Source organism: Dendropsophus ebraccatus, chromosome 2, assembly GCF_027789765.1.
Source record: "Dendropsophus ebraccatus isolate aDenEbr1 chromosome 2, aDenEbr1.pat, whole genome shotgun sequence".
In the NCBI taxonomy this organism is placed as follows: Eukaryota; Metazoa; Chordata; class Amphibia; order Anura; family Hylidae; genus Dendropsophus; species Dendropsophus ebraccatus.
The window spans coordinates 176086565-176230743 of NC_091455.1; the positions used below are offsets into that span (position 1 = coordinate 176086565).

At 41.9% G+C, this 144179-nt stretch overlaps 1 protein-coding gene and 1 pseudogene across 3 annotated transcripts; both read right to left on the reverse strand.

Annotated features, from left to right (window-relative positions):
* Positions 1-22185: 22185 nt before the first annotated feature.
* IGF2BP3 (insulin like growth factor 2 mRNA binding protein 3) lies at positions 22186-114129 on the reverse strand. 3 transcript variants are annotated; one of them, XM_069960461.1, is made up of 15 exons: positions 113955-114129; positions 112679-112739; positions 69061-69109; positions 36082-36133; positions 35938-36001; positions 32831-33142; positions 31740-31874; positions 30698-30820; positions 30473-30608; positions 29398-29529; positions 28893-29012; positions 28723-28797; positions 26986-27117; positions 26294-26407; positions 22186-22951 (listed from the first exon to the last, which is right to left on the reverse strand). In XM_069960461.1, the coding sequence occupies exons 1-15, from the start codon at positions 114127-114129 to the stop codon at positions 22847-22849; spliced, it is 1785 nt and encodes a 594-aa protein (XP_069816562.1). In that variant the 3' UTR covers positions 22186-22846. The 3 variants fall into 3 exon arrangements, with proteins under 3 accessions (XP_069816562.1, XP_069816560.1, XP_069816561.1); XM_069960459.1 differs by having other exon boundaries at positions 28893-29064; positions 29369-29529; XM_069960460.1 differs by having other exon boundaries at positions 28893-29064; positions 29369-29529; positions 35938-36016.
* On the reverse strand, positions 49581-49740 carry LOC138785011 (U2 spliceosomal RNA; annotated as a pseudogene).
* Positions 114130-144179: the final 30050 nt, after the last annotated feature.

Genomic DNA, 144179 nt, shown 5'->3' on the forward strand with positions numbered 1-144179 from the left:
CATCTCCCCCTTCACCACCTCTCTCACTCACTCCCTCCTCCATTTCCCCCTTCATCTCCTCTCTCCGCCTTCCTCCATCTCCCCCTTTCACCTCCTCTATCCATCTCCCTCTTCAACTCCTCTCTGCCTCCATCACTCCTCCTCTCCCCCCTTCACCTCTTATCTCCCCCCTTCACCTCCTCTCTCCCTCCCTTCTCCATCCCCCCTTCACCTCCTCTCCCCCCCTTCACCTCCTCTCTCCACCTTCCTCCATCTCCCCCCTTCACCTCCTCTCTCCACCTTTCTCAATCTCCCCCTTCACCTCCTCTGTCTCACCTTCCTCCATCTCCCCCCTTCACCACCTCTCTGTCTCCCTCTTTCACCTCCTCTCTCCCCCTTTCACCATCTCGCTCTGTCCCTACCTTAAAGGGAACCAATCACGCAGAAAAATCAATGTAAAGCTAAGGATACGTGCTGATAGATCACCCAGCACACTTCCCAAATATGCCCCTGTAACCTCTGTGCCCCCCTCAATTAGACAGTATTCTTACTTTGTTCAGGTCACGCGCTGTATGTAAATTTTTGGTAAGTAGTCAAGGTGGGCGTATGTAGTCACGGTCCGGGGCTGTAATCACGCCCAGAGGGGCGTGATTCGGAGGCTTGCGGTCCAGTGACGTCATCCGGCGCTTGCGTTCCGCGTCGCGGCCGCGCCGACGTCTTCAGGAACCCGCGCATGCGCAGTACGTCAGCGTCGTCTCCCGCCGTACTGCGCATGACGGACATAGCCTCGAACTCACTTAGCGCCGGAGATCGTCGCTGGAGGCTGTGTTTCACCTGCTGGGCTCACCTCAATTCCTCTTTCTGCAGAAATTTGGTATTCCTCATCAGTTCTTTCTTCACTGCCACCAATGATTTACTTTGCAAACTCTCCCTGTCACCAATGATTTTATTTGCAGGTCCCCACTGCCATCAATGATTTTATTTGCAGGTCCCCACTGCCACCAATGATTTTATTTGCAGGTCCCCACTGCCACCAATGATTTTATTTGCAGGTCCCCACTGACACCAACGATTAACCCCCCCACTGCCACCAATGATTATCATTGGTGGCAGTGGGGACCTGCAAATAAAATCATTGATGGCAGTGGGGACCTGCAAATAAAATCATTGGTGGCAGTGGGGACCTGCAAATAAAATCATTGGTGGCAGTGGGGACCTGCAAATAAAATCATTGATGGCAGTGGGGACCTGCAAATAAAATCATTGGTGACAGGGAGAGTTTGCAAAGTAAATCATTGGTGGCAGTGAAGAAAGAACTGATGAGGAATACGAAATTTCTGCAGAAAGAGGAATTGAGGTGAGCCCAGCAGGTGAAACACAGCCTCCAGCGACGATCTCCGGCGCTAAGTGAGTTCGAAGCTATGTCCGTCATGTGCAGTACGGCGGGAGACGACGCTGACGTACTGCGCATGCGCGGGTTTCTGAAGACGTCGGCGCGGCCACGACGCGGAACACAAGCCGCCGGATGACGTCACTGGACCGCAAGCCTCCGAATCACGCCCCTCTGGGCGTAATTACAGCCACGGACCGTGACTACATACGCCCACCTTGACTACATATGCCCACCTTGACTACTTACCAAAAATTTACATACAGCGCGTGACCTGAACAAAGTAAGAATACTGTCTAATTGAGGGGGGCACAGAGGTTACAGGGGCATATTTGGGAAGTGTGCTGGGTGATCTACCAGCACGTATCCTTAGCTTTACATTGATTTTCTGCGTGATTGGTTCCCTTTAACCTCCTCTGTCCCTCCCTCCTCCATCTCCCCCTTCCCCTTATCTCTCCTTCTTCCCATTAACCTCCTCTCTCCCCCTTCCTCCATCTCCCCCTTTCACCTCCACTATGTGTCTCCCCCTTCACCTCCTCTCTGCCTCCATCACTCCTCCTCTCCCCCTTCACCTCTTCTCTCTCACCCCCTCTCTCCCCCTCAGCCCTCACTCTGCAACTCTGGGCCTTGATGTGATATCCCCTTGGCTCAGATGCTGAACAAGAGGAAGACCTGCTCCATGTCCGAATTAGGTGAGTATAACGTTTGTTTTTTGTTTGTGTTGGGGCATGGGGGGGATTTGCAATGGGGACATAGCAGGGAAGGGGTCATTATTACTATATGGGGGAACAGGGCAGGAGGTATATTTACTATGGGGCACAGCATGGCACATTATTACTATATGGAGGCACAGCAGGAGACATTATTACTATATGGGGGAACAGGGCAAGGGGCATATTTATTATGGTTCACAGCATCACACATTATTACTATATGGGGGAACAGCAGGAGACATTATTACTATATGGGGGAACAAGGGCAGGGGGCATATTTACTATGGGTCAAAGCATGGCACATTATTACTATATGGGGAACAGCAGGAGACATAATTACTATATGGAGGGCACAGCTGGGGACATTACTACTATATGGAGGGCACAATAGGAAACATTATTATTATATGGAGCAGCAGTAGTTCTTACAGCAGGGTGTAATCCACATACCTACCGACTTTACTGGACATGACACCAAACAGTGCTTTACCACTGTATGGGACCCTATATGGGGGGAAAAAAGGGAAAGAAGTTGCTGGAAAAGTGCGGAGCCTAAGATGTTTGTCTGGCAGGTTCAAAAGAGATAAATTGTAGCTGCAAGAAATCATCATGGAGGCTGGGCCAGAGGGAGGAAAAAAAGGAAAGTGACGCCTCAGAAGACGTCACCTGTGAGTCACTGAACTAGTTTTTTTTGTATTTCATAGAAATTATTTTTTTTTTTAGGGGTGCCCTGAGGTAAAAAAAAAAATTCCAAGGGGTGACTCCCCCCAGACCTCGATAGCAACATCATGGGGAGGTATCTATCTACACGGGAGGGTATCTCCCTACATGGGGGAAGTGTCTGACTACATGGGGAGGTATCTGGCTACATGGGGGGGAGGTATCTGACTACATGGGGGAGGTATCTGACTACATGGGGGGAGGCATCTGACTACATGGGGGGAGGTATCTGACTACATGGGGGGAGGTATCTGACTACATGGGGGGAGGTATCTGACTACATGGGGAAGGTATCTGACTACATAGGGAGGTATCTGGTTACATGGGGAGGTATCTGGCTACATGGGGGGGAGGTATCTGACTACATGGGGGAGGAATCTGACTACATGGGGGGAGGTATCTGACTACATGGGAGGAGGTATCTGACTACATGGGAGGAGGTATCTGACTACATGGGGGGAGGTATCTGACTACATGGGGAAGGTATCTGACTACATGGGGAGGTATCTGGTTACATGGGGGAGGTATCTGACTACATGGGGAAGGTATCTGACTACATAGGGAGGTATCTGGTTACATGGGGAGGTATCTGGCTACATGGGGGGGAGGTAACTGACTACATGGGGGAGGCATCTGACTACATGGGAGGAGGTATCTGACTACATGGGGGAGGTATCTGACTACATGGGAGGAGGTATCTGACTACATGGGAGGAGGTATCTGACTACATGGGGGGAGGTATCTGACTACATGGGGAGGTATCTGGTTACATGGGGGAGGTAACTGACTACATGGGGGAGGCATCTGACTACATGGGGGGAGGCATCTGACTACATGGGGGAGGTATCTGACTACATGGGAGGAGGTATCTGACTACATGGGGGGAGGTATCTGACTACATGAGGAGGTATCTGACTACATGGGGGGAGGTATCTGGCTCCATGGGGAAGGTATCTGACTACATGGGGAGGTATCTGGTTACATGGGGGAGGTATCTGACTACATGGGGAAGGTATCTGACTACATAGGGAGGTATCTGGTTACATGGGGAGGTATCTGGCTACATGGGGGGGAGGTAACTGACTACATGGGGGAGGCATCTGACTACATGGGAGGAGGTATCTGACTACATGGGGGAGGTATCTGACTACATGGGAGGAGGTATCTGACTACATGGGAGGAGGTATCTGACTACATGGGGGGAGGTATCTGACTACATGGGGAGGTATCTGGTTACATGGGGGAGGTAACTGACTACATGGGGGAGGCATCTGACTACATGGGGGGAGGCATCTGACTACATGGGGGGAGGTATCTGACTACATGAGGACGTATCTGACTACATGGGGGAGGTATCTGACTACATGAGGAGGTATCTGACTACATGGGGGGAGGTATCTGGCTCCATGGGGCAGGTATGATGGGAGGAGGTATCTGGCTGCAGGGGGACATATTCAGCTTCAGGGGACAAATCTGTCTGGAAGAGACATATCTGGCTACAGGGGACATACCTGACATCAAGAAACATATCTGACTACAGGGGGCATATCTGGCAAGGGGCATATCCGGCTTCAGGGGGCACATCTCTCCATACCTAGCCGAAAGGGGTACATGTAAGTCTGCAAAGGATGTATTTGGCTGCAGGGAACATATCTGGCATCAGGGGCGTACCTAGCTGAAAGGGACATATCATCACCTGTCTGTGCTCCAGCCTACTTCTGTGGCCCCCTGATGGTCGCTCAGTCAGTCAGTGCACTGTCCTGTCGCAGCCACTGATTGGCTGAGCAGCCGTTAGTGACCCGCAAGACTGAGAAGCTGGTGGGAGCGTGGGAAGGTAAGCAGGATCTGTTCAAGGCCCTGCAGCTAAATAGTCTACATTCTCGCAGCGCAGAGCCATAGGCCATAACAGTACAGAGTATGGCAGCGGATTTCGCTGCAAAGCGTATGTGTGAATCAACCCTAAGGCATTGTTTATAATCGATCACATCCTTGGGGGTACTCGGCTGGAGCATCTCATCACATGGGGGTACTTGGCTTGAAAAGGTTGAGAAACACTGCTCTAGAGTCTGAGCCTGGTGGGCCCCTCTTTATGGCCTGGGCCCCTGTGCAGCTGAACAGGCTGCACAAGTGAAAGGTTCGCCTCTGATTCATTACATATACTGAGTCCTTACCATTTAGCACTAGAGGTATCTGTAGTTTCCACTAGATGTCTACTACTACTTATTACATCCGGTTGCTTTCCATTCATTACATGCATTCAGCCTTGTCCATTAGGCCTTATGCACACGTTCAGTATTTTTTTCTGGTCCTGAAACAACCCGTGAGAAATTGCGGATTGGACATCCGTATTCCATCCTTATTTCCGTAATTCCATTTTTTTACTACTCATTGCTTTTCAATGCACTTCATCCGGATTTTTTTGCGGAAATACGGATGCCAACATGTTACAATCCGTAAACAATCCGTAACCAATTGATTTCAATGAGAGGATCCGCAAAAAAAAAAGGGTCCGCACCCGGTCCGCACTAGGACATGTCCTTTTTTTTTTACGGATTGATTTTCATCCATTTCTGCTACTGATCGTGTGAATAGCCCAATAGACTTCAATGTGCACTAACTCGGATCCGGAAATACGGATCCGTAAATTACGGAACGTGTGAATAAGGCCTTAGTGTAATAGGCAGCTGCTATTCCTGTTGATAACCACTAGATGTCGCCCTAAATCTACTCAAACAATATAACTGTGGAATGCAGCTCCCTCTCTCTCCCTTGACACACACACACACAGTTGCTCCGTAAGGCCCCGTTCACACTGAGCAAGAACGTCAGAATTCCCGCCGTGCTCAGTGTCTCACTGTGAGTGAATGAGAGGGCACGCACTCCTCCGCTGCTGCCGCTCTCCACTCGAAGAAGTAACGTAGCAAGTAGCACGTGTCAAGCTGTGGCAGCGGAGGAGCGCGCGACCTCTCATTCACTCAAACCAGCACACTGATCATGGCGGGATTCCTATGTTCTTGCTCAGTGTGAACGGGGCCTAAGGGTGGGTTCACATTGAGGAATTCTCGAGGAATTGTAGAGGAAAGATTTCTGCTTGAAATTCCTCGTCTATTCAGCTCTGGCAGAATTTGAGCAGAATGCAAGCAGAATTTAACCCCTTCCCCCAATATGACGTCCAGGGACGTCATGAAAAGCAGTGTCAGAACGCATCATGACGTCCCTGGACGTCATGCCTTCTCTGCCTCCCCCCACTGTCCCTAGTTGAGATCTGGCAGCAGGAGGAGGCTGTGTCACACAGCCTCCCCCTGCTGCCACTGCCCGGAGGGGAGCCGTGCTCCCCCCGGGCAGTTAACCCCATAGACGCTGCGGTCATTGTGACCGCAGCGTCTATGGGGAGATCTGCTGTCTCCCTCACCGATCGGGCGACAGGAGGAGGCTGCGGCACATTGCCTCCTCCTGCCGCCACTACTGATGTGCTCCCCAGGCCTCCCTTGCAGCTTCTTCTGCTCCCAGTGCCTCCAGCCTGCCGCCCGGATCTTCAAGCCCCTCCGCCCCCTGCCCGGATCTTCCAGTGCCCCCGCCCCCAGCTTCCAGTCCCAGCGCCCGCAGCTTACAACCCCCCCAGCTCCTGCCGGAGCTTGCAGTCACCACCACCCGCCGCCCGGGGCTTCCCCCTGAGAAGCCCCCCCCCCCGAAGCTGCGCCCCCCATATGGAGCTTCCAGCCCCCCACCCCCAGAGCCGCCCCCCGGAGCTGCCCCCCCCCTCGGAGCTTCCAGCCCGTCCCCCGGGGGTTACCATAGTAACTCAGACGCTATCCCGGTGCGTCTGGGTTACTATGGCTAGTGACGATCAGGTCCCTGCACAGTGCAGGGCCGGATCGTTAAAATGAGCTGTCAGTGTGTAACACTGACAGCCCATTCACTATATAATGCAGTACAGCACAGATCAGGTGCTGTACTACATTATATAAGTACCTGCAAAAGTAAAAGTAAAAACACACACACACACACAAATAAATACATAAATAATTAAATAAATAATTAAGTAAATAAATACATAAATAAATTAGATAAATATACACATTCCCCATCCCTCTTTATAAATGATCCCCTATAAATAAAGTACACTTATTTGGTATCGCCGCGTCCGTAATGACCCTGCCTATTAACCGATTACATTAATTATCCCGCCCAATTAACGCCATAAAAAAATAAATGAAAAACTAACCCAAATGACAATTATTTGTTAATCCCTCCCCCTAAAAAATATAGAAAAAAAGCTATCAAAACATCACATATACCCAAAAGGTGAATCACTAAAAACGTCAGCTTGTGCAGCAAAAAAAAGTCCTCACATAACTCCATTGGCGAAAAAATTTAAATATTGCTGCTCTTACAATATACAAGACATGAACAGTTTTTATAGTATAAATGCCATAAACTATAAAAAAAAAGCTATATAAAATGGGTATCACTGTAATCGTACCGACCTGACGAATAACAATAACTTGTCATAAGCAACGTATAATAAACGAGGTACAAAAAAATGATGAAAAACAGCTGCTAACTTGTGTTTTTTCATCGTACCATCTCATTAAAAAAATCATAAAAAATGATCAGGGTGTCACATGGCCACCAGAATGATACAGATGGAAACAACAACTTGTCTTACACAAATATTTTGGCTCCATAAGGCCTCTGTCACATGGTATAATGGCTAAAAAATCCCTGAAATAAAAAAAGGCCCCAAAATTCCCCAGGTCTCTGTCATGTCTGCAGCCTGTGGTTGAGTCAGGTGACGCACTGTGGCCACTTATAGGGGATTTCTAGAAACACTGGAATAAGGGGAATAAATATTGAGTTGCATTTGTTAGTTAGTATTTGCTGTGTTAGAGGAAAAAATTGATTAAAAAAGAATATCTGTAAAAAAAAATAAGATTTAAAATTTTCCCTCCAACTTGCTTAAATTTCTGTGAAACACCTAAAGGGTTAATAAACTTATAAAATGTTACATTGAATACTTTGAGGGGTGCAGTTTTTACAGTGGAGGGATTTATGGGGGTAACATACAGGCCCCACAAATCCACTTCAGAACTGAACTAGTCCCCCAAAAAGAGAATTTGAAATTTTCCTGAAAATGTGAAAAATGGCTGCAAAATTTTGAAGCCCTCTAACATCCTAACAAGTAATAGGACGTTCACCAAATGACGTCACCATAAAGCAGACATGTTGTAAATGTTGCAGTAATAATTAGTTTATGTGATATGACTATCTTTCTTAGAAAAAGAGAATTTTGAATATAAAGAAATGTACATTTTTCAAATTTTTGCACAAATGTTGTGTTTTTTACAAAAAACTACTGAGTGTATCAACCAAAGTATACTACAAACATAAAGGGGAATATGTCACGAAAAAACAGTCTCAGAATAACCGCGATAGTTAAAAGCACCGCAGAGTTATAACTACATAAAGAGAGACAGGTCAGATTTAAAAATTAGGCCCTGATCATTAAGGCCAAAACAGGCTGCGGAGGCAAGGGGTTAAGCCCCCATTGACTTCTATAGGATTGCTCTAGCAGAATCCGCCCAAAGAATTGAAATGTGAATTCTTTGGGCAGACAGCAGATCAACAGTAGAAAATTCTGCTGAGTAATTCTGTAGTGTGAACAACAGCGGAAATTCCTTTGAACACAATGGGACATTGCTCTGTTAATATTTTACGGTAGGAATTTCAAGCTGAAAAAAGTGTGAATTCCTTACCTATCCCTCAGTGTGAATTGACCCTGATGATGTCATAACACTCATATAAGCCCGGGAAAACGACCCCACAGCCGCTCCGGCCTCCATCACTTACTCCTATGCAGTTCCCACACACGTTGAGCCTGGCACTATATACTATCTGGCTGTTATAAGGTACATTGGTTTTTCTCTCTCTCTCTGCACCAGACTTATGCTACATTTACACGAAGCAATAATTCACCCAATCGATCGTTTAACGATTTTGAAGCAACGATTTTGTTTTTATAAGAATCAGCTTTTAGACGAATAAATTGTCAGAAAATTCGTAAGAAAAATCGCTATTGCGATTGTTAGCGAACAACGATTTGAGAACATGTTGAAAGATCAAAATGAACAATTTCTCGCTTGTCGCTTGATAGTTTGCTGTGTTTACACAGAACAATTATCGCTCAAATGTGATCGTTATTGCGAAAATCTCTTGCTTCCAATTCAGGTGTTTCCTATAACTCTTGAGCACAGTGCGAGTATATTTTTCATCCTGTTGCCGCCTACCATGTCCCATATTGTTTATATGTGATTACGTGTTATGTTATTGTACAGGAAGTCAGTTCTCAGCCCTATATCATTTGCAATAGTCTTATATATAATTTTCCTGATATTACTCCTCAGTCTCCCACTAGACTATATACCTATATACACCTCTCTGCACACGCATATATATATATATATATATATATATATATATATATATATATATATGTATCCATATATTCAACAGTTATCCAGTCCCCAGCTGTATTTCATTTTCCCCCACATCCCATGCAATGTTTTATATAGTGAGAGCTATTCCCATACTTACACCAGTAACACATATTGTTGTTTTACTAATTGTGTGATTTACGAATACTCATTCAGTGTTGTTATCATCTACAGATGCCAGGTTGACAAAGGTCGTAAATGACCGAAATGTCCAGTGATATGGTACACCAAAACTTATGTTAAATCCTCGCTATCCGTGTTGGAAACTGTAAAAAAATCTTTTATGTTCATAAAATAAAAACATAAAAATTGATGGCAATTGGTGTGCAGTTGATATTCCTGTATTTATGTAAATGATTACAGGGACGAAGATTGCTCCCCCTGCTGGAGATATGGAGAGATCTATCTATCTATCTATCTATCTATCTATCTATCTATCTATCTATCTATCTATCTATCTATGTAGAAATCCCCACAGCACTCCGGATTGGCAAAAACAAACGTGGTTTATTGCATGGTGAAACAGCACAAAATAGTCAGAAGCTTCTGACTATTTTGTGCTGTTTCACCATGCAATAAACCACGTTTGTTTTTGCCAATCCGGAGTGCTGTGGGGATTTCTACATATATTCAAGTTGAAGCCTTGGTCTCGGCCACCCGCTGGCACCCACTTCGGGACATCTGGTAGTGCTGCTCCTATATACAAGTTATCTATCTATCTATCTATCTATCTATCTATCTATCTCAGAGGCTACTTTTAGGTAGTGTACCTCTTGGTGAGAGCAGTGGCGTAACTAGAAATGGCCGGGCCCCTATAGCAAACTTTTTATTGGGCCCCCTCCCGACTGACCACTAAGCCGTGAAGTGTAGTCATAACTGCAGTGATTTCTGTTAAAGGGACATTTGCTGATCCCAGGAGGCCTGCTCGGCCAACTCATGCTGCAAATGATGACAGCTCAGGGGGCCCAGTGTATTGCAGGAGCAGGCCATGGGGCCCCCTGATGCGGTGGGCCCCATAGCAGCCGCTATGGCTGCTACCATGGTAGTTACGCCGCTGGGTGAGAGATTGTTGACTGCTAGGTATGCATCTACAATGCTGCACAGAAGAGGATGGGTGTTTCAACTGCCATTCTGGCAATGGTATTAGGTTTTGGAAGCAGTGGAACCTTACTGTATTTAGAGACAAATCCAGTATCTATTTGGAATCCGAGGACAATTGGGTTTGAGTATGGAGGCCTCTTGGTAAGCGCTTCAAACCTGCTTTTGCTGTGGAGGACCGGGCCAATTTAAATTTTTGCGTTTTTCCCTCCTTGTGCTTAAAAGGCCATAGCACTTGCATTTTTCCACCTAAAAAACCCTTATTTTTTTGCACCACTAATTCTACTTTACAGTGAATCATAGTACACTGCGAAACCAGAAAAAAATTCAATGTGTGGTGAAATTGAAAAAAAATAAACCACATCTCTTTTATTTGTTTTTGTTTCGTTTTGACGCCGTTCGCCCTGGGGTAAAACTGACTTGTTATATATGTTCCTCATGTCGTTACGATTACAACGATATGTAACATGTATAACTTTCATTGTATTTGATGGCCTGTAAAAAATTCAAACCATTGTTAACAAATATATGTTCCTTAAAATCGCTCTATTCCCAGGCATAGCGCTTTTATCATTTGGTCTATGGACTTTTTGATCACTTTTTATTACAATTTTTCTGGATTTAATGCGACCAAAAATGCGCAATTTTGCACTTTGGGATTTTTTTGGGGCGCTTACGCCATTTACCGTGCGAGATCAGGAATGTGATTAATTAATAGTTTGGGCGATTACGCACGCGGCGATACCAAACATGTTTATTTATTTATTTTTATTTATAACATGGGAAAAGGGGGGTGATTCTGACTTTTATTAGGGGAGTTGGCTTTTTATTAATAACACTTTTTTTTTTTTTTTACACTTATACTAGAAGCCCCCCTGGGGGACTTCTAGTATAAGTACTCTGATCTCTCATTGAGATCTATGCTGCATAGATATACAGCATAGACAACGTCCCGGAGGAGCGATCCACCCCACTAGACACCAGGGAACGGCTGCATCAAGTATTTGGATGCAGCCAGTGGCGTAGCCACCGTGGTCGCGGGGGTCGCCGCCGCGACCGGGCCCGCCACAAGGGGGGCCCGCGGGGCCCCCCGATCAACCACTCTTGTGACCGCAAACATTGTTTTGCTTGCGGTCACAAGAGTCTGGCTCCGTCCTTCCCACGGCTGCTGCGCGGCTGCCGGGGGTGTCGCGTCTTACCCCCGGCAGCGCGCGCATCCCAGAACTCCCTGCGCGCCTTGGGCCCTGACTTCCGGTTTCCGGCGCGCAGGGAGTTCTGGGATGCGCGCGCTGCCGGGGATAAGACGCGACACCCCCGGCAGCCGCGCAGCAGCCGGGGACAGACCGGAGTGAGGATCAACGTGGGAGCGCGATGTCAGGTGAGTTAAGTTTTGTTTTTTTATCAGCCTGTACGGGTGGGGGGAAAGGAGGGGGCCATCTATGAGGGTGGGGGGAAAGGAGGGGGCCATCTATGAGGGTGGGGGGAAAGGAGGGGGCCATCTATGAGGGTGGGGGGAAAGGAGGGGGCCATCTATGAGGGTGGGGGGAAAGGAGGGGGCCATCTATGAGGGTGGGGGGAAAGAGGGGGCCATCTATGAGGGTGGGGGGAAAGGAGGGGGCCATCTATGAGGGTGGGGGGAAAGAGGGGGCCATATATGAGGGTGGGGGGGAAGGAGGGGGGCATCTATGAGGGTGGGGGGGAAGGAGGGGGCCATCTATGAGGGTGGGGGGAAAGAGGGGGCCATCTATGAGGGTGGGGGGAAAGAGGGGGTCATCTATGAGGGTGGGGGGAAAGGAGGGGGGCATCTATAAGGGTAGGGGGGAAGGAGGGGGGCATCTATGAGGGTGGGGGGGAAGGAGGGGGCCATCTATGAGGGTGGGGAGGAAGGAGGGGGGTATCTATGAGGGTGGGGGGAAGAGGGGGCATTTATGAGGGTGGGGGGAAAGAGGGGGGCCATCTATGAGGGTGGGGGGAAGGAGGGGGCCATCTATGAGGGTGGGGGGAAAGAGGAGCCATCTATGAGGGTGGGGGGAAAGAGGGGCCATCTATGAGGGTGGGGGGAAAGAGGGGGGCCATCTATGAGGGTGGGGGGGGGGGAAAGGGGACCATCTATAAGGGAGGGAGGAAGGGGACCATCTATAAAGGGGGGGAAAGGGGACCATCTATAAGGGAGGGGGGGGAAGGGGACCATCTATAAGGGAGGGTGGGGGGAGAGGGGACCATCCATAAGGGAGGGTGAGGAGAGAGGGGGCCATCTATAAGGGAGGGGGTAGAGGGGGCCATCTATAAGGGAGGGGGTAGAGGGGGCCATCTATAAGGGAGGGGGTAGAGGGGGCCATCTATTGGGGGGGGCAACATAGGGGGAGAGGGAATACACAGAGGGGGGCATATATTATTAGGAGGTCACATAGAGTCAGGGCTACCCACTAAATGAGGGTGTAAAGGGGACAGTACAGATGTGCAGTGTGTAGAGAGATGGAGATGGTGACAGAGTGTGGAGCCTAATATGTCTGTCTGGCAGATTCTGTGGATTCGTGGCTCGGAGAAGTTCTCATAATGGCCTAGGACTGATTGAGAAGATGATGAAAAGGAAAGAACTCCAATCAGAAAAGACGTCTCCTGTGAATCACCTGATAGAACTGCACTGTAATGTATATGGTGTATAGAGCCTGTGTAGAGCTGGGGCCACCTCTATATGACTGGATGAGGTGATTTAGTATACTGGATTTGGTCAGTAACAATATGGTGGTGATGGTAGTGGTTGTGGTGTGGCAGTAATGTTTCCTCCCTATATACTGGTATTACTGGTAATATTGGTCTCAGTATACAGGATTTGGTCGGTAACAGTATGGCGGTAATAGGTAATATCTGTCTTGGTGTGTGTGTGTGTATATATATATATATATATATATATATATATACACATACAGTGGTACCTTGGTTTAAGAGTAACTTCGTTTAAGAGCGTTTTGGTTTAAGAGCTCACAGTTTTTCAAAATTGTGACTTGGTTTAAGAGCATTGCTTTGGTTTAAGAACTTCCTGTATTGGGTGGGAGCGCGAGTGGAGAAGGGGCATGGCCTGCATAGCGGGGTCTACAGCACTGTACTCTAAACACCTTCCAAATCATAGCAGATCCCCTTCAGGCTGGGGCTTACATCAGGGGACAGGACTGTGGGGGGGGGTAATCTCTCCATAGCTGTAACCCCTCTCTCCCCGGACAGAGAGTGCTGCATGTATGTGCCCACATCTGCCCTGCTCATTCCTTCATGCTCCCTGCAGTCTCTGTCAGCCCTTGTGTTTCCCATCCTTTCCATTACTGTACAGTACAGAATAATAAATATATTTGGGGTGTGGAACCAATTGTCTGCATTTACATGATTTCTTATAGGAAAATTTGCTTTGGTTTAAGAGTGGATTTGGATTACAAGCACGGTCCTGGAACGAATTATGCTCATAATCCAAGGCACCACTGTGTGTATATATATATATATATATATATATATATACACACACACACACACACACAACAATAGCATCACTTGGTCATGAAAGGAGGGGGGGGGGCCCAAGTTGGCCTCTCGCACCAGGGCCCAGGAGACATTAGCTACGCCCCTGGATGCAGCTGTCAACTTTGACAGCTGCATCCGATTACTTTATTAGCAGGCACGGCGATCGGACCGTGGTCCCGGGCTACTAGCGGCACCCGGGGCCGTGGCGGTTCAGAGCGCGGCTGCCGCGCGGCCCTGCTCTGAACACATGGAGGCGGCCCTGGACGTACGGGTACGTCCAGGGTCGCCTAGGGGGTTAACAGACAACAACTAACACGACGACCATGGTTGACTGTTATAAAAGGATAAAATATAACTTTGATTAAGTTATCATGTAAAAGATCGTGCAGTGAGTAAATAAGTGTAAACAAATGTAGAAAACTTACCTGAAAAAGTCCTGTAGGGTGTTGTGAGTGGTCAGAATGTCACTCTACACAGTCCCTTCCTATACCTAAATCATAAGAAAAACAGATTGCTGAACTCAGGGAGACCAGCCAAAAGACAACACTGCCGGCTGCTAGTGAAAGCGCTCAATGCAGTGAAGTCCTAGGTGCATTGCCCCCTGGGAAACATGAATATGCAAAAGAGGAGCCTGTGGAGCTTCCTTGAAGAGTCTCAAAACACAGGACTAGCCAGATATATCTCTTATGGCTCTACTAGGCATTGCTCCCACCTAGCCAGAATCCTGCTCCACACTGATGAGGGGCAACACCCCAAAACAGCTGTATGTGGATGGTTACCTAGCCTTGGTTTATCCCTTGTCATTACACTGACTTATAGGGCCACTTAATATGGTGGATTTGGTGGTTTCCTAACAGGAGCTACCCCTTGGCTGGGTCCTTCCTGGAGAGCTATCTGGCTAGTCCTGTGTTTTGAGACTCTTCAATGAGGCTCCACAGGCTCCTCTTTTGCATATACCTAAACCAGACTGACTGGTGTGGGTGTCCCCTTTGCCAGACGGGACTGACCCTACCCCTGTGGGGTAACAGTAGAAATATAAATCCCACACTGTCAGTGTAGGGTACTAGACTGATATAAAATAGATCACAGTCCACCATTGGATATGTAATCTGATGGAGATGCCGGTCACAAAGTTATATGCTACAGCCTTTGTTATTGTCCATTGGCATGCTGACTGCCATTTGATCCTATGTCCTCATCCGACGCGTTTCTTCCAGGCTAACGCTGACCCTAACGCTGGGTTCCTTAGGGAATGGATGGGTCGGCTGTTTCTGCTGTGCAGCTAGTCAGATGGTCACTGGATTTGGATTGGATATTAGCCCCTAGTGCAGATAAGTAGTGTTCGCAGATGCGTCTGTAATGCTCCATAAAACTGTATTCAAGTCTCTAGATCTGAGGGAGTGCTGGGGATGTCAGACGTTCCCTGTATACGATATCCCATGGGTCATATCCCTGCTCTGTGTGTAGTATGGGTATATCACAAGATGTGGGGTATACACAGATGGTCAAAGATATTATTTACAAACTTCTGATTCTCTGGAATCGGTCACTACATGTGTTATGTCAATAAGCCGATGTTTCTAGAAATCGGCAGACTGGGCCAGTAGGAATGTGATGTGCGGGAGTTGCGGAGCAGGTGATCGTGGCGGTGTCCCAGGAGATGACCAAAACTGGGTGGTGACGCCCACCACCAGATCCGGTCATCTCCTGGGACGCCGTCACGATCACCTGCTAAAGGGGTTATTGCCTCTATACAAAATCCCCAATGTAGAATTTAGGCCCTCAAATATTACTGATGCCCCCTCTATGCTCAAAAATAGTAGAAAGGCCACCATCTGTGCCCTCATATACTAGATTAGCCCCCTTGTTCCTTCATATAGTAGTCAGGGCCCTCCTCTGTGCATCCATATAGTAATTTGCTCACCCCCCACATGCAGCTAATACCCCATAGGTAGTCTCCCTGATAGGTATCATCCCCTGTAGGTATCAACCCGATGTAGCTAATCCCCCTTGCAGGTTCATACATTAGAATTTAGTATTATTCATTTTTAAAGCATTTTTAAACCCTTGATTCTAGAACATTATAGTATATAGGATTCCCCATGTTATCATCCCTCCTCCCCAGCAGACATCTCTCTGGCAGATAGCCCGCCTAGTATGTTATATCCCCCCAATGGGAATATCAGGCCGTACCTGGCTTCAATATACGGCCCTTAGAATTGAAACCAATCTTCAATCTTGGTTTCATCAGACCAGAGAATCTTTCTCACAGTCTTTAGTTGCTTTTCTGCCAACTCCATATGGGCTTTTATGTGTTTTTTTTTTACTGCAGAGAGGCTTCTATCTGGCCACTCTGCCATATATTGCTGCAATGATTGTCGATGTGGTGACCCACTAATAACAGGCACATGACACGACAGCCAATCAGTGGACTCTGCCAACATAGGCTGTACTACAGGCATCATGGCTTCCATTGCTGGGCAGTGATGCCAGTAGTATTGCACATGACTGCTGAGCCCACTGATTAACAGTGGCTGACACATGAGTAAAGGTTTTTACTTTAACACATTTCAGCCTCTTATTTGCCCATTTGAAGGTTTTTTTATGAGAGTTCCTCTGGAGTATAGCAGGAAACCAAAATAACCAAAACACATGGAAAAGACAGGAACCATGTAGATGTCTTGCTGCACAAAGATGCAGGGTTCGACCGAGGACAACCGGGATATCCACTAAGCCATTGTGGCACCATCTGCCAGCCTTCTCAAGTATAAAACCTAGTAGAATTTTAGGGCTACAGGAATATTTAATATATCCCTGTCACAATGAGTGCTTTTTAAAGGGGTACTCTGGGCAGTCATATTATTTGATATATTGCTGAAGTTGCAGAGAAAATAACAGTATCTCCTAGTCTATCATTCTTCCTTGGGGGTCCTCTTATCATATCCTAGGGACCCCCACGGAAGGCTCTGGCCGCTACTTCAGAGGCAGACCAGTCTCCGCAGCAACTGCCTGATCAGCTAATCGATAGCGGGGAACCTGAAGACTTGCCAGGAGGATCACCAACAGAGTGTGAGTAGGTGACAATAGGCTGTTTATTTTCTCTGCAACTCCAGCTGTGTATATGATTGCTGTGGAAAAAGTTTCAGGAGTTCTATACATAAGCCCTCACCGCAAGGCTATGTTCACACTATGTAAACACAACATAGCAATGGCTGTAGTTGTGCAAACAACAGCCGTTATTTGCACAACTACAGTCATCATTTTTACATAGTGTGAACATAGCCTTAGGCAGCATTCACATGTACCGTGTTTTCTCTGTGAAACACGAACGGTGAATGTCTACCCGGGACTGTTTCATCGCATTTATACATCATGCTGGAAGTGGGGAAAAACCAGGATCCAGTCCTGGGAATCTGGATCCAGCTTTTCCATTTTTTTTAAAATTTTTACACATTACTTAAATCGGCACGGTGACGCTGTCCATTTTTCAACCCCTCCCCTGGTTCCAGTGATTGGCGCGGATTTCTTCATGTGCACAGACCCTCTCTATGCACTGGGGGTGGGTCCGGCGCCCCCCAGCCCCCCCAACAAGGGGAAGTAAAAAAGTACAATTGTGCTGTTCTCAGTAAAGTAACTGAAATCACTGCACTGTATCACCCCACGGTAGGAAACTAAACTGTGACCCTGCTGTTGCTATGCAAGAGTACACACACTTTTTCACAATCCCTTTTACTTGCAGGCTCAGTGGAGGGCAACTGCCAGTCCTTCCTGGACTGGGGCGGAACTACCGCCGTAGCGGCTACGGGGCCCCGCCGGATCAGTGGGCCCGCGGCACGGGCCCCCGGAGCTGACATAGCCTGTAGCACCCGACGGCCCAGCAGGCCTCCCGGGTGCTGCAGCTGTTTGGGGTCCAGGGGTGTCCTGGTACCTGGGGGCAGCACTGGTACCAGACTCAGCGTCCGCCCGGGCTAGTACTTCCAGCGCACGGAGCGTCTGTGCCGGAAGTACAGGCCGGGGGGCGGACTCTGAGATCTCTGGTACCTGTGCTGCCGGGGATAGGACGGGACGCGCGAGAGGCCCCCCCCCTTGTCATCCCGTCTTATCCCCGGCAGCACAGGTACCAGAGAGTTTAGAGTCCACCTCCCAGCCTGTACTTCCGGCACAGACACTCCGTGCGCCGGAAGTACTAGCCCGGGCGGACGCTAAGTTTGGTACCAGTGCTGCCCGGGAATCCAGAGACGCCCCCTGGGGAGAAGCGGAGAAGACAGCCGACGGGGGAGTTAGGCGAGTTGTGTTTTTTTTTTTTTTTTTGCTTTGCAAAGGGGGATGATACAGGGGGCATCTATGGGGGATATACAGGGGAGGAAGGGCATCTATGGGGGATATAAAGGGGGGGGCATCTATGGGGGATAATACAGGGGGGCCATCTATGGAGGATAATACAGGGGGGCCATCTATGGAGGATAATACAGGGGGGCCATCTATGGAGGATAATACAGGGGGGCCATCTATGGAGGATAATACAGGGGGGCCATCTATGGGGGATAATACAGGGGGGCCATCTATGGGGGATAATACAGGGGGCCATCTATGGGGGATAATACAGGGGGGGGGCATCTATGGGGGATAATACAGGGGGGGCATCTATAGGGGATAATACAAGGGGCCATCTATAGGGGAATTATACATGGGGCCATCTCTAGGGAGACAACATAAGGGGCATTTATAGGGGGACCAAATGAGAGGGCATCTATAGGGGCACAGCACAAGGGGGCCATCTATAGGGGGACAACAACATGAGGGGCATCTATAAGGGGGGGCAACATGGGGGACCATCTATGAGGGGGATGGAAAGCACAGGGGGGTATATACTATAAGGGGGTCACAGTGTTAGGGCTACCAACTAAATGAGGGTGTAAAGGGGCCAATACAGATGCGCAGTGTGTATAGAGATGAGGATGGTGCCAGTATAAGGAGCCTAATATGTTTGTCTGGCAGATTCTGTAGATTCGTGGCTCGGAAAAGTTCTCATAATGGCCCAGGGCAGATGGAGAAGAAAATGAAAAGGAAACAACTCTGATCAGAGAAGACGTCCCATGTTGTAACTGCACTGTAATGTATTTGGTGTACAGAACCTGTGTAGAGCTGAGTGTGTTGATGGCATAGTGGTCGATCGATCGAGGGGGGGGGCAATCAAAAGTTTGCTATGGGGCCCAGCCATTTCTAGTTACGCCCCTGTTCCTGGAGACTGCAATTGAACTGAGCATGCCCGGACCACCTTACTTGGTTGTAACCAAGAGCAGCAGAAATGCTTGTAACATTTGAAATAGGCTTAATTTCACATAATGTATCAGTTTACACCTAGTATTCCTAAAGTGTACTTGTCACAATGAAAAACTTTTGACATGTCATCGACACGACATACAGCAAAAAGTCCAACAGCACCTGGGTAAGTAGAAAATGCCTCTCACTTTGTAGGAGACGGACGCACGCCAGAGGGTCTTCAATCCCAGTTAAAGACCATGATACATCAAGGAAGAATTGGTCCGACAGCATCCAATAGTGAAAAAGTGGTGGTAGTTTATTCAAGCAACACACACCATAGCAACGTTTCGACCCAGTAGGGTCTTTGTCATGCCTTGACAAAGACCCTGCTGGGTCGAAACGTTGCTATGGTGTGTGTTGCTTGAATAAACTACCACCACTTTTTCACTATTGGATGCTGTCGGACCAATTCTTCCTTGATGTCATCGACACGTGTCAAACGTTTTAAATCGGCCCAGGTCTGAGTGTTCATACCCGTACCAATTGTGAGAACAAGCCAGGTGAAGACCACGCTAAGCATGGTCCTCTGCCGACTCGTCATGGGAAGAGTCCGGCTCCTTATACAAGTTTATGGCGTCCGAGTCTTCGCTGACAGAGTCTCTATAGCACGTCCAAATTTCTTTTTTAAGATGACAGGTACACTTTAAGAGCACAACCCCTACCACTGGTACGGTAGAATTCCTTAGTTTAGCAGTGTTTTACTTGCATTCCTGGTTTATGTACTGAAAGGGTAGATACAGGTTTGGTAGTATTTTTTGCACATTCAGGTTACACAAAAAAAACAACAACACACACACACAATACAACAAAATAGGAGTTAAACTCTTTATTCCATTCAGAGGCATCTGGCAAGTGGAGCTGCTTGGGGGCACATTACAGATGAAATATGATCCATGCTTTTGCAGATATTAAACTCATTTACAGTATAACTTTCTACTGTATCTATTGCCAAAAATACTCCAAGTTACCAAGTCTCAATTGAAAATAACATGATTACCACACTAACAGTCTAGAAATTTAAAGAGATATGACAGTATTTAAATCAGCAGATGTAAATGCAGCACCTATCTGTAAAGTAAAAATTCATGAAAAATTATCAAGTTATGTCTGCGTCATCATGTTAAGAAAAAGAAAGTCGGGCCTGTACTTAGACCGCAACAAACGTTTACTGTTATTTTAAATGACTTTTTCATCGTTCAGTATTTTAAATCAATGTAAGAAAAATTTCTAAACCCTAAATGTCACTCTTGTCAAAAAAAAAAAAAAAAATAATAATATTCAGGTTTTTCTTAAAACTACAACATAGGTTCAGAGTCCTTTAAATCTTTAACCAAATTAGTAAGATGTAGATGATGAATAAGAAAGAAAACACTTCAGACCATTTTCAAAAAAAAAAAAAAAGAAAAAAAAAACCTGTACAACAATGATCTTTGGGAAATTATCTATTCTATGTAGAAATGCCTCTATTTCAATATGACTCTAAGAGGTAGATCAACGAAATGATGAAACAAATGGTTTTTGCTAGTTGTGCCCCTCAAATCAGTGCAGCATGGTGATTGTGATCATCTCATGCACAAAAACATCACAAAAAAATAAAGGTTCAGAGGTAAATCGCATGGCTCTGTTAAGACCACACATACACACACACAGCAGTCTTTATGCACCATGTGTCGCCACATTTTCAAAACTGAGGTAGACTGAAGTTTATTGTAGAAACTTGAATGTGTAAATATTACCACAATCATTCAAATTACATTCTGAAATTAAAAGAATTTGGTAGCTTTCCTTTTTTCCCTGCCTTTGATATCTTTTTTTTTTTTCCTCTTATACCCTTGTGCTGTCGGAAGCACATGGCCAAATCGTCCACGTGCCACGGGCAGCTGAAGGGTAAATGGTTGGTTGCAAAAAATAAAAAATAAGTGTGCATAAACCCTGCTGTATCTATTTCAAACCAAAAAGACGGTTGTATTCAGCTTTAAACCTTCCAAGTAGCTTTGTGTGGCCCTTTTATCTTATTTTTATTATTTTTTTTAATCTTTACTGAGGCTGGATATGTAAACGTAAGCCTGTCGTTATCTTTCATGTGATCAAACGTACGTCTGACCCATTCCCCCATTCCCTCTCCCCCAGTCATGGTAACTGAATGTAATATATGCATTGATCTGATGGGAAGCATGAGTTTGATGGATATGGGAAGGGGAAAAAAAATAGAAAGGAAATATATATATTTATATATTTTATACATATATATATATTTATGCTCCCACAGATCAAGTATGGTTTCCTTTTTTAGTTTACCAAACTGACGATGAAGCTTGCTCTTTGAACAGAATGGCAAAGTTCAAACGGGCTGCAAATGTTTCAATGTAGCACTATTAGGTAGTGATGGTCAAAGGCACAAAGGGTTCATTGCATTCAACCAAGCAGCACAAAGAAAGAAAAATTTAAAAACAAAAAAATCCAGTCTTCTAGCACCCTTAAAAAAATAAAAATTTCTGAAAAAAAATTAAAAATTCCCAAACCCAGCTGGCCTATTTCCATCACTTCCTCGTGTGGTGTTCCCAGAAAAAAGTACCGTCAAACTTTTTTTCATCCCATAGTAAAAGAAAAATAAACGGCATTGCTGCTATCAGTATGGTGGCGTCTTTCCGTATCTATTATTTGAACATTCACTGAATTTTGTAGCAAAATGATGGTGTGGAAGGCTTCAGAGAAACTGAGGCAACTCCCCATCTTTTACTCCCATCAGCCATCAGCTAGCCAGTGCATCTCTAACCAAATAATATTTATGCACTTCTAGCTGGTAGCTGATTTTATTTTTTTTATTAAAAAAATAAAATGCTCAAGAACTATTAGCTTTATAAAGTATACAAAATACAAAAAAAAAAAAAAAAAATTTAAATGGAAAAAAAAAAAAGCACAAAAAAAAAAAAAAAAAAAAGGAACAAATTTCTCATTGAGGTACTAAATGCCTGAGGTAGTTTAGTAAAATGCATATTCATCTTTTTATGCCCTGGCCAACACCTTTTTACACTTCCCTTAGGTTATTCATGGCAGTGTTAAGTAAAAATGCAACCAAATTAAAAAAATGCCACTTGTTCAACACTGGGACTAACACTTAATCTCATTGATATCCTTCAACACTAACCAACCAATAATCCCACCCTCTACTAATTTTATTTAATATAACTGGACGTATAAAGAGCAATGCCTTTTCTTTTTACACCAGAGAACTCATAAGAGAAAGCTTCATTAAACAAAGTTCTAAAATTGTTGGGGGGATAAGAACAATAAAAAAAAACTAACAAGGTTTATGTTAACTCATGAGAATAGATCAAAAGGGAAGTGAAGGGGTCCTTATATTTTTTTTTTCCTTTTCTTTTTCCTTTTTTTCTATTTTTTTTTCTATTTTCTTTTTTTTAAAGCTGGGTTTCAAAAGTTTGAGAGCCTAAATTACATTCTCAGAGACAGTAAAATTGTTGCCTGGTCCTCAAACAGGTGACAAGCTAGTTGGCATTTTTTAACCACTTAGCATGGACAGGTGTGGGTCCCTGTCCATTACACAGTCTGTCTTTGGTCTGGCATCTGTCTCTGTGAAGGGCCATGTTCCTGAACCTTTACTTTCGTCTTGGCTGGGGCTGTCCGCTCTGCGCAGTCTTCTGCTGTTGCTGCTGTTGTCTTCTTACCTGAGCCAATATTTCCTGAATTTTTCGTTGTGCAAGCTGAAAAACAAACAAAAAAAAAATATTACACTCAAATTTAGCCCCCCCCCCCCCCAAAAAAAAAAAAAATAGTCACTCTGGCCAAAATTTTTCTCCTCCTGGCATAAGTGTAGTGAGGGTAATCAGCCACTCTGCTCCTCATCTTACCTGGTGGCTCAGTTTTCCCTGATAAAATGCTGGCTGCTCTTAAATTGACATCACTAAGGAACTCTCTCAGTGTTACTCTGAAACGCTCGCAAGGTATATGTGCACACTTTGGAATCCTGGCGGATCACCCAGCTCGCATCCCTGCTGCTCCCATAGGCTTTATTGTATGGTTTGACAGATTCCGCTGTCCGCCCAAAGAATGAGCGGGTTCATTCTTCGGGCGGACGGCGGAATCTGCCAAACCATAGAATGAAGCCTATGGGAGCAGCTGAGATGAGCGCGGCCGCCAGAGTCCGCAGGCGAGTGCAAGCTGTGGAATCCGCAGCGGGTGTTCCGTTGGGATTCCATAGTGTGCACATACCCTTAGGGCGGTAATACACTGCCCGATCACCAATGTAAACAAGCTTCGATTTCCATAGAGCTTGCTTACTGAGCCTATTACCGGCTGAATAATAATGCAGCAAGAGCTGCATGGACATAGGTAGTGATGTCTGTGCAGCCCTTGCATAAAATGAACCTTATACATACCTCTTCGGTGTCCTTCTCGCTTGTGCCTGCTTCCCGCAGCCGCCCCTGGAACTTGTGAGCCGATCTGCCAATCACTGGCCTAGATGGGACAGTGCTGCAGCCAAAGATGGGCTGAGTGGTCTCAGAAGTTCCAGTGGTGGCTACGGGTGGAGGGCAGAAGAGAAATGGACGCTGGGGAGCATGGACAGGTATGCATAAGGTTTATTATTTTTTTACAGTCATTAGCCGTCGGCCACACATTGCTATTACATGTAGCGATGCACGCCTGGTGGCCAATGATTTTTAGGCTGATCAGATGATGATCTTTCATCAGCCGATTATTGTCTTTATTACATAGAGCGAGAATCTGCCAAATTGGCCCGATTTGGCAGATTATCGCTCCGTGTAACAGGGCCCTTACACTGGGAAAGAGACCTCTGTTCCACACATGAACTCAAGTATGAATTGGCTGGAGAGCTACAGGGAACAGAAAGGGCGTCAAATTGGAAAAAAAGGTAAGGATCACAATTTCCGCATACAGTAAAACCTCGGTTTCCGAACACCTCGGAGTTCGAACAATTTGGTTTTCAAACTAAATTTCCCCCTGAAGTTTTGCTCGGTATCCGAACATTGCTCGGTATCCGAACAAAACCAGGGGGATAACTGTCAGCTGAACTGATGTTCAGCTGACAGTTAGAGGTGTTCGGAACACTGAGAGGCAGGAGCGGGCGGCTATTTAAACTTGCCGCCGTGCTCCTGCTCCAATCAGCTGCCGGGGACACCCTGTAAAGAAGTGGGGAATCCCATCATAATGATGGGATTCCCCACTTCTTTACACGGTGTCCCCGGCAGCTGAGAGGAGCAGGAGCACGGCGGCAAGTTTAAATAGCCGCCCGCTCCTGCCTCTCACTGCGGGGACAGGCTGTAAAGAAGCCATCTCCCAGCACTGTCCTCCTGTCTCTCCCCACCAGCCCCTCCGCCCCCCCGGAGCGCTGTACACCCCTATAGACTGCGGCGCGCCCGCAGCCCCGCTCACCAGCTTCTTGCTCTCGCTGCTCCCCGCCGCCTCTGCAGGGTAAGAGAGAGTCTGCAGAGGCGGCGGGGAGCAGCGGGAGCAAGAAGCTGGTGAGCGGGGCTGCGGGCGCGCCGCAGTCTATAGGGGTGTACAGCGCTCCGGGCTGGCGGGGGGGCGGAGGGGCTGGTGGGGAGAGAGACAGGAGGACAGCGCTGGGAGACAGCTTCTTTACAGCCTGTCCCTGCAGTGAGAGGCAGGAGCGGGCGGCTATTTAAACTTGCCGCCGTGCTCCTGCTCCTCTCAGCTGCCGGGGACACCCTGTAAAGAAGTGGGGAATCCCATCATAATGAGGGGAATCCCCACTTCTTTACAGGGTGTCCCCCGCAGCTGATTGGAGCAGGAGCACGGCGGCAAGTTTAAATAGCCGCCCGCTCCTGCCTCTCACTGTTGGGTGGGATGTGGAGTGTTTTTGCACTCTGTGGGCCGGGTGCTCTGCACCTGACCCACGGAGTGTAAAAACCAATTAATCACATTTACATTGTTCCCTATGGGAACTTACAGCTCGGTTTTCGAACTGCTCGGTTATGGAACAGCCTTCCAGAACCAATTATGTTCGAAAACCGAGGTACCACTGTACTATGCTTGTGCTGGGAGGGAAAGTAAAAAACCTCAATCTGCCATTAAAGCCCAAACTAGTATCTAAATTGTTATTTATGCCTTGCACAGTGTGCCACCTTGATATCTGGAGTGACAGCAGCAAACTAATGGGCAAATCTTTTTTCTACACCAGTCCTAAGTCTTTTTTTTTTTTTTTTTTTTCCATCTACCAAAATAAATACACATGAAACGCATTGATTCATTTTGTAACAAGTTTCACCACTAGAGGGCACAGAGATACAAAATATAAGGTTGTTTCAGTATAAGGCCAATTCCAAATGACATAGCTGTATGAGCGGTCCTACTTTAAAGTGTCATTTGCACAGAGACATGCCAAAAGTATTAGTCAGGGTCTTGGTGCTCATACCTAATCATCAATCTCTTCAATGTGCCGGGAGAAGCACCTTTTTCATCTTGCTGCAAGAAACAGGTTTAGTGCACTTTTTTTTTTGTTAATTACCTCCCCTGCTGCAGGCCGATATGTACACTTACCATTGACGATCAGCCTCCAACGGCGAGGCTTCATTCCGGTGGTATGGCATAGTTCGAATCCCACTGGCAGTGAAGTCACCGTTCTACTGACACTCTTCTTTACCCATTGATTTTGAAGACCAGAAGTCAGGGTCTCCAATAAATCTCTACAAAGACACTCTCATAGAGATGCACTGAAGAGTCTGACTTTGGGGCCGTCGGCTGGACCGCAGCTAATGAGAAGAGGTCATGTGGGCATTAGCAGGACCCAAACTGTGCCGTACCACCAAAATGAAGCCTTGCTGCTGGAAACTGATAGTCAATGGTGAGTGTACATATCAGCCTGCAGCAGGGGAGGAAATAAAAAAAAAAAAAAAAAAAAAAGTACAGCTTCTTTAATGGTATCTGTCTCCTGCAGCAAGCCAGGGAGTGTACTTTATTGCTTGTTACTATTTATCTTTCTCTAAACCCATTCCTGGCTTTGTAAACAATAATTGCAATTAAAAACCTCAACATGTGAACACAACCTAAGATGTGGAACCTACCTGGCTTGCATAAAAGTGGCCGGTTATTTTAACAACCACTTGATCGTTTTCATCTGGAGTTTGATCACGGGGCACAACAACTTCTGCACTTGTTAGATTCTGAAGCTCATTAACCTGTAACAAAAAGTCATTTTTATTAGTCCTGAGCTGGTGACCCACTGGCAGCTGTCACTTCAGGTCATCAGACCCAATGAAACGCCTGGCTTGCCATAGCTTTATTTGGCAAGATCATCTGTTTGTCGGGATGTTCAATGTGCCTCAAGCAATAAACACCCTATTAAAAATCTATTATAATCCTTCATCAACCAGAACATTCTGATCTGCTGTATTATCTACATATTTCTTGTACTAATACTGAAGTTCAAAATACACTGTAAAGGAGCTGGGCCATGAACAACATTTATCACCTATCCACAAGACACATTATCAGTGTATGATTGCTGGGGGTCTGAGCACTGTGACCCACACTGATTCTGACAGTGGAGCGTTTAGAGTCCCCTATTTGAATGTAGCAATAGCCACTGCTCCACTTGTTGTCGATTATCTTGTACAGTCTCAGATAGATAGATAGATAGATAGATAGATAGATAGATAGATAGATAGATAGATAGAAAATTTGCATATATCCATAAAAACACCACCAGATTAAAGTAAAAGCATACAGAGTAATGATAAATCTCAGTATCACATACAGTTTTGCCTCCTTTGCCGATAACACGTCCAGCAGCATAGGATGGCACTTTTATATGTGCTTCGAGTTTAACTTCCTCCTTGGGTCCAAAGAAGTTTTCTTCTTTAAGTTTACCATAGATCCTTCCTTGAGCCTAAATAAGAAAAAAAAAAAACACACTTAGTTATCACATAACCACCATTACAACAATTATTACAGCATTTTATATCAGTAACTAAACTTATGAGACTATATTTAAAGGCACATTCTTATATTCCTAAACATTTCTATGTGGTAATTTCCTGTTATAGTGCCAGGATGTTGCATGTCAATGGAAAATGAGCTTCCGATAGAGAGAGCAGAAGCTCGCTCTTCACTTGGTATTTGTCCAAAGCTTGTAATGTCAAAGTATTTTTAATCTGGGATTTTCAGGTCATGTGACTGTCTAGACCGAAAGCTGGTTACCATTCAGAGATGTCACAAATAAATAAAACCAAAAAAGAGGTGCAGCACTACTTCAAGAAAGTTACTTTACAGAACAGAACTATTTCATGCATACTTTTGCTTATTGCATTTATCACGATTTTTATCAAAGCTGGCCATACGCCATATGTTCTGGATATTTACTAAGTTAGTCCGGTGAGAGCAAATCCTTTTTTATAATGTAGTTCTGCTCATGTAGTCTATGAAACAATAGCAGCTGATCAAACTAGGTTTGTAACAGAAAATTTTTAAGCAAGTCCGAAACTTGTAAATATCACCCTCTCTCCCGACTTTGTGCCACATAATTTAAGTCCGTGGGGCCGAGCAGGTCGGAAAAGAATATAGAGCTCAGAGTGAGCATGGGGCAAGTGGACTTCTCTGAACACACTCAGAACCCTCCGGTTTCTGTCAACCTATGCAGAACGCCAGCAATATTTGATTTGAGGAGGTTTGGCCCCCTACCATCACATTTAAAAGGTAATGTACCACTAGGTACATCGCTATGGGATTTTTACATTAACAGATCGGATGCTGGTGGTGTGTTCCCTTTTTTGAACCGCCAGTCTATTCCCAAGCACTGACCAGGCATAAAAGCACTGGAGATGGGCCCGCCGGTGCCAGTGCTTCATGCCTAGCCGGTGCTTGGGAATAGATCGGCACTGTGCACGAGAACCGGCGTTAAAAATAAAAAAAAGGTCCGTGCCACCAGCATCCCCGCATAGGCCTGTTAATGTAAAAAGCCATAGTGATGTACCTAGTGGTACATTCCCTTTAATGTAATTTGAGGTACTGTATGTGTATGGGCCCACAATGTAGATCTTTTCAAATGCAAAAACCTTTTAAAATACTGTAAAGGGTTTTTCCTGTAATCAAATTTTTTATGTTTGGCTCTTGGTAACCTATAACAAGCAACATTACTCTCCTGTCCCGTATGCCCTGCAGATGCTGTTTTGTCAGTTCCAAGTCCCTGCGGCTTTCTCTGACATTTTGTCCCCACAGAAATGCCAACTGAGCAAAATCACAGAGTGAGGCAGTCTGTGATTGGCTAAGCAGGCAGTTCCTGCAGAGACATGTCAGGGAAAGAAGCAGGGACTAGAAACTGTCAGTACAGCGGCTTCAGAGGAACATGGCAGTGAATGTGTTATCGTTTATCGTCTAAACACCCAGAGCCAAATAAAAAAATTTGATTGGAATGTCCACTAAAAATGTTTTTTAATGCTTTTTAAATTAAACACTGGGACACATGCACACCCTAGCACACATATACACAGCTTACTTTAAACTGGGCTTCTGGTGGTCCAGTGATGATCACCATTCTCAGTTTGGCATCAGGTCCTTCTGCTGGAGCAATCTGCAAAAAAAAATAAAAAATTACAGAATTATAACAAATATATATATATATTAACAACTATATGTAGAAGACGATGGTATGGAACAATTTGGTACCTTTATGGAGGCTCCTGCAAAACGTGAAAGTTGTTTTATGTGTTGTCCTTGCTTGCCAATAATTGCTCCTACAGCCAATGCGGGTATGAAAAGATGAACTGTTTCAGACTCTGGTTGTTGCTGAGAGGTAAAAGAAAAGAAAAAGTTAAAATAATCATAATATTTTAAGGTACTGTAGTGTAGACATATTTGCAGTGAATAATTGCAAAAATAAAGCTGTTTAGTACCAACAAGAGATAAAGGGTTTGCACTTATTTTGGTATTCAAAGCATATACATCACACCTAAGGCTATGTTTTCGGCAACATCTATTACACCATGTCCTAATGCAATTTAGATTCTAGTAGAGGTACATATTTGCATTGACCCTTACAAAGAGAAGGTCACATAAAATACTGTTTAAGGTACTTCGAGGGGTGCAGCGAGTTAGATAAGTGATCATTATCAACCCTGTAAGGTTTGGGTTTTATTTAAAACGAATATATACTTTTATTTTGAGTTCTTACCCCAAATGGTGGATAAGAAGTAGAGGTTGTCGGTGAAGACACCCCAACTGAAGGGGGTGGCATGCCTGAAGAGGATGGGGGAAATAGACCCAATGCATTCAGGTTTAATCCAGGGATCAAGTGAGCTTGTAGCTGTAAAGACAAAGACACATGAAACACATGATAAAAGGATTAGAATATATATATCCATTATTTTTATTCAACGTCTTACGAAAAAATAAATAAAATATTTAATATATATATATATATATATATATATATATATATATATATATATATATATATATATATATTACACACACACACACACACACACACATACACACATACATACATACACACCCATCTACCTATTCTAGGTGTGACTGTTCTGGAAAAACATCACATAAAAACATTGTACTCTTTATCTAAAAAGTTGTTTAAAAACAAATGGTGTGAGGTGGAATCCCAATGGAGGGTGGGGAAGGGTTAAAAGAGGAGGAGGGGGGGGGGAAACATGACCTTGAAACCGTTCTAGATCTACCTTTTAAAAATTAAAAAAAAAAAAACACACACAGGTAGAGGATTCTAAAACTGTTTGTATGGTTGACTATAATGCCACATGTGGTTTTTAAAAGAAAGGACATATTAACAAAAAAAAGTGTCTAGTGAATAAGCTGCAGGAAGGAGCGTGAGCGAGCACACTATGGAATCACATTCCTAAACAAAGGATTCAATACAATCCTACACATGGTTATGCTTAATTGACTACTTATGAATCACACAGCAAAGCAACACAACTGACTCAGAACAGAGATCAAGAGAAACATTAGGGATAACATAACTAGTATAAATGCACATATATGACCCCGGCAGGTCACCTAGACACTTATACAAGAGAACTTTTGTAAGAGGAGCTTGCAAGAGAAGGGGTTAAAGAGCAAGATTAACGCTCTACCAAGTCCTAGAGAATCTGAAGCATCATTCCATTCAGGTTGGATCATTTCCGTTTCAGCCTCATGCAAAACTCTGTACAATGTTATAGGAATACATTTCCACCTCCCACCCACCCAGATCTTGCTGAACAATCACTTACATTCATAGCCGCAATATCATTTTCATAGGACTCCCTAATTTTTTTCATTATTTCTTCCTCAGCTTTGGCACATGCCTCAATGCTGCCTTTTACCGTAATAGTTCGCTCAGGATTATACAATGTCAAGTCCTGAAGTCTAGGGCCATAAAAAAAAAAAAAAAAAAAGTTAGGAGTTTTAAAAAACATCACATAAAAACTGGGCTTGTCCAGGCTTGATATACTTACGGAGATATTGTGATTTTTGTATCTGTGTCCTGCTCAATTTTCTTTAGGTTTCTTCCTTCCTTACCGATAAGACGTCCGACAAAATTATTATGTGCTAGTATTTTTAAGGGAATTTCTTCCGTGCTAAAATCAAGATGATCCAAGGTTAGATTAATCTGAATTTCAGATTTAAAGGGTTTCTTCATTCTGTACGGTTGATACAACACAGGCCTGCTTTATAAAAACAGTCATCACTATTGTTGACGCTAACCTACACAGGGGAACATTCATTCCTTGATATCCCTGAATTTTCAATTTGTTTAAAGTTTTTTTCTGACATTTATACTCCACCCCTGCTGCAAATAAAGATTGGTTATTTTGCTATTTACTTGCATTTGAAAAGCTGCCGATAGTCCAACTTTCTGGTGCAGGTCCTATGGTGCGTGTCACATTGGGCCTTTTTCTTTCAGCAGAAGTCTTGTACATTTTTTTTTATTTAAATTTTTTATTTATCCATCCAGTCCACTCCCCCAATTAATGGGATGACATCGGGGGGCTGGATCATCAAGTAGCTACAAGGGGCATGCACGGTGCAAGCACCCTGCACATGTGCAAAAGATAGACTTGCAAGGAAGGACTGTGCCGTGCATTGTAGTTTTCAGCACCATGCTATAAACTACAGCCATGGTCCACACTAGGAAGCCAACAATGGGGAAAAAAAAGGTAAAAAATAGCTGGCTGTATGAGTTTTACAATTTATTGGAGTTTCTTTCGGGCATCGAGAAAACCCTTTTATGACAATTTAGATGGTGAATACGTTGATACATCAGACAGTAGCAATCAAGATAAAATTAGGTAAAACCTTGAACAATTTCAGCAGTCAAGTGCCTCTATTGTAGACTCAACAAGTCATGTTGAAGAATTCTTTGATTTTCTTTATTTCTAGGTATTTACTTCTGTGCAACAATACAAATAATATTAAGAAAGGAGCCAAAAACACCTCCCCCCCCCCCCCCCCCCCCCCCCAATATCATATAGGTCAGAACCAACACCCTTTACTTACAACTTTGTATCCTGAGCTTCCTTCTGCATAATCTCCATTATTATTTTACAAGCTGTAGAGCAGCCTTCTGGGGTTGAGTGAATGGTAATTGGTTTCTCTGCAGCACCGGCATTTTCTTTGCGGTGAATATCAATTCTGTGAGGCACAAGTGGAAGACAGCAGTTTTTGCAATGTATTTCATAAACAGTACTGTAGAAAAGCTTACTGATCACCAGGACAGCATAGAGGAATTGTGAGTAAGCTAATAAAAAAGTGCCACCTCCAGTGCACGAACGAGGAGCATATTGTTAAAGATATACTTGGACTGAACCCTTAACTAGAGAGGCGCCATGTCTTAGATGTTCAGGTTAGCCAACTGTAAAATATAACAGCAACACGTATACTGGGTTGAAAGTGTACAAAGTATATTATCTATCCAGAAGCTTTACAACTACAGCTAGTACTGTATATACCAGGGATGGGGACCATTTGGATCACCAAGTTGCTGCAAAGCTACAATTCCCATCATCCCTGGGCAGCCAAAGCTTTGGATTTGGCTGTCCCGGGATGATGGGAAATGTCGTTTTGCAACAGCTGGAGGGCCAAACATATACACTATGGTATAAAAATCTAACTATAATGGGGTTACACTAAGGGCCCTATTACACCGGATAATTATCATGCGAAAAATCGTGAAATCATTCGAATTTAAAAGATAATCGTTCTGTGTAATTGCAGGCAACGATCAAAAAATAGTTCGTATGTCGTTGATCGTTTATTTAGATCTGAACCTAAAATTATCGTTAATCGATCGCTGTAATTCTACGTTCTTTCGCTCAAGTTCCACATTTTTTCACTAATCGTTCAGTGTAATAGCACATTGCTCATTGTTTTCAGAAGGAATAAACGATCGTAATAACGATCGCAATAACGATCATAGTAACGATTGTAACTAACGATTATTTTTCTGTGTAATATGGTGAACAATTTCAGGTTAACGATAAACAATCTCGTTTGCGATTGTTTATCGTTAGTCGTTAAAAATCGCTCAGTGTAATAGGACCCTAACATTTTACAATGACATTACTGCATAGTTAACAAAATAAACTTACTTTGACTGGGTCTGTTTTGTAATGTTTCTGATGGTAGCACCTTCTTTCCCGATAATTGCCCCTACAAACTGTGTAGGAACCAGCATGCGTAGTGGAACCTCTGATTGAGGTTTGGGTCTTGCAGCAGCACCGGGTGACCCCTGTCTAGGGGGTCCTCTTTGTCCAAATCCACGTCTCCCTTGTGGAGGGTGCTGTGGCGGCTGAGGCTGTAGCTGCTGAGCGGGAGCTTGCTGTGCGGCCATCTCATCAGGAATGTACGTCACTTTAAGGGAATAGTTTTCAAGCTGATAGCCGTTCAGTTTTTCAAGCCCCCTAGGTTTTGGGAGAGAGGTAGAAAGGAATATCATTACCAAATAGCACATATATATGTACTCTGGATTATTGTTTTATGGCTTCAAATTGGAAGCAGATTCTATGTCCTAAACTAGGTCCAATGTTCACAGCGGCACAGATGGGTTCTTTTCTCGCAGTCCATGTCATGTTCTTTACTGGCAGCATTCGTTTCGGCAAGAATAATTAAACAAAATGAGTTCATATGGCTAACCCGGACTGCAGAAAGGCTTCCCATCGGACAGTTCTATGCATGATGTGTGTCTGTACAAGGTTTAGGCCCTTCATAGTACTGCAAACAATCCTGGCTCCATGCAGACCATACCTTAATGGAGAGCGATTGTGACAGGTTGCACCGTACAGGATATTCCTTGTGCAAACTAGCATCCTTCAGACATCATTTGACCTAGTACCATGTTTAAAAAGAAATACAGAGGAGGTGAACACCTAATGATCACCCTTTATTGTCCTCCAATGAATTCTGCCCTGCCTCTACATTTGTCTGTCAGGAATACCAAATCATTATGATCAGCCCTGTAGGTCTAGCGCAAGACTTTTCACATTATATCCCTTTAAGCCTCTACCGCTCCCTCACTGATGAAAGTCAACCAATAGGTGGCAGTATACTCAATGAAATAAAGTGCACACAGAGGAAGAATAAAATGAATGAAAAGAATTTACAAACATTGTGTGTCCTATTCACTATTGTAACGAAGTAACCTTTGGGGAGTTACAGGAACGGGTCATTGTGCGTAAAACAAACTCTCTTTTAAATCGCGTACAGGCATAAAAACACACACACACTTACAAGCACTTTAGTTTTGTTAGTAGTTTTTTATTTTTTTTTTATTTTTTTTTTAATTCTTAGCAGGGCAGCCAAACTGTAGCTACTACAATAATGGTACAGGGAGGAAAAAATGCATCACAGCAGATCAATTTTTAACAAGTTTTCCATAACAAATTGGTAACAAAAGAAAATGCTGACTGTCAGTAGATACAATAGAAATCATGTAAGTCCATATTTATCTAACGTCTATGGCCAGCTTTATGCAAAAAGCTAAGATGTGCAGATATTACGGGGTTCTCCTAAGGTAATAGGTGTTAACTGATCAGCTACCATGCAACGGCTTTGACCCCACTGATCACAGGAATGGAGGTCCCTTGAGAAAGTGGAATGGCAACACTCATTCTAGTCTATGTTCCATCTCCTAGACCGTAATTGTGGCAGAGCATCTGTGCTACTCCCCAATTCGCTTGGGGGACAAGGGACAAGGAACCCCTTAAAATGCAAACATTACATCCTAGACCCTTTGAATTAAAGTTACTCTGTACCCACTGTGCAGCCCCCCCCCCCCCCCCCCCAAACTACTTATACTTTTGTGTAGCTGCAGACAAGTCCTTTATGGTGGTCTGTTTAAAAACGCTGGTGCTGCTTTGCTGAGGGCAAAAATCTAACTTTTGTCTAGCCATGCCAAAGAGGCGGGGCCTAGAGCGCTCGTGCCCTCTCGTGCTCATGGTGTTGCTCTCTGCTCCCCCTGGATACCTGTTCCGCCCCCCGGCCGACGGCACTGTGTAAGCTGTCACTGCACATGCGCCACAGTTCTCCCCTAGGGCGCATCTGCGGTGACGTTGCCACCCCCAGGCGGTGAGAGAGGCGGTGCAGGGCCAGGCACGTCACTGCCATAGGGCGGGGTTGGCGTGAGGAGGACACACCACAGAGGCAGCAAGGTACTGGCAAAGTCACTGCAGATGCGCCCTTGGGGAGAACAGTGGTACATGTGCAGTGACAGCTTACACAGTGCCGTCGGCCGGGGGGGCGGAACAGGAATCCAGGGGGAGGGGAGAGCAACACCAGCTGGCCTAGGGCATGAGCGCTCTAGGCCCCGCCTCTTTGGCATGGCTAGACCCCAACAAAAGTTAGATTTTTGCCCTCAGCAAAGCAGCACCAGCGTTTTTAAACAGACCACCTTAAAGGACTTGACTGCAGCTACACAAAGGTGTAAGTAGTTTGGGGGGCTGCACAGTGGGTACAGAGTCACTTTAAGTCTTTTATTTTAGAAGTTGTAGGATACCAAGGCCAGGTTCACACTGCGGCTTTTGCATCAGTTTCACTGTATCCATTTCAGTGCAATTAATTTTAAAGTACAGAAAACGTAGTCGACCATGTCTTTGCATAAGTAAAATTTTAAATATATATATATATATATATATATATATATATATATATATTTAAAATAAATATACGTGAGTGGAAAACGGATCCTACAGTATGGCATAACAGCATCTGTTTTTACCATACGTTTTTTTCTTTAAATGTATATGTTAACCGTACAGCAAAAACACAGTATGGCTCTAGCCCAAGTTGTAATCAGCAACTAAGGCTACGTTCACACTGCATTTTTCCATCAGTTCTAATGTTTCCGTTTTTGTATGTTTAGTTTTAACTTGGTCAACCGCATTTGTGTGTATGTTTTTTTTTGTTTTGTTTTTAACAAGGATTGCACTCTTACATACATACATACTATGTATGTATGTATGTATGTATGTATGTATGTATAAGTCCATTCCTAGAGACATTTATCCCAAACCTGCCTCATTGTATCACTCTATGCTACATACATATACACATCGTGCTTTTTAGGATTATCCATATAATATAATATAATATATATATATATATATATATATATATATATATATATATATATATATATATATATATATATATATATATATATATATATATATATAAACCCATAGACCAGGAAATCACTTACTGTCTGGCGTGTTCCTTATTCGCATAGGTTACATTCACTACTGCAGTCTCAGTGTCAGTGTTCACTATGGATGTAAAAAGAGAACATTTAGTGTACCCAGATATATTGTGGCAATCAAATAAACTTTATTTTTTTCCTTCCTACCTTGCTCACAGTTTTCCACTGTTCCGTATTGTGCCAACAGACTATCCAATACCTGGAAAGAAAGCAGAAGCAGTACTTAGTATGTGTACAGACCCATCAAGGCAAATTAATACATAAATAATATTTAAATTTAAAAAGCTAAAATGATGAATGCCCTTAGCAGGGTCAGACTGAGTATATTAGGGATGCAGCCACACAGCAATAGTAGTCACAGCCCACAGAGGAAGGCAATGCCCTCCTGGGGATCCAGGGTTCATGTCCTGGATTACCAAGTGCAAGTTTCAACTGAGTGTGCATCTTTAAGATGCACACACAGTTAAAAGATAGACGCACCACAGCAACAGAAGCTTGACTGGAAGTCTTGCAAAATTGCTTTGAGGCAGGATGGACTGTGGGAGAAAAGTGTGACTTGTGTGTGGACACAGAGCGGGTCCAACATCTCTATCAATGGAACAGAGGGGTCATTATACTATATGGGGCCCAGAGGTGGTCCATATTTATATATATATATATATATATATATATATATATATATATATATATATATATATAATAAATAATGTACACACACACACAGGCTACATAAAGTAAGTAATGACCGTCTGTGGTGATGGTCAATATTAATGCACAGGATCTAGATCTTGTGGGAAAAAAATCCAATCAATTCAGAAACATTGGAATTGCATCAAGCAAGCACTTCCAAACACACAGTGCACTACTTACAACCGAATAACCATTTTTTACACTCGAGAGGCGCTGGAAATTGCTGAAGCCTCTTTCATTCTCCCGAAGCTCTCCCGGCAGCCGAGCCTCTCCGATGAGATGCTCTGCTTCCGGGGAGAGGTTCGGCGATCTCAGTCTCCGGCGCAGGTAGTGTACATCACACTGCCTGCGCCAGGAACGGTAAAGGCCGGGAACGGGCCCTAGGTGAGTTAAATGTTTGGTTTTTTATGGTGGTCGCCCCATACGGTGGGGATGGGGCCATTTTTAAGCCCTCCCACCGTATGGGACGACCCCCGACTTTTCGGGGTTAAAAAGTAGTCCTATACGCCAGAAAATACGGTAGATTAGTGTTCAGTCTGCTGGTAGAAGAGCATAAGGGTAGCTTCACACGTACTAATCCCATCAGATTTTCTGATGTGGATCCACAGCAGATTTGACAAAATGAATGAACACAGCATCAAATCTGCACCATCAAATCTTCTGCGGATCCGCAGCAGATTGAACACTGCATCAAATCCACACTGTCAAATCTGCTGTGGATCCGCAGCAGAAAATACACTGCGATATGGTACTTGTAGCAAAATCTTAAACCAGCCCTTAAAAAAAAATTGGCGCTTCAGAAAAGAATGAATGCTGTAAGACTTTAAAGCCCACAGGGTAATAACCAGAATGACATCTTTTTGCTATAGCAAGGAGGGAGGAGAGGGTGGAGCGAGTAAGGAGAGAGAGAGAGAGGTCACAAAAGAAACTTCTTCAAATTCCACGTGCCCCATCTTTATCGGATAACCAGCAAATGCTGAGTTTTACTACCATGTGCAGAGCTGCAGCTGCCTCAATATATGAAACTGAGAACATGGGAGGACAGGCGCTGTGCAACAGACCAACTTGTGTGCCAGATGAATAGGATATTAAAGCACAAAAATTCCTAAAAACAGAACAAAGAGCTAGCCACAAAAAAAAACAAAAAACACACACATAAAATGACAGCCAAAGTAATCTAATCCCTCCTCAGGACCGCTAAATAAATAGATTCTTGTGTCAGCTCTGTTAATACACAACCAGTGACCACACAGATCAGATACCAGAATGACCAATGCTTTATTTTCGGGCTGATAAGCAGCATCTGGCTGGGTGTGACTACTGTCTTTTGTACACACTTGGAGACTCATCAGGCCAGCTGACAAGGGTTATGCTGTGTAACCTACACATCACACTGAAACCTGAAACAGTCAGTGGATACTTTAATAGTAACCAGGCAAAGGTGAACGAAAACTGGAAAATGTACACAACGGAAAGCCCTTCAAGGCCTGTAGAGGAGTGGCTGACCTTGCATTCTTTATGCATTGTATGACCGGATCAGCCAACAGCAAGGTGCTTAGAACTAATCCAGAGTAAAGGGCATGCAAGGGTTCACACGAAAGTCCACTACCTGCTGGACTTTGTAGTGCCAAATGTGAAGACCTAGGCAAGTCCAGCAGTCTGCCACCAAACAAGCTAAATCACATGAAAAAAAAAAATCCCACTTTGTTACCCTGCCTAATCGGGGGAATGATAGAAAGGCTGTCTAACCGATCCAGCGATTATTGGTGCAGCTCTGCTGGCCCAATAAGGGTATGTTCACACCGAGTAAAATAGGTGGAATTCCACGGCGGAATCTCTGGGGGGAGACGCTTTGACACACTGAGGCAGGCGGAGAGTTCCGCCGCAGAATTCCACCTATTTTACTCAGTGAGAACATACCCTTATGGAGATGTGTAATAGGTCTGTCAAATGACTACCAATCCACCTGATTGGTGTCCAGGTTGGGCATCAGTCTGATGGTATAGCTACCACCTCATGTTCACTGTATTTTAAAAGGGGTTATCCAACACTACAAAAAACAGCCACTTTCTTCTAGAGACAGCACCCCCATGTCTCCAGTTAAGATGTAGTTTGCAATCAAGTTTCATTCACTTCAGTGGAACTGGGTTACAAAACCTGTGTGTGCAAGAAAGTGGCCATGCTTTTGTAGCACTCGATAACCCCTTTAAGGCTCAAAAATACACTTGCTTTACAAGTATAGTGGGCATCACATTTTTAAGGTCTATTTGCCTCTTGAAGCTTTTTTTTTATATTGGTTTACTAAGCTGTTTGGGTATTTGTGCATTTTCATGTATTTTAAAGAGGACCTGTCACCCCCGGTGACGGGGTGACAGGCTCCCGACCCCCCGTTAGAGCACCCTATACTCACCCGGCGGGATTAGGTGAGTATAGGGTGCTCTAACGGGGGGTCGGGAGCCTGTCACCCAGTCACCGGGGGTGACAGGTTCCCTTTAAAGCTTTGTGCTTGATTTTAAGTGTTTTGACTCTAGGCTGGTCCTGTAAACTTATTTACACATTAAGTCCATGGGTTTTATTTGTTAACGGACTGTAATGCTTCGAACAAACATATCACAAGTGACCTTACACTTTGGCTGCATCTGCTAAACAATTGTTTGAGCATTTGTTTAAACACATTTTATTCCATAGGTTTACAAGTCTACATCTTTTTGGCCTTTCGAGATGAACACTCTCTTCCTACCAGACTACCAGACAGAAATTTTAAACAAAGCAGTCATCTTAGATTCGAACAGTCGGCCATCAAATTGTTAATTTTTGAAGTTGTACCTGTCTTACAATCATTTTGGGTAAAAAAAAAACAAAAAAACACGGCATTAATAACTTTAAACCAATGTGCATGGGCACCTTTACACAAGACAGGACAGAGTCATCCAAATGTATACAACAATTCAGCAACACAAGTTTGCAGACCACCTGTAAATGCTGCTGTCAAACTATCCCTGGCTGAAAAACACTTTTTGGAAGCTTTAAAAAAAAACTTCACAGAACTAAAAATCATTGGAATAATAATTAAAATGACCGACACATGATCCTATTACCGATAGTTCCATATAGTCTACATATAATATACGTAATGGACAAAGGAATCTGTATATTTGTGTGTACATCTAACAAGAGGGTAACTGTGCTAGACCTGGGCAAAAAGAATTTACTACAAATTTACCATCTTCTGCCAAAAGCTTTAGTTTCCATGTCAGCTGAAAAGATCAAAACCGGTGCGCAAACAGTAGTAGGGATAAAAATAGCAGCTCAATCTGAGACTACTGGAAGCAATAACTGTATGCATGGCAGCTCCTGCCAATAAACAGATGATCAACTCCCCCCAATTCCCTTCGGCATAGAAGGGGTGTGAAACAAAACCTATACTACAATGCGTTTCCTCATTCGCACACTGATCCCCGTCTAATCTGGCTGTGCATACTTTTTATCTAGGATGTGTCCCCGTGAAGAAAATAACAACTGCTTATCGGACACACAGAGCTGGACTTTGGCTTAACACTTTCTGTCCAGGCTGAACAATGATAAAATGTACTACTAAGCCCCCAGAGGAAGAGGAGTTTCTGGAGCATTCCATCTGGCCATGTGTTGTGAGCACACACTCGGAAGTATTAGCAGCATCTGCAGGATTTCCACACCCTGAATTGTTTAACATGATCTCTTGTATCACATAGGAATGCAAGTTGCTGTGGCAGCCATTTTCATTTCCTAATCTTCTGCATTTTGTGGTAGGGGAAAAAAAAAAAAAAAAATCCTAGTAGCATTCCAAATTACAGCTGTCCTATATAGAAGATTATAAATTTAAATTTTTTTTATAAAAATTTAGATCACATACGTTACTTGTTCTAGGCAATTAATAGAACTTTATATAGTAAGTATATATAAAGAACAGTCATCATAGTATGAATGAAATTTGCCAATACTTAAAGACTTAAACGCCACTTATGCCTATATAGGTCAGAGAGACCAAAAACTAATTTACACCTCAAATGACAAGGCATCTTCTTAGATAAATTTTCCCAAACAATTTGGGTGGTGTATTACAAAACACAATCTGTGTAAGCAAGTATGTGATAAGCGATGCCAGAAAGAGACGGACATAAGCAAATAGTCCATTCTGTAGCACAATAAACAGGCTAAGCTATAGTGTACGAAGCGTTGGGTGTAACTCAAGCAGCACCATTCTTTATTATTCCCACTATTCGTAAAGTAGTGCATTTCATTTTTCAACACATGCCACTTCTATTATCTTTAAAAGGGGCGAGACTGTTTCTTAGACCGCCAAGAGCCGTATACTCATGTCACATATCAGTGAATCCTACTAATACGGAGACTCCGTGCATTCCTTACATGACAGTGCATGCTGTCCTAGCATGTGGCACAAGTTGCCAAGGCCACATTGTACATGTTAAAGACCATTTCGACATCTGGTCAATAACCATCGTCAGCCCACAACGTCACAAGAAGAGCAGCGAAAAAAAATAAATAAAAAAATAAAGTGTTCGGATTCTTTAGTATTGTGTCAAAAGCAAGAACATTTTGATCTTTGCATGTTCCAAATAAGTAAACAGGCGAGACGCGAACCATTTCTGCATTAGGGGATTGTGCGCATTCCAAAAATCTTGATACTGCATGATATGGCCGGGTTTCTTAAAGGGTTTAAAACCCATCAGGAACTGAATAGGTTAAGGGACACCAGCAGTTCAGAAAGTAGACTAAATGAATCATTTAGGTGACCACACACACAAATCTTCAGCTGTTCCATGGCAATCTCTCATTATCCAGTTCTCTCATGTAATCTGAAGGGAACCCAGCCAAGTTGGTAAGGCTGCAATTCAGAGGGGGCAACCGAAAAGAAAAGTTTATTTGTTTTCCGTCTCACTAAATCTAAGCGGGGGAAAGTCACTTGTTGTGCCGAGTTGCAGCATTTGTGAACGCTCAAGCCTTCATTGCTTGTTGTGGCACAGATGTCGGACTGAACTAGTGTTTCATTCATAAAATGAGAATGCAGGGAGCTCGCTAAAGTCAAAAGGAGTCCAAGGAGGAAGAAGAGGAGAAAAGAAAATCGCAAAAAAAAAAAAAAAAAAAAATGGCACCATTCATACAGTATAAAAGCTCTTAACCCTTACAATGGTGCCTGCCAAAAACTTTGATGTTGTAACATCATCTATGAACACACCTGCCATATGACAAATGTTTTCGAACATAAATTGTAAACTATGCCTAAATACGTAAAATTGAAAAAAAAAACACACACACCTTTCAGCTTATGTGACAAATTCTCTATTCTCAAATATTTCCTAAATCCTTACACACAATGATCAGTCACTGCTATAGAATGGATGGACAAAATACTGAATTTACAAACTATTTAGGGTACTGGTCAAGCGTAGAGGACAAGTCACAGTTCCATACGGCAGGTACTGCAAAAAGCACTTTGTCTAAATATACTTAGACCTTCTCACAAAAAAACTAAAAAAAAAAAAAAAAGTGTAAGCTGCTCTGCAATTGTGTGCGTGACCCATGTTACAGTTTTGTGTGTATTTATGGCAGCTGGTATGTGGATTTAAAGCCCATTTAACTGCTGTTAAGGACTAAGGGGGCATTTACACATTTCGTTAATACACCGTCAGTATAGCAGCACAAAGATTTTAAACTGTTTCAGAGCTCCCGGCATTATAATGAATCATTGTGCCTGGAGTCCTGCATTCCAGCCCACAGCACATCGTCCATGCATGGACCGTATTCACGGAACATGTGAATGCCCCCTTAGCAGGATATATAAATTTCTGACGTTTTCAGCACACTTCTCAAGACTGCCTTTACTCTCTTCTCCCAATTTCCACCGTGCAAAGTTTATCAAATCCCATGAGATGAATGATAGCTTTGCACATTTTTGTCGAATTTTTTCAAAACAAACACACACACACACACACACACACACACACACACACACAAACACACAAACCAGTGTACCTTTACTGAATCCCCTTTGCCAAAGTATACAAAATTGCTTTCCCCCTTTCGGATTTCCCCTTAATTTCGTATGAATACCAACTCAAAACTATATTATGTCAAATCTACCCCAAGGCCATGTTCACGCAACGTAAAAATATAAGCAAAATACAGCCATATTTGAATAAATACGTCCTGAAATAAGGAACATGACCATAATTTTATGCCGTATTTATCCAAATACGGACGTATTTTGCCCTTATTTTCATGTTGTGTCTACTAGCACACTGCAGCATTGTGTTAGTATTGAAATTGAAAATTAAGAGTGGGTCCAAAACATGTAATTAAAAATAATTCCGTTATAATCAGTATGAATACTGATCCAAAATATTCGCTAGGTCTACAAAGTAACCTTGGTCGCACAACATGATGATCATGCGGCATCGAACAATTGCAAAAACTGGATTTTATGTTGCAAATTACATTCAACTTTGCTTCCACAGACCTCAATGCAAGTTATGTGTTATAAATAAAAATTCCACAAAAAAAAAAAAAAAATTGGTCACACGAATTGCATGAGACTTGCTGTGGCACAACCGTCAAGTTATCATGTTAAGTGGTCTTAAACCTGTTTCACACAAGCATATTAATAAACCTCTATAATATAATATCATATATATATATATTGTGGACATGTCACTGGAGATGTGTTCGAGGGGGTGTACATCTCACCTAGGCTGATGCGTAGTGTGAGGTGGTAAGTCCAGGAGGGATCTGTTGCTCAGCAGTGCTATGCTGCTGAGTTATTATTTATTTTTACCGGGCCTGGATTTACTGGAATGGTGGATAGGTTGGTAGTGGGATCTGCCATTCCCTCCCCCTCGATCCAGTGTGGGTTTTGGGATCAGGTGAGCTCTGATCCCAATCAGCCTGAGAAGGCAAAAGGTGAGCTCAGTGTGCAGGGGAGCTCTCTCAGCCAGGAGTGAACAGCCTGCATGCTGTTTGGTGAGAGCTGGGAAGACAGCAGCTGCTGGGGCCTGTTCACACCCCGCAAAACTGACCACTGAAGTGCCAGAGAGGTAACCTGCGTTGTTAGTTAGCGCCCAGACGGGCAAGACCTTTTTGTTTTGTTCTTAAAGCACAGTGTTGCTACATTTCTGTTACGGACTGTTTATGCTGAAAATAAACGCCAAGCTGTTGTTTTACAAGTCCAAGTCTGCTGTGAACTGTGTCCAAACACACCATCCCCCGGGAAGATCCCTACAATTGGTGCTGCGGAGCGGGCAAAACGGTTGCTAGGGGCAACGGTGTGCATCAACTTGGCTACAGCGGCATATGTCCTGGGTGAAGGCTGCTGCTTCACTCCAAAAACAGACAAGCAACATGGAGGAGATGATGAAGCAGTTAATGCAAGTGAGTCTGCAACAGCAACAGGCATTGGCCGCACAACAACAGGCTCAGGCAGCCGCTAAACAGGATCAGGAGGCCGCTAACCTTCGCCATGAACAGGCTAATAGGCAGCAACAACAGGCTCTGACAGACGCTAACCTGCGCCATGAACAGACAATGGCTGCACATCAGCAAGCAATGGCTCAACAACAGAGACTTATTGAGCACCTGATAGCAAAGCAAGAGGCGTCTGCAGGTGCTAATCCCCAGCTGGTGGCAGCAGCCGCGCCAGAGACTTTGTCTGTAAGAAGAGCTGTGCAGCGTGCGCTGCAAAAGATGACTGCTGATGACGATGTTGAGGCCTACTTAACTGTCTTTGAGCGTGTGGCTGAGCGAGAAAAGCTACCCTCCACTGAGTGGGCAGAAGTGATTGCGCCCTATTTAACAGGCGAACCTCAAAAGGCCTATTATGACCTCAGTGAGCAAGAGGTCAAGGACTATCCTCGGCTAAAAGCAGAGATACTCGCCCGACTAGGAGTTACTGCTGCTGTCCGTGCCCGGAGGGTCCGCAACTGGAGCTACAGTCTGGACAAGTCAGCGAGGTCCCAGATGTACGACCTGATTCATTTGGCAAGAAAGTGGTTGGAGCCAGACACCTCTACTCCTGCACAGATCCTAGAGAGGGTCGTGATGGATCGCTACCTCCGCGCACTTCCTGCTGATCTGCAACGCTTGGTGGGACAAGGCGACCCTAGGAGTGCCGACGAACTCGTCAGCCTTGTGGAGAGGTTCCAGGCGACCGAGGACTACCTCCGTGATGTTCCTGCAGCACCGTCACCTCCCCGGAGTGCCAGATCTGTGCCATCAGCTGGTAAGAGACTTCCATCTATTGGGGGAGTGTGGAGGGGTGCTGATAGAGGGAAGAGCGCTCAGGAGGTGTCTCAGGGGGCAAAAGACTGGTGATGGTCCCCGGTGGCTAAGTGGCCCTAAAAAGGACTCCCTGCCAAGGAGACCAGGCCCTATCCAGTGCTGGAGATGCCATGAGACGGGACATATGTCTGCCCATTGCCCTCTTACCACTGAGCCCATGGAGTGTGACGCTAGCCGGCGTCAGTCGCTATTTGCGGAACCGTCTTTTGTTGCGGTCACTGGACTAGAGACTGAACCGCAAATCTGCAACATTACTGTAAATAACTTTCCTGTTAAGGCGTTGCTGGACTCAGGAAGCCTTGTCACCCTGGTGCATGCCAGTCTGGTGACTGGGGACTTTGTGCCAGCAAGACATATGAGTGTGGTATGCATACATGGTGATACAAAGGTTTACCCTATAGTACGGGCTAATGTCGGGACTGAACTAGGCGCTGTACAATATGAAGTGGGTGTGGTTAAAAATCTTATGCATAATGTGATATTGGGGCGTGATTTTCCATTGTTCTGGGCTCTATGGGGAAAACAACAATCCCCTGAAAGGAGTGAGGAGACCCCTAAGTCTATTGCATTACCCACGGTAAATGATAAAAATGTACAGGATGAAAATGATGCTTTTCCTTTGCAGGTCCTGGCTGGTGAGGAAGAGGCTCCTCCCACTGCGCAGAATGTTCCAGACTTAGAGGTGTCTAGGGATAATTTTGGTACTGCACAATTACAGGACCCCACTCTCAAAAATGCTAGAGAGCAGGTCACTGTTATGAATGGGGTACCTCAGGAGCCAGAAGCTGAGAAAAAATTTCCACATTTTTCTATGACTAATGATCTCTACTATAGAGTCACTAGGATTAATGATGAGGTGGTGGAACAGCTTCTGGTGCCTAAGTCGTACCGGCGTCAGGTACTCGACATGGCCCATAATCATGTCCTTGGGGGCCACTTGGGGACAGATAAAACACAGGAGAGAGTCCTCCAGAGGTTTTATTGGCCTGCGATTTATGCTGACATAAAAAAATACTGTGAGTCGTGCCCCACATGTCAGCTTAGCGCTCCAGTGTCGCATTTTCGCAGTCCTTTGGTCCCACTCCCCATCATAGAGGTACCTTTTGACCGGATCGCAATGGACTTGGTGGGCCCCATTGTAAAGTCGGCTAGGGGACACCAGTACATTCTAGTGGTGTTGGACTACGCGACCCGCTATCCTGAGGCTGTACCCCTAAGAAACACTGCCTCTAAAACAATTGCACGGGAATTGTTTTATATGTTTTCCAGGGTGGGGATCCCCAAGGAAATCTTGACCGACCAAGGTACCCCATTTGTGTCAAAGGTAATGAAAGAGCTATGCAAACTGTTTAAAATCTCACACCTACGAACCTCTGTATATCACCCACAGACAGACGGGTTAGTGGAGAGGTTTAATAAAACCCTGAAACATATGTTAAAGAAAGTAGTGGAAAAAGATGGTCGGGATTGGGATCACTTACTACCTTACCTGATGTTTTCTATTAGGGAAGTACCCCAAGCGTCCACAGGGTTCTCTCCCTTCGAATTAGTCTATGGTCGTCACCCTAGGGGTTTGTTGGATATAGCGAAAGAGACATGGGAAAGTGAGTCCACCCCATACAAGAGTGTTATAGAGCATGTAGCACAAATGCAGGACCGTATAGCCACTGTAATGCCCCTAGTAAGGGAACACCTCCAGAGGGCGCAAGAGGGCCAAAGCAGAATTTACAATCGTTCTGCAAGAATCAGGACATTCAGCCCAGGTGACCGGGTCCTCATACTTGTTCCCACGGTAGAAAGCAAATTCTTAGCAAAGTGGCAGGGTCCCTATGAAATTGTAGAGAAGATCAGTGAGGTCAACTACAAGGTACACCAACCAGGTAGAAGGAAGCCTTTTCAAGTTTATCACATAAACTTGATCAAGCCCTGGAAAGACAGGGAATCCTTGGTGGCGACAAAGCCTGTTGGTCATCTGTCACCACCAATCCCTCCGGTCAGGATTGGTGACACCCTATCAGTGTCCCAGAAGCAGGAAGCTAAGGAGTTCCTGCAGAAAAATAAAAACAAGTTTTCTGACCTACCAGGGCGTACGCATCTCATTAGTCATCATATTGAAACTGAGCCTAGAAGCAGAGTAAACCTTAAGCCCTATAGGATACCAGAAGCACGGAGGGAGGCGGTATCATCCGAGGTAAAACGTATGTTTGACCTAGGAGTCATTGAGGTGTCTCAGAGCGAGTGGTCCAGCCCGATTGTGTTAATCCCAAAGCCCAATGGAACTTGGAGGTTCTGTAATGATTTTAGAAAGTTAAATGAGATCTCCAAGTTCGATGCCTACCCCATGCCCAGGGTAGATGAGTTGATAGAAAGGATGGGTAATGCCAGGTACATAACTACCCTCGATCTCACTAAGGGCTACTGGCAGATCCCACTCACTCCTAAGGCTAGAGAGAAGACTGCATTCTCCACCCCTGATGGGCTCTTCCAATACGTAGTGATGCCATTCGGGTTACATGGAGCCCCTGCCACTTTTCAGAGGTTGATGGACTTGATTCTGCGACCACATCGTGATTACTCCGCTGCCTACCTCGATGATGTGGTCATTTTTAGCCCGGATTGGGAAAGTCACCTCTGTAAGGTCCAGGCGGTGTTAGATGCCATAAGTGATGCGGGGTTAACCATCAATGCAGAGAAGTGTGCACTAGCCTTAGAGGAGGCCAAATACTTGGGCTACATTATTGGGAGGGGGTTAGTGAAACCACAACTAAATAAAATTGAGGCAATACAGAATTGGCCTCAACCCCTCACAAAGAAACAGGTCAGAGCTTTCCTGGGTATTACGGGCTATTACCGAAGGTTTGTGCCGAATTTTGCTTCAGTTGCAGCCCCACTAACTGACCTGACAAAGGGTGCGAAGTCCGCAATGGTGACATGGACTCCAGAGGCCGAGAAGGCTTTTCAAAGCCTTAAGTCTGCCCTGTGCCAACAACCTGTGCTAGTTACCCCTAACATGGATGAAGCTTAACAAAGAAAAAAACGCAAGGGTGACTAGATGGTTTCTGTCCCTACAAAACTTCAATTTCACTGTAGAACACCGGCCAGGGAAATTACAGGCGAATGCTGACGCCCTATCAAGGGTACACTGCCTGTGGGGACAAAACGCTCAGCCCTCCGGTCTGAAGAAGAGGGGGGGGATATGTGGACATGTCACTGGAGATGTGTTCGAGGGGGTGTACATCTCACCTAGGCTGATGCGTAGTGTGAGGTGGTAAGTCCAGGAGGGATCTGTTGCTCAGCAGTGCTATGCTGCTGAGTTATTATTTATTTTTACCGGGCCTGGATTTACTGGAATGGTGGATAGGTTGGTAGTGGGATCTGCCATTCCCTCCCCCTCGATCCAGTGTGGGTTTTGGGATCAGGTGAGCTCTGATCCCAATCAGCCTGAGAAGGCAAAAGGTGAGCTCAGTGTGCAGGGGAGCTCTCTCAGCCAGGAGTGAACAGCCTGCATGCTGTTTGGTGAGAGCTGGGAAGACAGCAGCTGCTGGGGCCTGTTCACACCCCGCAAAACTGACCACTGAAGTGCCAGAGAGGTAACCTGCGTTGTTAGTTAGCGCCCAGACGGGCAAGACCTTTTTGTTTTGTTCTTAAAGCACAGTGTTGCTATATTTCTGTTACGGACTGTTTATGCTGAAAATAAACGCCAAGCTGTTGTTTTACAAGTCCAAGTCTGCTGTGAACTGTGTCCAAACACACCATCCCCCGGGAAGATCCCTACAATATATATATATATATATATAATCTGCAACAGAGACATATCACAGCTGAAATTGCATCAGTATATCATCTGTATTGCATTAGTATTACTGATAGGCTGTCTTCTAGACAGCAAAATGAACCACACAAACAGATGCAATACTATGAAACACTTTATGACATACTGATGCATCTGTATGGCAATCACTATTTCCCCTGCAGCGGAAAGCCTTTAATTTACATATTCACACCAATGTCAACGTGGATTTCAGATTTTTTTATTTTTTTTTTTGTAAAAGTCAAGAGCCCAGATTTATCACTATCCTACTTGCCCACAATAACCAATCTCTTTCCTCATATTGTTCTGGTAAAATAAAAACTGAGCTGTGACTGGTTCTTTTGGAAAAATTAGGCAGTTTGTCTCTCAATGTGTAAAATTCACGATATGTTGCAGCGTACCATGCGGATTCCATGGATACGTTTCTGCAACATGTGAATGAGATTTGTAAAAACGCTCATCCATTTTGCTGCTATTGTTTAGATGTAGCAGAATTTCTTATACTGTAGATCTGCCGCATGTTTACTAATCGTAGCCATATCATATAACAATTGATTTTGTTACTCGATTTTAAATCCACTTCTGGGTTTTATTTTTTCCTCTTTTTTTTGCACACTGAACCTAGAATCACTGCAACACCAGGTCAATGCCTGGAGAGGACAGAGCAAGCTCTCCCTCCATCCTCCCACTCCAAAAATCCATCTAATGGTGCATTTACACAGGCAGATTTATCTGATAGATTGAAGCCAAATATAGGAAGGGAGGAGAAAAAGGGGAGAAATCTCAGTCATTCCTTTATGAGCCATTCCCCGTTTAAAGGTCTGTTCCTGGCTTTGGCTTCAAAAATCTGTCTGATAAATCTGCCTGTGTAAACGCACCATAACAGATGGTCTCCAGACAGGGAATATATAAGGTACTTAACTGATAAGAACAGATACTACACTTGACCTTAGCCAAAAAGGTCGAAAAGCGATCACACTTCTGTTTGTCACCATTAGGTGCATATCTATAGAAACAGATGTACACCAACTTCTCTACAAAAAAAGCACATACTGTAAATAAAGGTCCTATTACACAGGGCAATTATCTGCCGAATCAGGCCATTCTGTGTAATAAAGACAACGATCAGTCGAAGAGCCGATCAGCTGATGATTGTCTTTCAGTAATATTAAAAAAAAAAAAAACATGGTTAATCACAGCTTAAAGAATATACTTACCTGTCCAGGCTCTCCTAATGTCCTGCTGCCTTTTTCCTGCTCACCATAGCAGCTGAAGTGACAGGACACTCATCCAATCACTGCCTGCGGCGCTGTCCAGTCTTAGTCAGTGATTGGCTGAACAGACTTTCACTTTAGAGACAGCTTCAGAAGCAGCTGCAGTGAGCAGGGAAAAGACACCAGGTGACTGGGGGAGCCTGGACAGGCATGTTTATTATTTTCTATATAAAGCAAGGCCTGCACAGACAGCGCTAAGGATGCCCGTGCAGCCTTTTCAGCACGATTCCTGAGACATGTAATAGGATCTGTAAGTAAGCGCCGAACTAGCAGATTGGAGCTTGCTTACAATGATCAGGCCGTATAATACAGCCCTTAGGTCTTAATTATGTTAAAAATGCCACCATCTCTTCCCTCGTGCCATATGTTAATAAGAACTTAGTCTTCATAACCGTTTATTGCATGAACAGGAGATTGAAGCTAAATAAAAGTAAGGAAGACAGAACACAAGAACAGACGTCATTCTTATGCCGGGTTTACACGGAACGATTACCGCTCAAATTTTCGCTATAACGATCGCATTTGAGCGATAATCGTTCCGTGTAAACATAGCAAACGATCAAGCGATGAGCGAAAAATCGTCGTTCGCTAAATATTCGCAGATCGCTTTGTGTAAACAGTCTTTCAAAGATTCACCCTATGTGAAAGATGGGCTTAAACAATCTTAAAAACGATCGTAATAACGATTTTTCTTACGAATCTTCTAACGATTTTTCTCTGTCTAAACTAACGCTAACCGTTATAAAAAACAAATCGTTGCTTTAAAATCGTTAATCGTTCGATTGGGCGAATTATTGTTCCGGGTAAACCCAGCATTACAAAGCAAAATGATCAAAAGCTCTCAGGAATACATAACCCTAGTAAATTCATTGAGGTCAGCCTGCCTGTATTACACTCCAATAAATATTGCATTATTCTTAATAGAGTTGAAGGGCAGCATTATACATGCCACAATTTCATAAGCACTGGAGAAATGAAATGTTCCTGAAGCCTTCACATACATAAGAGCTTGATGCTTTTGTGTTTGATAAAGAACAACACTTTTTAGCCTTGTACGAGGACCAGGTCCACCTCATTGTGCCTTCACTTTCATCACTGTTGAAGTGGCAGTGAGCACTCATGCTGTGACCAACGCTCTGCTCCTGCGTGCTTAGAGGGAAAGGACGGTAGTTACAGCTACTTGCTGGTAACCAGCGACATTACACAACAGAGATGAGTCACGCCCATCTTTGCTACAGTCATGGAGGCTACTTTTCTGGGCTTTCAGTGTCAGTCACATTTTGTCCCAAATGTTGTGATTTGCAGGACTGTTTAAAAATATCAAAGACTACACCACAGTTAATGTAATATCAAATGGAGTAAAGCGAACCTTGAGCCTATGGCTGTATATCCATGTTTTTCACGACTTTCTAGCGCCGAATCCAACTTCAGCAGCCACGTCTGATCAAATGCCAAACGCTTGGGGTTGGACAAAGCCGAGCAAGATTGAAGTTTTTTCATCTATAATATCAAACTTTATTTTGGCGGACAGTGGAATTTGCCGGAGCATATAATGGAGCCGACGATAAGAGGGAATCGGGAGCGGTGAATTCCACACTGAGTTTGCCGACACAATTACTCTGTGTGCATATTCCCCTGTACTATAAACAATATATATGTCTACGATGAAACATATTCCCCTGTACTATAAACAATATATATGGCTACGATGAAACAAGTTTGTCCTTTCCCCTATACTGCTCAGGAGATTGTCACTGATCTGCTGTTTCCTCACCCCTTAGTCAGCTGCTCACTGACTGTCAGTGTGATGTCAGTGGTGGGCAGGGTTACAGATGAGGCATTACAGCTAGCCTGGCAATAGAAGACACAGATTATGTGACCTCTGTCTCGGAAGGGAGGGGGAGGACAGAAGAGTGGAGACATAGTGGACTAGCAAAAACCATAAAGATAGCCACAAATAAGGATAAATCGGGGAGATTTATCAAACATGGTGTAAAGTGAAACTGTCTCAGTTGCCCCTAGCAACCAACCAATTATTTTTGTGATGTCATGACTAGAGATGAGCGAACCGGGTTCAGGTTCGAGTCCATCCCAACCCGAACTTTCGGCATTTGATTAGCTGGGGCTGCTGAACTTGGATAAAGCTCTAAGGTTGTCTGGAAAACATGGATACAGCCAATGACTATATCCATGTTTTCCACATAGCCTTAGGGCTTTATCCAACTTCAGCAGCCACCACTAATCAAATGCCGAAAGTTCAGGTTTGGATGGACTCTAGCATGCTCGAGGTTCGCTCATCTCTAGTCATGGCTCCTATAAACACACTGCAATGTATTAAGCCCATCAATGTACAACTAACAGCCATTTGATTTGCTTATGACAGAACCTTAGGCTGGGTTTACACTATTGTTCGGGAAGCTTTGGCACAATGTCCTTTTATTTAGCATTTTGAACAAAAAAAAATAAATAAAATAAATATGACTGCTTGCGGATCCTGCAACATGAGCAGTAGAGATGAGCGAACCAGCCAGATTTCTGGTTTGTATGAATCAGAAGTCTCAGCGGCTGACTCCCGCTGTCTGTTCCATTGGCATTGGCTGTATCCCAGTTTTCTAGGCGTTCCTTACGATGTATCCACCCGCTGCACGGAGGGAGCAGACAGCGGGAGTCAGCCGCTGAGGTTTCTGATTCATACGAACCAGAAATCCGTCTGGTTCACTCATCTCTAATGAGCAGGCACCAGACAGAAACCTTCATTCAGTTGGACCTGATCGACACACACATCCACAAATAGACAGGTTAGGTCCTACATCAAGTCTGTAGGTGGTGACATTCTGACGCCATGACGAAAACTGCCGACATAAGGAAGCAACCTCAGTGCCATAGACTCAATGTCCTGGCATTGGGCATAAATATATAGGAACTTATATTGTTCAACATTATAGAAAATGCAAACCTAACTCATGCACTTTGTTAAATAGAAACAACTAGGGCATGTTCACACAGTGCAGACCTGTCTATAACTGAAAGCCAGTTCCATACATCTGAATGGTGTTCCAGCAGCTCATGCACATTTTTTCCCAGCAATCTGGCATGGGTGTATATGTCATATCATGTTTTTATTATTATTTTCCCATTACCTTTAGGATTATCATGAAGTTTTGACCACTGAGCGCCTGAATAAACTAATTATATAAAATGTTTGTTTAAAAATCATGGTAAAGAAACTACTGTTCACCACCATGTTCAGTAAAGTGCACATTTTACACGCTTCAGCCTCAGTTAGGGCCCCTTTACACGGGCCAGCGATCATGCAAACAGATGTTCGTTCACAATCACCAGCCTATGCAAACATCCCAGTAACCAGCCAACAATTAAACAAAAGCTCTGGTTGGCCACCTATTTCCCCTACAGCAACTGGTGTGTAGGAATTATAGTATTAAATGTCTGCTATTCCAATGAACACAGTTCACCATCTTAGCAAGAGGCATAATGTACAGTTAACGTGTGTGTGTGTGTGTGTGTGTGTGGGGGGGGGTACTATCACTATACAATTCTCCTGAAAGCATTCAGTGGCCCCATAAAGAATAAGGAAAAAAAAACAAAAACACACACACAGAGCATAGACCATTAAGTCCCCATTCTTAGAATTGGTGGCGGTTTGGGTGGTCAGACCCCAGCAATAAAGTTGCCTAGATGAGAATACCCCTTTAGGCCGGCCATGCATACAAGATGGCATATCTTCTCTCCGGTTACCCCTCCCCCATATACATGCACGCTCAGATAAGTGTGCAATATGGGAGGGGGATTGGTAAGCCACTGCCAAAGACATATGGTGGCAAGCTTATCTCTTGGAGAACAAAAAGATTCTACAGTTGAAAGCTGACCCTTACCTCCCTAGACATCTGTTGTCAGGGCAGAGTAGGAAGGATAGATTGTCAACTGGTCCAGCTGAGAGCAGGTTATTTGGCCAACACTTATATAATGTGTATGGTCAGCTTGAAAGCCTAGTTCAGGAATGCCCCTAGGGTGCGTTTACACAGAAAGATTTATCTGACAGATTTTGGAAGCCAAAGCCAGGAATGGATTTGAAAAGAGGATAGATCCCAGTCTTTCCTTTATGACCTAATCCCTGTTCATAGTCTGTTCCTGGTTTTGGCTTCAAAGATCTGTCAGATAAATCTGTTTGTGTAAACGCACCATTACAGACTGTAATGTACTTGGAAAAAAAAAAAAAAACACACCATTAAATACAACAAGAATACATTCACCTGTACTAAAAATATATCTAAATGCTATTATATATTTAGTCTGACCAAAAAGTAAAAAAAAAAAAAAAATTATATTAATATATATATATATATATATATATATATATATATATATATATATATATATATAATCTCCAACATTCACATAGCCATTTAAGCCGTATGGCTGATAGAATCAAGAATCAGGAAAATCATTCTCTAGATCCTTCAGGCTAAAAATGCTTCAGTCCTAATGGTCTTAACGTATACAAGTAAATATCATCATTGCTATAGTTTGCAACATTTATCAATTCAAGGTCATACAACTTCTATAGAGGTTCAGTACTTTCATAAAAACTATCTATAGTCAACAGTCAGGAGTGGATGCACAAATCACAGCACGGGGGCAGAATTAGGCAGCATATAGTCGCACGCAAGTTTCTCTTCTTTTCCTAACACACCCCTAACCAAATTAAAGATTTCCTCTACACTACAAAGTTATGGCTCATGCCACTTTGAGCGGAGTAGGACAATCAAACAACCTTATCGGAAGAAATCGTGACCACTTCCCATTCAAAATGTTTACGCTAGGTGGCGCCTCGAGCACAGGCTTCTTGAACTAGAATCGTTCGCAGATTCCGTTTTCGTACTAAAAAGCAGCACATAACAGAGCTAAATAAAGTCAAGGTGGTGTGAAATGTAGGAGCTGAGAGATAAGGTGGTCCTGTATGCTTAGCTAAATACACAACTAAAAATACCCTTGCTTTCTGTGCTGAAGTCATTACAGGCCAGTGAGTCAAAGCACAGAATAAACTCACTATTTTGTTTTCCTACATAAAAAGAGGAGAGTTGGGGTCATAACATGTGCCTATGGATGTCACATCACAGTTCCCTACTTGATTCCCATCCATTGTTCAGAACATGGGGTACCAATGCATTTAATTCATTCTTAATTTAATTTAAAGATAATAGGGGAAAGTATGTCACATTCGTAGGCAGATCAGTTAACATGTGCTCTATGAAATTACAGTGTACAACAAATAAAGATACAGTTTAATCTTTTAAAGCATCCTTCCAACGTTACTCTGACGATGTGGAGATAATATATGGCAGTCAGGTCGCAAACATACAATGTCCAGTGGGTTTTAGGTTTCAGAAAATCCACACCAAGTATGGCATGTAGCTCATCATACAGGGCAGGGAGGGTGGTGGAGAGAGGGGGTGTGCATGCTGGAGCTCAGCACAGCTTTGACTGATTTAGGATAAAAGTAAAATAATTATTTTAGCACCTTGCAAACAACCAGCAGCCATGAGACAAGTATCACTTTTTTTTTAATCTCCCCATGTCTGCAGCTCTGAACATTATTTAGAGCTGACAGATTCCCTTTAAAAACAGATATTTAAGGGGTATGACCACCATTAAATGTACCCCACTGGCAGCAGGTTTGGCTACTAGTATAAAGTATATAGGGACCTCCAAAGACTGCAATAAAAGATATTGGTGGAGAAAGAGGTTGCTTGTGATGGAATTTCATTGTCTGACTCCTCTGTTCCCAGAGATGTGAGTCGCCACCAGTTAAATAAAATTCTTTAAAAATCAAATGGTCCCAGCAAATGCCGGAGATTTGTAATTTGCCTTTTTTAATAAAAAGAAAAATCAAGTTTGTCATCTGCTGTAGGTCCTGCAGGAAGTGGTGAATTCTTTCCAGTCTGACAGTTCCCTCTGCGGATACCTCTGTTTGTGACAGGAACTGTGCAGAGCAGTAGTAAATCCCCATAGAAAACCTCTCCAGACTGGAGAGAATACCACTTTTTTTTTGCAGGACATGCAGCAGCTGAGAAGTACTGGAAGACTTGAGATTTTTTTCATAAAAGTAAATAAAAAATCTTTCAAATCAACTGGTGCCAGAGATTTATAGTGTGTGAACTATCCTTTAACCCTTTAAACACAGGAATGTGTATGGGGAGGATGGGAGAGATAGCAGTCAGCCAATTATTCGACCTACAGTTATTGAAGGTGTATAGTCACCTTAACTTCCATGAGAATGTTTTAATCTGTTTAACCCTTATTAGAGATGAGCAAATTTACAGTATTAAATAAATCGAAGAGCTTCATTAGCTCAACCTTTCAGCCTTTGAACCGCTCCACTTCAGGTACCTAGAAAAGTTGGATCCAATTCTGTAAAACTGGGAGAAATTTCCCAGGACTAGATCCAGCTTTTCGAGATACCCAAAGTGGAGGGGCACAGAGGTCAAAGGCGGAGAGGCTGAAAGGTTGAGCTGATGAAACCCTTCCCTTATTTAATAGGGTAAATTTGCTCATCTCTAACCCTTACCTATGAATACAAAGGAAATTGAAAGTCTAAAAAGCAAAAAAAAAAAAACAACAACAAAAGGTTAAAAAAAATTAAAAAAAAGTTTGTACTTATGGAATAAAAGTAGCATTGTACTATTATATCCCATTACCCTGCCCCCCCAAAAGGGCCTCTTTATTTACTCCCAGATCAAAAGACACCTTGAGAAAACCCAGATGTTACTTTTCAGTGACAAAACACAAATCACACCCATGATGTCCAGGCCAAGGCATCTGTCTTCCCCGCTGCAGGTCTTCTGACATCAGAACTTAGTACTTTAGCAATGGGGCGAAATGTGAATGAACAATTTGCAAGTATGCTCAAGTTTTAAAGTGGTCGGGGAGGGGCATTTTCCTTTCCTGCTGTTAAAAATGAATTGTTCTTCCAGCTGTTTGAACCAGCGACTGATGTAAATAAAACAAGCACAACAGTTGTTCAAAAATCATTAGCCATGAAAGAAAAGGCGTAATGCTTCAAAGAGCGGGGGAGGGAGCACATACATGCCCCAACAACGTAAAACTTACAGCAGCAGCTGCAGGTATCAAATTTTTTATATGAAAAAAAAAAAAAAAGTAAAAAATTGTAACCAGTGGGGATAAAGCTTGTAATTATTCTACTAGAATTGTTTCCAAAGCCAAGGAATGGTATCGAAGTATCAGACTACTCAAGAGACATGTAAAAGTAACTACACGGCCACAGAGTAACATTTATACACAAGGATTAACCTGATCAAACGGATTGTCCGGATGTTTTTTTTTTTTTTTTTTTACATACAATAGCAATGGGGTCAAACTTTTTTAAGCTGGTTAGATAAAGATTTTGTCAATTGAGAGATTTCAACTTTATCAAATGAACATATACTAACAATTGTACTGCTTAGAAACTGGACAAACAGAAATCATTCTTTTGCAAGTTAAAGATTACACATATTTAAGAACACTGAAAATAAAAACTACCAACAATTCTAAACAAAAATAGTCCAGGCCATACACAAGCTTGTATAGATATCCCACTGGCATGCTGTATCTTGTACATATGCAACTTAGTAATGTAGACGTTCTGGTGCAAATTTTTTAAAATCAATTTAAAAATTGTAAAAACAAAATCTTTCATATAGGAAGAAAGAGCAATATTTGCTATCTGCAATAATACACAGTCTAATAGGAATAGAAATATAGTGTATGACTATGTAACATTCGCTTGCTTTGCTTTTAAGTCTATAATTTGAACAAACTTGTGACAAGTCATAGCGATAAAATGGATGTACCTCAAAAGTGCTGTCATATTGACCTGCTCAAAATGAACAGTTGAAACGAGTCTACAAGAATTTCCATAGGCTCCATTATAATTCCATCCACCACTACTTTATCAGTGAGATGAAGGGACAGAGCGTGGTACTGCTAAGTGCTTCTGCCCCTTTGTTCTAGCCATCGGCGGGGGTCTCAGCACCGCACTTGGAACCCCACCCATACAAACCTCAGATGTGGTTGACAGATCAGAAGTGTTTAAAAATGATAGGCAAAAAAATATATATTATTATTAAATAATAATAAAATTATAATTATAATAATAATAATAATAATAATAATAATAATAATAATAATATAATAATAATAATAATAATAAAATAATAATAATAATAATAATAAAATAATAATAATAATAATAATAAAATAATAATAATAATAATAAAATAATAATATAATAATAATAAAATAATAATAAAATAATAATAATAATAATAATAATAATAATAATAATAATAATATACAGGCAATAGGGAAAAAAAACTAATGCAAATGTTTTAAAAGAACTTATTTTTTTTTATGTTCGCATAACAAAAAAAAAAACTAAAAAAAATTAAATACAAACACCACCAGAAGATTAGGAGCCATTAGTTATAGTAATTTCTATCTCTAAGCATCAGTACATAAACCAACACAAACACACATTACCACAGTAACTGAAATCCTGTAGATGATATCTGTATCATTGCACAACCAATACATTAAAGCTACCCTCTGTGTATTACCTCTCTACATTCAGGATACTTGTAAGGAACAGACAGATCACGAGAACGGAATTCTATTGTTTTCTACATTTACCACCTAGATCATCATCTTTTGTGCGCCAGCTTTGTCCTTGTATCAAACTGAAGCGCTGTCAGGCTCACGTCACACCCGTCTCATGTCAATGATCATTATTTGTCAATGTGAAATCCTTATATTTTATATTAATCTACAGAAAAGTCAAATGAGTATTTCAGAAATATATTGGGAGTTTTTTTTTGCACAAGTAAGAGGGGGTGGGGTAGCTATTGTGCGAGCCCTCTGTGAAAAGACCGGAAATGGTGCTGTCATTATGCAGGGTATATAGTCCTTCATCTATAGCAAAAATATTTCACTTCAAAAATAATAAAAAATATTAAACCAGAGACAGAGTCAAGTTGAGTTATTCTATTCAAAACCAGAATAGGAAATAGATTACAATAAATACCAAATACAAAAGAAAATTGGTGCTTTCACATGATGTTTTTATGGAGGGGTTTGTTTTTTCCCCCCAAAAAAGAGATGAAGGTGTACATACATCTTCTATAGCTGTTGGCCAACCCCTTTATTATACCCATACATCTGTTTTCAATGGGTAAAGGGAACTTCAGGCAGCACTTCTCGCCAGAGAAGACAAAAGTATTATTGTGGTGATCTGTTGGGTGGGGAGAGTCATAGGGCTCCAAAAAGGGGCATGATTCACCCCCCTAAGCCTTATCTCCACCACCCCCACCTGAGCCTAATTCATGCGCCCTCAGCCTTAAAGGGAACCTGGCACGGGGGGTGACAGGCTCCCAACCCCCCGCTACAGCCCCCTATACTCACCTGATCCCGCTTCTGGATCCGGTCGGGTCACGGAGATCTCAGCCGCTGCAGCCCGGCCACGCTGAGAGATGAGTCCAACCCTCATAGAGAATGACGGAGCGCTGGACTCTCCTGTCATTCTCTATGAGCGTTGGACTCATCTCTCAGCGCGTGCGCTGGGCTGCAGCGGCTGATATCTCCGTGACCCGACCGGATCCAGAAGCGGGACCCGGCAGGATCAGGTGAGTATAGGGGGCTGTAGCGGGGGGTCGGGAGCCTGTCACCCCGGCACAGGGGGTGACAGGTTCCCTTTAAGGCCCTATTCTACGGAACAATTATCGGCAGTTACGGACGATAATCGTCCCGTGGAATAGCAGGCAACGATTAGCAGACATCGTTCATGTCGGCTGACCGTTGCGTCGTTTGTCTTTCAAGCATGTTGAAAAACAAAACTACTCGTCTAGCAGCGATCTGCTGCAGTCGCTCCGTGGAATAGGAGCGGCGGCTGCAGACCGCCAGTATCCTCTTTTGGCTGCCTGAACAATCTAGCGATCACCCGGGCATCGGCCCCTCCAAACACTCACCCGCTCGCTACCGCTGCATGTAATAGCGGCAGCAGAGAGGCAGGAACAAGGAGCAAACGAGCGCTAATAGCGCTCATTTACTCCTCATAGGCGCCCCCTGAAATAGGGCCTTTATTCACACCCCATTTTTTTATTAAACGTTTACACCATTAAGGGAAAAGAACAAATGTTGAACTAAAGATTGAGATGTTCTGTAGCAAAATAAAAACATTGAGGGTGCCAACACACACGACCTGCAGATTTGATGCGGTGTTGAGTTATTTACATCAAATCTGCTGCGTATCGCAGCAGAAAATTAACTACGGTACGGGGTGTGTGTGAAGCTACCCTGGGCTACCAAAAACAATGAAACTTTTAAATACCAACCCCAGATTATCTTTTTAAGATGGTGGGATGGGCTCTCAGGCTAATTGTGGGGGGGGGGGGGGGGGGAGGAGGTTGGGAATAAACACACATTTCTAAAAAAAAAACAAAAAAAAACAAAAAAAAAAACACACCTTAAAACAACATTTAAAGATGCATTGTTATGCCCGATTACAATCAATCAATCTCCATTACTTCTCTCCTACTGTGCCTATTTAAGTGGCACACATTCACATGAATTGGCAAGTTCAGGCTGAACACTACTATGAGTTACTCCAAGTAGGATTGGTGTAGTCCACGAGACTGGAAAAAGGGCAAGAAAAATTAAAATGTTCATGAAATCTTTGTTTGAAATTGTATTTTTTTTTTCAGAGACAATCGCCAACAGCAATATCTGTAGTTTTATTTTAAAAAAAGAGAAAGGTTGCTCGTATTAAGTGCTGAAAAATACAGCCCTCCAGGTAAAGAAATGCACTTTGTATTATTCCTGTCCTTTGTGTGATATGGATTACTTAAGTTTCTTTAAGAACACACACACACACACAGATTCCACCAAACCTCCCCATCCCCTCACAGGAAGCAGTTTTCCCCTCGCCATCACTTCCTTAACAAAGCTGCCCATACTTCTCAGGAAGCGGATGGATGGATGGATTTTCCTTATAGGCCCAACAAGACACTAAATGGTTGTCCTATTCTAATCCTGGCATTGTGCAGAAACGTAAAAACGTCACTGGTTGCTTGTACTCTAGAATTTCAGGGAGTGGCAAGGACCAGAGATGCAACTCTATAGCATGAAAGTTTAATGTGGAAAACTATACATTTATTGTATGGGAGAGTGCACGCACAGAACTACCCATCTGTGTTCAGGGAGGAACTTTTAGTGTCTGTCATGCATAGAATATGTATAAGCACATCTGCATTTACTTACCAAGTTCAGTGCAGACTATATACTAAAATGAATACACAAAGATATTTTTGACACAATGTACTTTGAATTCACTAGTCACATGATCATGTGCAGTGAATTTGTGTATATTTGTATGTACGTAAGTGAAGAAAAAAAAAAATATATATAATTTTTTTTTTTCTTTTCCTTTTTTTTTTTTTTTTTTACACAAATACACACACGAAGCATGTGTTTCAGAAGCCAGGTTTGGTGTAAACGGACAAGAACCACCAATGATGCAAACGATCAAGAGATAGGATCCCTCTGCCGGAAGCCATGTGTGTACAGAACATCAGCACATGAGTGTACTGTCACCAGGGGTTTTCAAAACTCCCAACTTGACAGAGTAGCGCTGCCTTCCACAACTGATAACAAAAAAAAAATTAAAACTTACACACACACAAAAAAAAAAAAGGTCTCCCTTCTGCCGGCTTCAGGGATTAAATTGCATTTGGCTAGAAGACCCGTATCGCTGCATAAACACTTGAGAGCGGAGAGGGGGGGGGGGGGGGGGGGAGAACTGATGTGCTGCCAGCAGTTGCTTTATTTTGTCTTGCTAAATGTGACCAATAGCTTTTAAATAGAGTTGGAAAGTTCTGAATTGTGCTATAAGCTGCACAGTTTTTTTTTTTTTTTTTTTTTATATCTCCACAGCAAGGATGGCAGCTGAAGATTCTTCAGCCCATGTGCAAGAGTAGTGAGCTCTAGTGATGTCAGGGCTTCCGGAGAGGGTGGATGACCAAGACTGTACATCAACTTGTGCCAGGAACTTTGATCAAGGAGTTACTCATACACATCAAGTGAGTCAGATATGCAGAAGCATTATCATCATCATCATGCAGAAATAACCCATTCATTACCATAACTTCTGAAATAGGACTACAGGTTAGGCAAAGGGCATATGCAGGTGTTCCAGCACAAGAACTACAACCTTACCAAGAAGCCACAAATCTATGTCCAACTACAACACTACAAAGCAGGTAGGTTAGGCGGAAAAGAGCACATTTAAATGGAACCTGTCAGCTTCATAATGCCCTATAAATTGCCCCATTATGTGTTAGGGTACTATTACACCAAGCGATTTTTTGACGACTAACGATCTCAAACTACAGCTATGGCAAACGACCCAAAATAGTTTGCCTAATTAAACAGAACGATGATCGTTACTTATAATCGTTCTTGTGGTCGTTTTGTCCTAGCTATTGCGTACGTTTCAGCTATGACTTCCTATTACACTGAACGATGTGCGAACGATTTGCAAACGATTATCAAATGATGATAATAGGTCCGAATTCTATCAAACGACCAACGATTTCTCGTTGGTCTTTTAATCATTGTCTGATATTACACAAAACGATTATCTTTTAAATACAAACGATCTAACAATTTTTCTAACAATAATCGTCCTGTGTAATACGGCCCTTAGCTGGCACAGGGTCTGCAATTTTTGCTAGTCCCGGCAACATCTCGCGACTCGGGGGAGGGATGCTGGAAAGAAATGGGGGCATAGTTTCCACAGGGTTCAGATCACATATGTAGAAACCCAGCCTGTGGCTACATTCAGATGTTCTTTAAGTTTGTCTGTAATTGTACATCCACAATTACAGGCAAATTTAGGGCCCATTAATTTCTATTAGGCTGTTCACACTGGCCGTAGTTATATGGATCTGCAAAAATGATTGACAAGCCCTAGTACTGGCCGTAATTGAGGCAAGGATTCATCTATAGGCGCGTCCGTAATTTGCTGGCGTTACGGAAGAAACGTCTGTAAAAGTTATGGAAGTTAACTATCACGTTCCCATCTTTTCCAGATCGCAAAAAATACACATTACGGATGCTTTGCAGACAAATTTCCTGTGGATGCCATTTGCAGACTTAATATATGGTCCTGAAAAACTACTGAACGTGTGAATGTAGACTTAGGGTACTATTACACGGAACGATAATTGGCCGATTCGGCCAGATTCGGCCGATTATCGCTCTGTGCAATAAATACAACGATCAGCCGATGACACTGATCGGCTGATCGTTGATATAGGTTAGAACCTATATTTGTCAGGCACGACTGCGCACAGCTACGTGTAATAGCGGTGCGCGGCCAGCGACTGACTATAGACATTACCTATCCACGCTCCAGGGCTGCACCTGCGGTCCGCTTCTCCCCGCTCTGAAGCTAGAGCGCGCGGAACCCGGGGAGAAGCGGAACGCAGGAGCAGCCCTGGAGCATGGATAGGTAATGTAAATAGTTTAAGAAAGGGCTGCAAGGACATCGGTAACTATGTCCTTGCAGCCCTTGTTAAACGATTATTGGGCCATGTAATAGGCCCAGTAAACGAGCGCCAATCTAGCAGATCAGCGCTCGTTTACCTGTATTATCGGGCCCCCATCGGCCCGTCTAATAGTACCCTTAGGCTGCATTCACACGTTCAGTGTTTTTCCTGGTCCGTGAATCATCGATGCAAAACATTCAGTGTTTACATCCGTTTTGAATCTGTGTCTGTTTTTCATGAATTTGTTTAAAGCATTTTAAAGTTACATTGATTATATCACATCCATGAACATGGATGTCACGTCTTATTGATTTCTATGGGGAATCCGTGCCGCGCTTCCGTTTCAAGTTATGACATATCCTATTTTTAAAACGGAACGGATATCCGTAAAAAACACTGAACATGTGAATAACCCAATACAGAGCAATGTGCCATGAATATGTCTGTGCACAGGGACTTCACAGAACATGTGAATGTAGCCTTAGCGTGCCGCTATACAGACTCCATACAGAATTACAATTAATGTTAATTAATGGTAATGTTAATTCCATGATTAGGGTAATTTCCATGTTCCATAAATACAGACAATATGCTACAGAATTCACAGCGTTAGTGCAGTAGCGCAATGATTTAAACAGTTTTGGAGCTCACTGCATCATAATGAATGATGCCAGGAGTTCCAAATTCCGGTCTGTAGCACATCGTCCATGCACGGACTAATTATGGAACATGTGAATGCCCCCAAAGTCAATGGATTAGTCAACATCAACAAAAAAATTTGATGGCAGCACAAACCATAACTGCAGAACAGAACAGTTCTGCATGATTTAGTGTATAGCCAACAGTGCAGATTTTTCCACCTACAAAACTGGATGGAGAAACTGGAGGTTTCCATACCCTTAAAGGGGTTATCCAATGCTACAAAAACATGGACACTCTTCAGAGACAGCACCACTCTTGTCTCCAGTTTGAGTGGGGTTTTGTAACTCCAATCCATTATAAATGGAGATTAACTGCAAACCACACCACTGGACATAAGCATGGTGTTGTCTCTGGAAGAAAGTAGCCATGTTTTTGTAGCGCTGGATAACCCCTTTGAACAGATGCCAACTAAAGACTGTTATCTATGGAAAGGTTGATCTACCCTTTTTGAATCAGTCACAGGTAAGTAGTTCATGACATATCTGCATCTCATCACTGACTTGGCCAGAGATCGATCAGCAATTTGTTTTTCAATTCACTAGTTGACCAGGTAAACCAGTTTGTTCCCAAAGACCAGTCACAGCTGAAGCCACATACGCTTCCAAAAGAACAGTTCATTGCATGCAGAAAAGGGGAAAAAAACCAAAAAACAACAACAACTATGCCCATCTGCGATTGCAAGATTATACTTACACAAAGACTGTCTAAAGTGTGCATTTATGCCATTTACAAAACAAAATACCGAGCACAAAACTTGCCTTTTTATACGGATACATTCAGTCGCCAAGAAACACTTCTTACATTTGGTTTGACAGTAAAACATTAGCGTCAACACACATCTATTCCACATATAAAAGATTACATCAACTAAACAGATCGTTTTGGAGGAAGCCATTTTCATCTATGTAATGAAGCCAAATGCCTAGATTATAAAAATAGTAGGCTAGAGACCCCGTTCAAGTTAAGGGGAAAAATAAATATTTCAACCCCCACCCTCCCCCAATATTATAGGCATTGCGAACATTAAACAGTACTCTGAGCATTTTTTTTTTTTATATATTGCTGGGGCTGCACAGAAAATGGACTTCCTACACTCACCTACCACGCTGCCCCGGTGGGGTCCTCCCGACACGTCTTCAGGTCCCCCGCTTAAGGCTTTGGCTGCTACTACAGAGTAATCTTGGCAGTGACATCCTGATCAGCCAATCACTGACTGCAGCGGGACAGCACTATGGTCAGTCGTTGGCTGAGCAGGCTGTCACTGCACAGATGACTCAGTCCGATATGACCAGAGCATTAAGAAGGGGGACCCGAAGATATGACATGAGAGTTTAATATTTAATATTTTCTGTGCAGCCCCAGCAATAGATTTTAAAAAATAATAAAGGGATGCTCCATCCGGGACCCCTTTTTTCACAATCACCAGGAAGGGGGTAGGTGAAAGGCCACCAGCGCCACCCTTATCCAGCTGCTTTGGTCTCCAGCCACATCTTAAGTCCTTTCTCAGACCAGGAAGAACCGAGACCAGAGTAGTTGGATGCAGGTGGCAGCGCTGGAGCCGGGGGAGGTAAGTAGATGTAATCTTTTTCCCCCACCTGCTCCCTGGCAATTGTGAAAAATGGTGTACCGGAAGAAGAAACCCTTTAATGTCTCGACAACTGTTGAGATGTTACTATGATCAAATACCATAGGGTGCCCCGATTACACATCTTTTTTTTTTACAGTTTCTGGATACACCCTCCCAATCCAATAAAAACAGGAGTTTATAGTCTGTTTGAGTTCATCTGACTATTAGCTGGAATTGTCAAAGTGTACTTGTCAAAGAAAAGCTTTTGACATAATACAGGGATCAGGAGAACAAGTGGGGAGACTCACAAAGTAGTGCGCTTCACTTTCTGACTGTCAATCATCTCCATCAAGCGGCCCAGTAGAATAATGGAGCTGCCTGGATCAAAAATCGCCGTGAGCCAGGGAGTGGAATGTGCTACAGGGCACTTCTCCTGGCTAGCATTCCTGATTGGTCAGGGCCTCACCAGCAAGACCCAGGCCATTTAAAAAAAAAAAAATAAACTTTAGCTATGTCCCTGTGACATATTAAATTAAAAATAAATAAATATGACGACTATGCAGTTTAAAAGGGATCCCATTAGATTAATCTAACCTGCTGATATCCCTCTTTTGTGCAAGTGGTGCTAAGGAGGAAGGTAAGTTTTTTACCTTCATGGTAGTCGCTTTTTTATATAGTTTTATCCTTGGGTCAATCGGCGGTTTGGAGCACTGGAGGCGGTAGATGGAACACCGATCAAGCCTGCTCCATCAATATACATTAGGAGAGGCGGGCAGTCCATGGGTGGATAGGGCTGTGGGGACTGTAGTACCCTTAAGTTTAATAATGGTAGTAAATATCAGGTGATGAGCCTTATCATACAGACGGGGGGTGTTTTATATTAAGAGGCATGTACCACCTATAACACTGTGTAATTAACCTCATGTTTTCTTCCATTATTAAAATAATGGGGTTGGTCATTTTACATTAAAATTGTTCAGTGAACAGAATTTGTAAGTGTACTCACTGCACTTACTGACAGCAGCTCCCTGTGTGTGTGTACCTCCCTGTGACCATGCCCCATCCCCCAATGTCCATCACTGAGCCAATGACTCACCACAGAGAAGGACAGCACAGCCTGGAAAAGGGGAGTGTGATTTTAGCTCTATGAAGTACACAGGGAGCTGCTGCCAGTATATACAGTGAGTGCACTTACTAATACTGTACACTGAACAATTTAACTATAAAGTGGCCAACCCCTTTAAAGTTTGCAAGTTTGCAAATTTACATGCATTATTTTTTTTAGTTATCATGGAGAACACAGCACTTCCTGTTTTCTGACTTTTTTCTCTAAGAAAACAGGAAGTCCTGTGTTTCCCATGTCACAGAGAGAAGGCAGTCATGTGACTGATGGACACATTGAGCCAGGACTCTGTATTGGCCGGAATTGCTGTGTTTAGTCTGCTTTTTTACAACCAGTACAAGACTAGAAATCTGCCTTCAGGAGACTGGACCTGGATTTCTGGTAAGTTCAGCTTTGTTTTACAGCATGATAACAACAAAAAATAATGTATGTAAATTGCAAACTTGCTCTATTTCACATATACTGTTGATTATAACGACAGCGACACCAAGATTACACCCATGTAAAATGGGGCACCCTATGCTATTTAAAAGGTAGTAACACCTCATTTTGGGGGGGTTTGCTATAGGTCCTCTTTCAAAAGACTTCGCGCAAGTTTGGTGCTCTCAGAGAAATAATACCTTCTCACACCCTGTATATAGAACTTTTTTTTTTTTTTTTAAAGTGTGTTCAGAAGTCTAGAATTTGCTTTGAGAACTTTTTGTCTACATTTGTCCATAGCCAATGTGTTTGTCCCCTGCCAGCTGCTTTGTATGTACTTTGCATCCCATCTACAGTCTGCATAAGCTGCCCTGCTTAGGTATGCTCTCTACTCTCGAAGCGGTTATCCAAGCTTAGAAAAATATGTCACTTTCTTCCAGAAACAGCAGCACTCTGGTCCAGAGTTTGGTTTTACAGCTCCATTCCATTAAATTGTACATGTCAACTCAGGTCCACTCCTCACTCTTTTTCTATGTAAGGAGACATGCCCCATAGACTTAAAAATGTTATCTCTGTCTCCGCGCATGACACAGCCAAAAGAGGACTGCATTTCTCTCAAATCAGTTGAAGTCTGAACACTCAAACCGCAACCGATCAAAATTTTTGACATGTTTCTCTGACAAAGGTGCTGAAAAGCTTGCCAATTTTTGCTTTTTGTGTTATTTACATGTGGTGGGGTATGGCTTCCTCCTGTTGGCCCAGTTTGTAGGCTTAATGGGAGCCCTTGAGAGGCCATTGCTGGAGTTGGACAATCCCTCTGAGGGCACCTTGACGTGGTGAGATGGCACATTCTGTTCATCAACTAGTTTGCTAAGAACCTAAATTTTTTAAAACCTTTAGAGCAGGTACTTATCGTGTACGCTGGGGGGGGGGTATGGGCAGTAAATCCTGGCACTTGCACGTTGCTGTTGCACTTTGTTTTTGTCTGTTTTAGCAACGGTGGCATGCAAACTGCATAGTGTGAACTGTGGTCATTTTTGGCATTTTATGTCTTTCTGACATGTCTAAAGTTTTTTTCTGGTGACAGTACCTCTGTAAAGTGAATGGAGCCGAATTGTAATACCACACACAACCTGGGGACAGGGGTGGTGCTGTTTTTGCAAAAAAAAAAAAAAAAAAAAAAAAAAAGTTATCATCCTAGGTAACCACTTAAAGCTGGGTTCACACATTATTGTCTTATCACCGTGATCTTGTAGATAAAATTTGTTGTTTACATCAGTTGTCCATTTACAAACAGCAACCTAAAATCTCCATTGGTCCAACTGGACAGTAATTCTCATTCATAAAAAGTCACCCTTCGCGACAAAAATGGAAGCACGGCCCTTCCCGGATACATACGGTCCACATAACATTTGCAAAGTTCCAACAGATGTTTCCAACTACTGGCAATGGCTGCAGACAGACAGATTGCCACTGCTGACAAAGACGGCCAGAACTCAAGCACTTAGGTAGGTTTAGCACGCTATAAGATTCTCAAGAGTTAGATCACAGGTAAAACATACTAAGTGTAAGACACAAGACATACATACCTCCCACTGTAGATGTGGTGGTATATTTCGGATTTGTAGCTTCCGACTCCTAAAACAAGAAAAGAAGAAAAAAAATGCAAAGTTTAAAATCGTTGTTATCATCAATGCACAAGACTCATTGCATATGCGTCCATATAAAAGGTACTGCACGAATATTCAAGACAGATTAAAATCAGAGATACTGAATGAGAGTTCTAACTGTCTATGAGCGAACTGATCACATACAATTGCAGGGGAATTCCTATCATTCCTGGTCTTTGAAGTTGAAATCATTCAATTAGCTCACTTCATATCCACCCGGACCCCCATCTCCCCCCCCCCTCCCATGTTTGGGGAGGGTTAAAGGGTTTTGGCCGGCCCCTTCCCTACAAGTCATGCTTTCTTTTACAGGATAATCGCTTTGTTGGGATACAGGACTCAACAATGTGGATGACTCATGTCTGGTGCTTCACTGGTTAAGGAGTCTGCAAAGATACATTTCTTATGTAGAACTTAAAACCAGGCATTTGTGGTAGTGGAGTGCTTGCTGAACAGTGTGTTTAAAAGATGAACAAGCAAATGCCTGAAATGCCACATACTCCCTGGGACTCCCAAGAATGCACATGCAAAATATACATAGATGTTCCGGCCTTCTCTATATTCCAAACTCAAACGTTACAACATACATATAATAAATTGGTAACATGTAAACTAAGCCTAACGCACACATAATGGGATTTCACCTATAAAAAGAAAACTGCACAAGCTAGAGACTTAGAACTAAGAAATTATTAAGTCACAGGCTATCTTCCCATGACCAGATCACGGAATGGCCGGTGTCATAAAAGTTCATCCCAGTACCAGTACCCCAGTGATTTACTGCTACTGAATTCGGATGCAGGCGCATCCCTGCGTGCCCTCATCAGAATTCCCCGCTGCACACAATGGAGCGTGCGGCAAGAGCCGCATGCTCCATTTTGTGAACCGACAGGGTACAATGAATAACGGCCAGAGAAAACTAACAAGTCAGTTTCTTGCGGAGCCACTAGTATAGACCCCTATGTGTATACTCTCCGTCTGGGATTCCATAGAAGGCAGCACTATATAAGCTACGTAGTAATCACGGCCATAGTTGCAAATATGCAAAAACGGCCGTGATTACTATGTAGCTTACGTAGTGTGAACACTGTGGTAAATGGCCAAACATTTGAGCACCACAAATGTTGTTAAGTGGGTCTTTAGGAGCTGAGCAGGTCATTCTTGCACAATCCAAATGTGTAAAAGCCTCAGTGTGAACAATAGGGGAAATTTATCAAACATGGTGTAAAGTGAAACTGGCTCAGTTGCCCCTAGCAACCAATCAGATTCCACCTTTCATTTTCCAAAGAGTCTATGAGGAATGAAAGGTGGAATCTGATTGGTTGCTAGGAGCAACTGAGCCAGTTTCACTTTACACCATGTTTGATAAATCTCCCCCATTGATCACACTTTGTAACTTTGTATGTAAATAGTAAAACCAATTAATATGAGAACTGTGGGCTGCATATGGAAAAGGACTTAATTGTAAACCATCGCAGGCAGGGTCCTCTGTCCCCATTTACCAGTCTGCCATTTACTTTATTTATGTAATTGGCTTCTTGATTTTGTAACGTTTTGTATGTAAAAGGTCCCCATACATTTTTAATAACCAATGGCCAAATGACTGCTTGGTCGTTGGTTCTCTCCCACCTGCTGCCTGTCCTCCCCATACACGGGAATATTTGGCACAACCGAGTGTTCCTGTGTTCTCTCTAGGGAGATATAAGCCCTGGCAATAGAGGTCTGTCTGCAGCTTATCACTACCTGAACAAAGGGGTTGTGCTGTGATTTTCCATCACACCCGACCCCTATCTCCACCGATATCATTTGTCAGTGATTGTTCAGGAGAGAACCATACATTGTATAGCGGCAGTTTTGGCCAATTATATTCTAAAGGATCTTTAACACAGGCCAAATATTGGCAATGAGGGTTCCTAGAAACGCTCATTCGGCCAATTGCCCCATGTAAAAGGGTCAGCGATCAGGTGATTGAACGGGAAAACAGAAACTGATCACATCTTTTCCAAGACACTAAAAATTTTTTGCTACTGGCCCCAAATCTCCCTGTGTAGACAGCAGATGGACAGCCGTTAGCAATATATTTAAATGGCCGCACAAACGACGCAGTCATCATTTCTCCGGCCGCACAATTGCTGCTTGTTTGCAGCTGGCTCAGTGTAAAAAGAACTCTTAGGTGTATAGAAACCTTTAACCCTTATCACTTGTCTGGAATCAAGAGTACGTTGAAAGATAATAATAATAATAATAATAATAATAATAATAATAATAATAATAATAATAATAATAATAATAATAATAATAATAATAATAATAATAATAATAATAATAATTATTATTATTATTATTCACAGCCACCCAATTTCTTTCTGAATTCCATCATATCAGATCCCTACAGAAAGAAATTTAAAAGAGCTGTCCTACACACAGATTTAGTGGCATTGTCCTACGAGATCACCATATTTCTATAGTGTCTATAATCACGAATATAGGTTTTTAATAAACAAAAATATATATATAATTCCAAAGTCACATCCACAAGAATTATATAGCAGAAATAAAAGATTTGATAGGGTTCGTACACTGCGTGAGCCCCGCAAGTTTTAGGACTTTAATGAATGCCAAGTGTAATAGGACAAAGGCCTCAGCAGAGCACAAATTTTCTTTTGGATCAACAGTGCAGCAGACTCTCTGGCTTAGGTTAAGGCAGTCCAACGCTAGGGTCACGTTTGTTCCGCCTGTTGTCTCCACTGCTTTTAAAAGAACTTTTGGAAAATTACTACTTGTCTATGCAAATACTGGATTGGCCAAAGACCTAAGTCCTAAATGTGGGCAATGGTTGTGGTAGATTTCCATGATAGGAACAATTTATTGCTGAGGAAGAAATTTCCAATGAATCAAAAAGGTTTATATATAAAAAAAAAATAAATAATAATAATCACATTAAAAAGAAGTTTAAACCTAATACAGTAAACAAATTACTGTAGACTTTAGCAACCAGTTCGAGCAGTCCGTGAGCCAGATATTTTCTTTTTTACAGTTGTATTAGCCACATAAAAACTTTCATAAACAGTAATTTACTAATGACGTGTTGTTTCTAACAGTATTGGCAACTTAGAAAGTACTGCTTTTATCAGTCAGGTACGTATGTAAAGGCTTCTGGAAGCATAAAAGGGAAAGCCGTGATGGTTAGAACAGACACTGGCCATCAATAATCCAATGAAAGTTCTCTTTAGCCCGAAATGGCTGGCTGCACATGTCAATAAACTACATTTGATGAACAGGTGAATGCAAAAAAGTAAACTGTAGATTGTATAAAAAAAAAAAAAAACACACACACACACACACACACACACACACACACACACCACAACAACAACCTCTGCGTCAGCACACAGGAAATTACCTGTGTGTGGCTAGAATCACAGAAGCAGTTTTTATTAAGCCAGGAGTGGATGCAAAAGCACAGGGACATAAGGAAGGATGTAAGCTAGGTTCACATCAATAAAACGGGAACATTTTTTAACATAAACAGTTTTGGTATACGACCCTCTTGTTACCATTCCATTGCATGCAATTTTTAAATCTATAATTTTTTGCATTTTGCTTTCATAAAAAAAGTATCAGGGTGGTAGTACACGGGCCGAGCAGGGCCCGATAATACCTGTAAACGAGCAGCAATCTGCTAGATCGCCGCTCGTTTACTGGGCCTATTACACGGCCCGATAATCGTTAAACAAGGGCTGCAAGGACATTGTTACCGATGTCCTTGCAGCCCTTGCATAACTATATACATTACCCATCCACGTTCCTGGGCTGCTGCTGCGGTCTTCTTCTCCCTGGGTCCCGCGCGCTGTAACATCAGAGTGGCCTGTCAGCTGACAGGCCACTCAGCCAGTCACAGGCTGGGACCGCCGCGGCCTGTGATTGGCTGGGTGACCTGTCAGCTGACAGGCCACTCTGACGTTACAGTGCGCGGGACCAGGAGAGAAGAAGACCGCAGCAGCAGCCCTGGAACGTGGATAGGTAATGTAGATCGTCAGTTGCCGACCTCGCACTGCCATTACATGTAGCAGTGCGCGCCCGGCGCCCGACAAATATAGGTCAGAACCTATATCAACGATCAGCCGATGATCGTTGTCATCGGCTGATCGTTGTATTTATTACATGGAACGATTCAGCCGATTATCGTTCCGTGTAACAGTACTCTTAGTCAGTTAGAAGTTATTAACAAGAAAAACAGATGCCAAACAGGGTGTACAAAAACTGGTCTCTGTCTATCCTGTTAAAAGTGGATCCTGATGGAAACTTGATAGACTAACACAAAATGGACACTTTTAAAATACCCCACTGAAAAAAAAATATATATATATCATGAATAATATTATTAATATAAATGTTTTAACATGTGATGTGAACAGATCGCTATGTATAAAGAAACTTAGAACATACACACACACACACACACACACACACACACACACACACACACACTAAGCTTTTCTGTGGGGGCCATAATGGAAATATGCACCTCAACAATTTATTGTCTTCAAGTGTGTTCCCACATGCAGCTTTTTTTCATGCACTTTTAAAAAAAGAAATAAAAACTGGGAATGAATAAAAAAAAAAAAAAAAAACACACACGTGTAAACACACTGTAGTTGGTGCATCATGATGAAAGGGAGAGGTGTGAAACAGCAGATTAAAATATATGGGAGTACACTGATGGCCATTAAAATGAGGGGAAAAAAAATTGTGAAACATTTTGCAGTAGAACTGCAGATTTAGCCTTCTTACATCGAAATCCATAGAAAACCAAATTCCAGAAAATCTGCCTAAATACGCAATGTATGACCCTATCCGTACGGTGTAGTCAAAAGCAGCAGATTTGCAACATATGAATGGGATTGTTTATGCACATAGATTTCAGCAAGCCTCATTTAGAGGGGCAAATAACAAAAATTTGTAAAACTAATCTGCTGCATGTGATCACACCCCTAGGGCTACTTTACCAGCAATATTGTAGAGTTTTTTTAATGCCTAAAAAAAATTAAAACAAATTAAAGCATTTTGGTGGTACTTCAATGGATACCCATAGTGTTTAGCTAAAATGTGATATGATAACCCTAAAGTGAGTGGGTACCTTAATGGACTACATGTAAAAGGCTGCATTTATGTAAGGGTCGCAATCAGGTGACCACTTGCTAAAAGGACACTTCCATAAGAAATGGGTAATTTATTTTTTCCAACACAGCATTTTTTTTCCAGCAGTACTACCAACCAAGCCAATAACTGCAGAATAGCAAGGTCACTTTACTTACATGCATGTTCAGCCACATTTGTAATAAAAAATAGGATAAAACAAGCGTAGCAATTATATTGTAGAAAAAAATAAAGTTAAAAAAGATAATGTTCATACAACACCAGTATGTCACTGATACAGGATGATTGATTAAAAATTATTATTTTTTTTTTTAAAAAGCCATAGAGAAAAGCGTCAGATGCAAATATATAGAGACATGTGGGCAGAATACAGTATATAGATGCATATAAAATTATTATAAATTACCAGATAAGCGCCGAAAGCAATAAACCTCTACCAGTGCCATATTGACCAGCGTCATCCTCTACACCCCAACCATCACACTGCAGCTAAGGCAGATGAAAATAGCATCGAGCCCTACTCTGACCATGCAGCACCCCAAACGCTTCTCCTGGTTGAATCCTGAGTTCATGTAATAAGGACTGTCGTGCTATCAATCCACAGACAGGAAGTGCATGAACACACTGTGGCTATGTTTTTTTTTGTTTTACACAAGTGTCTCTTTAAAAAACTGTTGCTGTACTGTTCACCAGAATTCCTGGGTCCACAATCCCCCACCCCCCAGGGATTGAAAAAAATTCATACTGCGCCTTATTAGTGTGTAAAGAGTTACCAGACCAACTTATCTATACTAGTAGAAATACAACCAAGGGGTATTTCTATCGCCTACATTTTTGCTAGGCATGTCTCGATATAGTTGTAAGCATGTTGCCTTAATAGTGTGTTTACACAGAGAGATTAATCCGACAGATTTTTTAAGGTCATAAAGGAAAGAATGAGGTTTCTCCCCTTCTCAAATCCATTCCTGGCTTTGGCTTCCACAATCTGTCAGATAAATCTTTTTGTGTAAACGCACCATAATGGTCCATTTACACAGAAAGATAATCGATAATCTGACAGATTATCTGCCAAAGATTTGAAGCCAAAGCCAGGAATGGATTTGAAAATAGGAGAAATCTCAGGCTTTCCCTTATGACCTGATCTCTGTTTATAGTCTGTTCCTGGCTTTGGCTTAAAATTTTTGGCAGATAATCTTTCTGTGTAAATGGACCCTAAGTTTCTAACCATCACCTTCAGCAAAGCCAACTGATTCAGCCAAGCACCCCACAGCGGGAGAGGACTTTTGCACTATCGTTCGGCTGACAGTTTTTGAAGGTGTACAGGCACCCTTAATGGCCAGAGTATTGACAAGACTATGTACATGTTTTCAGATAGGTCTAATAAAAAAATTAAAAAAAATAAATTTTATACACACTAATTATTTATATAATTTTTTTTTAATATAAATTCACTTTAAAATAAACAATTAGTAATGTTACACCAGCCATGAAACTGTTTATTAACAGATTTGTGCATACATAAGAAATGTCACATATTGAGACTTATTTCATTGAACAAAACAAAGGCTGAATACTTCGTAAACTACCTCCCATTGTCAACCACTTCCAAACTGGTCTTGTTAAGCTCAATGAATTTCGTATAGAACATTCATAGTTGAGGTGGGGTGGGGGGGGGGGGGGGGGGGGGGGGAGTACAATTGACAGTGTCAAATTGTGAGAATGTGGTCACCAGGTGGCAGTGGTCTACTGCATTCTATGGAGGGCAGGCAACATGGCAACCCCCACGGCTTCCTTTCACACAACATTCAAACTGGTGGATATAGGAGTGACTGGGTGTTGGAAGTCCATGGTTTCCTAACATTCTTCTAAGTGTCGTAGAAGTTTTCTAAAAACTGAAGAATAAACATTGGAGCGTAATTTGTATACCTTTAACTCCCATGACCTACATTTGTTTTTTTCTTTTGCTGCTCTTTATAATGAACATGTGTGCAAGTCACCTCTTTTCCGCTCATCAGCTACATTTAGCCTACAATGGGTAAATCCTGCAGCCTACTGGGCATACCAATCAGAAAAGCTACAACATATCTTTTTTTAATCTACACCAATTAATCAATGCATGTCACAGAGTGTTTTTGAAGAAAAAAAAAAATATGCAGTATATCCACCAAGTATGCACGTGACCCAGTTTCCATTAGCAGGTATGAATTAATGAAATATTAAAGCTTTGTTTTTTTGCCACCTGGTCATTATGTTATAGATGTATAATAAAAGAAGAACCCAAGTAATTATACATAAAAGCTGTAATATTCATGAGTTGTGCATACATGTATTGGTTTAATATGAAACACATTCCACGTAAAAAAAAAAAAAAAAAACCACACAACACACACACACTAGTAAGTTCACATTAGGAGTTCGACAGTTTTTATAAAAGGGGAAATGATTCCCTATTCCCATTTAATGCTTAAGAAAGTGTCACCGGTTTAGTTAATACAGCGTTTTCAGAATACACTAGGTGTGATCTTCCAACCCCTCCCCCATTGACTTCAATAAGTGAGAAGTGTAAAAGCACATGAAAATGCAAGTGTAGCTTTGACTTGCAGAATCTCACCATTTTCTATAGAGCACTTCCTAGAACAGTTGCTTGAAATAAATACTTCCACAAACTAGCCACGAGCACCACCCGTGTTACATCCTGACACTTTTTTTTTTTTTTTAGCATTAGGATAGTCACCACAATGTCTTGACACAGTATAATAATTATTTGTATAGCGCTAATATATTCCAGACCATTTCAAATCACCAGGTTGTCTGGAATAAGCTCTATTAAAGGGAACCTGTCACCCCTCGTGCCGGGACAGAGCCCGGCCGACCCCCCTAGTGCAGACCCATATACTCACCGCTTCCAAGAAGTCCCGCTCCTGGACCCGCTCCAGTTGCTGAGATCTCTGTCTGAAGCCGTGCGCGCGCTCCCAGAGATGAGTCCGACGCCCATACAGAATGACGGCTCCAATCTCTGGGAGCGCGTGCATGGCTTCGGACTGAGATATTTCGGTGGCAGGAGCGGGTCTTTTTAGAAGCGGTGAGTATGCGGGTCTGCACCCGGGGGGGGGGGGGGGGGGGGGGGTTGTGTGACCGGTTCCCTTTAAACACTTCTAAGCTGAGGCTACCACCTTGTTGCACTGTCTGCTGTGCTGCCTAGTTGAGCAACCCCTTCACTTACAATTAAATCCTGGATGTATATTTTGTCGCTGTGGAGACGCAATCATGGCTGTCTGTGGGTCACAAATTGACCAATTAAAGGGGTTATCCAGCGCTACAAAAACATGCCCACTTTTCCCCCCCTCTCTTCTCCAGATTGGGTGGGGTTTAAAACTCAGTTCCATTAAAGTAAATGGAGCTTAATTGCAAACCACACCTGAACAAGAGACAAGAGAGGGGGAAGTGTGGCCATGTTTTTGTAGCGCTGGATAACCCTTTTAACCTGTATGAGTGAAGGCAGTTGAGCAGCTAATGGTCATGTAGTCAGGAATTAACGTTTGACAGCAGACATAAATATAAAATATATGGGGACCTTGGTTCAGAAGAGGAGATATAAGTGTTTGGGTGCGTTTACACTGCAGAAAAAAGGCGGAAATTCCGAATGGAATCCCGCCTGCCTCACTGTCTTAATGTTATGTATAGGGCGAATCTGCTCACTGCTCAAAGAGCTGCAGAGAGTGGAGGCGCCCCATATCATAACATGGAGACTGTGGGGCAAGCGGGATTCCGAGCAGATAGGTTATGTGCACACTACAGAATCCACGCAGACCACCACCCACTCCCACGCATTTCCGTCCGTGCCATAGACTCCATTCTATGGTCGGGCTCATACCGTAGTGTGCACATATCCTTAGCGGTTGGGATTCCACTTGGAATTTCCGCCTGTTTTCCACAGTGTGAAAGCACTTAGGGTATAAACACACACACCATATACGCAGCGTATTTACTGCTGCCATACGCAGCAAATACACAACAGATTAGATCTTAATAACTGAACACAGCATCAAATCTGCACCATCAAATCTGCTGCAGATCTGCTGCGTATTTGCTGCGTATACGGTGTGTGTGTTTTTACCCTTAGAGGCTGAGCTCCTGGAGATGCAGCTGCTTCTGAAGGATTTAACTGAACACAACACAGCAGTAGAATAAAAACTAAACAAAATTTGTAATGAAGACCTATCTAATAAAGGCTTTATTTATACCATTATAAATTCACAAGGGGGGGGGGGGGGTAGTTGTCTGCAGCCTTTCGACTTTTGCAACACATCTTCAATTCAACATTTATTTTTTTTCTATGGGGTTAGAACTAGGTTTTTAAATCCCATCTGCATTGTATCAATGCACAGTTCACACCAGGTTAGCTTGTTAGTTTAAATGTTCTTCTAGACGCTCATATAGAAGTGTCAGTAACATAGCTGCTGTTAACTGGAATTTTTAATCAAAGTAAATTAAAACTTAATTTCAACTATATTTAAAAAGTTAAAAGGAGTATCTGATAGAATTACATGGATTAGAAAAACATGGCTGCTTTCTTCCAAAAACAGCGCCACACCTGTCCTCAGGCTATGTATTCTGTTACAACTTCGCTTCAATCACTTCAATAGAATTAAGCTGGAATACTATATGCAATAGGAGGACAGGTGTGGCACTGTTTCTGGAAGAAAGCTGCCATGTTTTTCTAATCCTGGATACCACCCCCCCCCCCCCCCCCCCTTAAAAATTGCATGTGGCAAATACAGGAAAAAAGGATAGCTTTCCCACCAATGGCAGTCTTCACTATTGCCTGCTCCATAAGGCCATATGCACACACACACACACACACACACCATAGAATTTCCTCTGCTCAGATTGCCGGGAATCTATTTGTTGCCACAGATTTTGATGCAGATTTCACCTTTTACATAACAATGGACAAAAGCCATGGAAAATTCAAAGAAACCCCTGGTAGAACAAAACAAGATGCAGATTACCGATCTAAGAGCATGCTGCAGGTTTTTAAAGAGCTTTGTAGCTGCATGTGAATAAAGCTTTGTACACTGTATTGATATGCTTAACACTGTATTACATTGCAAATTTTTATGGCCAATACTGGCCTACTCCAGCATTCAAACAGGTTACTGCATTATTTGTCAGAAATAGCAGGCTTAGCCATGTGGTGCCTTTCAGACTATGACCCTCGAGCAGCATTTTCATTAATAGTACTAAAGCATCATGGAGGGGAGATATAAGATATAATTAAATAATTATATATATATATATATATATATATATATATATATATATATATATATATATATATATATATATATATTTATTCGATAGACACACAATTTTTTTATTATTACACATATATATACACACACACACACACACACACACATACACACTCAGTCAGGTACTTGAAACATACTGTACAAAGACTAAAAGTGGTTTAGATGGGGCAAATTTTATTTACCTAATGTAAAGTATTTCTGCAATCTAGTGTGAATACACCTTTGCTGTGCAACTGTAAAAAATAGCCACATTAACATAAAAATGGACAGACATACAAGAAAGATCATTTATACAATGAAAGGAAATCTCCATGAATTGAGGCGGTAAGTTACAAGAACCTATTCTTCAACAGAATACCCTCATGACATCTGATCACTTATGCAAATGTAGACAGATATCAAATTATTCCCTACATCTAGTTATAGGACATAAAACACACACACACACACACACAAAATGCTGCTCTTAAAGGGGTACTACAGCAGCTGATAAGTACTGAAAGATTTGAGATTTTATTTTTAAATAGAATAAATCTATATAAAACTTGATTTAAAAACATTTTTTCATATTTCTCTAAAATACCCCTTTAAAAAGGAAGTTATCACATCCACCTAATGTACTGAAAACTATTTGCCACACAGAACATAAACACTAACTTGTACCCTATGACAAGAGGTATGCATTGGGGAGGGGTTGTAGCCATTTTCAGTATGTATCGAGCAGTTCAACTTTGAACCATATTGCATAAAAGTATACAAAGTTCTAAAATTAAACTTTAGGGTTAGGTTTACACACCACCAATCCGTACACATTTGTTTTGGCACAAAAACACTGCACACTCTCTGCAGTGTGTGAACACACTCTTCAGCCACAATCCCAGTGTAGCGTATGGGTCTATACTGTAGATTTTTTATTTCTCATGATTCCACTGCAGAGAAAAAAAAAAATGGCCACAGACACTTGGCAGACATTTGCTATAGGAACTTTACAGTACGTTTGTGTAAACTTTTTTTTTTATGTACATTACAATGGGAGGCGTATGTTTACCCAAACGGATCTTACAACACAAACTATTCCATTAACCATTATGGGATTTCCACTCAAATTCAAAAGTGCACACGTGTAATCTTATATGAAAGAGCTAGCAACCCGACGTATTGGTACACATTACAAAAACCCACACATAGTAACGTACTTTCCTACAAGCAATATACAACTTCCATGACACATTTGCCAGATTATATTAACTTCTCACTGATACACAAGAAGTCGACTACAAAGAACACAACATATATTGTGGGAGGCTTTGTATACACTTAGGGGGAGATTTATCAAACATTGTGTAAAGTGAAACTGGCTCAGTTGCCCCTAGCAACCAATCAGATTCCACTTTTCATTCCGCACAGACTCTTTGGAAAATGAAAGGTGTAATCTGATTGGTTGCTAGGGGCAACTGAGCCAGTTTCACTTAACATCATGTTTGATAAATCTCCCCCTTAGTACATAGAAGGGCTATATATTCTGTTAGCAGGAAATGTGCATAGAAGGGCTATATATTCTGTTAGCAGGAAATGTGCATATAATAAAATAACAACAACCCATTATTATTGTTCTCTCTTCCTTGTAATGGAACAATGTGTAGAAACTCTGAAAATTCATAATTCTAACCTGCTAGTAACTAAAAGTTAAAAAATTTGAGCTTGGGTGAGACTGTGTTCACACAACGCAGTTCCATTGCACTACTGCCCGATTTCAGTGGAATCGCTGCAGTACTGTGATCGTACTGCAATTAAAAGGAGACCTGTCACCCCCCGTGCCGGGGTGACAGGCTCCCGACCCCCTTACAGCCCCCTATACTCACCTGATCCCCGCTTTTGGATCCGGTCGGGTCACGGAGATATCAGCTCCCAAAGCCCGGCGTGCGCGCTGACAGGAGAGATCGATGCCCATAGAGAATGACGGCGCATCTGACTCCCCATTCATTCTCTATGAGCGTCGGACTCTCCTGTCAGCGCGCGCGCCGGGCTTCGGGAGCTGATATCTCCGTGACCCGACTGGATCCAAAAGAGTGACCCGGCGGGATCAGGTGAGTATAGGGGGCTGTAACGGGGGGTCCAGAGCCTGTCACCCCGGCACGGGGGGTGACAGGTCCTCTTTAAACTGTAGCGTGTGAGAAAAGACCACCATTTTTGCATTTTCCACTGTGAAGGCAGCTGAAACTTTTAGACTGCATTCAGACATTTTGGTATCGCAAAGCCAAAACCTCTGGTTACCCACTCATATACACCAACAACTCTTCATCCACATTTTCAGGTCTTTTACACTACATTAGATAGTATTACTGGCCAAGTGTTCAGTGTACAGTATTAGTAAGTGTACTTACAGCTCTTACTGACAGTAGCTCCCCGTGTACCTCAGAGCTAAAATCAGACTCCCCTCCTCCAGGCTGTGCTGCTCTGTTGTGATTCGGTCCATAAGATGGCCAACATGGAGGAGCATGTGACCATGCCCCATCCCCAGTGTCCTCCATAGGCATAAACAGGCTCTGTAGTAGTCACTGGTGGGTGGGGCATTGTAACATGCTCCTCCATGTCGGCCATATTATGGACAGACTCAGCACAGCCTGGTGGAGGGAAGTCTGATTTTAGCTCTATGAGGTACACAGGAAGCTGCTGTCAGTTTACACAGTGAGTACACTTACTATTACTGTACACTGAACTATTTTACTATAAAGTGGCCAACCCCTTCAAATTCTCAGACACAAAAAGTAAGACACTCATACCCTGCAGCAGGGTGATCACATGGACTGTGGGAGCTGGTAATGTAAATTCCTCATTTTAGGGTTTCCATTCATTTCACTAGCACTTACAGTTTGAAATATAATTCTTATAGTGTGGCAATCCATGTCCTTTACTTACTAATAAACAAACTACATGGCAAAATCATTGAAGCACCAGTAACCAGTAAGAAAGAAAAGAAAGAAAAAAAAAAAGTTTCTTGCATTGCACCAAATGTATTGTGTGTTTTGCACCTCACTAAACAGCCTTTCATAGATTTAAAAAAAGGGGCTACCCAAGGCATGGCATAAGGAAAAGACCAACACGTCTAGGAGGATGCGCTATACCACACAAAATTCAGCACTGTGGGAAATTGGCGCCTCATCTTCAGGCCCCAGTTTTAAGCTGGCTAAAGCTAAGTTTTTGTTTTTTTTTCCCCCAATGTGTACACAGACCCATCCATAGGCTTTATTATATATATATATTTCATATTTTTTGCTGTATTTTAGTGTGTGTGTGAACATAGCCCTAACCTAAAACAGTAGATCAAACTGTAAATCTTTTAGGGTCAGTGATGTTGAGTATATACGAGACCTGCCTTGTTTTGAGCCATGAATAGCCTGACGCTCAGTCAATCACTCCACAAAGATGACCGGCCATGGAGAAACCAAACACAGGATCAGGTAGACTGTACAATGTCGGATTAGAGCAGTTTTTCTTTTTCAGAATTATTCATCAGATCTGCTCATTTGACCCCATCATATAAAATGCTTCAGTTCAATCACAGAAGAACACAATGATACTAGCATGTAAACAGTGATCAGAGGGAAACAGCAGGGCTTTAGGTTACTTAAATATGGGAACGCATCTTCCCTAAAGATTGTTGAAAGATTAATGTACAGCAAAAAGGATGTGCATGCAAGTGCACAATCAGGGCTGAAAGGAAAAAAAAATATATATATTTTTTTAAATATATATTTAGTGTGTGTGTGAGATTATATATACAAACACATACACACACACACACACACACACACAATTTATATATAGAGGATATTTGAATGGACCTCTAGCTGGAAGCGATTTACCATCCATGGTAAAAAAAAAAAAAAAAAAAGGTGTTCCCTAAATTCTTTAGTGGGAAGGAAGTCATCTGCTCTAAGCAGAGGATTTAGCTCAATCTTATATTTACATGGCAGGATGGAATACAGATGGACACACTAACAAGTCACCCCAGATAGGGCAATTAGCTCTTAATGCACACCCACTAACCAAATGCAGACATGGTGCTGCAATGCAGCCTAGTTTTCTGCAGTGCAGACAGTATACATGCTGATATCAATAAACTGTTAAGTGCAGCCATGACTTGCCATGTGTGTGTTAGTGTAAATCAGTTATTGTGTGAGTCACTACTACACTGTAGGACCTGCAAAGGAGATTCAACACCCATTTAATCCACGGCACAACACATTTCTAGGAAAGGCTGGGTGAGCAAGTGGCTAAGATTTACCATAAATAAGTAATATACCAGATATAATCTGAGATTACAATACGGATTCACTTAAATTGTTAACCATGCAATGCACCAACACACACCTCCAAACCCACAGCAATCAGATACTAGAATTGTGACGATTTACATAAATAGGGACAAAGATTTCCGTAAACACGTGTCATCACCTGGTATTGTGTGAAGCAGACGGCAGCCCTGCCCTCAGTATAGTCCCTGCACAACCCTCTCACTTCTCTCAGCTATACATTCAAGGCTCCTTGTTTGTCAAACATGTTGTCATTCCAAGCCTTAACAGCGTCTTCTCATTAACTACATTCATTCCAGCATGACAGCTTCCCGCTTATTCTACATAAAGACGTGTAAGTGTAAAACTACACCGCCAAAAAGTGTTAGTGATACAGTCGCACTCTGACCTACTAAAGTCTCAGCATATTCTCAAAAGCAGCTAATTTTTTTTCTTAATATAAAGTTAAAACAACAACATCAAAGAAAAAACACTAGAGGCCTTATTGTGAGGTTTTTGGCTCTGCAAAAATAAAGGACATGAGTGAATATGTAATGACCTTCCTCCCACCCCCAATCAGGGAGATTTAGTCATTATCAGATAATGCGCTACAAGGATCCTCCTCGAAACAACTGCTTTCTCATTCTATGCAACAAAGATCCCCTAGACACTAGTAATGGCCAAGTATAATCCTTGCAGGCCCACGTTTGTGCTACACAATCATGTGCATGTCAACTTCCTTTACATTAAGCATCAGGATGCAGAGTTTCCTCTTACACCCCCTCCCCCACCACCACCACCAGCTATATAATCCTGCCCATTTTGGAAGTGCAGCAGCTTACGTTGCCTTGGGAACGGTGGGGCCCAATTTATAAGATCAATGGTTTGGTAGAAATGGAAAATGGGGGGTTGCAAGACTAGTGGCGGAGTTATTACCACTCACTTTTGTTTTGTGTTCTGCACCAACAATACAAGGAGGAAAAAAAAAAAAGTTAACTAACAAATGGCAGCTTAAATGAGACGCAAAGACTATAATAATATACAAAAGAATGCAAATTTGTCACTGTTTGTAAATAAATATAAAAAAAATTCTATAGATCATAATAATCTTAGAGGGATTTCAGAACGCAGTGTAAAAAGGCACGCCTGTGTGCTCAGGAGACTGAATCTCAGCATATTTTTCAAGGATTTCAACATGGCTACGTATATGTTCTCGACAGCATTAAGAGTGCACAAGGATGGCAATGTGTACACCCTCTATAAAAAATAATATTGAGAACGATTGTAAATCTTCTGTTTATAGGCAAGGCTTATGGTAACGTTTCACAGTAAAAACCTTGTTGGAGAAGTGTGGCAGAGAGAGGGGAAAGCCACAAATGATGTAGGAGCAAGCTACAAAACAGAAGTCCATTGTGGATTTTACATATGAACAGTTTCTGTAGCATGAGACAATGGCATCTTGTAGACCTTAGTCAACTTAGGTGACATTTTACAAGCCTGACCTGAAGAGGGCAGAAAGGAAATGTATGAATAGGGGAAAGAAAAAAGTCACAAATATATAATACATGCACAGCCATCATACATTCTCTCCATAGATTGTGTGATCCTCATACATGACATAACAGCAGAAAACAGCTCAAAATAAATCAACGGGAGAGGTAAAACTGCGCAGATTTTGATTCGGATATATAAAATTTTCCCATGTTAAAAAATCCACACGCTTTTTACACATTCACACGTAGCAGATATGCTGCAGATTTCATGCAAGGATATCCGTAGCGTGTAATCTGTTTTAATATTCACTTTATTTCTTCTTTCAGTCATTGGACAGAATAAAAACCATAGCAATAGGTGCAGAGAAAATGGATTACATGTGGTGGATTTTCACTTGTATACGCTTTGTGTGAACATACCCTTACAGTCAATGTTTGTCGCCAGCAAAGTACATAAACTCCTGAGTCTAAGGGTGGTATTACACGGGACGAGCAGGGCCCGATAATACCTGTAAACGAGCGCCGATCTGCTAGATCGTCGCTCATTTACTGGGCCTATTACACGGCCCGATAATCGTTTGACAAGAGCTGCAAGGACATAGTTACAGATGTCCTTGCAGCCCTTGCTAAACTGGCATACATTACCCATCCACGTTCCAGGGCTGCTTCTGCCGTCACCGCCGCGGCCTGTGATTGGCTGAGCGGCCTACCAGCTGACAGGCCGCTGTGAAGCTAGAGCGCACGCGGGACCCCGGGAGAAGCGGACGGCAGGAGCAGCCCTGGAACGTGGATGGGTAATGTATATCGTTAGTCGCCCGCCATGCACCGCTATTACACGTAGCGGTGCGCGGTCGGCGCCCGTCAAAAATAGGGTCTAACCTATATCAACGATCAGCAGATGATCGTTGTCATCGGCTGATCTCTGCATTACACGGAGCGATAATCGGCCGAATCGGGCCAATTCGGCCGATTATCGTTCCATGTAATATTACCCTAAGTGGAATCAATATAGGCTGCTCATATGTCCCTATTGTGCAGGAGATGCTGAGGAAAAAAGGTATGTCTCCAGCGCTACAAAAACATGGCCACTTTCCCCCTACTGTTGTCTCCAGTTTGGGAGAGGTTTTGAAACTTAGTTCCATTGAAGTAAATGGAGCTTAATTGCAAACAGCACCTGAACTGGAGACAACAGTAGGGGGAAAAGTGGCCATGTTTTTGTAGCGCTGGATAACCCCTGTAACTCTTTGGTTAACACCCCTGCCCTGCCCACCCCTTCTAAGAATAATCAATGGAGCGGTTTGGATCGACGCTCTGGGGGTGGGGCAGTGCTCCGAACTGTCTTACCTGACTGAAGAGTAAACGACTAAGTGCACGAAAATGGTGGCCAGAATAAAGGTAAGAGACATACTTTCATCCTAGCCGTCTCCTGTCCAAAAGGGAGCTATAGTTCCCCTTTAAGGTGTTATATGCATACACTCTCCAGCAGATCAATCTAAAGAAGCAGCATATAATATATTAGAAGGCATAGCTTAGTGTGCCAAAACATGCTTCCATAATGTGTGTGATTCAACAGTTTTGGTACCCCTCCATGTAACCACCATTATACGTTCCATCCCAATAACTGGATAAACAATTTTTTAAAGGGGTTATCCAGCATTAGAAAAAAAACAAAAAAAAAAAAAACACACACAACAACACTATCTTCAGGTGGGGTGTGGTATTACAATTTAGCACTTCAATGGAACTCGTCTGCAAAACCCCACAGTAATAGTCGTACAAACTAGAAACTGACAATTCGTATTGAATCACATGATGCACAGAAGACAAGACGCATTTAGGCTGGGAACACGCACAATGAGTTTTGTCTGAAAGGGGGGAGAAAAAAAATACTTGCTGCATGGCTTTCCCCGTGTGTAGGTATGTTTTTATGGCTTTTTAATGAAAAAGAAAAAAAACACGTGAAAGAATGCTACATTAAAAACAATCTATGGCAATACACCATTTCTACAAAAACACCAGAAAAATGTGGAAGAGGTTTTTTTTTTTTTTTTTTTTAATTATTGCGTGCGTCAGCTGCCTTAGACATGTTAGGGAGTCTTAGCAAGTACTGCAGTTATTCAGACATTCTGTCCAGATCCACAATCCCTAAAATAGCACATGACCTAGCACGGGCCATAATTGCAGAATGGAAGTCAATGGGAGCTTCCGTAATTACTACGGAAGTAGCTGTAGAAAAAGATACGGATCCCCTTAATCTAACCATCGCCTTCTCATTTTTTGCGGATACTCAAAAAAAAAAAAAAAAAAAAAACAGATTATGGATGCTCTACGAACGAACTTTTCGTGAATTGCGAACATAATATACTGTCCTGAAAAACTACTAAATGTTCGAATAAGACCCAACATTTGTAGCTTGCTCTCGTTGCCTATTCACTGTATAGGACAAAGCCCTTAGAAAAAGGGGGGTCTTTCGCAGCCTGTTATAGAACAGACAGGCAGATGGGATATACTGAGGAAAGGATTAAACAGTTTAGTGTAATAGTGCAAGCCTAGCACAATATGCTACAGGAATATATCACATGAACTGTAAAAGGTGAAGCATAAAAAAGGCGCAGCTGCTAAACCAGGTATGCCATTGGTAAGAGCAGGAACAGCTTTACTTTTATCTATCTATATTTCAGATACCTGGACATTATATACAATAATCCAGAGGTTGGTTGGCGCTGCTTGGTAGAATCACAGCCGCTGCTTCATCTAATCTGGCACTTTTGGTTGGGCATCGGCTGACTGCAGTGTCCTTCAGGAGAAGAACGGACTAAAACCCTAGGAAAATGTCCGCCCTGTTGTGATCACAAGTTTATCTAGAATCCTGGAAAAACTCCTGTTGTATTAACACACATGCACTGAAGCACAAACAGCTGAGACAGCATTCTGGTGCGACTTTCACACTGCGTTGTTTTATTGCACAGTTTGGAACAATAGCAAAAATCTCTAGGTATGGTAAATAATGGTCTCACCACCGCTCCCTAGCCCTATCAGAATCCCCATAGGGTGCATTTACACGTACCGCATTCGCAGCAGATCTCACGCTGCGAGTTTAGCAGTGAGATCCGCTGGTATGCTCGGTACATTTTCAGGCTATGGGCCTGAATTCTCGCAGCGGATTTTTAGGGTCATAGTGGGGAGATTTATCAAACTGGTGTAAAGTAGACTTGGCTCTGTTGCTCCTAGCAACCAATCAAATTTCACCTTTCATTCCTCACAGATTCATTGAAAAATGAAAGGTGGAATCTGATTGGTTGCTAGGGGCAACTGAGCCAATTCTATTTTACACCATGTTTGATAAATCTCCCCAATAGACTGTAAAATTGTACTGAGGATAGTACTGTAGTGGATTTTACTGCAAAACCCGCTGTGTGAAATCCGCTTTGAATGCGGTATGTGTGAACGCGCCCTTAGTGAGAAAAAACTGCATGTGTATAACTCTATAATTGTTAGAGTCACAATTGAGGCTTTTACACGCAGCACCGGAAACACTTCTAGGCACATCCCCTATAATTGTTCACAAAACACAATTGCGTAAGGTTACGCTGTTGTTTTATGTCTGAATATAGTCTAACCAGTTGTCTCAGCGTCTCACCATGTGCAAGCTGTTTCGTAGCAATAATTAAATTCTCTCTAAGGACTCGTGCACATGGCAGAGCCTGTAAGGCAGCATGGAGACTATAGCCTCTGTGAGCTGCTGTATGTACAGAGCACAGTGCCTTGGGGACAGTACCCCCATATATAATGGATTCAATGGAGCATGGCACAGTTTTATCCCTCAGAAGAAAAAAAAAAAATTTGCCTACAGAGGTTCAGTTAGGGCTCACAAACTTGTATCGACACCACATTATGGTTCCTTACAGATTACGTTCTATGCAGTCGTAACACGGCCACAAGCAAGAGGCAGGCGATAGAAAGGTGTATAGGGTGGCGTTTAAGAGGAAAAACCTGTGGCAGCAAATCCACCCTTAATCACGATGGTAATGACACTATGGATTCAGAAGATTACGGTAAAGCTTAAAAAAAAAAAAAAAAAAAAAAAAAAAGCTAAATGTGCTTGATATCCACACTTGCAGATGTTCTCTATTGAAGTCAATGGGGCAGTATTTCCACAGCATAACCTGACCTGTGGTGTGGATTTCAAATACATTCCTTGTGCTACGAACTGGAATTCGGAACTCCCGAAATAAAGCTCTCGAACTTTAACTCTTTGTGCTACTGTACAGACACAGCTACGTGGCTGTGTCAGTACAGTAACTTGAAGGTTTTAACTGTTTGAGCTCCGGGCATTATAATGAATGATGGTGTCAGGGGTTCAGACGTCCAGATATCATCTTCATTATGGTGCCAATAGCTTACAGACCACGCAAAGAACATGTGAATGACCCCTTAAAGGGGAAGCCCGGGCAAAATAATTTTAAGATATGTTATTGCCCAACGAAAGTTATGAAAATGACTAATAGACGCTTATTATTGGAAATTAACCTATAGTGTATTTCCCCTAAACTTACTACAGCATGGCGTGTTCAGGTCTCTGTAAAGTTGTTGATGTCACATAAACTGCCGACTCCTGCTGCTTTAGTCAGTCCCACCGCTGCAGCAGGAGTTGGCAGTTTATGTGACGTGACATCACCAATTTTTTCAGAGACCTGAACACGCCATGCTGTAGTAAGTGCAGGGAAAATGGACTATAGGTTTATTTACCATAAGTCTCTATTAGCAATTTTCATAACTTTTGTTGGGCAATAACATTTTAAAATAATTTTGCCTGGACTTCCCCTTTAAAGGGGTAGTGCGGCGGTAAAGAATTATTCACAGAATAACACACATTACAAAGTTATACAACTTTGTATGTAATGTATGTTATGTCTGTGAATGGCCCCCTTCCCCGTGTCCCACCACCCCCACCTGTGTACCCGCGCTATACATTACCTGTCACGTGCCGACCCCCGTCTCCGATCTTCAGTCAGTGACGTCTTCTTCGGCCGGCGAACAGCTCCGGCTGTTCCGAATGCCGGCCGCCCTCTGCAGTGTCATCAGCTGCTCAGTCGTGATTGGCTGAGCACAGTTATGCTCAGCCAATCGCGGCTGAGCACAGTTATGCTCAGCCAATCGCGGCTGAGCATCGGATGACGCTGCAGGGGCGGCCACCATTCGGAACAGTTGGAGCTGTTGGCCGGCCGAAGAAGACATCACTGACTGAAGATCGGAGACGGGGGTCGGCACGTGACAGGTAATGTATAGCGCACCACACTTCCGGGTACACGGGTGGGGGTGGTGGGACACGGGGAAGGGGGCCATTCACAGACATAACATACATTACAAAGTTTATAACTTTGTAATATTGTGTTATTCTGTGAATAATTCTTTACTGCAGCACTACCCCTTTTAAGTGCTTTTTTTTCTGTAAAAAAAAATCGTATTCATGTTGCTGGCACTGCAATATGCCATAGGTTTTTTGTACCAAACTGATGTACCCCCCCCCCAGCTGCTCTTAAAGTGAATCTGTCAGCTGTAATTCACATCTTAAAATGCAGACACTGTTAAGATAGCTATTACCTGTCAAGGAGACACATGGTGCATTTCATTATTCGGCTGTGCCTCCATAATGCAGAAATAGGTTTTTATACCCTGGTACAAGAGGTCTCCTCTCTCCCCTCTCCCTGCTTGATTGACACCTGGAATCCGAGTCCTAAGTAGGTTCAGGTATGGGAGGTAAGAGTAAGGGGCCTATTACAACAAAAAATTATCTGACAGATTTTTTTGAGCCAAAGCCAGGAATGGACAATAGAACAGGTAACAATGGAAAGACTGAGATTTCTCGTCTTTTCAAATCCACTCCTGGCTTTGGCTTATCAAATTCTGTCAGATAATATGTTGGTGTAATAGAGCCCTAAGGGCCCTATTCCACAGGAACGATAATCGGCCCCATTCGGCTGATTATCGCTCGGTGGAATAGAGAGAACGATCAGCCGATGATTGTGTCATCGGCTGATCGTTCATTTAGGGATAGACCTAAAATCATTGTTCCCCCACCGCGCATCGCTACGGTGGAATAGCGTTGCGCGGCAGGCGACTGACGATTTGAGAGCCACAATACATTACCTGCAGGTACCCGTGGAATAGGCCCAGTAAACGAGCGGCGATCTAGCAGATCGGCGCTCGTTTACATCGTTGATTGGGCCCTGCTCGGCCCGTGGAATAGGGCCCTAAGGAGGTGCACTTCAGGAGCTTGGGAAAGCCTCTTTGACTCTTTGTACTATAGGGGCGGGGGGGGGGGGGGGGGGGGGAGACACATGAAAGGATATATGAAAGGTGCCATCTCTCTTCTTGACCCAGAGCTATGTAATAGTGTCAGTCTCAAAAGTGAATTGCAGCGGAAAGATTCCCCTTAAAAGTGATTGTCCAGGCTTAGAAAAACATGGATGCTTACTTCCAAAAACTGTGTCTCTCCCCCAGTCCTTGGGTGAGGGGTTTGCCCTGATCACTGCAGACACTTTTGGCCCAGTCTCTTCAGTCACAAGCCACTCAGCAAATCAATGACCAAGATGGGACAGCCCTGCCGTCAGTGATTGGCCAAGTGTCCTGTCACTAAAGAGACTGGACCAGAAGTGTCAGAGGTAGCTACCATGAGCAGGAAACAGAGCAGGACACCTGGGGAGCCTGGACAGTAAGTATAAATCTTTATTATTTTCTTAAAGTCAGTCGAGAAATCACACATAGCGATGCACGGCTAATGATTTTAAACTTTCTAAAAGACACCGATCAGCTGATGATCGGCTCCTTGGCTCATTATTGTCATTATTTTGAAGCGCCCCTACACAGGATCCTTCAAAACAACAAACTTTAAAAATCATGTGAGAAACATCTGAACTAATAGCCAGTGAGGGTGACACATGGGGAATTATTGGACATAGGCATTACTCAGGGAATATGATTGCAGCTTCTAATATGAGCCTTTCTCAATTCCTCTCCATTTACAAGATGTCTGCTTGTAGTTAGGGAATGCATTAGTCAGAGGATGAAAACCCCTACTGCTAAAGCTACAATTGGACTCAGTCGCGGCATCTCAGGTAGTGAAAGCAATGTACGTAAAAACTTATCAGCCAAGGCTTAACAGTGAAGAACCTGTTTGACTTAGGGCCCTATTACACGGGATGATTATCGTTCGCATAATCGTTAACGATAAACGATCCAAACCACCGCTATTGCGAAAGACCTAAATCGTTCACCCATTTACATAGAAGGATAATCGTTACTTATGATCGTTCTTGCGGTCGTCTTGTCGTTCCTAACCGAACAACGTCTTAATGCGAATGAGCAACGATAAAAATTGGTCCAGGTCTTCTTAAACGATCAACAATTTTTCGTTCGGTCGTTAATTGTTAACTGCTATTCAACCAAATGACTAGCGCTTAGATTCGAACGACTTAGCGGTAATCTGAACAATACTCAACCCGTGGAATAGGGCCCTTAGGTAATGTGTCAATTAACTGCATTTATGCACACTTTTTTTATATTGGTAAAAAATAAATAAAAATTAAACATATTGGGGGAGATTTATAAAAGGGTGTAAATATACACTTGGGGGGAGATTTATCAAAGGGTGTAAAATTTAGACTGGTGCAAATTGGTGGTGTGTTGTTAATTTTTTGTCACAGTTTTATGTTTGTATGTCATTTGTTCCGCACTTAGTATAGAGAAGGGAACGTCACCGTGGTTGGGGCCACCTTGTAAAGGAGGTCAGTCACCCCAAAAGGCAGGGACAGAATTAACCCATTAGGAGTGGACAGTATGCACTGTGTCCCTCTGTGTACCCTGTTATTTACTTCGTTCCCTCTCATATCGCACAACCATATCTAGGACGGCATTGTAGATCATGTGTCTGGTCTTGTGGCATTGTATAAGTTTTTAATCAATATCTAATTAAAAGTTATGTTTTATTCCTAAGTGCTTTGCCCTCTTTTTGGAAATCTCGTGGTGCAAACTGCCCACAGCAACCAATCACATCTCAGCTTTCCTTTCAGCACTGCCTAAAGCTGAGCTGTGATTGGTTGTTGTGGGTAGTTTGCACCAGTCTAAATTTTACACCCTTTGATAAATCTCCCCCTTGGTGTAAACTGCCCACAGCAACCAATCACAGCTCAGCGCTTTTAGCTCTGGTAAAATAGAAGAGGAGCTGTGATTGGTTGCTGTGGGCGGTTTAAACCAGGTGTATATTTACACCCTTTCATAAATCTCCCCCCTTGTCTTTAGATTTGCCAACAGTACATTACAGGGGAAACCATCTTGCCCAAGCTGCTGCTCTCCTTAATAATTTAGTAGTTATGCTATATATTTTACAACAGTCATATGAACACCATAAACTTGTAGCTAGAGGGGATTCATTGATCTTTATGGGAAAGTGTTGTGAGCGTGCTCTGTGCAAAAATAGTTTTCACAAAAAAACAAAAAGTAAAAAAAAAAAAAAGAAACTTCTCATCTTAGATTTAGTGACACATTTATCTTTAAAACGTAAAGACTCTAAGGGCCCTATAAAGGCGCATATTCGGCCGTTAATCATCCTGTGTGTCAGCTGATCGTTGCTGTCCTTTCTCTTTCAGCATGTTGAAAGACAAACGACTGATAGCAGCGACCACCGTTATCCTTTATGGCCTGCCCAGACGATCTAGCGATCACCAGGGCATGCATCTACAATATCAACTATTACAGTAAGAGTAGCTTCACACACCGAATCACAGCCGATTTTCTGCTGCAAATCCGCAGATTTGATCTAAATAACTGAATACAGCATCAAATCTGCACCATCAGATCTGCTGCAGGTCCTTAACGTGTGAACCCTGTCTAACCCTTAATGTTCATTGCTGTGTTGTATTCTATGTGACAATGTTAAAATGTTTATAAAAACACAAAACATTGTGCTACAGCTGCAGGATGTCACGTGTCGTCAAGAACAAATTATCAAAATCTTTTTAAAAGGTTTGTCACTTGCTATCGGCTCTACAGGAAGCCCTGCCAGCAGAGTCAGCACTGATACAGCCCTCAGACAGCGATATTTTACAACTTGTGGCCAGTTTTGTCATGGTCGGTAGGCAGAAACATGATAAAAACTTAAAAAAAAGACATGTTAACACCCAACTCTGCTCAACATAGTCTGTGTTATATAGATAATATAGTGTCCAGTCGCTAGGACCTTAGCATATGTATTAAAATGTTTTCTGACAGTTTCTTTTTTTACCTTTTATTCTTAGAAAAGCTAAACAGGGAAAACTTTTAAAGTCACTTTACTGATCTGCCCTTCCAAGCCCTGCTGTAATGTCATTAGCAGGATTGTGCCTTCTGTTCCTTGTTCTTGTAATGGAGGACGTCATGTACATTCATCTTGCGTAGACTTCTCTGCATGGTACCCCCCGCCTCCCCCCAATGTATGGCACATCATTAAGCAGGTGTCATCTATTGAGCTGGGTTGATAATTTCATCTGCTAATCAGTAACTTGATGCATGCTCAGTAATGCTGCCTTTACACGGAACGATTATTGTGCGAATTTGCACGATAACGATCAAATGCGAACAATAATCGTATGGTAAACGCAGCAAACGATCAAGCGTCGAGCGAGAAAACGTTCATTTTGATCTTACAACAGGTTTTAAAATAGTCGTTCGTAAAAAATTCACAGATTGTTCCGTGTAAACAGTCGTTCACAGATTTTTCCTATGTGCGAGATAGGCTTAAGCAAGCGCAAAACGAATTTTCCGTACAATATATCGTTACGTCTAAACGCTGGTTATTAAAAAAAAAAAAAAAAAAAAAAAAAAAAAAATCGTTACTTCGAAACCGTGAATCGTACGATCAGGTGAATTATCGTTCCGTGTAAACGCAACATAAGCCTCTGATTCAACTGCACATAGTAACAACAACATTTCTATAGTGCCACCTCTGCATGCCACATGTGGCATCATGGCATTTGTAGTTTCAAGTGCAATCATTGAAACTACCAATACGCCATATGCCAGGAAGTGAAGAGGCAACACAGAGGTGTAAGGTGAGGATCAGAGCTATGGGGGGAGGGGGGGAATTAGACTAGTAACAGAAGTTACATTTCTGTGAAATTTGAAAAACCCCACATCTGTACATTGCAATTTTTTGTAAGGGTACAAACACACACACACCGTATACGCAGCAGATCTGCAACAGATTTGATGGTGCAGATTTGATGCTGTGTTCAGTTATTTAGATCTAATCTGATGCATATCCGGTGTGTGTGTTTGTACCCTAAAACAGCAAATAGCTGCGTGGACACAGCCTTAAAGGAAATCCCCAACATTTATTTTTTCACCAATTAGCGCAAGATCCTGAATTTTATATTGCTTCCAAAACTGACGCTTTGGTGTCCAGGCATGATAGGAATTGTAGTTTTGCAACAGCTGGAGGGCCAGAGGTTCCCCATCCCTGCTTTTCAGCAAGCCTCCTGGACAATAGACAGGAGTTGTCCCATTGACATGAAGGAAAAAGCTTTCTGAACCTTTCTGAGCTTTCTATGACCTGTCACCCAAGAAGCTGTGATCACCACCATTTGTCTTATCTATAAACTAGTATCACCTTTCACTGTAACCCTGTGGTGATATGGAACACATTGCTAAAAAGTGATCTATACAGAACGGAAATCTCAGCTTCATTTTAGGCTTAGTAGCCAGGCTAAAAAATGAATACATTGAAATACTTTAGGACTTGTTTGAAATATTTCAAGATTTTAAAATCTATATAGTAAAAATGGAAAATAAAAAGTTGAACAAAATAAATAAATAAATAAATAAATAAGTCATTTAAAGAGGATACATTATCTTTAAGCAATATTGTCAATGACCCCCCACAAAATGTCTTCTCTCCTGCTTTATGTGCAGGCAAGGGATGGTGCACTGACATTTTTACCCCCACCCCCTCCAAAAAAAACAAAACACACACACACACACACACACACACACCACTACATTGCAAATTAAACTGAACATGAAGGGTGTTGTACACAGTGTTTTCCAAAGCATGCAATGTAAAAGAATTAAATAATCTAGTTCTTCTATACCAATATTACAAGATGCACACTGAAACCAGACTTCTTAAAAGCCAAATACAAGCATGGACACCACAAAATCCATCTAATTTTGTTTTAAAAAAAATTTACAATTATGAAGACTACACATCAGATGCAGGTTCCTCTCAACTTTATATAGAATTTATGAAGACGTACTGCTCAAGTGCTGTTTGCACAAAATTCTAGGTTACCGAGAAAAGGCCTCAGTATTTTATACAAATAAAAAAAATATATATACATATAATAAACGTAAATATTTTCACACACATTGCACCATGCGACACCTGATGTCCATATAACATTCTAAATCTAACAATTTGTGTATTTGTTAAAAACACACACACACATTTCTAAATACAATTCACCTCTCTTTGAGGAAGGGACGGCTATGATGCACACTGAACAGAATACAAAGAACACTAGAAAAATCAGCACATCCCATGTGCAACACTGATCCACAGTAGTCATGGAGATTCGTTCCATGGCACCATCAACGTTACTGTAGGAGGACCATTACATTAGTCTGCAATATGTTCTAGTAAGAAATAAGCTTTCACTTTCATTTTGTGTCTGCAATGAATAAGATATTTATTGTAAAGTTACTTATGTAGCATAACCAAACTCACACGACGACGCGCACATTCACCCAGATCTGGGAGGTCGGTTCAGGATCATAATGGTAACCACAGAAAAATCTTCAAGTTTACATCCTCAAGAAGAAACACAGATCAGTTTTTTCCTTTTGAAAAAAAAATCCCTATCCTCTAAGACTCATTTACATGCAACATTCAGTACAATCTTTCTTTTGGCGCAATTCCAAAGATGAAGGTTTTATCTATACATACAAGGGTAAAAGTGGTTTATCGTTGATCAAGACTGATTGTACATACAAAAAACTAAAATAAACACCCTGTCATCAGGAAACGGCGATTTACAATACTTACGCCATTGCAATCATACTTGCATTCATATATGACAGCACACATACAAGCACTGTAGTTATGGGGCCCATAACAATTCTGCAGAATACCAATGGTGGTTGGAGTTAGGGATAGAACTTGGGTGCTGCTTTGGGAAAATTCTGCTTGTTTGTACATATTAAGCGATACACTGACAATTCAGATTAGTTTAGTAATAGAATATCCTGAATGTAGTATATAAGCAACCACCACTTCAGTGAACATATGACTAAGCATTAAAAAGAATTTCAAATATTTATGTCAGAATATTTCCCTTTCAGTTTTAACCCCCCCCCCCTTCTTTCCTCCTCATGATCACTTACAAAACTCAAGCCCAGGTATAAAGTGGACATGTGAACTTAACCAAAAAGCCTTAGTTAAATAGTTAGCCTGAGGCCAATTTTATACCGCATTTACAGTGCATGTTTACCGTATGCAGCAGGAAACATTTCTAGGTGTAGAGTACACCCATAAACCCTCTACCAGATTACTTCTGTTCAGGTGAAATACATAACTTGGATGGAAGAGCATCGACTACAGTGCCACCGCATGAAGCAGTAGACCAGGAGGAAAAAAAAAAAAGGTATACTGTAAATATATATATTTACAGTATACTTTTTTTTTTTTATGAGCGACCCCATGTGTTATGTCAGATGGGCAGTCCAAGAAATTGTGGACGTAGCCCGGGAAGGATAAATTATCCTGATATGTGTTGGGCCCATGATACACACATACAGTAAAAGGTGTGGACTACTTTAGTACACAAAACAGTTATACGATACAACACAGATCTAACCAAGACTAAAGGCCCCATTCCACAGTACCGATTCCACAGTTAACTCTCCATGTAACAAAGTCAACGATCTGACGATGAAAGAATTGGTGATCGTTGTCTTTCAACATGTTGGGGAAAAGAAAAAAAAAAAAAAGCCACCCACCGTAGAGATGCACGGTGAACAGCTGATATGTGTAAAATTCTACACTTAGGGTATATTCACACGGGCGGGCTCGCAGCGAGAATCTCGCTGCGAGCCCGGCAGGTCCTGGCAGTTCCCATAAACTACATACTTGCTGCGGTCTAAACGACCGCAGCGAGTATGTAATTATACCGCGCTTAACCCCTTCTACTCCCGCCGGCTCCCCCGCTGTAAGCAGCATAAATTACCTGTCCTTGCTGCACGGGTCCGGCGTCCTGCTCTCCCGCCCGGCCAATCAGTGGCTGCGGCTGGGCAACACACTAATTGGCCGGGCGGGAGAGCAGGACGCACCGCAGGACCGCAGCAAGTATGTAGTTTATGGGAACTGCCAGGACCTGCCGGGCTCGCAGCGAGAATCTCGCTGCGAGCCCGCCCGTGTGAATATACCCTTAAAGTAAGGGCTGCACAGAAATCGCCAACGATCTCCATGTAGCCTTACCTTACCACAACAGCTGAGCCCACCTAATAGGCTCTGTAAGGGCCCTTTTACACAGAAAGATTATCTGACAGATTATCTACCAAAGATTTGAAGCCAAAGCCAGGACTGGATTTGAAAAGAGGAGAAATCTCAGGCTTTCCTGTATGCCCTGATCTCTGTTTATAGTCTGTTCCTGGTTTTGGCTTTAAATCTTTGGCAGATAATCTTTCTGTGTAAAAGGGCTCTAAGGGAGGGCCGTTCCAGCAGATTGCCATTTGTTTAGTTGCCAAATCAGCCTGTGTAATACAGCCATAGACTATACTGAAAAAATACTGCGTGAGAACATAGCAATTTTGATGGGATCTTCAAACAATATAAAGTTTGCCATACATTTCAGATAGCTGTTAAAAAGTCTCACCATATCTATCACAAAAACAAGAGAAACCTCAGGAGATTTTATAACTGTTCAAAGAGGATTACAACTAGAAATGAGCGAACTAACAGCAACTTCCGCAGCCCTAGGGACGCACCCATCTGTTCCAGGGCGAAAAAATTCAATGACTGACCGATCAGGTTTGGTCGAACTTACGCTCATCTCTAATTATGACCCTTTAGACTTAAAAGGGAACCGGTCTGCTCTCTTGCACTATATAAACCTTCCACAAAAGCTGTCAAGCAGAGTGTTCAGTCTGTTGTAAAAAGGCATTTTCAAAATGGCTTGATTGGCACTATGAGGCTGGGCTTTGCATAAAGTTTGCAGTATTCAGGGTAGCAATCAAGCCTGGGTGGCCGAAAGGAGGGCAGAGGCAGCATGGCTAGATGCCACTTTATATTTCCTAAACATTCAGACAAAGTTACATTAACTATCAGATTCTAATGTTGGGTTCATGTTTGTGTTCTTCTGCCCAGTCACTGGAACACAATGGGGCCGGGGGGTGCAATGGATCTACTGGCAGACACCAATGGGGTCCCAAAAGGACCCCCAAATATGATTTAAATGGGGTCAAATCAGGTTCCCAGCATCCTGTGCTGTTTTATCTAGAACACGTTTCTTGCCCATTGCAACTAATTAAAGCTCAGCTTTTACTTCCCCAGAGCAATAGGAGAAAAAAAGCAGAGCTGTGATTGGCTGCTATGAAAACAAGAGCCAGCTATATCTTTCCTATTATACAGTGTCCAATAAGAAATATTTTTAAACTATATCTTTAACTCACCATATACATAACCTAAAATTCACACAAGTAATTTAAAGATAATCTGTACCCACAATCTGCCCCCCCCCCCCCCACAAACCACTTGTACCTTCAGATAGCTGCTTTTAATCCAAGATCTGTCCTGGGGCCCATTTGGCAGGTGATGCAGTTATTGTCCTAAAAAAAAATTTTTAACTTGCAGCCCCATGCCCAATGGCCGGGGCTTAGAGTATCTGTGCCCTAACTTTGCACCACCCCTCCGTCCCTCCTCCCCGACCTCTTCATTATTAGGAATGCCACTAGAACATTTTCTCCTGTCTGAACATTGCACAGGTGCCTTAACGATCCAGCCCATGCTCAGTATTCACACAGCTGATGAATAGGAGACAAACTGCATCGGACCCCAGGACAGATCTTGGATTAAAAGCCGCTATCCGAAGGTACAAGTGGTTTGGGGGGGTCAGATTGTGGGTACACAGTCGCTTTAACGTTCATCTGAATAATCGGCATAACATTTTTAAATTTATGCAAACACTTCTTAGAGAAGGAAAAAGATCAAACCAAAAGTTCAGATTTCAATGACACACGCTAGCCATACAAAAAATACATCTGCCCACAGCATCCATAACACATGCATGAATCAGCTAAAAATTCTAAATGCCACCAGCAGCCCTTATCTACCTTAAAAATATATTTGTACAAGACATAAATGTCAACACAACTCTTCTTTCACAGCATTTGTGTAGAGGAGCACATACACCAGTGTATGGAGGTGTTAAGACTTCTTTTTCCAATCGGATCTATATTTTGATTTTCATCATGTCAGTCATCTTGCCTGAGCTATTTTTAACAACTTTTAGTGACATGCTTTACGGCAAACCTCATGGACATAGACGCAAAAAACATCTTCAGAAGCTATTCTTAGTACAGACCACATACCGACTAACCCCAGTGACTTGTGTAAGGGTCTTTCTACAGGGAGGGGGAAGCCGAGCTGCTATTGTCTTTGCCATCTACCGATGTCACCTTTTGTTCGACTGCTGTACAGATCACTTTCCAGCAACCTCCAACTTATCAAAGACAGAACAGGAAGCCTCAGCTTAAAAAGGTAATCAGTCAGGTGTGGTTCTAGTCCCAAACTGCTGACTCTGTTAGGTCAAGGAGGCATGTTACTGTGTGTGTGTATATATATATATATATATATATATATATATATATATATATATATATATATATATATATATATACATACAGCTGTTCTTTCAGAATGTAGAAAAATGCTTTTAATATTTTTTTAAAAAAAGCTCTTAAGCTCCTGAAATACAACAAGCTGTAACTAGGGCTGTGGAGTCGGTAAGCCGCAGCTCTGACTCATGAATTTTATCAGGGACCGACTACGACTCCAGCTCCTTCATAAATGGCCAGTGAGGCACCAGGGGAGTTATTTATAAAACTAGTGTAAAGTAGATCTGGCTCAGCAGCTTTTTCCTAATGTCCTACATGATCCTGGGGCCACTTCTTAGTACACATGGCAAAGATATAAAGCAAATTCTCCTCTTAGTGTGTGTGCAGCGGATGCAGCCAGTCTCCAGCCACCATGTCTTGAACAACTCAGAACTAGACTAGATGGAGCAGGTGGTCTTTTCTGCTGACAATATTCCATGTTTCTAACTAAATATTAACCATACACAAAGAAACACTGCTAACAATGCCAGATACCTGTAATATAGGTCAGACATGGAGCTAATAAATCAGGCCCTATGGCTACGTTCACATCAGCGTTTGACCATCCGGCACCATTCCGTCTACCTTTTTTGCTTACTGCGAAACGGAAATTGTCGGATCCGTTAAAATCCCCATAGACTCCCATGATATATTAGTGTGCTCCGTTTGCCCTAATTGTGCTCCGTTTGCATGCAATCCGTTCAAGATCCGTTTTTTTTGAACGGAAGAAAAAATAGTGTTTGCAGTATTTTTCTTTCCGCTTAAAAAAACAGATCACGAACAGAAAGTGCACTTCCGTTTTGTTTTTTTTTTTACATTGTAGTCAATGAGGACGGATCTGAAACGGAAGGTATTTCCGTTCACATCCGTTTTTGCACGAAGCATGCGCAGAAGCAGCAAGAAATCAAAGAAGAAAAATAAACGGATAGAAAAACGGATGCTGACTGATGCAAACTGATGTACAAAAGTCAGGTTTTTTAAGCCAAAATACAAACGGACCATTAAAAAAAGATTAACATTTTGCAATCAGTTTGCATCAGTCTGCTCATCAGTTTATGCTCATCCGTTTAATTAATAGACGGATCCGTTAGAAAACAAAGAAAAATGCTAGTGTGGCTGAGCCCTATGTCAGCGGCTGCGCTCCTGAATCATCGCACTGCAACAGGATCTACCTGCTCAGCCAGTCAGCGACTGCAGCTGTGTCCCACCTCATTCACTAATTGGCTGAGCTGGCATTTCTAAAAAGCACTTCTGAAAAGCAGCTATCTGAAGGTACAAGTTTGGGGGGGTCAGTTTGTGGGTACAGAGTCACTTTAAGTTTTAAACCTAGCGGGCAAAAAGGAAGCTGCAAGATTTCCAGATTTTTAAAATTTAGATAGTAAAATGGAAAACTTAAAAATAGGTAAATTTATCATGATATCCACTTCAGGACTGCACAAGACAGAGCAAATAAAAGCACTGACTGGATATCCTGCACAGTGTGAGAAAGAGAACATGTACATTTACTACACTACAGTTCTAGTTATTACTTAGCAGCGGATACGATTTTGTTTTGTGATTACAGATACTCTATAGTCCCTTAGGAACAATAATTATTCTTTCAGATTTCAATGGGATCAGCCGTTTATTTAGAGACATCAACTTTTATAAGTAGGAGTTCATGTCCGATTTGAGATTGAACAAGTTAGGGCTAGGTTAACACGAAGTTTTAGCAATCTGCTTTTTTTCATCCGTTTCCGCAAAAAAAGGATAGAAAAACGAATGCAATTGTGTGCATTCGTTTTGATCTTTTTTTTTTTCTTTCATTGACTTCCATTATAAAAAACAAAAAAGCAGATCAAAACTCATCCTTTTTTAAACTACACAAAAATAAGGTGAAGTACGTTTGTGTAAGTTAAAAAAAAAAAAAAATGTAATTTTTTTTATAATGGAAGTCAATGAAAAAAAACAGATGCACACAAATGCATCCTTTTTTCCATCAGGTTTTTTTGCAAAAACGGATGGAAAAACCCCCCAAACAGATTGCAAAAACGTAGGGTGAACCCAACCTTACAGTAGATAGTTTTTAAATTTTTTTTGCCAAGTAATAAAAGCTTCTATAGACATTAACGGAAAACAACCCAATGGGTAAGGTCAAAAAAAGCATATAAGCAGATACACCTGCGAATTTAGGTAAAAATAGTCACATTTCTCAGCATAGAATTTGCACCAACACAGTGGATTTGATGGTGAGGTTTTCATTGCAAATTTTATTTTTGTATCCAATGACTGAAAGAAGGGTAAACCGATTACAACTTGCAGATTACATGCTGTGGACTTTGGCTGCAGTATATACACTTCTGTGTGAACATACCCTGAAAGTTCAGCTCCATCTGCAGATCTCAGTGGGCTAACTGCCTGTCCTGCATATGTCCAGCCCCATTTGTGATCACAATCTGCTGAAATACTGTAGATTATACAGTATTCTAGGCAGAAAAGCTTTTGAGAGATGCACTCATTCACCCTTCATCAGGTCGAAGTACCAGTCAAAAAAGCTTAGCTTGGAAAAGGTTATTAGTGCAAGCATGTGGTATAATATTTCTTCACTACAAGTGCACCAATACAGTACAATCAAATGGACTGAAATCAGTATAAGGTGCATAACAAAAAAAAAAAAAAAAGTCTGGAAAAAGGCTTTAATACAAAAAATTAAAACAAAACCCCTATTTTCTATTTAAAGCCTCAAACCCTATAATTCCATCAGTGGTCCTGTTTTAGGCATTAAGAAAGGGAGAAGCCACTATACAGGGCTACAGAGAAACAAAGTTCCCTTAGGGTACAAACCCACACACCGTATATGCAGCTTATTTACTACTGCGATACGCAGCAGATACGCAGCAAATACGCAGCAGATTAGATCTTAATAACTGAACACAGCATCAAATCTTCACCATCACATCTGCTGCGTATTTGCTGCGTATACGGTGTGTGGGTTTATACACTTGTGTTAACTTTTAGACTCTGTTCACACTAGCCTCATGGCTTCAAGCCAGCCTCTGTAGACAAAAGCAGCAAGATAGTTCCATATGCTGCATTATTCTTGCCATTAAAAAGGGATGGAAACCCCCCCTTCCTGAAAAAAAACCCTTATAGTAGGCTCTGAATGCTAGCAAGTATAAAGATTACCGCTACCCAATACCACGCTACACATATACACACACCAGCATCACATTACCCTCAAATTTGCGTCTTATTAAAAGAAATCTTTACTGCTTTGAACCTGTCAATTGTTTTTTCCCTTTCATGTTGCTTATACTCTGCAAATAGATCATACCAAAGTAGCATCAAACTAAAAAGTTGCTTTCCTAAGGTTGCCATCTTGCAATTATAGAACACAATGCCAGCAAGAGATCATAAATGGAGGATGCGTATAAGGGTGCCTTCACACCTACCGACTCACAGCGTTAATAACGCTGCGAGTCGGCTAGGTCCTGGCAGATCACTGTCAGTACATACACGCAGCGGTCTGAACGACCGCTGCGTGTATGTAAATCTGCCGGCCGCTTAACCCCTTCTGATGCCGGCCGCCTCCCGCTCCGCTCTGTATACATTACCTGTCCTCGCTCCACAGGGTCCCGGCATCCTGCTCTCCCACCCGGCCAATCAGTGTGTTCCCCTGCCGCAGCCACTGATTGGCCGGGCGGGAGAGCAGGACGCCGGGACCCCGTGGAGCGAGGAGAGGTAATGTATACAGAGCGGAGCGGGAGGCGGCCGGCATCAGAAGGGGTTAACCGGCCTGCAGATTTACATACACGCAGCGGTCGTTCAGACCGCTGCGTGTATGTACTGACAGTGATCTGCCAGGACCTAGCCGACTCACAGCGTTATTAACGCTGCGAGTCGGTAGGTGTGAAGGCACCCTAAAAAGGAAAGACAGACATCTCCTTTAGGTTATGTTCACACACAGTAATTTTGTAACGAAATCCATAAGTCGATTGAAAACACAAAGGCTATGTTCACACACTGTTGAAATCGAGTGGATGGCCGCCAATTAATGGCAAATAATGAATGTTATTTTAAAACGGCAATTTTTTGCTGTTAAATGACGGCCAACCACTAGATTTCAAGAGGGTGTGAACATAGCCTTTCTGTGTTTTTAATCCACACTGGTTTGGTTGGAAAATACTGACCAAAATACTGTGTGGGAACACAGCCTTAATATGTACAAAAATCAAGGACAGGTGTATCTAGTAAATAAATATGAACACCATCTTGTAGCATTAAGTGTACGGATTAAATTACCATACAGCAAGTCAAAATCATATAATCACGCATCTAACCCAGTGTTTTAAGTGAGTCTGTCTGCTGCAATTCAGGTTCTAAACTGCCAACACTGTTTGCCTTAAGGTCAAGGAGACACGTGGTACCTTTCATATATTTTCTGTGCTTCCATGATTTAAAATTTTTCTCACTTTGCAAAGTGTCTAAGAGGCTCGTGATCTGCTGCAAGCTGGAACACTTCCTCCCATATGTGACTCTGCTTGGGACCCAGCTTCCAGCTGAAACAGACTGTCAATCAAGCAGAGATAGAAATGGGAGGGGAAGTGAGGAGATATTCCAGCTTGCTTCCAGAACATAGGGCCCGTTCACACTAAGGAATCTGTGCTGATAACCTTCAGCAGATTCCATGCACACTCCTGCTTGAACATCTGGAGGGAGCGCACAGAACCCACTGAAAGTTATCTGCACAGATTCGTAGTGTGAACAGGCCCATACATTGAAAAATGCTTTTATTCTCCTGTGCAAAGACAGATATATGAAAGGTATCATGTGTCTCCTTGACCTTACAGCATCAGTGGAATTGTAGCAGACATTCATATAAGTGTTATTCATTTTCCCAACTACTAGAACAGTACACACCTTTACGGTAGATTCACAGCAGATTTCACGCTGCAATTTCCGCAGTGAAATCCACTGTGATACCCAGTACTATAATTTTCTATGGCTTTACATCCTCGCAGCGGATTTTTCATTCCATTGCGAGTATGTAAAGCCCCTTCCCACTTAACCCTCTGCTGTCGGGCTAATACATTACCGTTCCACGGTCATGCTGGCTTCTCAAGCTTCTGCCTCCCTGTCGTCCCATTCAGCCAATCAGTGCACTGCCCCTAGCAAGATGTCTTTTGCAATACAGTATGTGCAAAACTGGCCTAAGGCTATGTTCACACAACCTTTTTTTTAGGCAAGTTAAAGGCAGTTGTTTGATAATAACAGCCATAAATAATCATCATGAACATCGACAGTTGTCACTGTAAAATAACGGCCGTTATTTTGCATAAAAAGGCTGTGTGATCATAGCCTAAGGGTGCCTTCACACATAGCATGGGTCAGCGGATTTCATGCTGTGAATTTGCAGTTAAATCTGCTGCAATACTGAGTACCATTAAAGTCTATGGCACTTCATTCACGCAGCGAATTTTCATTCAAGATGCTGTGCTGCTGCTAATGTAAAAGAAGATAAAGCAGCCATACTTACCTGTCTGGAAACTGGGGGAGTGCAGACTTTGTTTTACATTAGTCACAGCATAGCATCTTAGCTTTTTTTTTTATTCTTTTTATTATTTTCCAATAAATCTTTACAAACATCTTAGGTTTTAAAAGGCTATGGCACTACATTCTCACAGCGGAATGAATATGCTACAGACTTTAATAGTACTCAGTACGCAGAGGATTTCACTGCAAAACTTGCAGCATGAAATGCACTGCGATATGTGAAGTGTAAAGCAACCCTAAAGGCTACATCACCACCTTTTTTCAGCTGTTTTGCTTTTTTTGTCCATATTTTCAATTGGTTTTAGCGCCAAAAATACCTTTGTCTAAGGGTGCGTTCACACATACAGGATCTGCAACAGATTTGATGGCGCAGATTCAATGCAAAGTAAAGCCCCTATTTCACGGGTCGCTTTAGAGGAGCAAACGAGTGCTCTCAGCGCTCGTTTGCTCCTCGTTCCCCGCTCGCTGCCACCGCTATTCAAAGCGGCTGCAGCGAGCGGGTGAGTGCGGGAGGGGCGGCGGGGATCTGCCCGGGTGATCGCTGATCGTCTGGGCAGCCCATAGGATACATCAGCGTCTGCTGTCGATGCTCCTATTCGACGGAGCGACGGCAGCAGATCGTTGCTGTATCAGTCGCTTGTTTTTCAACATGTTGAAAAACAAGCGACTGCAACAATCAGCCGACATGAACGATGTCAGCTGATTGTTGCACTCTATTCCACAAGACGATTATCGTCCGTAGCGGCCGATATCTGCCGAACATGGACGATAGTCGTTCCGTGGAATAGGGCCTTAACACTGGGCCATCAAATCTGCACCATCAAATCTGCTGCAGATCCTGTACGTGTGAACGCACCCTAAGGGTACAAAACACACAGTGTATACGCAGCAGATTTGATGCTGTTTTCAGTTATTTAGATCTAATCTGCTGCGTATCTGCTGCGTATTGCAGCAGTAAATACGCAGCGTATATGCCGTGTGTGTTTGTACCCTAAGCGGATCCGCAGCAGATTTCATTGAAATAACTGAACACAGCATCAGATCTGCTGCAGATCTTGTAGGTGTGAACGCACCCCAATGGTGATTTCACAAGAAAATAAAATCATGAACCCATGGCAAAACTTGCTTGTGTTGCAAGGTTGTTGGGGGTTTTTTTTTAGCTCTGAGGGGGACATTACACTATGTTTGATAAAAGTGAAACTGGCCCAGTTGCCCCTAGCAACCAATCAGATTCCACCTTTCATTTTCCAAGGAATGAAATGAATGAAAAGTGGAATCCCACAGGTAATGCATTTGCTTGTTGGCCCGGCAGATGAAGAGTTAGGTAAGCAGTAGATAACAGTACAGAATATCGCAGCGGATTTCATTGTAGAACTTGCAGTGTGAAATCTGTCTACTGTGATACGGTATGTGAGGGCACCCTAAGGGTGCGTTAACACATACAGGATCTGCAGCAGATTTGAAGTTGCAGATTCAAGGCAAATCCAATCTGGACCATGAAATTTGCCTTGATCCTGTAGGTGTGAACGCACCCTAAGGCTTCATGCACACAGCAAAGCAATGAGTCGTGAGCTTGAATGATAGCACACTGAGCACTATAGATGTGCAAAAGGGAGCTCTTGTACAGTGGAGCGAAACATTGAGCCTTCTCTAAAAGCAATACTTTTGGTGAGAATACACTAGTAATGCCTCATGCAATAAAACATCCAACAATTAAAAACACAAACATTTCATATGAATCCATGCTAACAAAAAAATAAGGAAAAAAGGGAATAGCATGTCCACAAATCTAGACTGTATAATGACTTGTCTGGACTTTTTGCCACAAGGAGCAGTGAAAACCAAGGTCGCGAGCAATATACCATCCATAATTCCACATAGTATAAGGCCTATTTAGCACAGTAACGTGCATGGGACCCAATACAACAGCCTGCTGCCAAGCCTAGTACACAACTCAACAAACTGGCCTACATAACGCCAGTTGCCTTTTGGTAGGCTTAGGGTGTGTTTACACTGAGCAAATTCGGCAGAATCCCACCTGCCTCAGTGTCAAACAGTATCTCTATGGAAGGCCTTGCGCTCCTCCGTGGAATTCCACCGAATTTACTCAGTATGAACATACCCCAAGTCCCAGATTTGCAGAAAAATTTATTCCATACAAGTAAGACTGTGTTCACACTGTATTTCTGTTATGTTTTTAACATTTGTTTTGGTAAAATTTGACATTGCCAAAGAAAAACGTTAAAGCAAAAAAAAAAAAAAAAAAGATGCAGCTGAAGAGGGTTGTCTCTACAAGCCTTGTTTGAATTGATGGGAAAGCCACAAATGTTTCTGCAACAAAACTGCTCTGTATGAATATACCTTTTTTTTTTTTAAATCGTATTGTACAACAACTGACTTACAGAATTTTTTTTTATACCTAGACTTAAAGCTGGTGATTGTTATGGTGCAGTACTCGGCAAACACTACACATATTAGTACGTAAAATTTGGGCTATGGACATTTAGAATATTTATTTTTATCATCAACTTGTTTTCTAGGTGTAAATTCACACAGAATGGAAATTCCGCAGTTAAGTCCTTTCAACGTAGCAGGGTTAACATCCACAGTGAAACTGCATGCAACACATTCAGCTTTTGCTGCAGAAAATAAAATAATAAAAAAAATCTACCACGTGTGGATCCAGCCCATAAGCATGTTTTATAAAATGTCAATGTACAGGTAAGGGTGTAATGACTTCTGGCTGTGAATTTGGGCAGGTAAGAATACTAGGCATGGAGATTACATATTACGTATCTCACCCACAAATTGTGGGGATTTTCTTTACTTTTACAGAAATTGACCTGTGGTGAAAATCCTAAAACCCACAGGATGTCAATTTCTGTTGAAAATTTTCACCAAAAATTCCACTCCTTTAATGATCAGGGGTGGGATGCAAATTCAGATTTATTGCAAAATTTGCAGTTGCTGAAACAGATGTAGAACTTTTTTTGCAGGAACCCACCATGTGTGAACATATTCTTATTGACCCTACAACAATGGCTTGTGAAAGTACATCAGGCAAGGTCACATACTAAAAATAGACAACCAGGAAATCAGTGCCCCCTCCCCCCCAAGGTTTTATAGTAAATATCATTCAGATAGACGCCATAGGATATCTAACCCTCAGCACAGAACTGTGACCTGTGTAATACAACAGATCTCAAAAGGCACTAAAAATACAAATTTTTAAAAGGTAAAAAAAATAAATAAATAGCATGTAATGTAGACTATATGATATAAAATCTATAAAACCTGTCAGTGTTTTAGTTAAAATGTTAAAAATACAGTACAGGAAGTAAAAATAAAAATAAAAACTGGCAGATACAAAACATCAGAGTATTTTTTTTCCCTTTATTAGATGGTGGGAGTGAAAAAGGTCACTCTGCAACATATATACCTATAAATAATATATATATTTGGCAAATACTGACTACAAAGAGCTACAATACTACACAGCTAAAATGGTCTTCCATGATTCATTAAGGTCTAAACATGTGAAGGGGGGGGTAGGTGCATTCCTATCACATTCTCTTGAGACTCCAGTAGTGTAATCAGGAACCAACACTGGGATGGAACCATGATACACTGCTCCTCTACCCATCCCCCATGTCGCCACTATCAGGCAAAACCTTGACAAGGCCCCCTTTTCTATAGCAGTGTCTTTTAATGCTTCAATAAGCCTTCGGCAGCACCATATTCCCAACCTGCCTTTCACAGCAGGTATAAAGGTCATTCCAGCAATGTGGGAGTGTCCACGTCAGATCTCCAAAGTCCCAACATGGCTTGGAATGCAGTGACTGCTGGGCCCAAGAATTTTACTTTGCATAACAAATCAAGCACACTTTGCAATGATTGGTCTCCTGAATTCAGCTCAACTTTATGGCAACCCTAACTGACACCACCTCTTGACCTTCCCCTATGCAAGGGCGATATAGATTGCTATATCCCAACCTCCTTCCCTGCCCCCATACATGCAAAGCTTGGGCCGCTTCTGAAAGACTCCAACTAATAATGAGTGGAGGTGGGGGAGGTGGGGAATCACCATGCATTCACAAAACACACATGGTATGAGAAAGTTAGACATTCGTAGGAAGATTTTTTTCGGAGAGGCGCAAAAGGGGGAGGGGAAGGGCAAGCAAAACATTTTCAACTTCATTCATTACTTTTACCCAACCATGACTTCAGTAAATGGAAGAAAGAGAGAAGAAAAAAAAACCTCAAGATATAACACCATGCTATTATTTAAAGGAGGAGGGGGAGGCGGAGACAGCAAAACGGAAGATGTCGGGCTGAGAGGAGGCCTCACTGAAAAATGAACCTTAGATTTTCAACATACCAACTGAGTGGGTGGGCTCTGACTGGGTACACATTTACCATGCGAACATCAAACAAAGACCTTACCCACCACCCACACCTTGCTTAACCCTGAAAGCACAGTGGTCGTTAATGTATAGAAACAATAATGCAGATGAATGGCTTTTCTGCTGAAAGAGAGGGGGGAGTAAAGTTCAAAGGCCAATACTAAGAATCCTGAAAAACAACACCAGCTTGCCTTATAGATTGTAAAATACAGATAAAAACAAAACAAACAAAAAAACGTGTGGAACAGAAAAGCACAAGGAAGAAATGTGGAATACTTCAGAGCATATTGACTTCAACACAATTAGACTGGGAATATTTAAAAAAATATATATGTATATTGTAGAAAAATAAAACCCACCAATACACTATATATCTATATCTCAAGAGTCTGGCCTATTTTTGTACACAGAAATTTAAATGGGTATAGGTAATGGAACACTATTTGGGATTTTTTTTTTTTTTTTTTACAATTTACACCGAGTACACACCAAGGCCAATAGAGTAACAAGGATAAAGTGTAACATTCATTCAATAATTAAGATTTTCAAAATGTAAATATTTAACATTAAGTGGAAACAAGTAAAAATAAATTTTATAATCTATGACTCCTCCTTTTCACTCCATTTGGTCTAAACTGAATAGAGAAGCAACATGTATTGCCATAGCAATACGAATTTCCAATTGGGCCTCAAAATGGCAGCAGGATCTGTGTGAGTACCAGATAAAAACAGACCACAGGGGGAAAAAAAATGCAAAGAGATGGTGGTGGTGGAGGGGTGGAGGGGGATGTGGAAGAAGAGGAGGAGGAAGAGGGGGGTGGGAAAGGAAGGGGGCCTAAAAATAATCCCATTTATCCACTTCTAGGTTGCAACTTTTGAAGTGCAAACATCACATTTGCATTTAAAGCAAATCACACATTTACGATGAAAAGGTCTTTATTGATCACAATAAAAACTGACCAGACAAGAATAGAAAAATATGGTGGGCCTATGGGAAGTAAACATTCAAAAGGAGAAAAAGAAAATTAAAAAAAAAAAAAAAAAAAAAAACACAACAACAACAACTTTAAAAGCAAGTAAACAAAATCCATTCAGACGTAAAAACAGAAGGCGGAGGTCACATGATTGCCCTTTCAGCCTAAACCAGAAGACAAGTATGCAAATTCACCCACCATAGTATACACAATATGCAAACGTAGACCAAGAATGCTCCCAGATCCCATGACCATTGTGACCAATTCCAACATTTACGATTCTGGAACAATTCATTCCACCTTCATATCAAAAAGTGAACACCAGGAAAAAATAAATCTCCACTACAGACCATGTAAACCACTCTGGGATGCAAGAGGAAAGAAATAAACTAGGGGAGTGACTGTAAGCCCACCATCACCTTCCACTTCCATCTTTGATACAAAATGAATGACAATATTTACCTCTGCCTTTTGGGAACTGAGTGTTCAACTTCTATAACTTTACCATGCAGCTCCACCTTCCCTGCAACAAATAAATATATAAGGTTAGTGTTCTAGGTTTCAGTGGGTGACATGAGCAGGTCACCATCCCCCTCCTCCATTTACTTCCCTTCCTGCTGCTTTTGCTGCATTCAGCATGAAAAAAAAAAAAATGGCAAAGAGGAAGATGCAACATGTTTGTATCATACGAGAGGGTGCAGCCATGAAACAATACATACACATACCAGGTATTTTTCATGGAGTTATATTCTGGAAGAGGCAGCCAGTCTGAGATGAGCAGGGCAACAATGAATTATTAAAGAGCAGGAATGGAGGAGGGGGTGTGATCGTCGCCTGTGCAAGGATGGGTGAGAATGGCACGTTATGTGGCAGCTGGGCAGCTCTCTTACACAATCCTCGACAGCAGAGAGATGAACACAGGAGGGATCCAGCAGTCATGTGCTGTGTGCGCGTCCTGCTTTGCAGTTCTGTTTTATGAATGAGCCCCACACATTACTGTGCAGCAAAGCCTGAGCCCCACACCCTACACATGTCACCCGCTGCACACATACACACACGGCCCCGTCTGGATCAGCACTTGATTCAAACACATGTGGGATGACCATTGGATGCAGTGCTAACAGAGTATGGGGTGTTCCCTAGGCTGCTTTGGAGGGGGTGTGTGTATGGGGGGGGGGGGTTGTGAGACCTGCAAAGTCACCTGCCTACAGAGCTTTCCTGTGGCAATGAAAGGGTTACAGTGATCGTGAAAAACTATAGGTACGGGGAGCGCCGTGTAGTTACATAAGACGCCTACTGAACAGATCCGACATTGCATATACTGTATATTTACTAAGCTCTCTAGGTGCACAGTAATGATGTTACATAGACTTAATTGGCCGCCACCCACGGACAATTTATTTAACGTGCAGATGGGTGGCACACACCAAAGACGATAAAGTGCAACTTGCTACAAAAGTATCCGGCTCCCACAACTCCATGCAAGGCAGCACTAACAACTCCAGGTAGCTTCTGTACAAGCAGGACAGCCATGGCCCCAGTGCACACCAGCTCAGCACACTTACTCGCCACCATGCATGCAAACTGCAGCATGTAGGGGTTACCCAAGAGACATGAATGAATTAAGGGAAGGAGGGGGGTGTCAAGACCTTGGGGCCCTCTGCAGCATACCCACCCACAGCGCAGGGCAGTCAGTAAAGTTGGTCGGGGGTCAGGGTGCAAGGGCAGTGCTTCTTACCTGAGAGGGTGTCGATGGCCTTCATTGCCCAGTTCTCATCCGGACAGTCCACAAAAGCATAACCAGTCTTGACCAGGAATTGACCAGTAAAGGGAATCTTAGACTCCTTAAAGAGACTTTCCAGATCCGGTGGGCTGACGTTCTCACTGAGGTTTCCTATATACAGCTTGTTCATTTTACAACCACCACCAAAAAAAAAAAAAATTAAAAAAATAAAAAATAAAAACCCAAATTCAACCCCCAAAACACAATCCCCCAGGAGCTGCACTGGAACGCACAGTTTACGCGGAGGAGCGGCACCAGCCGGGGACAAACCAGTACTCAGCGCTGCACTCTCTGCCAGAGGAGCGACGCTAGTGAGAGAATGGCGGGCTGACGAGAAAAAAGGAGGAGGAAAAGTACTTTTTGTCTTCTGCCCCCCCAATCCTTTTGGCACAGGCAGACTGTGAAAATGTCACTGTACGTTGTAGTGCAGGCGCCGCCTCTTCGTCCACAATCCCAAGGAAGAGGAGGACAAAATCAGTTGAATATTCCGGCTTTTCTGAATGAGCCACGTGTTCAAACTACAAATCAACTTCTCACGTGAGGAATCCCAGCTCCTCAATTAGATGATAGTAGTAGATGCAGGGGGAAGAGAAGAAGTCAGGGAGGGGTGTAAGAGAGAGAGAGATTAAGTACAGGGACAAGGGAAGAGGGGAGGAGAGTGATGGAGATGAAGGGGGGAGGGGGAGGGAAAAAAAAAAAAAGGACAAGTTTGGATGGGGGTTGGTGGTTGGATTCCTCTATGGATGGATGAATGGCAAGGAGGGGGCTGCAGGCAAGAAAGTGGCCACTCAGTAGCAAGCAGCCTCCCTGATCTCTTTATACAGAGGACAGGGCGCTGGATACTCACCTGGAGGGAAGTTTAATAGGTTTAGATTGGTTTTATAACACAGAGAATATAATAAGGAAGGGGAGACCATGAACATCTCTCTCCTCCCACGCCCTCTCTACCTCCTCCCTCTTGGGTGTGCGTTAAAAAAAAAAAAATCCCTCTTGCAAGAGGAGGGGAGGGTTGGGAGGAGGAGGTTGTACAGTTGCTGTTTGCCAATATGGCTTGAGGACTGTGAATAGGTAGATGGCTTTCAGGAGTGAATGGGGTGGGGGGATGGAGATGTGGCTGCTGCTGGAGGAGGTGTGGTGGCTTCAGTGCAGTCATCATATAGACCAGGAGACATACAAGTATGTATGGGGCTGCAGCAAAGATCTTCGTGTTTGGTGGCTTTCTGGGATCCTCACTCCAATTGGCTGCCGATCGCTGAATGACAAGAAGGGGGGGTGGCGTATATATGCCTGTGGGTTATACAAGGGGCTTGCCAGCGTCGTGGCCCACGTATGGTCATTTTGAATATTATGACTTATTTTTACACGACTTCTTCAGCGCAGCTTCATCATCAGCAAGAGACGTCCCATTCCCAATAAAAATAAATAAATAAAAGAAGAAAACAAGATCTTCTAAATTTGTGACAGAGGAAGAAGAGCCCCGATAGAACACATACATGGATCCAGGCTGCAGCTATTTAGTAGCAAGCTCACGGAGCCATTCATAATTTTGTGCCTTGGTAGGAAATACAATGGTGGGTCTGTGGGGGAGGGGAGAGGGATGGGAAGAGGCTGCCTCTAGTAAAAACAAAAATGTTGAGTGGAGGTGCAAGACTGTACTGCTATTAAAGCTTGTATTTTCCTCACCCTGGAGCCTCCTCACTTGCTTCTTCTTTCATTTTGTTCACTTGTTGCAGATTTAGTTTTTTTTATTAGTCTTTAAATTGGACCTAACAATCCTGTAAGTATCCATTCTGGCTTCTATCAGTAGTCCTGAGAGAATAGGGGGAGGACTGGGGAAAAAAGGCAGCAGCTAGAGTGTTTTTTTTTTTTCTTGTTTACAGACCCCTAGTGTGATGTGAGCTAGAGATTTACTAACACGAGGCGAAGACCCCCAAACTCCTGCTCAATTGTGTGGAATATGTGATCTATAGATAGTATTTATCTGATCGTATGCTATAAACAACCTAAAACTGTGTAGTATTTTTTGTATCTATATATACAGTCTGTATAGTATTTTATGTGTACATATTTGCATTTATGTGTGTGTATATATATATATATATATATATATATATAAATTGTTTTTGTATATATAACTTATAGTGTTCACACATTTATACTTTATATAATCACACCTATAGTACATTATATGTGTAGCTGTACTCTTATTGTATGTATCTATTTTTACTGTATACATTTATATACTTTTTCGCTCAGATATAATAAGGTAGGTTTTATCAGTACTGTCTAAAATTTACAAAGCATAAAACTAAGCAAAATTGACAGAAGATTCAACAAATTTACCACACTGTGTTTTTGTGTATTTTGCTAGATATATTGGATATTATTTCTAATGCCACCACCAATATTCTCCACCAAAACAATGCTGCACCCCCTTAATAAATAGGGTGCATTTTAGGATTGCTCTTAGCCACTCCCCCTTTTCAAGAAACTTTTTAAAACTCTGTAAAAATGCAAAGAGAGTAATTGAGAGCTAATTGTTTTGCTGCAATTTTTCACAGAATTCAGGTACATTTTGCTTAGGAAATCTCTCCAGAGTGTAAAGATTATTTATGTATGTGTATATAATATAGTCTATGTAGTATGCATAGTGAACAATTATATCCATATAAAACAAATTAAATATATAGATAATAAATTGTATATGTATTTGTGCTGGGTCTGGCTGTATCTAATAATAGTGTATATAGTGCCAACATATTCCACAGCGCTTTACAGCATGGAGGTGGATGTATAGACAATAACCAATAGTGGAAACAAAAGGGTTAAGGGCCCTGCTGCTTACAAGAGCCTGCAATCACACACACACACACTATATATATACATATATAATATAGTATAATATATAATCTTTACTCACATACAATCAACATTTTTTCTAAACAGATTGTCGTTATGTACAAACAAAATCAGACATTACAAACTGACAGTGAGGGCCCAGCACACAAGAGTTTACAATCTGTTAATCTGTGTATATTCATATAAATTCCACAGATCACGTTTATAGAGTATTGAGAATTTATATATATATATATATATATATATATATATATATATATATATATATATATACACAGTATATATTTTTATTTACATATCGGCAACGTATTTCGCAGCACTTTACAATTCTGGGGGTACATATATAGACAAAACCAGACATTACAGAGATACACATGTCACCATGAAGTCAAAGAGAATGAGTGAGGGCCCTGCTGGCAAGAGCTTACACTATATATATATATATATATATATATATATATATATATATATATATACACACATTAGTATATTGTATATGATATATAATAGCTGTGTTAGTGGTTTCCAGTTGTATGTATAATGTTATTCTCCTGACTAGTACAGCTAGTATTCAGTTCTGTTGCCCTGTAGGTAATACTATAGGGGTCTTCTATCAGGCTATGATCCTGTGATGTAAACATGGCTGCAATCCTCTGTATAACAATGACCTCAGCAGGAACCCACAGGCCTGAGAGCTCTCCCCACTCCCACATCTATATAATGGAGACAGTCCTCCTGTGACCACAATGACATCCCTGGCCTGTGTAGAAGACTATACCTAGTGTTCTCTATAGTCTATACTATACACAGTATAGGGGAGTCTGGGCTAGCTGCCTCTCCTCCAGGTCACACTATACAGGGGGCGAGCTCCTAATCCATTCTGCCCATCGATCCTTTGTGATCTTTATCTTGTAACATTTAGTGAGGATCTAATCGGTTACAGGAGGGAGAGATGGATGAGTATTATGGGGAGAAGCGCAGGGCGTGCTAACATGGAGGGCTCTGGCACTAATGCACACGTTGCTTTATTTTTTTTGTACTGGATTGCACAGATTTAGCATTGCATGCGGTACCGCAGCGGGAGAGGCGGGTGTGCGCAGTGCAGGGCGGCCGCCATGTATGAGCTATACATGTGGTGACTATAGAGAAGGGGGTGTGTGAGCGCCGTACATGTCATGGTGACTGCTGCAGGGAAGGGCTGAGCGGCGGAGGGGACACCGTGCTGCACTCACACACCGGGCAGTGAGCGGGGCACAGCGGGGAAACCCTCCTCTCCTGTGCGGGACGAGCCCGGTCACCGGCGCCCCGTGAGCCGCACAACGAGCGGCGCATGGTAAGAGTGCGGCATTGAGTGCCAGTGTGTGTAAAGCGTCGTGTGAGTGGCCGCTGATTGGCTGTCTGCTGTCGCCGTGGCCACGCCCCCTCAGCCTCGTTCGCGTCCCCAGCACTGGCTGACTGGTTTCTTCCCTTCCCTCTTCCCCATTCATTGGCTTCCTCGCGCTCACTATTCTAGCGCCTCTGGCGCCAAGTCAGCCCCTTCCCCCCTCCTCCCCCGGGCCCCTCCCCCCATACTACTCAGCTTGTTTACCGTGTCATTATTGTCCTTCTCTTCTGGGAAAGGGTTAACCTCAAAGGAAAGGGAGGGGGAGGGGGGCTGCACAGTGTAGTAGACTTTGGGCTGTTGTAGAATAGGAGGGAATTGTGACTGGGGAGGGGGGGGGGGAGACCTGTGAAGTCTGTGGTGGCTGCGCTCGGTGACACGGTGGAGCATTCCATCGGGAGAGAAGGGGTTAAGAGAACGTCCAAATGAAAGTAGATTCCACCCCGAATAACTGATTGCGCCGATTGACGGAATTTGAATTTTTTGCTTTGAAGTCTAGAGCGCGCGTAGCGACGGGGACCGTATACCCCGATGGGTGTTAGTGGGCTGGGGGCTATGGGGGGGTATTGTTACCTTAGTGCTTGTATGAGGAGAGTGGATAAGAGTCCTATGCACACTCCTTAGTACTAGCCTCCCACACGTAAACAGGAACACGTGGCGATTAAAGGGGCGAGGTGTGGCTGGTGCACAACATATACATGCAGTACCTTAGATTAATATAAGCTTGATGTAGCCGTCATTTTATAACAAACAAATTGGGATTGTGCTGATCCTTGATAGTTAAGTTTACATAGTACATGTTCTGCCCAGGATAAACCCTGGCAAAGAGTAAACGATAATGTGTTATTATCATCCCGGTTATCAGGCCGCTCTGAAGGGCTCCGGCCCGGGTCCCAGGAAAAGGATCCAATACAAACTATACGGATGCACTAAGGCTGTGTTCACACGCATTGCAGTACTGTCACAAAAATGATGCCGTAACGCAATGAAATTGCAATGTGTCAACGCAGCCTTAAGGGTACGTTCACACTTACCAGATCTGCAGCAGATTTCATTTAAATAACTGAACACAGCATCCAATCTGCACCATCAAATCTGCTGCAGATCTGCTGCGGATCCTGTAGGTGTGAATGCACCCTGAGGGTATAAACCCACTACAGACTCTATAACTACAGACTCTTCCAGCACCACCAGGTGGGTATAAACCCACACACCGTATACGCAGCAAATACGCAGCAGATGTGATGGTGAAGATTTGATGCTGTGTTCCGTTATTTAGATCTAATCTGCTGCGTATTTGCTGCGTATCGCAGTAGTAAATACGCTGCATATACGGTGTGTGGGTTTATACCCTAAAGGACCTGGTGGTGCTGGAAGAGTCTGTAGTTATAGAGTATGATGTCACAATGCAAGACTTTGGGGAAGAATAAATATAGCTTTTCCTGGTACTTTTTTTAAGGTTTTGCTCCTAACTTTGCACCCAAAAATCAGGAACCTTCAAAAAACCTAAATACCAAGTAAAATTTAGTTACCTGGGGATCTATGAAATTAAAGCCAGCATTTTTTTGACGCAAACTAGCAAGCACTTTAGAAACAGCTGGAAACAGAGATCTCGGCCAGGGAAAAGTTTTACCATATAAATGACAGTGGGCGCCACTTTTAAAAGTCAGTCTGCTAGGGACCAAAAAATACACAGACTTTACCAGACTTTTCCTCTATTCCCCTCCCCCCAGTGTGGTGGTCTTCTCAATGAAACTTAGGTTTGTCAATGGCACACTTGTATTACCTTGTATTCCTCTTACTGGGAAGGTGGATGCAATGTGCCCTGGTCCTAAAACCTTGCTCAAACATATATATATGTATCCAGAACAAAAAAAGCCCAGCATCCTCCAGTGTGAACCCGAAAAAATCCCCCCAAAATGTTTATGCCTCGATACACAAAAGGTTTTTTCTTCCAAACTTTGTAACTTTATCTGGAGGACTAAACATTTTTGTGGATTTTCTTTTTTGCATTAACGCCTGAGGATGTTGTGATTATTCTTGTACTTCAGGATATGTCATGTCTTAATTAAACCTATAACAACATGGAGTAAAGTGAAACTGGATCAGTTGCCCCTAGCAACCAATCACATTCCACTTTTTATTTCTCACAGACTCTTTGGAAAATGAAAAGTGGAATCTGATTGGTTGCTAGGGGCAACTGAGCCAGTCTCACTTTACACCATGTTTGATGAATCTCCCCCATAGTAGCTACAACATTGCACATTTATGAATGTAAGTATATGAGACTCTTCAGATGCTGACAGCACCATATCTCAAGTGGGCAAAAAAAAAAGACTGTCCACTTTTATATTATTATTATTATTATTATTATTATTATTATTGTTATTATTATTATTATTATTATTATTATCTTAGGCTAGATATATGTTCATCCCAGACAGATTTACATTCAGTTACTGTACATTTACTAACCACATCTGCTGGAAGTTTGTTCCAAGCATCTACTACTCAAAATAATATTTCCTCATGTTGCTCCTGATCTTTCCCCTAACTGACTGACTGCTTCCTCATCGTCTTTATTGGCAATTGAGTCCTTTGAGTTTAGACACATTGGGGGAGATTTATCAAACATGGTGTAAAGTGAAACTGGCTCAGTTGCCCCTAGCAACCAATCAGATTCCACCTTTCATTTCCAAAGAGTCTGTGAGGAATGAAAGGTGGAATCTGATTGGTTGCTAGGGGCAACTGAGCCAGTTTTACTTTACACCATGTTTGATAAATCTCCTCCACAGTGTTTTGGTCAGGAGTGATTGAAAACAAAACAGTGACCATCATATCATTATACTTTTTCCTCTGTTCCAGACTCCAGAAAAAAAAATACTGACCAAAATGTTATGTGTAAACTTATTATTTAGCTATTAAATGCCATCATACATGGCCGTGGTCCTCCAGCTGTTGTAAAACGATGACTCTCAGCATTCGTGGGAGTCGCAGGTTTGGAACAGCTGGCAAGCCATAAATTGGGGAACACTGACATATAGGATACTGTTGGTTGTTTGTTTATTTCTGTTCTGGAGAATATTTTCTCTTGTTTATGGCTATGACTGTTGTTCTATACACTCAAAATATGGACTGAACAAAGAATGACCGCAGAATATTGCTTAGGCTATGTTCACACAACGGTTTTTCAGCTCCATTTAAAATGATGTCCGTCATTTTGAGTCTAAGATAACAGACGTCATTTAGCTGTCTAACCCCCCCTTAGTGCAATGACGGGTGTTTGTACATTATTCTACTTTGGGGTTACTAATTGCCCTTTGGGTGCAGCTTAATTGAAAAGTCCATTGAATTTAATAGTAAAAAAGGAGAAAGAACGGTGGAAAAAGAAAAACTGCATGTAAACAACTAATAAAAAAACGTCCGCTGTTTGCAAAAGATGTCCAAAAATAATGATCATGTTCATTATTTTGATGTCCGCAGTAAAAACGTCCATTATTGAATGCAATGTGTTCATTGGACGTCTGTCTTCCCATTGACTTCAATGCATTGCATTGCAGTCAGTTAAATCGCGGCAAAAACTGACGTTTTTTTTAAATATCAACATCGGTCGCCTTTTCTCTATTTTTGACGTTGTGTGAACATAGCCTAAAAGAATTTTTTTTTTAGATCTCTTCTTCCAGTCATTCACATAGATCTTTTACTACCCACTTCCAGAGAATGAAAATCCGTCCTGGTCATGTGATGATCACGCAGTTATCAGAGCCCCGCGCACCTGTGTTTGTCACATGACCAGGACGTGCAAACAGTGATGGTTCTCATAGAATGACTACAAGAAGTGATCTTAAAAAACTGTGCAGAATTGATACAGAAAGTATATTGGAAAGTGTTAAACCTTTTTTTTTGTTACTCAGTTTTTATGCTTTATTTGCTGAAGCCATGTCACAGCTCAAAAGAATGTGCTATGTATGGCCTAAGTCAGCCACCCATACATCTTCTATTACCCAGAAGCACTTCAAACAGAGAGACACTAATCCCATCAATTCAGCCATAAATGAAAGTTCTAAATGTTGCCTTAAAACAACTTGACTCTTTTTCTCTAGCTCTAGATACGGTTTGGTACTATCTCAGTTTACAACTAAAACAATATGTTTCCTTATAAGTAGATAGATATTTATTCCCTATGGTCTAACCCTAAATTGCACCAGTAAGGAATGTTCTAAAAACCCCAGGCAAGTTCATATGATGTATCATAATAAGAATGTGGTTGTAAGTTGGACCCATTGTAGGGTTTATGAAAAACAAACTTGATCTGCAATGAATATAGCAGGAGCGACATACTTTCAGCATGCTACTGTTTCCTCTAAAATGGAGGAATTCCTATTTTAAAATTCAAACCATATGTCAGCAGTGTATATGTGAAGTCTCACTATGTTGGGTATATGTCTCCCTTTGCTAGGAAAAATACAGTTGTTGACAACGTAGAGTAACAATTTGTAGCTACTTCTTAAAATTTTGGCCAAGACCCCATGTGGAGAAGGTTTTGACGTCCCTATAGCCTTAATTTGACCTTAATGTCAGAGATTATTTTTTTTTATTTAGCTTTGTTACTATATAATAGTATATAACTATATATAGTTAATAACTTGGTTTCATACTGTCTGCCAAGTTTTTTTTTCCTTCATAAGTTACATGACTTTAGCCACAAGGGACCATAGGTCACATGGGAAGAAAGGTTTTACAAATGGGGATATGGCAGTCTTGCATAGTGCTACATTCTGCTGGGAGTTTTTTTTTTTTTTTTGTTATGTGTGTGTGATTTTCAGAATCCTTTTAGCTACGTCATGGTAGGAAACCTTGGCTCTCCAGCTGTTGCAAAACTACATCTCCCTACCCCTGAGCTACCCCTGAGCTATGCGTACCCTATGCTAATGGTATGTCCACTTTCATAACAAATTTGTTGAGAAGGGCTCTGAAAAAAACCCTAAAAGTTAAGCAACCCCTATTGCTTAAACCCACCCTCCTTTTCTGCGAATGTTGTTTGATTATCATAAGTTTTTTCTATCATTACTTAAAAAAAGAAACAAATCTTAATGACCACAATCATAACTAATTGCCTAGGAAGGACCAGTGTCCAAACCTGGGAAGGGACATGTATAATAGAGAAAAATATTTTCCTAAAAGCCTAACAAAAGCCTCTTTAGGCTGTAATCACACATTGCAGTTTCATCCAAACAGATTACTGCTGCACTCTGAAGTTTAGTGAATTCAAACAGTGATTTCTACTTAAAAAAAGGTTGAAATAACATGCAACGTTTCTGCCCCATGACGGAGCCTTTCTTCAGCCAAGTATCTGTAACATTGCATTGTTATTTTGATACGTTTTGGAATAAAAATCACTGTTGTGAGCAATGTCTGTAATCCTAACTATTTTTACATGCTCCTTTTGAAATGTTTTCTTGCTTTTGCCTACTGTTTGAATTCACTGAACTTCGCAGTGCAGCAGTAATCTGTTTGGACGCTGTTTAGTTTGAGGATTGGACTGAATCCTCTGCCTGCTAGAATATAAGAAGTTTGCAACACACAACAGGCTAACATGTGAAAAAAGTGATTTATTCCATCAAAAGATACAGCAACGTTTCAAGCCGTGGCTCTGTGGGAGAGCTGAAACGTTTCTGTGTCTTTGGATGGAATAAATCCATTTAACCTGTGGTGGTGGCAGACTTTTTGGATTCTTTGTGGATTTGGGACTGCTGATCAGGGTTGAGTGCTGCCTTTAGCTTCCTCTGAGTGAAGTGCTGCTCTTTTCTCCATATATATATATATATATATATATATATATATATATATACAATCTAATTTTAGTGGATCCGAACAGTGTCTGAATTAAAACTCCCACCAGTGTGTAGCAATTTCAAAGTAGGGCTATGAGAAGTTTATACGTACAAAGTCCCCTATCGTAGCTTGATTAAAAACAATGCTTCTGTTTTCTAGCTACAGCTCCTGCACTGAACTATTTTGTGGCTACAGACTACCCATAAATCCTGTGTGCAGTCTGAGGCTGGGTTCACACACAGTATATTTCAGGCAGTATTTGGTACTCATGTCAGGTCCTCATAGCAACCAAAACCAGGAGTGGATTGAAAACACAGAAAGGCTCTGTTCACACAATGTTGTAATTGAGTGGATGGCCGTCATTTAACGGCAAATATTTGCTGTTATCTTAAAACAACGGCTGTTGTATTGAAATAATGGCAGTTATTTACCATTATATGGCGGCCATCCACTCAATTTTACCATTGTGTGAACAGATCCTTTCTGTGTTTTTAATCCACTCCTGGTTTTGGTTGCTACGAGGACCTGACATGAGGACCAAATACTGCCTGAAATATACTGTGTGTGAACCCAGCCTGATACTGCAGTCATTATTCACACCACTGCCACCTTTATTCTTTGAACTGTCTGTATGCTATCAAGAAGTGGAAAGAGAATAACCCAAGAAGGATCAGACTACACACAGGGTTTGTTTGTAGTCTGCAGCCATGGGGACCACAGAGCCTAATTTATTTTCAGAGGGACTGGAGCAATAAAATTATGTTTTATAATAATATATCATGAAAATTAGTTTCTAAAAGTCTACATACCATCATTTTAGCTATGAGCGTGGACTGACTTAAAAATGGCAATGAAGTTATACTTATTTACCCAATCCTCTGCTGTTCTGACAGTGCTTGGTCCCAGCTAGGAACCACTTCCGGGCCATGCAGGAAACTAAATTATAAAAATATCCTTTTGTGGGGCCGGACAATCCCTTTAAGCAGCAGGCAATGACAACATGTGTCAGTAATCTTGCACAGTATTAACATTTAGAATTTGAATCAACCTTTTATATGTTGATATGTTTATAGTGTATAGTATTTCCTGTATACATATCAATTATAAACATTTGTTTGGCTGCCAAAGGTTCATGAAGAGGTTAATTTCCAAATGTTTTAGTAACATTAATTACATCATAACATTCATGGTAGCGTATATAATCACATAAAACTATATCGTCAACAACGTTTGTATGTAGTTTTTACTCAGGCTTTTGAACAAGTACTTTATACATAGGGGTAGAAAATGGCGGAAAAAATATTCTTGTGTCCCGGGGTTCCTCTCTTCTGTTTTTCATTCATACTTTTCTTTATTTTCCAAGCTTGTCCGTACTAACTGCCTGTTGGGATTTATTTTTCTCCTGTTACTATTATTGATTATCTTTTCTCTTTTTATAAGTAGTCTTTTCTTCTACTTATGATATGTTGATAATTGTGTAATTTTTGTTCTTTTTGCTTCATATTTGCTTGTTACGAAGTATTTGAATTCCTGTGGGTTTTGGTCCCTTTGTGCTCCATGTTACTTTTCTTGTTGACTGGTTAACTCTCTCAATAAAAGGTTAGGGGGGAGAAGGATGAAGAGGGACCTAATACTGTCACTGGATGCCAATAAGGCCTTTGGTAGCATTGAGTGGCTCTTTCTATGGGAGGTAATGAAACATTTAGCTGTGGGTGCCAGTTGTATTCCAATTGGTTTCGAGCAATCCCAGGGCAAGAGTAACTATGTACAGGACAGCTGTGGATTCCTTTACTCTAAGCGAGAGGGGTGCCCACTTTCACCACTGCTATTTGCACTAGTGACTGGGGATTTTGCAATATGTATATGGAAAGATTGTAAAAATTCAAGGAATTACATTTTTCTCAGGCGAACAGGGCAGTCCATAAGACTTATTTGAAATCATTTGAAGAGTTCAGTCGTTTTCCCAGTCTAACAAAAAATCTATGTATCTCAGGCTTGGATCTTAAAGAAGAAAAGCTGGACTTTCCACCTTTAGGCTACATTCACACAACATATTTTTTATGACAAGAATGGCAATTGAAAGGCCGGCCAAGAACAGCCGTTCTTGTAAAAAAAAAGTGTTGGTCAATGCAAACAGCAACCGTTGTTCACAAAAAGTATTGAACAACGGATGTTCGCTACAGCTGTGGAAATAATTGATATGTCAGTTATTTCCGGACGCTCTGCATTGAATGCAATTTTCGATGCAACAACTGCCCTTGTTTGACACTCGCTACAACGGGAGTTGTTATTGAGTGTCAAACAACGGCCGTTCATGCATTTTGTGAACACAGCCTAAAAGCAAAAATGTATTCAAAATATTGGCATGTATTGCAAATGATCGGACACATTGGTGGAGGTAAGGATGGAGCTGAGTTGTTTGCAATTTAATGAAGATGATCAAGATTTAATAAAGGGGTCTAGCTGTAACTAATTTAACATCAGGGTTTTTCTTATATCAAATTATTGCATTTCCTAGTACGGTAGAACCAGCAAGATTATAATGACCAAGTTCTAAAAGCCTTTTACAATGACAATATATTTTTATTACTCGAATCAGAATCATGTTTATATGCACATGTCATCCTTTAGATGTTGGAATAAAGCTAAATACACTGTGGAGTAGAGATTTCACTAGTATTCACTACTATTCACTAATTATGTGTTTTTATATATATTAGCTTTAACAACAAATCATAGTTTTGGTAGAAACTACTGATAACTAAAATAAGAATTTGTAAATATCCGTGGAATGCTCACCTTAAAAGTAAAGAAAGGTTAAACATATTAAAAATTTTTGGTTCACATTGTCCAGGGGAATGTTGTCCAAAATATATGGGTGGTTGGTAATGTTCTCTTGGAAAAGTGTTAATTTCTTGAATAAACAGCGGTGGTATCAAGATGTTGGCAAAATGGTGGCACGTAAATGGGTCAAATCCCACAGAGAGTATCACAGAGAATATCACGATCTTCTACTACACATGATTTCCTGTACTAGTACAAAGAGGAAAAGTTGTGCTAAATTGCTCTGACCCTGGCAATGATAGATTCCCTCCCATAGACTGAATACATTAGTAAAATTAAAATAGGTAATAAAACAACAAAGAAATGTCCTGGGATTGTGAACCTGATTGATTTACTCTGGGGATATCCAACATTACTTAGTATGTGAAGGGCAGTGGGTGGATACAACTGAATAAATACACAAAACATGAGGACCTCTGGTTTTAATTCTATGAATTTTAGGTGAGTTTTCAAAATGTCCCCTGTATAATATAGGGGCCCTGTTTCCATCTAGAAAGGTAACAGCTAGATAGTGGATAGTATCCCATGTTGAGGCTATGTTCACACTCTGTCAAAATGACCGCCATTTTTATTGGACAGTGATCGTATAGCGGCAAATAACGGCCATTTTGACGGTGTGTGGAGATAGCCTAAATCTGTCAGTGATTGAAAGAAGCAAATAAAACAGGTCATAGCATTTGAAAAGGCATGGTTTCAAAGGAGAAAAAGGGTTAAAGGGCAACTCCACTGAAATTATTTTTCTTTTAAATCAACTGGTGTGAGAAAGTGCCAGAAATTTGTTATTTACTTCTATAAAAAATCTTCAGTCTACCAGTTCTTATCAGCTGCTGTATGTTGTAGACATAGATATAGATATGAAGGACATACAGCAGCTGATAAGTTCTGGAAGACTTGAGATTTTTTATTAGAAGTAACATGCAAATTTTTGGCAAGAATTTTTTTTTGCTTAAGTTGCTCTTTAATATTTACATACCAAAGTATGGCTTCTCACAGGTTGATAGGGTAATAATATATCTTAATTTTGTAGGGGGAAAAAGTTATATATTTTTTGTTCTTATAACCCACCCCTGTGGTGGGACGGGAGAATAGGGATTATACTAAATACAAGTGCAGTATGCTCTTTGATTTGTTTGTTCTTATTTATTCCCTTTTGGATACTAACTATACTTGTATAAATAATGGTCATATAAAATGTTAAAAAGGTACAAGGGGAATGTTTATTACATCATAACATATATGGTAGATTGTACAATCACTCCACAATATACTAAACAAAAACAAACAGTAATATATAGACAACAAAACCCAAGTATGCATGTGTTTTTACTCAGGCTTGTCGACCATGTGCTTGTTGTCATCCCCAATGGTATAAAGAAAGGAGAAAAATAATAATAAAAGTCTAGCAGCTTGATACAATCCTCGAGCTCTGTTGACACCTGCTAATCTTACCTTTAAGTTTCAGGGCTGTATACTTGTCTAAGATAAACAGACACACTTTATGTTTTGCAACGTGCACACTTATCTCTGTTCAAGTTAAAATGTAATATACACCCAATAACCTTTAAATGTTGAGGAATAGTGACTGGTTTTAAAGTTTTTGTTAACTTTTGGAATATTAGTCTAGTATAGGAGACATAAGTTTTATTAGAGGTAACGTCTTAGGGAATATCTGTAACTGATGCATAAAACCCCTCAAGAGCAAACAACAAAACCTGCAAAATGCTCAAGTGATAGTCACAAGTAAAACCTGACTGGGAGTGTCTTGCAGCCAGGATTGTACATCAAAGATGGCTGACTTAAATTCCATCAGCATATTTCTCAGTCTGACATGTAGGATGTTTGTGAGAGCCATTATCAGGGTCAAAAGGCCACACATCTTAAGTGTAAAGTATTTTCTTCCCTAAGGTGCGCTTAAACATTCAATGAATATGTGTTTGTACATTGTCAACTTCTATGTTGTACCTTAAAGTCATGTAACCCTGATAAAGGATCCACCCTTTTGTGTGTGTGTGTAAAGTTGAGATAAAACAGATTCCAAGTAAAAAAAAACTCGTCAATAATAAAAAAAAAACCTGTGTACAGTAGTCTTGTCCTAGTTGTATTCATTGTTGCAGTATAGTTTCTACATTGTAGCAGCTCCCGGCTGTTATCTCTGACACCATTTTCCCATAACATCAGCTGTATGGTAATTTCCCTTCTCCACACAGATCTGACAGGTAGGCTTCAGCTAACCACCACCAATCTAGTGTAGACTACTCCTTTATTTTAGTACAATTAAAGTTTGTCAGGACTGCCTCTATGTAAGTGCTCATTAGTCATCATGTGATATATGTAGATGTGTTCAAGCATCCACATGATATAACTTGTGTCTAGTCATTGTATATATAAAATAAATCAAATATTTCAAGTTATGTTACATGTTTATATGGCTTCTGTAGTTATGCAATGCACTATAACAAAGCTTGAAACTTCCTGAAAAAGTTTATAATAGTAAATAATAACAGTTATTGCACATCTAAATATGTATTCAGAGACACTGAGAATTTATTAGGACTGATACCGCTGTGTATGTATGTATATGCTTGGTAGATCCTATACATTCCTCAATCCATCGAGGTGTTTTTTTTTTATATGTATCAAATACATAAATACACATAGTTACTAAATTAAATTAAAAAAAAAAAAAAGTTGTCTGATGAGTTTAGAGTCTGTACATTCTTGACCATACATTGTAAACCATCTGAAATACTTAATTTATACCGTAATAGTTGTATATTTGTATCCTATTTATCTATAGTTTAGGATTTAACTCCTGCTTAAGCAGTCAGAATAAGTTATGAAAGTATAAAATCATCAAATGTGATTAAATATTGATCTGTTATAACAATATAAAATAGCAAAAAAAAAACAAAAAGGACTATAAAGGTAACATTTTAAATGATGGAGAAAAAGAAATTGAAATGAACAAAACCCATGAGCTGAATGTTTTCAGATGATCAATCTACCCTGGAACAGACCGTGTGCCCCTGGGTCAGCATGCTAATGAGGGGCCTTGGGTGGTAGAATCTGGGAAATTCTCATGTTAGACTGAGGGTCTCACATGCATGTTGTAATGTGACCAAACAAGAGGAGGCTTGCTATGTGGTGCTGGAATTTTCAGGTTAAAACAAACAATGAGAGAAGAGGAATGAACTTACAACCAAGTGAATGTCTTTAGTTAAATGTCTGAAATAACTCATTGCAGTATCTGTGCAGTGGCCAACCCATAAACATATCATTATGTGCAGAAAATACTTACTACTAGAATTGGACTTCTTAAAAAGTTAATCTAACTTTTCCCTACATTGGAATACTGGCTGACCCAGCAGATATAATGTATCCTTAGTCCTATGTAACAGAAGAGAGTGAATTTATTTCGAATTATTAGAATAATAAGAAAATAATTCTTCCTGATTGAGATGACCATCATTCCTCTTCTCTCAATGTGTTTGGTTAGGTATGTAGTTACAGCAAGGATTTCAGAAGTTGATGGAAAGAAATACTCCTAATCAATCTTATATTATTTTGCTGACTTTTAACTACTTGTTACGTATAATACATGTAAACCTATTTCCTTAGTGCCACGACCAACTTATACTAACAAAGACACTAACCAGTACATTAACTATATGCTAACTATCATCAGGAAGTTAGTGGCAGTGCATTTAGTCTGTTGAAATGTTTTATGTTATGTAGATTTTTTGTTGTTTTTAGTTCTGTTGTTAAAAAAAAAAAAAAAGTTTTTTCCCCCCTTAGCTATCTGATAGCCCTTTAAGGCATTAGCATTCCTGAGCTATCTGTATTGTTGTTAGGAGGTTGGGGGATGGGGTGGATAATATGGTTTCAACTTCCTTTCACAGGAAATGACCCTTTCTGTTGCCTAGTAGTTACCTGTGTGTTTTCATTTTACAGAACAGGAACTGGGTTTTTAACAAAATAAATAATTGTACTGTCACTTTAAATGTCTTGGGTGTCCACTAATATTTGATTTTTTAATAATCATCCATTCCAAATACTTGTTTGTAGTAAGGATCTGTGATATGTGAAGCTTCATTCATTCAAATATGTTAAGTATTCTAACCATGACATATCAAAATATATAATACAAAATGTCAGAATAGCCATTATGGGAATGAAGAATAAAATAATTTATTGGTAAAATATCTAATAGAAGTTTATCAAGAAAAGTTTGAAAATGTACTTTCCTTAAAGGATTTGTGAGTTCTGTACATTTCAAATGGTAATTTCTTGTTCGTTTAAATAGGTCTTTTGTACTTTTTTTTACTCATCACAATATTTCCTAGTATTGGCTTTATCACTGTATGACTCTTATATGTATGTTACAGGATAGAATAGATCACTAAATGATCATTATTCTACTAATGGGCTGAAACTATCTTTCACTTAATAATGACATCTAATTTAGCTTATTTGTGTTTTATGGATGTGGTGTGACGGACGGCTCTTGTTATTTTTTTACTGGAAATCTGCATTGTTTTTCATCGTCTAGTTTACAAGCCGATTAAATAAAAATCTGTAGCACCTACTGTCCAATTAAACAGATAATGTGAGAGAAATAGCTAAAAGCCATTTTTAGCCATTTCTATAAAGTTTGATAGCAAACAGTGACTGGGTTTTACCCCAGAATATACAAGATTTGTCAGTCCATGATTAAGTGCCTACTTTGGTTTAATAAGCTGGTTACAATGTTTAGTTTTATATAAAATATGTGTATTCAAATAAATAATCATAACTAAAAAAGAGTTGATAAAAATATATCCTCTGGAATAGAACAATAACATAAAACTAATTGAATGTATCATACAGTTATTGTTACTTGTTTTAATTGTTTTAAACGTTCTATTAACTAAACTCTTTATATGAGGGATAGTTTGTTTGTTTTTTACCAAGTTTAAAAAAAAAGTATGAATTATTTTGTGGAAAAAATGGATGTTTTTCATTCATATGAATGCCTAGGAAGAGATTATTATTTATTACTTTTTAACTTAGAATCATGTTTAGTTGTAGTTTTGTTTTAACATGAAGAAATCAACATTTATTCATTACCAATTGTATTGGAAGTTGATTTTTACAGGTAGAAGTGCAGTTTTCTAACCATATTTAGTAATTTTTTATTGAAAATTCTATGTAGTTCATCAAATTTGTATAAAAAAATTAATAAAATGCTGATGCCAACATGAAATCTGCATTGTAGCTGTTTGTTATTTTAGTTTGTTTCCGGATGTTTTTACCAACTCATTCATTCATTGCTTCAATGATAACATGTTTAGTTTTAAACTAACATGTAATCCTGTATATAGTCAGTCTAATTGAAATCAACTGTGCTAATTTCTATTACAACTCACACATTTCCCATGATCCTTGTTAAAGTTACTCTCTAGCCTCTTATATACTGACCATGGAATCTCACAATTAGATGTAAAACAGTCTATTTTATGGCAATCTGGTAATACATCATACTCAATCCATTCTCATAAATCACTCACATCATGTAAGTAGACACAGATGCAGATTTCACTTAGGGTGCATTGTATTAAAGTACATGTAGATTAAAAGTAGCCAAATGTTCAGTTTATTATAACAAGTAAACACTCAAGAAACATCTCCACATCAATCAATAACTAAAGTGATTTGTGAAATAACCTTCTCCAGCACTAGCAGAGTAAGTGTTTTATATAAAATACACTGAAATTGGTCATTTTATCTTGACGGCTAACTAAAGTGCAGGACTCACTTTAACCAATGAGAGTTTTTAAATGAGGAAATAACTATAGCAAAGAAAAAAAAAAAGAAATCTGCATACATATCAATGTAAGGCATAGGAGAAATGATGAATTCCATTGTGAATTGCTGATCTACTGTAGTCTCCAATTGTTTAGTGTTGTACTAATGTTTGAAGTTGTTGTAGCCATAGAACTAAATGAAGAAAGACTTGACTCTGGTTTTATTTTTATCTGCAGGATACAAACATTCTCTGTTTATGAACATAAATGGTTTGTGACTAGGTTCACGCCATGCTGTACAATACAGTTGCAAAAAAAAATTATATATATATATATATATATATATATACATATATAATCATATGATATTAATTGGTTCTACGACGACCGTTGTATGTTAAAACTATTGCATCCTGAGACCAAATTTCTATGGAAAACTGGTAATTGGTTCTGAAGCCCCAAAATATCATCCCAAAATTGATTAAAATTACTTTCTATGTAGAAGACTGGAGCGTTTTCAGGGTCCTGTACAGGTCACATAGGGTACAGGTAAAGAGCAGTACAGGACATGTAGTATGACACTGTACTATAGAGAGGAGATACTAGACAGCCAATTGCTCCATGCACTTTACTAATATTGGGGTTTTACCAGTAAAATAAACACTTTTATTGATCGATCATCTATCTTTTTACATGTGCTGCAGATCCAGACTGTCTGTAACATTGTATGTTGGGTCTGGGCCCAAGTTAAGATGATCTAACACAGGTGTCAAACTCAGGCCCCCCAGCTGTTACAAAACTACAATTCCCATCATGCCTGGACAGCCAAAGCTAAAAAGCTGGGGGGCCAAAGCTATAAATTTATATGTATATATTATACTATCAAGTCCTCGACCACTAAGAAAATACCCAGTGTATGGGTATGCTTACACAGATTTATTGCAGATTTTCTCAATTACCTTCAATAGGGAGGTCAATGTCTGCAGCTTTTTAGTCCTGTGTGAACATTCTATGCATCTACATATTGTTTCTTAATGGCTGAAAAAAGTAGCAGGTTGCACCTTTTTGTGATGTATTCTTAGTGTTTATATTGGGAAAAGCTTCAGGTGTACACATAAGGCATATCTACGGGCCTCTAGGTGTCTGACAGAGGCCACAAGAGTCTCCTCTTGGTTTTCATCAGGTTAGTAGATCACAAAAATGGTATGAAATAGTATAGTAGACTATGCTGCTCCATAGTATAGATCCACAGAAAACATAACAGAATGATTATACTTTACCCTAAAGTTCTAAAAAGTATTTAAAGCAAATATCTGAGCAACTATCATGTTGTTACATGGTCTACCTATTGTCAGCATAGGAATGAGTAGGGAAATCTATCACAGGGATCCTACTGCCTGCAAACAATGTTCCCATTGTAAGACTGCAAGAAGAAAACATGAAAACCATGATGAATTGTTACTAAAGGTAAACGGGCAAATGATGACTTGATTTCATAAAACTGTAATACCACCTTAAATACACCATAACGGCATACCTTCCAACTTTTGAATGGCCAAAGAAGGACACTTGTGGTTCAGTCTAGGAAAATTTTACAGACATTTCTATACTTTTTAATTCAAGGATACATTCACACATACAGGATCTGCTGCAGATTGATTCAATCACACATAGAGGATCTGCTGCAGATTGATGCAATCAGACATAGAGGATCTGCAGCAGATTGATACAATCACACATACAAGATATGCTGCAGATTGGTGCAATCACACATACAGGATCTGCTGCAGATGGATGCATCCACACATAGAGAATATGCTACAGATTCATGCAATCACACATACAGGATCTGCTGCAGATTGATGCATTTACCCATAGAGGATCTGCTGCAGATTGATACAATAACCCATAGAGGATCTGCTGCAGATTGATGCAATCAAACATACAGGATCTGCTGCAGATTGATGCAATCACATATACAGGATCTGATGTAGATTGATGCAGTTACACTTACAGGATCTGCTGCAGATTGATACAATCACACATAGAGGCTCTGCTGCAGATTGATGCATCCACACATAGAGAATATGCTGCAGATTCATGCAAACACACATAATGGATCTGCTGCAGATTGATGCATTTCGTTACGTTGATATCTGCAATTGTGCAGCAGATCCTCTATGTGTGATTGCATCAATCTGCAACAGATCCTCTATGTGTGATGCATCCTTAGGTCCCATTTACACAGCAGTAACCCTGTATGTAATACAGGATCCGCAGCTGCGGATAGAATTAACAATATGTTTCAGTAACTGTCCGCATTTGCAGGGACCCACTGTCTAATAGGTGACACAGACGCACAATAGCTTCATCATTTTTTCCCAGCATGGATCATTTCCCCCAAATGGATCCGTAACACCTACAGGTGTGTGGGGCCATAGAGTCTGCATGTGTAAAATGATGTGTGAAAGGGGCCATAGTGTCACATAATTCATCTGAATATAACAATTTTTAGGATTCAACTTGCACCCCATGATGGAGTAATATGCAAGTTTGTGTCTTTTATACAGTAAGAAACCAGACACTTTCTAGTGCAATATAAAAAATGTATTAATGCAAATCTAATTCCTAGGTCAAAAGGAGGGACATATAAGGGGCAATGAGGGACGTGGGTGAAAAGTAAGGACTGTCCCTCCAAAAGAGGACCCTTGGGAGGTATGCATAATAGAACATGTCAAAATATGTACAATATGGGGAGATTTATCAGACATGGTGTAAAGTGAAACTGGCTCAGTTGCCCCTAGCAACCAATCAGATTCCACCTTTCATTCCTCACAGACTCTTTGGAAAATGAAAGATGGAATCTGATTGGTTGCTAGGGGCAACTGAGACAGTTTTACTTTACACCATGTTTGATAAATATCCCCCTATGTGTACAATGTGTCTTTTTATCATTTGGCTGACTTTTGAACTGTGCTAAATTGTTTAAGGGTGCGAAAAGTAATCTTTATGACTAGCAGTTAACATGTGCCGTTTCATAGTATGGAAACGCTATGGGAAAACCAAATAAAAGCTTTAAAAAGGTGTTCGAGTGCGCTGTGTTGTCAAAGAGGTTTTAGGTACACAAGACAATGTCTAGTCTAGTTTTATTAACTACTAAACTGTATCTTTACACGTTTAATTAGAATGGTTTCAATCTAAGCCCATAGCCCGGTATCTACAGTATGAGAAGCTTGTGTTGCTTCACACTTATTCTTACTTGTGAGCTGCTTGCAGGAAATGCATATAAAGAAGTTGATAGCTTTAGTTCTCAATCCAGATACAGGCTATAGACCTGTTTATTGGTATAGCCAGTTTGAACTGCACACATTCTTGCTGTGAATTTTCACAACCTCTTGTCCTTCTATACCCTCATTAAAATCATGTCCCTCCAAAATCAGAATGAAATGACCTGTAAATGCAAGTCCCCGAGTTCTTTTGTGTCACGTTGTATCCACACTCTTTGCAAATCTGCCTAGTGATGGAGAAGTGGAATGGAAGGACAACAGAGGAGATAGTGGTGGTGATTTGTCAACATATAGAACTATTGGAGACAAGGCTAAATGCTAATGTTCTGGAGGGAATGGGTGGAAGGAAGTTGCCAGAGAAAGAAAAGGAAGTGAGCAGAAGTGGGTAGGGATCTTAGTATCTTATAATGATCTTTTCGTTCTCTATAAAAAAAAAAAAAAAAGTTACAATAGATGCTGAATGTAAAGTTAAATCACTTAGGGGGAAATTTATCAAGGACTTTGCGCCTATTTTTAAGTGGATAATTGGCTTTTTCAAACTTATTTTTGGTCCATGGTCTATTTATGAACCAGTATTCAACGGGTGAATGTTTTTAAGATGCAACTTTTTTATTAATCTGCAAGTTTTGAGTATTCACTCAAAGTTCGGATAATCTGGGATTAGCGCCCAATTTACTGTTTGCGGCTTTTTAAAAAGTCGCACAAACAGGTGCAGGCCCCTACGTCTGGTCAGTATCAGGTGAATATTCTTGCACAATTTTTGCGCCTTTTTCTGCACCTTTTTTGCAACTTTTTACTTAGATACATTCACTAAGGCAGTACAGCATTTTAATAAATCAGTCACAAAATATTGGACCAAAATATACACCAACTCCATTAGAATAGTCCCACAAATTAGACTCGTTAGTAAAGGTCCCCCTTAGTGTCCTACCTTTTTTCTTTGTCTTGGTTCCTCCAATTAAAGACGTATTTCCTCCCTAACTAGTAAAGTTAAACCCGTAGGACTCATCACGTTAAATATATTTGCAAATACAATTATTTGCCTCCTCACCTGATATGCTGCTCTTTTTCTCCCATTGTTAACAGCTCATTGTCTAGGTTACCGACAACCACTCTGCTCTAAAAGCAGTGGTCTGGTTGGATAGTAGATATATTGAGTTATAGTGTGTGTATATTGTGTACATTGTATAATATAAAAATATGTTACTGTGAGATTCACTGTGGATCCCTGCCCTATATTCTCTATAGGCAGACATACGTATGTCGGGAGACGGCCCCACGGTATGCTCGGCGATCCGGCATGCTTCGGGGGTTCCCGGCTACACGTCCCGCTCACCCAATCAGTGTGCCGCTCTGCCGCAGCACACTTATTGGCTAAGCGGGACGTCCACCCGGAGGCGGAGCAGGTAATGTATATGCTCCAGCCGGGGTTGGGGTTAACGGGGCCGTCTCCCGACATACTCGCAGCAGGTTGTCAATCCTGCTGCGAGTATGTCTGCCTATAGAGATTACAGGGCAGGGATCCGCAGCGGATCTTGCTGCGAATTCGCTGTGGATCAGTCGTGTGTGTTTGTACCCTCGGGGTGTATTCAGATATGCTGAATGGCTGATTACCACGTGGTGACGCTATACATGATGTATCACACTGCATTTTTTGCAGTTTGTTTGTTGGCTTCTACAGGTTATACAAGTTGAAAGCACTTAATAGTAACAAAAAATGACAAAACAATACCACCAAAAGACTTTACCCCAATAGAATACTTTATTCTCGCAGAACAGACAGTTCACAAATAAAACAAAAAAAGCTGCAGAATTGGTGACATCTCAGACAAACAATGGAGAGCCAGAGGGTTAGTGTCTGCAGCAGCCATTATGGAGACACAGACAAAAGACTCCTAAAGAGGACTGGGAGCTAGTGACCCAGCCTGCACTCTTTGTAGTAGAGAAGCCACACAAGCACCTTCCTGTGCGCTGTTATAGTGGGATGTTATAGCAGGATGCAGGATGGATTAAGCTAAGGTCTCAAGGACTTTTACTATCCACGTGGAAAACAGCTATATAAAAAGTTGTGGAAGCACTGAATAAGTGCAGGAGATCTCAGCAACAAAATGTTTCAAGAAAATGCACTAAAAATATATAATAGTTGCATATATTAATAGTTGTCATGCTCAGATAAATATGTGAAAGCTTTTGTGTTTCTTGTCATGTATTAAAGTGAATGTACCATTACTTTTTTTTTTACATTAGCCGATCAGCGCTGGTGCTGGGATCCCAGTGGTGTGGTCCCTCTGGAGCCACGTCACAGAGGAGATGGGATATTGTCATACTTGGTGCACAGCAAAAGAACAGCACCGAGCAGGAGAACCAGACAGTGCCACCAGGATCCCTGCACCGCTTCCAATCAGCTTATAAATGAAAAGTGATTTACCTGATGGTTTATCCACTTTAAAAGTTAGGAAAAGGGGTCAGTTCCTGACAGGAGGAGGCGTTGCCTCCCAAAGGCTGACAGATTTTCCATAACGTTCTACATAAATCTAAATAAATGTTTTGGCACAAAAACAACCAACAGGTGCACCAAATAGGAGACTTGATATAGAGGGTTTTGAGTGAACTGGCTGGCACTATTGAACACAGTATAAGGTCATGTTCCCACTTAGCAAAACACAGGCCGTTCTGTGACCCGGCCGGATCAAAGAACGGCCAGTGTTACTGAAAATCATCCCGGCCGCTACTGCAGTACCGTCCGGACGATCTTCATTTCCTCTGAATTCAGATGCGGGCGCATCAGTGTGCATCTGCATCCGAATTCCCTGCTGCACACAATGGAGCGTGTGGCCAGAGCCGCCCGCTCCATCATGTGAACTGACAGGTTCTCTACGGCTGCTATTCTGTGAACGGCCTGAGTGTATACTATGTGTTTACACTCTGGCCGGGATTCCATAGACAGCAGCACTACGTCAGTTCCGTAGTAATCACGGCTGTTGTTGCAGATCGGCAACAACGGACGTGATTATTATGAAACTTACATGTGTGAACATAGCCTAAGTTTGCAAATGCATTTACATGTTTTCTATCTTTTTTACAGTTTGATGTTGTAGTCTTAGGGTCATATCACACGGAACGATAATCGGCCGAATTGGCCCGATTCGGCCGATTATCGCTCCGTGTAATAAATGCAACGATCAGCCGATGACAACGATCATCGGCTGATCGTTGATATAGGTTAGACCCTATTTTCATCGGGCGCCGACCGCGCACCGCTGCGTGTAATAGCGGTGCGTGGCCGGCGACTAATGATATACATTACCCATCCACGTTCCTGGGCTGTTCCTGCCGTCCGCTTCTCCCGGGGTCCCGCACGCGCTCTAGCTTCACAGAGGCCTGTCAGCTGTCTAACTAATATTTATAAAAGGGTTATTCAGAATTAAAAACAGCACTACTCTTATCCTCATGTTGTGTGTGGTACTGCAACTATAACTATAAAAGCAGTGGTCTGGATGGTATATATGTATAATCTCATTTTAGCTATATATTCTTAGCCTGACCTTTGCTTTTACAGCAGAGTGGTAATTGGTAACCAAGACAACTGTCAACAAGAGGTGGGAAAAACAGACATATCCGGAGACAAGTTTGCTTAGTGAATGTATTTGCTAAAATATTTGACTTGGAAACCCTAAGTTTAATTGTGTTGAGAATGCTCCTTTAAGTATTTATCCTTTTAAGTGGTATGTTTTAAAGGATGCTGCTCATCTTTAGGCTATGTTCACACTACGTAAAAGTACGGCCAATGTTGCCATTGGCAACAACGGCTGTACTTTTTGCGGAGCGCAACATAACCTTATCTGATATGGGATCCCGGCCGGAGCGTTTACGGGGCCACAAATAGCTGACATGTCAGTTTTCTGCGGCCGTAATTCAGTGAATTCTGGCCACACAAAGACCTGTTAGTTCACACAGTGAAGCGAGCGGCTCCGACCGCTTGCTTCACTGTGCGCAATGGAAAGCTCTGATGCGGGCGCGCGCTGATGCGCCCGCATCAGAGCTCTGTGGCCGGAGGACGGATCATCCGGCCAGTACTTAAGTACCGGCCGCGATGATCCGGGCACAGACCAACTAATCCCACAGTTGACCTTGATTTAGACACATAGATAGTTAATAGATGGATTTAGATTGACTATCAGAGTCAGGCAGTTATATATTGGATTGCTTCTGATATTTCTGATACACTAAACTGGCAAATCAAGAAAGTGGGGTGTACGTACTGTGCCATTAATATATATACCATCCGAAATATCACAAGAAATAAAGGATCTTTGCAATAGATGATGCTAAAAACTCACACTCCTCCTTCCTGAATAAGCTTTCCACAGGTCACAAGGCATGCCTAGAAAACTCTCTAACTATTCTTGTGAATAGGGTCTGCTACAGACTTTTGTTGCTATGTCCAAGGACTTGGTGTAAAACAAATCTCTAAATGCTGTAAACCAGATGGCCACCCCTACAGAATTAGACTACAGATTAGAAAAGGTTAACATGTTTCAGTATTTGGCTTTAAGAAGTAAACAAAAAACCAAATAAACTACATTCATGTTTAAGGGATTTACGGATTGGAGTCAAATACTGGAACCAGGGCTGTGGAGTCGGAGTCAGAGTTGGAGCTAGTTTTGGCTGGAGTCGGAGTCGGAGTTGGAGTCGGAGCTAGCTTTGGCTGGAGTCAGAGTCTGAGTTGGAGTCGGAAAAAAAAATGTACCGACTCCGACTCCAGCTTTAAAAAAATCTTTAAGAAATGTAGAATTGAATTTTGATATGAATTTTACAAGTTTTGCTCATGAATATACATTATGAGCAACATTCTAATAGGACACTGACCCTATTACATAAGGGTGGTCGGGGAATATATCAGTAATAGTACACTGGTCCTATTACATAAGGGTGGTCGGGGAATATATCAGTAATAGTACACTGGTCCTATTACATAAGGGTGGTCAGGGAATATATCAGTAATAGGACACTGGCCCTATTACATAAGGGTGGTCATGGAAAAGTTGGCGGTCACTATTTGGCAGCTTGTTTCTGAGCTGGAAGAGTCCATTGTGTGGGGGGAGATCTGTGCTGTTCTCTTCCTTGATGCTGGATGACTGTATATGAGCAGCAGTATAATATGAAGATTTCCTGTGTAAAATAGAGGCGGAGGAGAATACATAAGTAGTGTAGCAGTAACCTCTGTCCTCAGTGTGGTGTTTTCTCTTAGGGAGAAGATTGTGTGTTTTTCTTCAGTGTTCAATGGCTGCAGCTGTGTGTATGTGTGTGCTATGACTACAGCAGGCTGTGTGTGTGTGCTATGGCTGCAGCAGGCTGTGTGTATGTGTGCTATGGCTGCAGCAGGCTGTGTGTATGTGTGCTATGGCTGCAGCAGGCTGTGTGTGTGTGCTATGGCTGCAGCAGGCTGTGTGTATGTGCTATGGCTGCAGCAGGCTGTGTGTGTGTGTGTGTGTGTGCTATGGCTGCAGCAAGCTGTGTGCTATGGGTGCAGCAAGCTGTGTGTATGTGTGCTATGGCTGCAGCAGGCTGTGTGAATGTGTGCTATGGCTGCAGCAGGCTGTGTGTGTGTGTGTGCTATGGCTGCATCAGGCTGTGTGTATGTGTGCTATGGCTGCAGCAAGCTGTGTGTGTATGTGTGTGTGTGCACACTATGGCTGCAGCAGGCTGTGTGTGTGTGTGTGTGTGCTATGGCTGCAGAAAGCTGTGTGTTTGTGTGCTATGGCTGCAGCAAGCTGTGTGTATGTGTGCTATGGCTGCAGCAGGCTGTGTGAATGTGTGCTATGGCTGCAGCAGGCTGTGTGAATGTGTGCTATGGCTGCAGCAGGCTGTGTGTGTGCTATGGCTGCATCAGGCTGTGTGTGCGTGCTATGGCTGCAGCAAGCTGTGTGTGTGTGTGTGTGTGTGCTATGGCTGCAGCAGGCTGTGGGTGTGTGTGTGTGTATGCTATGGCTGCAGCAGGCTGTGTGGGTGTGTGTGCGTGCGTGCTATTGCGTGCCCCCACAGTGACCATTTATATCACTGTGTGACCTCTATGTCACTATGTGACCCCCTCTATATCACTATGTCTGACCTCTATATCACAGATATCTGGCATTGTTAGCAGTGTTTCTTTAAGTATGGGGAATATTTAGTCAGAAACATAGAAGACTGTCAGCAGGGAAAGATCACCTGCTCCATCTAGTCTAGTTCCGAGTTGTTCAGGACATGGAGGCTGAAGACTGGCTGCATCCACTGCACACACAGGAGAAGCTGCTTTATATGTTTCCTTATTCCCTCAGAAGTCGCCCTAGGATCATGTAGGACATTAGGGAGAAGCTGCTGAGCCAGTGTGATAAATAACTCCCCTGGTATATGACCGGCCATTTATGAAGGAGCAGGAGTCGGGAGTCGGAGTCGGTCCTGATAAAATTCAGGAGTCGAAGTTGGAGTCGGAGCTGCGGCTTACCGACTCCACAGCCCTGACTGAAACATGTTTTTTTTTTATAATCTGTTTCTATTTTCTGATTGTAAGTTTATTTTTTTGTACATTATTATAGGGTCTGCCATCTTGCCTGAGCTATTTATAACAGTATTTAGTGTCTTTTATGGAAGTAGGCATAATAAAAATCTTCAGACTTTATTCTTTGTATTCTTTGTATTGGATACACATTGGATCAAATTATCGCCACACATCTATCTACACACATCTCTCTACATAAATATGGGATGTGTGGCCGATAACAATGAATGTTAATGTCCACACAAATGATACATTGATTGTTCTGACTGTCCGTACAATTTATCATGTCTTCTAACAGCACTGCAAGTGAGCAGAGATCTCGTTGATCAGCACTTGTTTGCATCCCTGCGTGGCCCCATATTAGGCAGTGTAAAAGGACCCTAACTTCTGTGACCTGTGGAAAGGTCATTCCACAGGGTAAGGGCCCTATTCCACAGTAACGATAATCGGCCCCATTCGGCCCAAATCGGCTGATTATCGTTCGGTGAAATAGAGAGAACGATCAGCTGATGATCGTGTCATCGGCTGATCGTTCATTTAGGGCCAGACATAAAATCATCGTTCCCCCACCGCGCATCGCTACGGTTGAATAGCGGTGCGCGGCGGGCGACTGACGATTTCAGAAGCGCGGCATCATACATTACCTGTCAGGTCTTCTCCGCGCTGTCCTCATCCCCGGGTCCCGTGCGCTCTATCTTCCGAATGGCCGGTCAGCTGACAGGCCACACTCAGCCAATCACAGGCCGCGGCGGTCCCCGGCCTGTGATTGGCTGAGCGCTCCGTCAGCTGACCGGCCATTCGGAAGATAGAGCGCGTGGGACCCGGGGATGAAGACAGCGCGAAGAAGAAGCCTGGACAGGTAATGTTTGATGCTGCAAGGGCTGCAAGAACATCGGTAACGATATCCTTGCAGCCCTCGCTCAACGATCATCGGGCCGTGGAATAGGCCCAGTAAACGAGCCGCGATCTAGCAGATCGCCGCTCGTTTACATCGTTGATCGTGCCCTCCTCGGCCCGTGGAATAGGACCCTAAGGGAAGCAAAGATGCTATTGTCTTTGCTATCTACTCATGTCACGTTTAGCTGTAATGCTGTACAGATCGCTTTCCAGCAGCCCCAAACTTATCATCAAAGACTGAACAGAACTCAACTTAGTAAAATAGAAATTTTTTAAAAAAATTTACAAAAATTCTTTAAATATGTTTACCATAAAAAACATAAAGTCAACACCTTATAATAGTTGCTATTATTATTATTATTCACCTTGAACTTTTTAGTCATGTTCCTAAATAAATATTTTTGGCAGTGTGCATTATCCTGGTGAAGGAGGCCACTGCCATTCAGGAATACCATTGTCATGAAGGGGTAACCTTGGTATACCGCACTGTTAGTAAGGGTGGTACATGTCAAAGTAACATCCACATGAATGGCAGGAGCCAAGGTCTCTCTGCAGAATATTTCCCAGAGCTTTCTTTGTCAGCTTCCCTTCCATGATTTGCTGCAGCATCAAAACTTCCAGCCTTCTTTATTGTGCCTATGAGACTATGTTCACACAATGTCAAAAATGGAGAAAAGGCAGCCGATTCCGCTATTTAAAAAAATGTCCGTTTTTGCAGCGATTTAACTGATTGCAATGGCAATGCATTGAAGT

Excerpts from the sequence above, each read along its gene's own strand:
- IGF2BP3 (XM_069960460.1), bottom strand. The coding sequence starts at position 114,129 with ATGAACAAGCTGTATATAGGAAACCTCAGTGAGAACGTCAGCCCACCG. Across the intron at positions 33,143-35,937 it reads AATAAGGAACACGCCAGACA|GGGGCTTGAAAAACTGAACG; the intron begins GTAAGTGATTTC and ends CCCAAAACCTAG. Across the intron at positions 31,875-32,830 it reads ACAAAACAGACCCAGTCAAA|AATTGATATTCACCGCAAAG; the intron begins GTAAGTTTATTT and ends TGTGCCTCACAG.